Source organism: Vombatus ursinus, unplaced genomic scaffold, assembly GCF_900497805.2.
Source record: "Vombatus ursinus unplaced genomic scaffold, bare-nosed wombat genome assembly UNPS02014789.1, whole genome shotgun sequence".
In the NCBI taxonomy this organism is placed as follows: domain Eukaryota; kingdom Metazoa; phylum Chordata; class Mammalia; order Diprotodontia; family Vombatidae; genus Vombatus; species Vombatus ursinus.
Window position 1 is genome coordinate 22,777,181 of NW_020954567.1, and position 143,088 is coordinate 22,920,268.

The 143,088-nt window shown below is 37.6% G+C and overlaps 1 protein-coding gene and 1 pseudogene across 1 annotated transcript; both read right to left on the minus strand.

Annotated features, from left to right (window-relative positions):
• Positions 1 to 13,941: 13,941 nt before the first annotated feature.
• Positions 13,942 to 63,840, minus strand: SHCBP1L (SHC binding and spindle associated 1 like). Its single transcript, XM_027868656.1, has 10 exons — positions 63,397 to 63,840; positions 59,868 to 60,017; positions 46,518 to 46,732; positions 45,158 to 45,244; positions 44,520 to 44,738; positions 29,712 to 29,817; positions 22,778 to 22,931; positions 17,495 to 17,745; positions 15,906 to 16,028; positions 13,942 to 14,193 (listed from the first exon to the last, which is right to left on the minus strand). Exons 1-10 carry the CDS (start codon positions 63,838 to 63,840, stop codon positions 13,942 to 13,944), a joined length of 2,001 nt encoding a protein of 666 aa, XP_027724457.1.
• A 5,660-nt stretch (positions 63,841 to 69,500) lies between these two features.
• LOC114047583 lies at positions 69,501 to 101,501 on the minus strand (annotated as a pseudogene).
• Between the last annotated feature and the right edge of the window lie 41,587 nt (positions 101,502 to 143,088).

A 143,088-nucleotide genomic window follows, 5' to 3' on the forward strand; every position in this document is an offset into this window, starting at 1 on the left:
TAATCCTAGGTGTATCATTTACCTGTTATGCCAGTACAAGAAATGCTAATGGACAAATTTAATAGGTGACCTCTCAAACAGTGCATTCAAAATCTGGGCTACGCACATTTTTCATCTATTTTTGTTTGAATGGTTGAGCCAGTCTTAACGGATTTCAGTAAAACTTTATATTGTTCTGGGTCTTGATAAAGGTAGTTAGTACTCATGATTTACAAATAGCACACGGAGAACCTTACCATTAATAGCAAATCCTTTTGGTCCTTGTACAATTCTGAATTTAAGGCCCTGTGAGAATTTGATCCTGAGGCCAAACTCCTATTGATAATGAAGAACTATCTAAAGTTCCTCAGTGATTAAAAAACTCCCCTCTGGTCATACTATCCCCATCCCAGTGATTTTGAACTTCTGGCTGCTAACTTGAACCTAGTCTATCTATTGTACGAAGTAACTTCCATCAGCAGCTGTTACCTTTTGATTCCTAGGAACATCATAGTCTTGTGTGGGGTTCATCCTGGTAGTCCCCACACATGCACTTTTTAGCTCCTTGAGGACAGGGACATTTTCTTATTTGTATCATAGGCACATAATAGATGTTTGTTGGGTTGTCCCCTACTGCCCCATCCTTTATTTCTAATCCCATCAATCCAACTTTCCTAAAACCTGTCTCTAAAAGCCACCCACTGTGTTCTTTGGAATACTTACTCCAGTGGCCACAAAATTGGTTTCACATTAAATCTTTTCCTTTACCACTCCTTTCTTCTGGCTCTCTCTGAGACTTGGCCTCCCTCCTGATGACACAACTTCCCCGATCTGCCTTTGCAGCACTGTCTGCATATCCCCCAACTCACTGGTCAAGGTAGAAGAACTATAGACAACTCCTCACTCCCCACTGCCACTTTCAGGTTCTTTCTCCCTCCCTTCCACCATCACTCAGTAATCAAAATTCTGTTAGCTGTTAACTCCTACCATATTGCCCTTCAGTGTTCACGTGTTCAGTGCCTGGCTCAGTCTTCCAACTTCGGCCCTCATACTAGGGGACTACAATATATTGATACTCCTTCTGTTTATACCCTAAACTCAGAGTTCTTCAACTTAACTCGCTTCATATAACCTACTCCACCCCACCTCAACCGCACACAAAGATGATCAAAGCCTTGATCTCCCCATCACCCACAACTACACCACTTCCACGTTCATGAACTCTGAAAGTCCCTTATCTGATCCCAATCTTCCTTTGCCTTGCCACCCCAAATCCTATTCATTATCCTCACTGTGACCTCCAGTCCCTCCATCACTTAGTTCTTCTCAATCAGTAAGCATTAAGTGCCTACTATGTGTCAGGCACTGTGCATACAAAGAGGCAAAAGAAAGTCCCTGAAATTTACAATCAAATGGAGGGGACAACATGCAAATATATACAAAGCAAGCTATATACAGGATAAATAGGAAATGAAAAGGAAGGCAGAATTGAGAGAAGTTGGGAGAGGCCTCCAGTAAAACATAGGATTTTAGTTGGGACTTAAAGGAAGTCAGTAAGATTGGTAGAGTGGAGGAAGGAGAGCATTCCAGGCCAGGGGGACAATCAGGAAAAATGCCTGGAGCCAAGAAATGGAGTATCTTGTTCATGGCAAAGCCAGGAAGCCATTGTTACTGAATTGGAGAGTATGTGTTAAGGAAGAGTCAGAAGCCTGGAAAGGCAGGAGGGACCAAGGTTATGAAGAGTTCCAATAGACAGTTTCTGTTTTATCCTCAGTGCTTAGCATAGTGCTGACACACAGCAGATGCCCAATAAATATTTACCAATTGACTGACATTCCACGATGACAAACATCTTTAGGAAATACACAGCTTTAAGGGTTTGATATCAGTACTTCAGCTGAATATTTCTCCCTCATAGACTCTAGAAGGATTTTGTCTGAATTTAACATTCAAGAGGCACTTTGAAGTTTACTTTGCCAAGTGCAGTACTGACTTAAATCAACATTTTATATTGATTACTTTTATCGTATGACCCATACTTGTCTGGTGTAACCCTAGAAATATTCATTCCAGAAAAAGAATACTACATTCCCTTTTAAGTTTTTGCCCAAAATGGCCTTCATATATGCATATCATTTTACAGGAATCAAAAAAGTGGCATGTTAGATTAGTAGATAAGAATTAGAACATTCTGAAAATGACATTTGTGTTACCTTGAAAAAAACATCTATTAATTAAGGGACATTAATTTTTAAACTTGTAGGAAGTTGAAAAGCAACCATTTTAAGCACTTTGTTATCTAATCAGAAGTTACTAGTACATTAGTACCTCTGGTTAAAAAACATTTGGCCATTGGCTTCATTAATAATGCCAAGGATACTGCCTAGGAAATAATCACAGCAAGTGCACCAGCCAACAAACAAATATGCAGCTGAGGGCCTAGGGGTCATGAGAATTTGTATTGTAGAAAGAAAACAGGAAAGAATGGGGCCTGTTCCTGGCAGAGCTGACGGTTAGGATGGAGCTACTGAGAACATGACACAAAGTGCTTTTGTGCTAGTATCATGGCAAGTACCCACACTGTCCTGAGTGCCACTTTCAAGGGAGCCAAGATAATTTCACAGCACAGAACAGTGAAAAAGACATAGATTTCAAATTAGAGGAACATGGGTTTGAAGAATGGTTCTGCTATCTTAGGATTGTGTCACCATGGGCCTCAGTTTTCAAACCTAAAAAGACAATGCTTAAAACTCTAGTCTCCTCCCATTCTAAATCTATTCATCTGACTCCTACCCCATTCACTCCAAAAGTACTAAACAAACTTACCTTGAGGTAACAGTTTCTGTATTTTCTGTAAGGCATAGTAAAGCACCCTGCAGATGGGCTTCGGTAATGTTTTTCAGGCAGTATACTTCTGGGGGTAAAGATTTTTCATTTTCTGTTCTAACTGGCTTCCTTTTAGACATCTTTTAATTTATATTGTTATAATGTATGTAATGGGGGATTTTTGTACTACTTCATTCTGGATCAGCTCATACAAATATATTTCTCTGAATTCTCAAATTCATTTTTCAGTGCATGGTAAGATTCCATTATATTCATATATCACGGTTTAAGTGGCTATTTCCCAATTGATGAACATCTTTGTTTCCAGTTTTCTGATATCATAAAAAGTGATATGAATGAATCTATTGGACTTTTTGCTTCCTTATTTGACTTTCGTGTATATGCCCTTTACTTACATTCTTTGCTTGCTGGACACTTCTGGTTCTCAAACCTCCTAGAACCTCACACTTTCCTCCATCCTTTATTGTTTCTGCAACAGGTGGAACCAACTGGTAAATCCTACCTCCAGTGGCCCTCTGCTTGTACTGGTAACCTACATACTGCTGGTAAATCAAGACTCTGTCTTCCTTTGTTAACCCTCAGATTATATTAATTCACACAGCTCATGAGGTAAGGTTTTTAAGTTATTTCTCTAAGTTAAAAAATAAACTTGCTTATTTTGTAATATTATTTTAACAATAGGTATGGTATAAAGCAAACAACATTTAAATACTGTTTATTACTCCCAATCAAAAACTATACTTTTCAAAACGATTTGTGCTTTATCACATCTCCTGTATCATTTTTGTTGTTATTCCCTGGTCTTTTCTACTTTCTACTTCAATGCTGCCACAACTAAAACTGGTTTCCAGATCCTGAATGTTCCTTATAAAAATCCTATGAAAATTCTTAAGTTAAAACTCTTTTCAAAGCATTCCAAAGATTAACATACTTTATAAAGTTTGAGGGATAAATTATTTGTTATTTGCAAATTATTAAGCATTTAGGTAAGTTAGAAATAGTGAGAATGTTACTAGTTGCAGTTTTAAAATACATGGTTATCTGCCACTGAATAAATTTAAAGTATTTTAAAAAACATCACACCACCTTTTTATATTATCATTAATATTCTTCTACTCAGAACAATCATTTTGATTACCACTTTTTAAGTCTCATGTAGATCATGGTTTCAAAGTAAAAGTATTTGAAAATTTTTCTTAACTGAGTGTTACAGTATATCTCTTTTGTCATTTATCCTCATTTATCCTCATTTATGAGAGATGGAAGTTGTGTTGGTATATCTTTACTCAAATTTTATTCTAAGAGTTCTTGGAGGAAAATGGCAGAATAAGGCAGGAAATTACCTGCCTCTCCAAAATTCTCCCACAAACAAGATAAAATATCACGTTAAAGTGAACTTTGAGTGGCAGAAATAATTAAAAGTCAGGATAAAGCAGTTGTCTAAGACAACTTGGGGAGGACCTTAGGAAAGACCCAACTTCAGGGGCAGAGATTTGGCCTCGTTGAAGCGCTAACACCTCAAGCAAACACAACTGAATTAACAAACAACAAGCCTGGGGGCAACTAGGGCAGCTGCCTTAGCTTCAGGAACTTTCACCTCTGACACTATAGGGCAGGCCTGCGGGCTGTACAGCGTGCCCACAAAAAATGTGGAGGATGTAAAATAGGCCTGCACAACTTACTGAGCTGAACTGCCTTGACCCGCTGCAGGCCGTTTTTTGTGCAGGCCTGGTATAAGGATCGAAGAAATGAGTAGGGGAAGACTGAAGGACTCTCCATTATCACAGTAAGCCAGGCCAGTTCTGCTGGTCAGGTCCAGTTACGCTGACCAGATACAATCCTGGGCAGCAGCTGTGAGGAGGGATGAACAAGCACACACCTTGTGAGTGTGGCAGCAGAGGGGTGGGGACCCTGCTTGCTGTGGACACTTGCAGGAGAGTTAGAAACCCTGGTTTGCAGCCCAGCAAGGGGCAGACAGCAGGAAGCGAGAGCAATTGCTGTGACAGTCACGGCTCAGGGGCAGAGAGAAGACAGAGCTCAGAAAACAGCAGCAGGAAAAACCCGAAGCCTGAAGCAATATCCCCCACACCTCAGGACCAGAATCTGACTATAATCATAAGCCACTAAAAATAATGATGAGTGAGCAAAGGAGAAAGAACCCCATCATCAATAGTTACTGTGGGGACAAATACGATATCTGGATTCACACTCAAAATATAGTGAAGTTAAAAAAGCCACTTCTACTTCAAAGAAAAATGTCAAATGGTCACAAGCCCAGAAAGAGTTCTTAGAAGAGTTTAGAAAGGACTTTAAAAATCAAATAAGAGAGGTTGAGGAAAAATTAGGAAAAAAATAAGAGTAATTCAAGAAAATTATGAAAAGAAAGTCAACCACTTGGAAAAAGAGATCCAAAAATGTAAGGAAGAAAGTAACTCCTTAAAAACTAGAATCGGGAAGGGAAAGCTAATGATATTATAAGACCAAGAAATAAAACAAAATCAAAAAGATGAAAAATTAGAAGAGAATGTGAAATATTTCATTAGATACAATATTACAAGAAATTATTATGGAAAATTGCCCTAAAGTTCTAAAATGAGAAGGTAAAATAGAAATAGAAAAAAATCCATCAAAGAGACGAAAGAGATCCCAAGATGAAAACTCATAGGAACATCGTAACCAAGTTTCAAAGCTCCCAGGTTAAGGAAAAAATACAAGCAACAAGAAATATTAAATACTGGGGAGCTACAGTCAGGATAACACAAGATCTAGCAGCTTCTACATTAGAAAACTAAGGGGCTTGGAACATTACATTTTGAAGAGCAAAGGAACTAGATTTATAACCAAGAATGGCTTGGCCAGCAAAGCTGAGTATAATCCTGAATGAAAAAAGATGGACATTTAATGAACTGAAAGATTTTCAGGTATTTTTGACAAAAAGACCAGAACTCAATGGAAAATATGACATATAAGATTCAGAAGAAACAAAAGGTAAACATTAAAGACCAATTATAAGGGACTCAATGAGGTCAAAGTGGATTTACTTCTTATATGGGAAAATGTTACCTGTATTCATCATTACTCGGGTAGTTTAAAAGAGCATACATAGAAGGTTTGGGGGTTGAGTGTGATAGGATGATTCTAAAAATTAAAATTGGGTACAGAAAGGTAAAATGGAACAGTTACTACATACAAATAAGGTGTGAAAGGAATAACTTACAGTGAAGCAGGTGGGGGTAGAAGGCTGGTAATGCTAGACCCCTTTTGCCATCAGAACTGGGTTAAAGAGGGATTAACATATACATCCAGAAGGGCATAAAAGTCTTCTAAATTTATAAAGAAATAGAAGGGCCAGGGAACAGGATAAGGAAGGGACTTTCGAAGGACGTGTAGATCAAGAAGTAGGAGGTAAGGGGAGAGGATAAGTGAGGGATTCTTCAAAAGGGTATGGATGAAGGAGGTAGTGGTTAGAAATACATAAGACTTGTGAGGAGGGAAAGAGTAAAAAGAGAGGGTAAGAAAGATAAGTGAGGAAAAATAGGATGGAGGAAAATACACAACTTGTAATTATGACCTCGAATGTGAATGGGATGAACTCACTGATAAAATGGAAATGGATGGCAGAATGGATTAAAAATCAGAATCCAACAATATATTGTTTTAAAAAAACATTTACAAATGAGAGATACATGGGGCAGCTAGGTGGCGCAGTGGATAGAGCATCGGCCCTGAAGTCAGGAGGAGCCGAGTTCAAATCTAACCTCAGATCAAACAAACACATGACACTTACTAGCTGTGTCACCCTGAGCAAGTCACTTAACTCCAACTGCCTAAAAAAAAAAAAATGAGAGATACACACAGTAGAATTTATTATGCTTCAGGCTGAGGTTAAAAAAAAAAAAGGAGGGGTAACAATCATGATCTCAGATAAAGTTAAAGCTAAAATGGATTTAATTAAAAAAGAGATAAGGACACTACATTATGATAAAAAGAACCATAGAAAGTTAAGTCATATCAATACTAAACCTGTATGTATAAAATGTTATAGCATCTAGTTTTTTAAAGGAAAAGTTAAATGAATTGCAGGTGGAAATAGATAGTAATACTATTATTACATATAATGCATATATTACATATAATAATTATGTTATTGCAATGTTCCCCTCTCAAAATTAGATAAATCTAACAAAAAAAAAAGTTAAGGAGGTGAGTAGAATCTTAAGATAAGTTAGATATAATAGCTATCTGGAGAGAACTGAATGGGAATGAAAAGGAATACATCCTTTTCTCAGTGGTACATGGTACCTTTACAAAAACTGACTATATATTAGGGCATAGAAACTTTACAGTTAAATGCAGAAAAACAAATATTAAATGCATGCTTTTCAGATCAAAATGCAATAAAAATTATATTTAATAAGGGACCATGGAGACAGATTAAAAACTAATTGGAGACTAAACCTAATCTTAAAGAATAAGTGGGTTACAAATGATAAATGATCAAATGATATGATCAGTTTTCAGATGAAGTAATCAAAACTTATCTATAGCCTTGTGAAAAAATATTCTAACTCATTATTGATTGGAGAAATGCAAATTAAAACAATTCTGAGGTACTACCCCATACCTATTAGATTTACTAATAGGACAGAAAAGGTAAATGACAAATGTTGGAGGGGATTAGGGAAAAATGAGATTTAGTGCATTGTTGGTGAAGTGGTGAACTGATTCAGCATTCTGTAGAGCAACTGGGAACTATGCCCAGAGGGCTGGCTATAAGACTATGCATACCCTTTGACCTAGCAATACCACTACTAGGTCTGTATCCCAAAAGAGATAAAAAGCTAAAAGGAAAAGGACCTATATTTACAAAAATATTTATAGCAGCTTTTTTCTAGGGGTAAAGAATTAGAAGTTGAAGTGAAGCCCATCAATTGGGGCTGAACAAGTTGTGGTATGTGATTATGATGGAATACTATTGTACTATATGAAATTATAAGCAGGATGCTCTTAGAGAAACCTGGAAAGACTTGCCTGGGCTGATGCAAAGTGAAATGTACTGCATACACAGTAGCAGCAATATTGTCAGATGATCAACTGTGAATGACTTAGCTATTCTCAGAAATACAGTGACCCAAAACAGCTCTGAAGGACTTATGATGAAAAAAGCTATCCATCCCCAAAGAAAGAACTGATGGTAACTGAATACACATTGAAGCATACTTTTTTTTTTAACTTTCAAAAAAATAAAAAAGAATGAGTGGGTTAAAGAACAAATCAAACAATCAATTTCCTTAAGATGAACAATAATGAAACTACATATTAAAACCTATGGGATGCAGCAAAGGCAGTAATCAGAGGAGAATTTTATCTCTAAATGTTTATATTAACAAAATAGAGAAAGAGCAGACCAATGAATTGGGTATGCAATTTAAAAAAACTAGAAAAAGGACAAATTAAAAATCCTTAATTAAATACCAAATTAGAAATCTTAAAAATTAAAGGTGACATTAATAAAATTGAGTATAAGAAAACCACTGAATTAATAAATAAAACTAGGAGTTAGTTTTATGGAAAAAAAAACCAATAGACAAACCATTGGTTAACATTTTTAAAAAGAGAATAAAACCAAATCACTGTTATTAAAACTGAAAAGATGAATATATCACTAATGAAGATTAAATCAAAGCAATTCTAAGGAGTTATTATGCCAGTAAATCTAATGACTTAAGTGAAATGAAAGAATATTTACAAAAAAATATAAAACTTCCTAGATTAACAGAAGAAGAAAAAGAGTATTTAAATAAACCTATTTTAGAAAAAGGAATTAAGCAGTCCATAAATAAACATCCTAAGAAAAAAGTATCAGGACCAGATGGATTTACAAGTCAATTCTACCAAACATTTAAAGATCAACTAATTCCAATATTAACTAAGTTATTTAACTCCTATTATGAAACAAATATCGTACTGATACCTAACCTAGGAAAAGCCAAAATGGAGAAAGAAAATTATAGACCAATATCATTAATAAATGTGGATGCAAAAATCCTAAATAAAATACTTGCCAGGAGACTACAACAATATATTACGAAGATTATATATTGTGACCAAGTGGCATTTGTATCAGGAATGCAGGGATGGTTTAACGTAAGGAAAACTAATAACATAAATGGTTATATTAAAAACAAAAGTAACAAAATTCATATGATTATATCGATACAGAAAAAAGCTTCAGATAAAATACAATACTCATTCCTCTTAAAAACACTTGAAAGCACAGGTATAAAGGGATTTTTCCTTAAAATGATAATCACTTACCTAAAACCATTAAGCAAGCACTATTTGTAATGGTGATAAGCTAGAAGTGTTCCCAATAAGATCAGGAGTGAAACAAGGAAGCCTATTGTCACCAATATTATCCTATGTTGTTACGAAATGCTAGCAATAGCAATAAGAAAAGAAAAAGAAATTGAAGGAATCAGAATAAGCAAGGAGGTAATAGAACTATCTCTTTTTGCAGACAGTATGATGATTAGCAAAATAGTAGGATAGAAAATAAACCCACATCAATCATCAGGATTTCTATCACCAATAAAGCCCTGAGAGAAGAGATATTAAGAGATACCCCATTTAAAATAATTATAGACAGTATAAAATACCTGGGAATATACCTACCAAAACAAACTCAGGAGCTGCATGAACATATTATAAAACACTTTTGATGCAGATAAAGTCAGATCCAAAACACTGTTCCTGGATTGGCAGAGCCAATATAATAAAAATAACAATTTTACCCTAAATTAATCTATTTATTCAATGCCATCCCAATTAAATGACAAAAAAATTATTTTACTGAGCTAGAAAAAGTAACAATTCATTTGAAAGAACAAAAGGTCAATAATATCAAAGGAATTAATGGAAAAAAAAATGTAAAGGAAAGAGGTTTTAGCAGTACCAGATCTTAAACTATACTGTAAGGCAGTAATTATCAAAACTATCTGGCACTGGCTAAGAAACTGAAAGGTGGATCAGTGAAACAGAGTAGACATACAATAACTAACAGGAAATGATTATAGTAACCTTGTGCTTGACAAATGCAAAGATTTAAGTTTTTGGAATAAGAACTCATTGATTGGTAAAAATTGTTGGGAAAGCTGGAAAGCAGTCTGGCAGAAATTGGGCATAGACCAGTATCTTCTCATTTATCAAGATGAGGTCAAAATGGATACATGACCTAGATATAAAAGGAGGTATCATAAGAAAATCAGAAGAACAAGGAACTACCTATCATACTTATGGATAGAAGAACAATTTATGAATAAACAAGAGATAGCATTGTAAGATGCAAAATGGATAATTTTATGTTAAATGTAAGCGTTTTTGCACAAATAAAACCAATGTAGCCAAGATTAGAAGGAAAGCAGAAAATTGGGAGGAAAATTTTATAGTTTCTTAAATGTTTCACGTCACAAGCATATAAAGAACATTGTCAAATTTATAAAAATGAGTCATTCCCCAATTGATAAATGGTCAAAGGATATGAACAGGCAGTTTTTCAATGAAATCAAAACTATATATGATCATGTGAAAAATGATCTAAATCACTATTGATAAGAGAAATGCAAATTAAGGTATGCAAGAAATTAAGAAATGCAAATTAAGATATCTCACACCTATCAGATTGGCGGAAATGATAGGGGAAAGTGACAGATATTGGAGGGGATGTGGGAAAATTGGGACACTAATTCACAGTTGATGGAATTGTGAACTGATCCAATCACTTTGGAGAGCAATCTGGAATTATGCTCAAAGAATTATAAAACGGTATAAACTTTGAACAAGTAATACTACTATTAGGTTTGTTTCCCAAGGTGATCACAGAAAAAGGAAAAGAACTGATATGTTATATTTGTAGCAGTTCTCTTTCTGATAGCAAAGAACTGGAAATTGAGGGGATGCTCATTAATTGGGGAATGGCTGAACAAGTTGTGGTATATGATTGTGATGGGATACGACTGTGCTGAAAGAAATGATGAGCTGGTTGATTTTAGAAAAATATAGAAAGACTTGCAGGAAATAATGAAAAGTGAAATGAGCAGAGCCATGAGAACTCTACAGTAACAGCAATATTGTTCTAAGTCACAACTTTGAACAACTAAGTCATTTTGAGTATTATACTCAAATCAGCCACAAAGGATCTGTGAAAGAAGATGCTATCTACATCCAGCGAAAGGACTAGTAAATAAATTTTATGGTTTCATACACACACACCCACACACATACATTTGTGTCTAATGGTGGCCTTCTCTAGGGGCAAGGAGAAAAAAGTTTAAAAGTGCACAGCAGATAACAAAAGAAAACTTAGAAGTAAGCACAGAAAAGAAGGGCAGTCTTAAAAACAATGTGTAGTATTTATTACATAGTTGGGGTTTTTTTTTAAGTAAACATGTGAAATGGAAATTCATGGTTTTATGTTGAATCCTCTACATTGTGTTGTGTACATGGAAATTCTTTTTTTGTCTTTTTGTATTTAAATTCAAAATAAATAAAAAATTTTAAAGAGAACCAAAAAAGAGTCCGTGGATGAAGTTATTTTTCAAGAAATAATCAGGTGTTTTTTTTTTAAGGTTTTACAAATATGGATAAGCCCAATCCAGTCAATTAAATTCAGACATCTTTACAATCCATCCTGACAAGTTACTCATACAGACCCTTATTCAGACTTGTGAAAGTACAGGACTTTTGCAGTCTTAAATCATAGTATGGCAGATGGTTGTGAAGTCAAACACAGAGGAGCATACTAGCTTTGAGCAGATGTTTCATGCTCCTGGATCATGCAACATGGTATAGTAGAAGGAGTACTGGATTTGAAAGGAAACCTAGGTTTGAATCTGGCTTTGCTACTCAAAACCTGTATGACTTGGGTCAAGTTCTACAATTTCTGGGCCTTGGTTTCCTTATCTAAAATGAGGAGGCTGGAAAAGATAATGTGTAAGGGACCTTCCTATATTTAATATGATTCATTATTCATGAGTGATTTCCATTTATGTCTTTCCTAAGACATCCTGGGTTTCAATTTGACTACAGACCCTTGCATAAACAAATCATAGATAATTTTTTTTTGTTTCCTTTTTCCATGTGAATTTAGTGAGACTTGCTTTGTGCTTTCAAACATTTAAATATGTGAGTTAAGAACATGTTGGAAATTTCTATACAAAATCCTCCTAATGTCAAAATGAGCACTTTTTTCCTACTGGGTAAAATTACCACCTCTGGCTAGATTTGAATTGGAAATTTTCACATACTGTACAAAGGGGCTAAAAACAAGAATAAAAAAGCGAGAGGGTAGGATTTAATTGTTCCTCCTAGTAAGTATTAAAATAGCATATTTACCCTCTTTTGCTTACCAAACTAAGCATGTTAGGTGAAATAAACATAGGAGACTCTGACTGGTTTTTTTCATACTATCTATCATCTATAATGAATTTTCAGTGATAACCTAGAACTTCCTTCAGCTATGATCCAGAATGGAGGAAGCTGGAAGAAAATATATAGAAAGGGGTGAATGAATTCTAAACACACACCTCTGTTTTTCACAGCTTTACTTACCACTCGCTTCTCAATCTATTGTAATCTGTCTTCTGATTCCACAACTCAGTTGAAACTTCTCTGTCCAAGGTTACTGACAACCTCTTAACTGCCTTCCTCAGCCCTCATTCTACTTGACTTCCTGGTTCTTCTAACAATGTCTACCCCACTCCTCCTGTATACCTACCTTGCTTCTGTGACATTGCCTTCTTGATTCTCCCTCCTAACTCTTTAACTTTTCGGTTTTTTTCATTGGATCTTCGTCCTTCTCTGATCCACTAAAATCATGCAGAAGATTCAGATACAGCCCCTTACTCTTTGTTCTCATTTAGTAATCTCATCAGCTCCTTTCAGTTCACCTATCATCTATGTACAGATAAATCTCAAATCTATTTACAATCCCTAATCTCTCTACTGAACTCCAATTCCATGTCACCAGCCACATTGGTAAACATCCCCTCAGCATCTCAAACTCAACATATCCAAGATGAACCTCATATTTATTCCCCAAATCCATCCCTTTCCATTCCAAGCTTCTGTTGAGTGAGTCTGAGATACAATCTCAAGATCATCCTTAAGACTTTTCCCTCTCCCTTACTTCCTTGAGTCAAACAGTTGTCAAATCTTACTTTACCTTATTGATGCTAACCTCTCCTGTGTGGCTACTTCTCTCCACTCTACCCATGACCTCTACCCTAGTTCAGGCCTTCATTATCTCTTCTTGCCCAGACTACAACAGCCTCTTATCTGGTCTCCCTGAATCTAGTCTCTCCCTTCTCCAATCCATCTTCCACACAGTTGCCAAATTGATATTTCTAAAGCAAAGCACAGATGTGACCATGCTACTCCTGTTCAAGATGCTTAGTGGCCCTCTTTTGCTTCTAGGGTAAAATAAAAACTTCTGATTGGCTTTTAAAGCCCTTCACAGTCTGCCTTGCAGATTAATTTTAAACTGCTCTCCTTCATATACTCTATGGTCCAGCCAAACTTGCCTACTTGCTGTCCTCCCCCCTCCCCCACAACATTCTATCTTCCATCTATCTTTGTACAGGTGATTTTCCCACTTTCTTCAATCTGCCTCTTAGAATCCTTAATTTCCTTCCAAAGAAAGCTGAGGTTTAATCTAAAAGAGGCTTTTTCTGATGCTGTTAGTGGTTAGTGCTCTTCCCCTTTGCAAAGAACCTGGTATATACCATGTTTACTATCTGCATAATTACTACATTCCCCCAGTAGAATGTAAGCTCCTTATTACTAAGCAGATTTTGTTTCAAAGGTTTCTTGAATTGAACAGAATATTCAATTTTATCTATAATTAAAATATTTTTAAAGTAGAAACTAATCCAAAGCAAAAGCATAAACCTTTTTTTAAAAAATGAATCATTCCCTCCAAGACCATTAATAAAAAGATCTTCATAGTTTAATTAAACAAACTCAAAACTTAATTACAACTACCATTTCCTTGGGAATCAGCAACTATTTATTAAACAAATATCTCAAATATGCATCTTCAACATGAATCCTGATGCTTTAACATGTGACTATTCTGATATCCCCCTTTAAGTTTGCTTCTATCTTATTATTACTCATTTCCAGATTCAGATTTTGCATTACTTTGGAAAGCATATCATCATCTTTTTTATCTCCTGAAGCAGCTCCTTTGTTAAGATTTCCTTCTGCTATAATAAAAAACTGTTCTGTTGGCTGCAGAATGCTTAGTCCATATCCATTGTTGCTATAAATATGATTATTATTCATCTTCAATTTAGGGGCAGGAAGAACCTGTTGGGGTATTAAAATTGGTTAGTTTTTTAAAGGATAATTTCATGTTTTTCCTTACAGAGTATAAAGATGAAATAACTAGCATGATATTAACACCTAACTTCTTAAATCAACTATCTTTAAAAACTGGAAACAGTGCTACTTGCTTCAGTTTTTAACAAGTGCTGCTTTTTCATACTTCAAAATGGCCAATTCATCGATTTAACATATCTAGATTCACATTCTTACCAAGTTTAATTGTGCTCATAAATAATACTTTTTAAATGCTAGTAACTATTCTACTCAGATTTACTCGATAGATCTTCTATGTAACAAAATCCTTCAGATAAGTCCTACTCTGATGTGACCTTAGATTCTCAAAAGCGGTCCTAGCAGACAGGAAGCTCTAGAAGTTTCTAAAAGCTAGAAAATCTTCAAGCATGGGCCCTTTGACAGACTGAGTCTGCTGTGTAAGGACAAGCCTAGCTGGATTATTACCAGAATTCTGACCACCTGGTGACAGTTCAGAGTAGTCACACTATCCATTCTACAATGACAGTAGCAATAGGGGGAAAGGGAAAGGATATTAAGAATAATACAGTCTAAAAGCATTAATTTAACTGCTGATACTCAGTCTTTGTTCAATGAGCAAAAAGCTGATATACTACTGGACAGCACATCAGGAATACCTTGTTAAGTTCTAGGAACTACATTTTAGGAAAGAAAGACAAGATGATTTCTGTCCAAAAGACTCATCTTTCACCAGGACAGTGAAAAGATCAGAGAGGATACCAAATGAGAATGAACATCCCATCTAGCAGTCCACCTGGCCTATCTTCACCTGGCCTGCCACTGCCCCCATTTAACCTATCTGGAAATGTACCCAACCAACTAAACCTCCAGAAATTACATTTTTAGACCTTCAGGATAAACTGTCTTGACTGATGAGTACAAACTCGCCTAGCCCACTAACATGTTTCCAACAAGCCATCCACTCTAACCATTCTCTTATCTGCCTTGTCCTGTAGTATCCTTCCCACTCCTGCTTTTTGCCCCTTGCTATGGACACAATAATCAAATCAATACTGCTATTGCTTCTAGAAAGGGCATATCATTTGAATAGGAATATGGATCAACTTGCCATCCCTATGATACCCCAGACCAAAATTCACTTTATCAATGCCCTTATCTATGTGTTGTTTCCATTAGAACGTAAGCTCCTTGAAGGCAGGTTGTCTCACTTTTTCATTTCTGTTTCCAGAATCTAGTATAGTACATAGCATAAACACTTAATAAATGGTTTTTCATTTATTTCTTCATCAACATGAGGAACTGAAGATGCTTAGCTTGGACATTTAAAGGGGACACAATAACTATCTCTAAATATTTCAAGGATTGTTAATGCAGAAGAGGGATTAGATTTGTGCTACTTGGCTCCAGGCAGCAAAACTAGAAATAACAGGTGGCAGTTTCAAAGAGAGAAAGATTAGGTTTACATGAAATACAGACTGGACAACCACTTGTCTGGGAAGCTTTAGAAGACAGTCTTCGTTGTTGGATACGGGTTGGACTAAATGGCCCCTGGGATCCTTTCCAGCTCTTATATTCTGATACTGTGTAGAATAAATCTGATGTTCTACTATCCTTTACTTCAACCATCTGAATTCCTACAATGAATATTGTAAAATTCTTCCTAGTAAAAACTTTAAAATAACTATAAAAAATGAGATTACCTTCATATTCACCCCACCTAAGGTGCTTTTTGAATTATCACTAGTTCTAAGATTATTGCAGTGATGAATTTCATTTCTTTCCAAAATGGCTATGCTGCCAGGATACAGTTCGACACCAGAACCCTGCAAATTAAAAACAGGCAAAAAGCCAATAAAAATTACAAGAAAAAAATCATAAGCTTTATTTAAATATGAAACTGCAGTTCATTTTTTAAAAAATGAGACTCCTCTTTTACTTATGGAAATTCACAGGATGGAATAAATTCTGAAACACCATGAAAGAACATATAAGTGTAGCAAACGTGCAGAAATCTCCTTTGGAAAATAGGACTAGAATATGGCTAATACAGAAACATGTTTTCCATGACTGCAACATGTGTAGTTTTTATCAAATTGCTTGCCTTCTCAGGGAGAGAGGGAAAGAATTTGGAACTCAAATTTTTTAAAAACAAATGTTAAAAATTGTTTTTACATGTAATTAGAAAAAATAAAGTATTTAAAAATTGAAAGAAAAAAAAAGAAGGCCAGAAGGGATAGTAAGATCATGTAGTCCAATTCCCTGCCATCCTAGACAAGTATAAAGATATTATAAAATCTCTCCTTCAATGTTAATTTCTATCAAGAAATTATAGTTATCCCTTCCACATCTCGATTTTCCCTATCGAATGGTTTTGATATATTACAAGTTGGCATAAGAAATTAAATGGGAGTTTTTTGGGAGTTTTGTGGAAGTTGCAGACAACATGCAAAGACCAGCAGATGATACAGAGCCTATGACCAAATACTTAACCCAAAGTTTACAATAAGATACCGTAAACATCCCCCCAAAAAAGAAAAAATTTAGACTTCTCTGGTATGAAGGGAAAACCAAAACATTTTACACAGATTTTCCAGATAGCAGGGGTGCCATGCCCCTAATCCCCACAATGTGGAAAGGATAACTATACTCCTTATGCATCAGTTTAAGTATACTTTTCTTAGACCTAGGCTAAAATAAAAAATGGGTCAACTTTCTAATAGTTAATAAACATTTCACTCCTAATTTTTTTCTCTTTCCAAATTCTTTATTAGTTTCTTATTAGATTTCTCCCTCTTGATCAGTTATATTTTTGGCTATCAATTTAACTGTCTCTGAACTTTTAGGTCCTGTTTAACCCATTACTCTGTAGTGATGTTTGATACTTTATAAACATTTTTTAAAATTATATATACACACATACATACATCTGTATGTGTATATATATATGTATTAAATGTAAAGTTTTATTTAAAAGGTAAGAACTTTACATTAGCCAATTCACATTTGGCTTTTTACTCAGTAAGAACCTTTTCAGTCATACTTAGCTCCATAAACTAGTCATTCTCATCTTGAATCAATATGATCTGGTTTTTCTCTCCCAAATAAACTCTCTTGAACCTGTTTCTGATTAGCTTGTTTTAGTTTCTGACCACTTTCTTTACAGATTTGAACTCTGAATCTTCTCTAAATAGCTGCCAGTTATTTGCACATCAAAACCACTTAACTTTGTTCTAAGTATGCTCTAAGTAAGTATATGTTTCCAAGTAGTGACGTGATCAAAATTAAATACCTGAGCTCCAGTGATTTCACTGTCAGTGAGAGTCAAAGCTGCTCCTGTAAGAACACATACTCCTGTTCCTTCACACTTCAATACACAGTCCTCTAGGGTCATGTGACCAGATTCCACGACCACAATACCATCAACAGTCCCTTGTTGTACCAAAGTAAGACGCATCAGCTTCACATTTTCAGCTTTAGATACTACAAAACTGTCACAAGAAGGTTCTGAGGTAATCACAATCTCCTCTCTCTTTCCAACTCCTGATTTCACAGAATAAAATATATAATTACTTAATACTAGTAGAATAGATTTAAAGGCTTTGAGTTATTTAGTAATAAAAATTTTCCTTTTCATATTTACAATAAAATGTCTAGTAAACAGCTAAAGAAGATACTTATCTACAAGGGCTTGATTTTTCCAAATTCATTTTCTCAATTATAGGGTAGCACTATAGAAACAACCTCTAAACTTATCAATTTTTCTGTTCAAAATCCTTCATTTAAGGCCTACTTTATTTTATTTTATTTTTTTAGGCAATTGGGGTTAAGTGACTTGCCCAGGGTCACACAGCTACTAAGTGTCAAGGGTTCAGTCTGAGGCCGGATTTCAGGGCCAGTGCTCTATCCACTGCGCCATCTAGCTGCCCCATTAAGGCCTACTTTAATGTCCCACTGAAGTCCTACTCTGTTGTGGCAGGGAGATGACTGATTTCTTGAAAATTAATGCTAGCATGGTACAATCTCTGGTAATTCCTATGAAGCTGGAAAGGCATGACACATGAACCAAGTGAAAGACTTGTCATATGAAGAGCAAACTAGCCCAATTCATAGAATCTCATCACCAAAAGGTTAGCTACAAGGTAATGATATTTTTGGCCACAGCTACTTATCTATCAAGGGATGGAAGGTTTGTAAGCAAGCGACCACAATGATGAAAATAGATTAATCAGACAACAAGCGTTTATTAAATGCCTACTATGTGTCAGACATTGTGGTAGGCCCTGGAGATACAATTACAAAGAAGGAAACAAACCCTATTTATAAACAACTTACATTATAAATGGGGGAAACAAGTACATATATAAATATGTACAGTATAAATATAAAGGGAATGAATATTAATGCTTACAAAGTAATTAAATACAAGGTAGCTGGGGAGGGAGGGCACTAAGCAGTTGAGGGAAGGAATCGGGGAAGTTTTCATGCAGAAGATGTTGCTTGAGCTGCATATTAAAGACAAAAGGGACTTCATGAGGTGCAGGTAAGGAGGGAATGCACTACAGGCACGTGGGATAGTCACTTCAAAGGCATGAAAACAGGAGATGGAGTGTCAATAGTGTGGGAAGGGAAGTAGAGGCCAAAAATATGGATTGAGGCTAGATTTTAAAGGACTTTATGAGCTAACCAGTGTTCCTATTTTATCCAAGAGGTAATGGGAAGCCACTGCATTTGACTGATTCCTCTGACCCACATGGTCAGATCTTTGCTTAAGGCAAATTACTTTGGTATCAGTGTGTATGAATGGGGAAAGACAAGGCAGTAAGATGGAAGAGAGGTCAGACAGCTAGGAAGAGAACCACAAGAAAGTAGTGTCATGAAAACCCAGAGAGGAAACAGTATCCAGAAGGAAGAATATGGTCAATACTGTCAAATGCAACGATAAGTTGAGATGGATGAGGACTGAGAAAAGCCCATAAGATTTAGCAATCAAGAAGTCATGGCTTTGGTAAGCAGGACCGCCTCTTTGTTAGAGAATGGGAAAAAAAGAAGATAGAAGATAATGTCAAGAGGTTCTGAGTTGAAGAGAATAGGAAAACAGGAATGCCAAAAGGCCTCAATTATTTCAGTAAAGTTAGGAGGTTAGGTCCTCAGTTGAGAGAGAAAAGAAGATGAGGGAGGAGAGGTATAGGATGTTTACAGAGCAAAGAGGTTTGAAATAATTTTATAGAAAGTGAGATAAGCAATCATTTAGGGAGGAATAAAAGCACTGCCTTACTGCAGTGAGGGTCCAGTTGAGTTGTATAACATCATTTTTTAAATATAATTTTATCATATATCTTTAATTAACAAACATTTATTTTCTTTTTCTCCCCTCTCCTTGTCAGCCCTCTACTAAACAACAAAAAAACAAAAACCACTGTAATAAATATGCATAGTTAAGCAAAGCAAATTCCTGTATGGGGCATGTCCAAAAATATATGTCTCATTCCTCTCATTTAGGAGGTAGATAGCAATTTTCATGTTCATTCCTTCGGAAACATGACTTTTTTTTTTTAGCAAAGCAATCAGGGTTAAATGACTTGCCCAAGGTCAGACAGATAGTACGTGTCAGGTGTTCGGTCCAAGGCCGGATTTGAACTCAGGTCCTCCTGACTTCAGGGCCGGTGCTCTATCCACTGCGCCACCTAGCTGCCCCAGAAACATGATTTTTCATTGCAATGATTAGAGTTCTCAAGTCTTCCAAAGCTGAATAACATGGATCTGTACTGGTCAGCATGGGTGTGAGACCTCATCTAGCAGTAAAGAGTAGGGAAGGTGAATGGTGGGAGTATTCCAGAGGTGAGGTTTGGAAAAAGATGAGCAAGAGGACAAGGGATTCAAGAGCATAGGACAATGTAAAGGTGAAATGGATTGAGATTGGAAAAGGAAGACAGTAAAAAGCAGGAGTAATAGCCTGAGAAAGTACTGAATGGTACAGGAGGGTGAGAGGCACAGTGAGAGGTGAATGAGAGGTCAGATGTCAAAGTTTCTAATTAAGGAAGTGGAAGACTTGTGGGTAATTGATGAGCTCTAGTGTGTGACCATTCCTATACATGGAGTGAAGGAAAAGGACATGGGATTTAAGGAAGCTACAGAATTGGGAGGTCAGAGAATTTGAGGGGGCATATATGTGAATATTAAAGTCCTCTAATAGAAGGGCAGGAGTTAAGGAGGGAAAGATGTGAGTTTGGTTTCAAAATCCTTGAAAAAGAAGGAAGAATTACCTAAGGGGCTGATACACTACAGCTACTATAATTTGGATTGGGGGGTTGGGGGTGGGTTTATAGAGTAGACTTCAGGGGCAGCTAGGTGATGCAGTGGATAGAGCACCAGCCTGAAGTTAGGAGGACCTGAGTTCAAATCCAGTCTCAGACCAGACATTTGACACTTACTAGCTGTGTGACCCTGGATAAGTCACTTAACCCCAATTGCCTAAAAAAACATAAAAAATAAAATAAAAAAATAGAGTGGACTTCAAAGGAAGAAAGATTGCTGAGTGATGAGGCAAATCTGGAAGTGACAGCAGAGGAGCAAGGCGTATTCTGATTAGGATCAGATCTAGGATCAAGGTGTACAGGGGTCTGGGTTGGAGGGGTATATGAGAGAAGGTAAAGCTAGCACAAAAGGATAACATAGTGTCCTCAGGGAGGAGCCAAATCTCTGTGAAACATAATAGATGAAAGGCATGCGAGGCAAAGAGGTCCAGGATGAAGGGAATTTTTTTTCACTATGGAATAAGAATTTCAGAGAGCAGAGAGGAAATGGTGGGCAGGGTTAAAATGGGATAGGAGTGGGTAGGGTGGGAAGGCTGGGATAAGAGAATGCAAGGAGTAGTTAAGGGAAATGTCTATTAATATACTTCTTATATGAGCATTCCTAAAGTCCATTATTTACAGTCAGAACATAAAATATTCTAAGGCATAAAAATTAAAAATATTTTCAGAACAACAAATGAGCCCAAATAAAGATTGTAGGTGATTTTTGAAGCTAATGTAGCCATGCCTATATAAAGATATATTCCCCCAATGGAATGTAAGCTATTTGAGGGCTTTTTGTTTGTTTTGTCTTTGTATCCCCAAGGACTAGCACACTGTCTTGCACATAGTAGATGCTTAATATTTACTGATTTGAATGTTTACAATCAAGTATACAACTGGTTCTGGAGAAAAAGATAAACAGCCATGAAAAATTAACATCTACTAAAAAAGAGGACCTGAGAGAAAGCTATACATCTTGAAAGAAGTTGCAAATGCAACCCACACTAATAATATGTGGCAACAGACTACATCAAAAAAATCTCTGAACTTTTTTGAGTAAGCAAACATGAATTTATATCCCAAATTTGGTACTTACTATGTGAATGATCACAGACAAGCCCCCCTCCAACTTTAAGTTTTCCTTATCTGTAAAATGGGGCTATAAATATGCACATTCTCTCACAGGACTGCTATGAGGAAAGTGATTCATAAATCTTATCTCAATAAGAGCTATTATTACACTCATTTTCAGATTGTCACTATCATCAGATGTAATACCACTATTTAAATGTACGAAAATCTAGTGACATCTATACTAGATAAAAAACATATATATATTTTTTTAATATACAGGAAATACTGAAGGTCCATCTGTATCCAAGAGAAGAGTAGGACAAATGAGTAGGTAAGCTAGTAGCTGTTCTAGACCTAAATAAAATTAAAAGAAACAATAAATTTGGTCTTTCCTTTCAATTAAAAAATGTTTTTGTTTACATATGAATTTATGTTATTGGGGTTTTTTTCCCAATCAAGTGAGATTAACAATAGGAGAGGATTTGAGTTCAAACCCTGACTCTGATAGTGATCACCTTTGTGATTATGAACTAGTAATGCTATAGACTACAGATGTGAAGGGCTGTAAATCACATCAACTAACATTCTCACTTTAGAGGTCTGGAAACTGAAGCTCACTGAGGTGAAGGAACCTGTCCAGTGTCATGAAGGCAGTAGAGAAAAGAGCTGGAATTAGGACCCAAGTCCTCTGACTCCCAATCCAGCCCTTTTTCCAGTGCAACATACTTGCTGAACTTTGGCAAACTCTTTAAGACATAATGCCTAAGTTTATAGATGGGCTGCAGTCTCAATGGAGGGAATTCTCACACTAATAAAATCACAGATCCTTAATGTGATAGTAAAAGATGCAAACATTGAAAAAGTTAAACTCTTAAAACTAATTTTTTGGGGAAAAACTACATGAAGGCTGACACAAAAATATGTTCCTAGAACTTAAACATTTTCCGCATTTCTAACTATGGAATTAAGCATAAGTTTTATAATATATAATTATTCTGATGCCAAGAACTAGAAAAAGAGGTAGGCTAAGTAAGGGGCAGCTCGGTGGCACAGTGGATAGAGCACCGGCCCTGGAGTCAGGAGGATCTGAGATCAAATGTGTCCTCAGACACCTAACACTCACTAGCTGTGTGACTCTGGGCAAGTCACTTAATCCCAATTGCCTCACATTAAATTAAAAAAAAAAAAAGAGGTAGGCTAACCTTTAATAATGATGTCATCAGTCAACAAGGCAAGGTTTGTAGCTTGATATTCTCCTGGAAAAAGGACCACTGTGTCACCACTGTAACAGCTATCCAAAGCCAGATCTAAATCATCATGTTGTTGGAGAAGTGTGTCTGAGGATAAGTCTTTAACCTGAAAAAAGAAAAAAGAAACAAGAAACACTGTACTTCTAATAGTAGATTTACTTAATATAAGTTCATATATAGGATTATAGGATTTAGAACAAGAAGGTAACTTAATAGATGATGTAGCCTAATCCTTCTACTTTCTGATGAAAAAATAGAACAGAAGTAATTGGCCCAAAGTCAGTAGGCAGTAAGGCAGAGCTCAGTTTCATACTCAAGGTCTTTGACTTCAAATTATTCTTTACCTAAATTATACCACAGCCACACTCCTACTTTTCTGAAGTAGGAACCTAGGTGCCATCAACAACTTGATGATTCTTTCCATTCTCAGTGCCACCACCCTGGTAAAGGCCCTCATCAGTTCATGCCTAAACTATTTGCCTTCTTGTTGGTCTCCCTCTCTCAAGTATCTCCCCACTCCAGTCCATCCTCCACTCAGTCATCAAAGTGATCTTTCTAAAGTGCAGATCTGACCATGTTACTCTATTATTCAATAAATTCCAGTGGTTTTCAAATATAAAAACCTCTGTTTGGTTTTTAAAGTTCTTCATATAATATCATCCCTACCTACTTTTCTAGTCTTCTTCACACTTCATTCCCCTCCTCCATGCACTCTGTGATCCAGTAATTCAGGCTTCCTTATTGCTCCTCAAACACAGACAGTCCATCTCCCAAACTCCCTGCATTTTCCCTGGCTGTCCCCCAGACCTTGAATTTTCTCCCTTCTCATTCTCTGTCTCCTTGCTTTCTTGGCTTTAAAGTCTCAACTAAAATCCTTAAAAGGGCCTCTGCTGGAAGCCTTTCCTGGTCCTTAATGTTAGCTGCCTTTCCTCTGTGGATTGTCTCCACTTATTTGTTTGTTTTCATGTCATCTCCCCCATTAAATAGTGAATATCTTGAGGGCAGGGACAGTTTTTGCCTTTCTTTGTATCCCCAGGGATTACTGACGTGTCTGAAATATGGCATGTGTTTAATAAATGCTTGTTAACTTAATGACTTGATTATTTGAAATGGTCTTTTATTTTAGGAAACACATCTGCTGTAACTACTTTAGCAACTACTATATCATTCTAGATTACAGAAGGTTTTTGGAAGTCAAAGTCCCAAATACTAGAACATGGATTCTTTTTTTAAAAAAATTATCATATGCAAATTAAAACAATTCTGAGGTACCACCTCACACTTATCAGATTGGCTAATACAGCAAAAAAAGGAAAATAAGTTTAAATGTTGGAGGGGATGTGGGCAAATGTAGACACTAGTGCACTATTGGTGGAGTTGTGAACTGATCCCCCAAAGGATACCCTCTGACCTGGCAATACCACAACTAGACTTGTATCCCAAAGAGATTAAAAAAAAAAAGGAAGCAGACCTTTATGTACAAAAATATTTATAGCAGTTCTTTTTGTGATAGCAAACTGGAAACTGAAGAGATGCCTATCAGTTAGGGAATGGCTGAACAAGTTGTGCTATATGATTGGAATGGAATACTCTTGTGGTATAAGGAATGATGAGCAAGCAGATTTCAGAAAACCTGGACTTCCACGAACTGATACAAAGTGAAATGAGCAGAACCAGAAGTCCACTGAACAAAGTAACCCCAATACTATGTGATGATCAACTATGAATGACTTAGCTAATAACTCTGAAGGACTTATGATGAAAAATGCTATCCATCGCCACAGAAAGAACTAATGGAGTTAGTTCTCCATTGAACTAACAATGTTCATTGTTAGTATAAATACTATATATATATAAATAATATTTTTTTTCTTGGTCTGTGTTTTCTTTCACAACATAACTGATGTGGAAAATATGTTTTGCATGACTGCACATGTATTACCTATACCAAACTGCTTGCCATCTTAGGGAAAGAAGAGGGAAGGGAAGAAAGAATGGAATTTGTAACTAAAAATTTTAAAAATGAAAGTTAAAAATCGCTGGAAAAATATTTTTAAAAATGAAAAATTATATTTTATTTTAACATTCATTTTTTAACTTTTTTCGAGTTCCCAATTCTCTCCCTCCTTCCAAACCCTCTCTCACCCACTGATTATTGAGAAGGCAAGCAGTATGTTATCAATTATACATGTGAAGTCATGCAAAACATATTTCCATATTAGCCATGTTGCCAAAAAAAAGGCAAGAAAAATAAAGTTTAAGAAGTATGCTTCAATCTGCACTCAGAGTTCATCAGTACTCCCACTGGATATAGATAGCATTTTTCTTCATGAGTCCTCTGGAACTGTCTTTGATCAATGTATTGATTACAGTAGCTAAGTCTTTTACAGCTGATCACTGTTAGAAATTTAGAGCACAGATTCTTAATCATTTTTGTGTCATGGATTCTCCTGGCAGTCTGGTGAAACTACTAGACACTTTTCCAAGAACGATATTTTTAAATGCATAAAAACAAAATATTCAGCATTACAAAGGAAAGCTATTATATCAAAATAAAGAAGTAATTTTTTTCCCCAGCCAAGTTCATGAATCCTCTGAAATCCATGTTCATGGCCTCTAGGTTAAAAAAACCATGTGCTACATACAGCATTTTATCTTTGCTATTGTCCCAGTTTATTTCCAAGCTAATCATAACTTTAAAATCACTTTGAATGAGCATTTCTTCACTTCACTTACTCATTTGACAATCCATATCTGTTTATACAAAACAATGAGTATAAAAACAGTGAGAAAAACAGAGGTTTTACTTTGGTAATTTATTACACTTAAGAGTCACACATTGTCAGGCTAAGAAGGAACTTCAGAGGCCTCTCGTTTGGTGAATGAGTTAATCAATTTATCATAATGGATGAAAGGGAAGAACTGCTGAAATCATTGCTTACCACATCACACCATGATCTACTTGCTCCTCTTTCCAAACAATAAAAAAACTTCCTAACTATAATATTTTCCAAACTCTTTAATCTCCTTAAAACACAACAGCCTATGAAATTAGCTCCTGGATAATTTTGTGTTTTATTTATATGGTTTGGGAATTTAAATGAATTACCTACAAAGGATGACTAGGATTTTCTGAGGCAAGGAAGAAACTTTTACTTAATGAATAAGAAATGAATAGCTTAGCCATTTTTCTTTCTTCTCCAACTATAAAGCAAACAGCCTACAATATGCTATCTTCCTTGTGAGGAATAACTTACATGAACAGAAATCAGAGAATATATTTGTTGTACTAGAAAATCTAAAAATAATTTAATGTAACTTGATAAACAAAGATAGACTTTTTGCTGAAATATAACATTATCTTTGAGTTTTTTAGGGCTTATATGGCATAATCTTACCTATAGATATTTTAAAAAGGTTTGCCAAACAAACTGCTTTCACAGATATGAAGAATGTTAACCTATTTAAGAGTGAAGTTTTTAGCAAGGTCTTTCTATTCAAATTACTATTTCTATTCAAATAGTCATTTGTTATTTTTTCCTAATTGTTAAAGTACATTCATAACATCTAATTTACCAAGACAGTCCCTTTTCCCTTAGGAGTAGTGATACTTTTTTCAAATTGATCTATTTCATTAATTGAGTCATTTCTTCTAACAATGCAGAGTGCAACCCATCCCCATCGTGTGGATTCTTGTTCATGTCCTTTTTGTAAATTCATCCCAAGTGTGTACCATACATGCTGGAGGCTTTTCTCACATTATCCTCACATCATGAAGGTACCTTGGCTATCCAGTTCTTATCCCTCATTCTTGCATGTGAGCAGCCCATCTTCTCTTCCTTCTCTGACATTAAAGATATTTTTAACTCCTATTCTTCAGAGTTCCTCATTGATTATATGTTACAGGCTCTTCCCAATCACAATGAACCTCTCCACTGCCTTCTGTGTGATAGTTACTTTTAATTCATTGAAAATAATGGTATCCCACGTCTTGCTGCCATATTATAACACCAAGAGAAATGACACAAAGATGAGCCTTTAGTTTTATATAAAATCAAAACTATCTGGTACTGGTTAAGAAATAGAAAGGTAGATCTATAGAACAAGGTAGACATTTAATACACAGCAGTAAGTGATTTTAGTAACACTGTATTTGACAAATGTAAAGATTTAAGCTTGTGGGACAAGAATTCACTATTTGGTAAAAATTTTTGAGAAAACTGAAAAGCATTCTGGCAGAAATTGGGCATAGTCCAATATTTTACACCATTTACCAAGATAAGGTCAAAATGGATATGTGACCTAGATATAAAGGAAAATGTCATAAATAATTTAGAGGCTCACTGTTTTGGTTTTGATGGCTCAGAGTAAGTGTAAATAGCAACTGTTTCTGTTCTGGCCAGAAAACTCCAAGGATCTTCCCCACCCTGAATGATTCTTTTGTGAAGGCAAAGTAGGCCATCTTTTACCTCAATTCTTACCTAGCCTTTAACTACTGAATGGGTTTGCCTCAGATAAACTAAGACCTGGTAAAGACCTTAGTTTAAAAAGGCCAAGGTCTCCCACTGAATCTGGGGCCATCACCAGTCTTCTTGACCTCTGTCTCACCACTGCACTCTGATGACTCTGGAGGACAGAGTGAAGCTAATGACTTTGCACACTTCTGCCTCACTTAAATCCTATTCACTTGCATGCCAAGATCTATCACCCTTCTGATGTCTTTCATCTTCTTTGAGAACAAAGGACAAAAAACAAGTTAAAAGAACATTAACCATCTTATCTATCAGGCTTGTGTATAGGAGAAGAATATATGAATAATACAAGAGATAGACAGCATTGTGAGGTGTAAAATGGATAACTTTGATTACATTAAATTAAAATTTTTTTGTATAAATAAAACCAATGTAGCCAAGAACAGAAGGAAAGCAGAAAATTGGAGAAAATGTTTACGGACAGTTTCTTGGATAAAGGACCCTCATCTCAAATATACAGAGAAATCAGTCAAGTTTGTAAGAATATGAGTCATTCCCAATTGATAAATGGTCAAAGGCTATGAAGAGGCAATTTTTCAATGAAGTAATCAAAGCTATATATAGTCATATGAAAAAACTGCTCTAAATCACTACTGATTAGAGAAATGCAAATTAAAACAACTTTGAGATATTATCTCATGCCTATCAGATTAGCTAGAGTGAAATGTTGAAGGGAATATGGAAAAACTGGGACACTAATTCTTTGTTGGTGGAACTGTGAACTGATCTCCATTTTGGAGAATAATCTGGAATTATGCCCAAAGAGTTATAAAACTGTGTATATCCTTTGTACCAGCAATACCACTACTAGATCTGTTTCCCAAGGTGATCTGGAAAAAAGAAAAATAACCAATATGTTCTAAAATATTTATAGCAGCTCTCTTTGTGGTGGCAAAGAACTAGAAACTGAGAGGATGCCCATCAACTGAGGAATGGCTAGTTGTGGTATATGATTGTGATAGTATACTACTGTGCTATAAGAAATGATGAGCTGGTTGATTTTAGAAAAACATGGAAAGACTTGCATGAAATAATGAAGAGTGAAATGAGCAGAGTCAAGAGAACACTGTACACAGTAACAGCAATATTGTTCAAAGAATATCTGTGAATGACTAAGTTACCCTGAGTATTATAAATACTCATATCAACTACAGTGGACCTATGCAGGAAGATGCTATCCACCTCCAGAGAAAGAACTGATAACTAGAAATATAAAAGTATGGTTTTATGTGTGTGTGTGTGTGTGTGTCTGTGTTTGTGAAATGGTGGCCTTCTCTAGTGTGGGGCATGGAGGAAGACAGTTCAAAACTTAAAATGTAACAAAAAGTAAATTTAATTTAAATTTTAAAAATAAATTTTTAAAAAAGATCTAATAATTTTTTCTCCATTAGTTTATAAGGACCTTCCTGCTCTTTTTACTTCTCTCCAATTAAGGTCAATTGTCAAAGTTTTATGTATAATGAGGAATTGTAGAGAGCCTCCCAAAAGCCTAATGACTTCGGCATCATAAAAATTCAATATGTGGTCTTCTGAAAGATGATGATTTATTTTGAGAGGGGGAAAAAGGGAAAGGAAGGAAAAGGGAATAAGCATTTATGTAGTGCCTGCTATGTGCCAAGCACTGTGTTAAGCACTTTACAAATATTATTTCATTTGATCCTCACCTGGTAGGTAGATGCTAATAGAATTCCTAACTAATTTATATATGAAAGAAACTGAGGCAAACAGGTGAAGTGACGTCCCCAGGATCACACAGCCAGTAAGTATCTGAGACAGCATTTGAACTATTTATTGCACTACATTTATCCTTAACTTTCACTGAGCCACCACACATGACTTCATTTCCTTTGTTTCCCTCTACTCCATTTATGAAGGTCCTCCACTTTTCCTAGGCCAAATTTAGTAAATAATCCCCCTTCTCTTTATCATACAACTTCTGAGTATTCTTTCAAACAGTATTGACTAAAATGCCTTCTTCATCCCAGGCAAGGGGTCAGACCTTCCCATCATTCAAAAAATGCCCAATATCCAAACTCTTTCAGGAAATTTTCCCCAATCAATTAGAGGAAAAGTAGTGATTTCAACACCAACATGATTAAATTCCCAGAATTTCTTCTTACCCCTCCACCTGCACTAAATACTTCTGATTGAACATACTAAGAAATACTTCATCTGTCTGGATCTTGTCAAGCTTCCATTTTAAACTTCCCAAAGGCAACAATAATCTCAAATTTCCTTTTAACAGTATCTAGCATAGTGTACTACATGCAAAGAAACATTTAATAATTCTATTCAGTAATGATGAGGTAGATAGCTAAATTTGAATTAATAGACGCCTAAAGTATATTTCTTACCATTTCAGTAGTCATCACTTTGGCTACAATATGAGTTATAGTTTTTCCCAATTCTCTTGTTCCTTTCCTACGCCTCAAAATTCTTGGGAAGAAAGGTCCATGAACTCTGTAATTTAAAAATTCAGATATTTATTTAAATCAAATGTTTCAAATGAACATGAAACAGGCTAACCTAGTTTTATTTATTATGTTAGAACCTTAGTTATCCAGCATCACAGGAGAATGAGACATTCTAGATGCTTTTGTAGATAAAAAGGGTTTTAGTCTTTTCATCTCTCTCACACACACAGTCCTACAACTGTCTATTCAAGGGTTTGCTAAGGTAAAGCTATCTGTCACAAAGAGGACAAAGTAAATAAATGATTATCATTATTATTTGCTAAAATGTTCTTTATAAAAAACAACATAAATAATAGTTTTATTCTTTATGTGTACATTTGAGACTATTAAGCTCACAATAAAGTTTTTTTTACAAAAGTAAGTATTCTCCATTGTTGAATTTCCAGAAACAAAACAGTCATCTCAAGTTTGAAAATCAAAGGTATTAAATAAGTATTTTTTAAACTGTATTTGACAAACAGCTAATCACACCACAAAAAACTGAACTGATTTTATCTTAAACAGATAAGAAATGACTAGTTACTGATGTGGAATTTATTTCAGAATCATATATCTGAGTGAAGTCAGATCTTAAACTAGAGCAAGTATCACAACCAACATCAAATTAGAAGAATAAGAAAGATGCTGAGTATTAATGTAACAGTTTCAATCTCACCTCTTCAAACAGGCTACAGTAATGCTAACAAATGGGAATTAGAAAAAAACAAAGATACCGAATGACCTTGATTAACCATTTTCTCCAAGAGTGATATAAAATAATCACAATAAGTTGGCCAAACAGCCCAGAAACTGCCTTAGCCACCCAACATTCACTGCCTTGCCATGTAGAGAAATAGCAGTCAAGAGTAACACTAGTTTAAAATACAAATTCATTTATAAAACACTAGGAAAAAAATTAAAGAATAACAAAAAACCAGAAACAGTATTGCATTTAGTTTCATTGATAGCAAAAAGCAAATGGGAAAGCAAGTCTATAGAAAGCTTGGTATGAGAGTCACAGGGGTATGAGCGATGATTGTTACATTTTCAGTGTGAGCATTTACACCTCTGAAATAAGTCAACAATTCAAATTAGGGCTTTAATGATTGTCTAGATTTCAGAAAATATCACAGAAAATGTTGATAATGCAAGTTTAATTTAAAAGTATGTCATGTGCACATCTTTTTTGGAAACAGTTGTAAAAAATTATCCAGAACACTCCTGCCAGGGACCAATCTAAGCAGCCATATCACCACAAAAGTAGTTATAGATGAAATTGTCAAGAATCACACAATCTCAAAGTTGGAAGGAACTTCACAGGACCTTCAAAAGCCGGTCTAAATCTAAATAACAATCTCCTCTACAACAAAGAGGGATAAAAAAGGACAAGTAGAAAGTGGAACAACAGATTTGTCAGCTTTGCTTTTCTTTTTTTTTTAACAGTATTTTTTCCAATTACATGTAAAGACAATTTCTTACATTTTTTTGTTATTTTAAGTTTCAAATTTTCTCTCTCCTACTCCCTCCTCCTTCCCTAAAAAGGCAAGAATTTTAAATAGGTCATACACGTGCAATCATGTAGAACATATTTTCATATTAGTTATGTGAAAGAAGAAACAGACCAAAAGGGAAAAGAAAAAACACAAAAAAGACAAAGATAGTGAAAACAGTATGCTTCAATCTGCATTCAGACTACATCAATTCTTCTTCTGGATGTGAACAGAATTTTCCATCATGAGTCCTTTGGAATTGTCTTAGATCTTTCTATTGCTGAGAAGAGCCAAGTTATTCATGGTTAAGCAACAATTTAAGTACAAGAAATGGCATAAGAAATATCAGCCAACTTAATCTTTAACCTGGTAAATGGAGAAGAGTGATTTCCTACATGGTATGAGCTAGGGAAGGGAAAGTTCAGCTTCCTTTACTCATGTTAATGGCAACATGGCAAGGGGGCAAAAACATAGGTGTAAATTCATCCTCCTTTTCTATGAGATGGGAGCAGACCAATTTTCAGAAGGATCTGGGTCTGCAAGGTGGTTAATGGCACAGGATTGAGCACTGGGGAATGTAATTCATAAAATGAGCTATGGAGAGAGGAAATCACTTGGAAATTACTCTAGTATATTAGTAATGCTTAACATTTTTATTTTAATAAATACTTGGGAAAAAAAGAAATATCAGCCAAGAAATATGTGATGAAATACGTGAATAAATCACGTTGTAAAAATAAGAGATAATAGATGGCTAGCTCAAGAAGCTGCACTGGTACCCACAAAATGTAAAAAGAACAAGAGGGCTCTATAACACACGAGGTAAATCCTATGAATAGGATCTTTGGAGAATATAAATGATAATCATACTTGGTGGTTGCCTTCTGCCCACATAAGAGAGAATCCATGTTACTGGATCAATTGAAATACTAAAGTATTAGGATAAATGATAAGTTCCTTGAGGGCATGGATCGTTTCATTTTTGTCTTTACATCTCTAGCACCTAGAATAGTGCTTCAATCAATCAATAAACACTTATTAAGCACCTACTATGTGCCATGCACCATGCTAGGATCTGGGGATACAAAAAGAAACAAGACAATTCTTGCTCTCAAGAAGCTCACAATCTAATAGGGGAGACAACAAGCAAACAAATCTATACAAAAAAAGCTATACATAGGATAAATAGGAAATAATTAACAGAGAGAAGGCATTAGAATTAAAAGGAGTTGGGAAAGGCTTCCTATAGAAGATTAGATTTTAAACTATACTTAAAGAAAAAGCCAGGTCTTTTGTGGATGCAAAGAATTGGAAATTGAGGGAATGCTTATCAATTGGGAATGGCTGAACAAGTTTTAACACACGATTGTGATGTAGTACTGTTGTGCTATCAGAAATGCCTGGGGGGGGTGGTTTCAGAAAAACATGGCAAGAATTATATGAACTGATGGAAAATAAAGTGAGAAGAGCCAGATCACTGTTCACAGTAATAGAAATGTTGTAACGATGATCAACTGTGAAAGATTTGACTACTCTGAGCAATACAATGACCCAAAACAAGAGAGAGAACTGATGAATGCTTAGTGCAAATTGAAGTATAATTTTCTCACTTTATTTTTCTTGCTTCTTTTTGAAACACAGCTAAAATGGAAATATGCTTTGCATGATTTCACATGTATAATTGATATACTGCTTGCCTTCTCAGTGGGTGGGGGAAGAAGGGAGAGAATTTAGAACTCAAAGTTTAAAAAGAAAAGAACATTAAAAAATAAACAAATTGAAATGTTAAATAAAAAAAAGCTAAGATCAGTAGTCATAGTGGAGGAGGGAGGGGCATTTCATGGGGGACAGCCAGAGAAAATGCCCAAAGCCAAGAGACGGAGTATCTTATTTGTGGAACAGCCAAGAGGCCAGTATCACTGGATCAAAGCATATGTGTTGCTGAACAAGGTGTAAGAAGACAGGAAAGCTAAGATGGGGCTAGATTATGAAGGGCTTTGAATGCCCAAACAGAGGATTCTGTATTTCATCCTGGAGGAGATAGGGAACCACTGGAGTTTATTGAGTAGAAGGGGTGGTATAGTCAGACCTGCACTGTAGGAAAATCACTTTGGTGGCTGAATGGAGGATACATTGGAGTCTGGAGTAGAGTGGTTTGGAGGGGAGAGGATACCTGAGGCTGGCAAACCCACCATCAGGCTAGTTCAATAGTCCAATAAGTGAGGTGATGAGGGCCTGAACTAGAATAGTGGCAGTGTCAGAGGAGAGAAGGTAGCGTATTTGAGAGAGAGGGTGCAAAGGTATTGAAATCAGCAGGCTTTGGCAACAGATTGGATATGAGAGTGAGAAATAGTAAGGAGTTGAGGATGAATCCCAGGCTATGAGCCTGAGGGACCTAGAGAATGGTGCTGCCCTCTGCAGGAATAGGGAAGACAGGAAAAGGGGCAGGTTTAGGGGGAAAGAATTTAAGTTCTGTTTTGGACATGTTTAGTTTAAAGTATCTACTGGACATCGAGTTTTGAGATGTCTGAAAAGCAGTTGGAGATATAAGATTGGAGGTCAGCAGAGAGATTGTGCTTAGTCAACAGTAGGCTTGATCTCTGAATACAGGACTGTGGAATCATTCTGTTCAATACCTTATGCTGCAGAACCCTAAATCCTAACTGAAATAAGATACTAATTTTGAAAACTACTCATATTTACACTATATTTTATAGTTTACAAAATGTCTTTTTCTAAATTGTCGCATCAGGGGGCAGCTAGGTGGCACAGTGGATAGAGTACCAGCCCAGGAGTCAGGAGGACCTGAGTTCAAATCTGGCGTCAGATACATAACACTTACAAGCTGTGTGACTTGAGGCAAGTCACTTAACCCCAATTGCTCACAAAAAAAAAAACAATTAAATTTTCTCATCAGGAAATGTTAAGTAGAATGATACAGGCTTAGAGAGTTCAGTATTCTGCTCAAGGTAAAACACTGGTTATCATAGTACTATGAACTCATATTTATGCAGTGCTTTATGGTTTTCAAAGCACTTTACATACACTATTTCATCTGATCTCAAATTAAGATAGATAAGGAAACTGAGGCTTAGGAAATTTAAATGATGGGCTCATGATCACACACATAAGAAGAGGTAAAGAGCCAAGATCTGAACTCAGGGTTTCTGTCCAATACTCTATGACACCACATTGCCTTAGTTATTTGACCAATGCCTGGGGAGACTGGAATCATACTTTCAAAGTCACCGAGTCCATACATAACATCTAAAAAAGAAATCCTTTTTAAATAACATCTCCAAATTAGTAAACTAATTTCTACCAATGATGGGGAACTCACTAATTCCTAAAGGAGCCCACGACACTTTTGGATAGCTCCAGCTATTAACAGGAAAGTTTCTACTTATATCAAGGCAAAATTCTACTTTTTGGTACCTTTTACCCACTGACCCTCATTCTGTCCTCTGCAGCCTTATCAGTCGAAACATTAATTTACCACCCATCTCATATCTTTTGGTCTTCTCTTCTACAAGCTATACATCCCCAGTTCCTTCAACTAATCCTTCTACAGTATGTTCTCTAGTGTTTTCACTATCTTAGTTCCTCCTCCTTTAGTTTACACTCCAGTTTGAAAATGTAATTCCTAAAATGTAATCCACACTGAATATAATATTCTAAATATATTCTGACCACAGCAAAATGCAACAGTACTCTCATTCCATCTTTCTGAGTACTATGCTTCTATAATCAATGTTGCCTAAGAAATCATTAATTTGGGGTTGGGTTTCTTGGTCATATCATTCTGATTTATACTATCTTTACTGTTGTTGTTTAGTCATTTTTCAGTCATGTCCCAACTCTTCACGACCCCATTTTGTGTTTTCTTGGCAAAGATACTGGAGTGGTTTGCCATTTCCTTCTCCAAGTCATTTTACAGATGAGAAAACTGAGGCAAATAGGGTTAAGTGACTTGCCCAAGGTCACACTGCTAGTAACTGAGGCCTGATGTGAACTCAGAAAGATGAGTCTTCCTGGCTCTAAGACTGACACTCTATCTACTGCGCTACCTAGCTGCCCACATATTCAAGCTACTTAACACTCATAGATGGTATAAAAACTGTTAATTCTTGGCACCTCTTATCCCTTAATTCTATTGCTCTACCATCTACAGAGGTGGAAGAGCACTTCATGCGAGTCAAAACCACTCTGTATTTTTCTATGCTTCACAGATTGCCATAGCCAAAGAATTCTACATCAAGGAGCCAGTCTACTGGCAACAACCTTCTCTATACTTAATGAAGCTAGTTCTTGGAAAGAAAACACAGTTCATTGCTTGAATTATGCTTGAAATCTTACCAGAATGGTATTGCCAGAGCTTGTACTTTATTGGCATAGCCTTCAAGAACCCCACGAACACCTTCAGACCACAAGGTATTTGAGATAAAAAATCTCAGAAGCCCAAAGTACCAAAGTCTAGCATTAGAATGCAATATTTATTGATAAGAAATAAGTAGGGAACTAGAAGTGAATATTAATAGAAGACCTAGGCTAGCTATTACTTGCTGGAAATATTTTTAAAACAAAACACAGACCTAGGAATCATACAAGGGTAAAGAAACAATGGTTGTAGGTCACGAAAGTGATAAACAAAATTGAGATATTAGATAATCCTGAGGAAACCTCGATCCTAATTAATTAGCAAGTAATTAGGCCTGTTTCTCCATTTTGAAAATGTAGACAGTAGTAGCTATCTTAATGGACAATGTCCAGTAAGAATGTTAAGAATATAGGAATGTAGTAAGTGGTTCTGTATAATGGTGCTGAGTAAATTAATTTTATTTTTCAATCAACAATAAACAAAGATTTCTATTAGGAAAAAAATGAAAATTAATGTGGGGGCTAAAAACGCTCACTTACTTGCCCTGCTGAGTTTTTTTGTGGAAACCCAAGACTTTTTCCTCCCTCAACAATAAGATCAATCTGAATAGGAAAGTTGGATCCATGAAATTTAATTCAGAACAAATTATTGCCAAGTACTAATTAATGTCCAATGAAGATTTCATTTCCATGAATCTTTTTCTTTCAATTCAATTCAACAAATATTTATTAAGTTACTAACATGCAGAATGCTAGGCACTAGGAATATAAAGATAGATGACCCTGGAATCTGTGATGACCACCCTGTTCCTCATACCAAACATTTAATCAATTGCCAAATCCTATCACTTCTCTCTCTAGGAGCTTAACAGATGAGGTCCTTCTCTTCCACTTACAACCAGGAGTGGGCTGGTAAATGTTCAAGAACTAACTCTCCAGAAAAAAAAAAATATGTATACAACACACTTTTAAATTTAATCTGCATTATTAATATTTTATCTATTACATTAACTCTTTTTTTCTTTCTTTTTTTTTTTAGTTAGGCAATCAGGGTTAAGTGACTTGCCCAAGGTCACACAGCTAGTACATGTCAAGTCACATTAACTCTTAACAGTCAATAAAACAATAAATTGAGACCTGATCTGTAGCATTTGCCATTTTCCAAGGTGTAAATGCTCACACTGAAAATTTAACAATTGGTTCTCTAGAGCCAGTACGAGCTCCAGACACACTGGCTCCAGTACACTCCTGCACAATTTTCCACCCCTGCCCCAGTTCAAACTTTTATTCTTGTCTAGAGTACTATAGTAACCTAACTAGTATTCACACTTCTGGTCTACTCCCTTCTAATATATCTACCACACTGCTGTCCAAGTTATTTTCCTACTACACTTCAATGATCAATTTCACTGCTTTACTTAAAAACCTTCCATGACTCCCTCACTGCACAGCAAATAATATTTAAATGCCAAACCCTGGCATTCAAATCCTTCCACAATCTTGTTCTAACCTACTGCCCAGTCTTATCTCTTCTTTACATATTCAAAGTTCCAGGCAAATTAGACTACTATTCTCTACCCTATCTGTTCTTATCTTGCCCTCTCCTATGTCTGTGACACTATTAAAATAGCCCCCACGTTTAGAAGATGCCCTGCACATACCCTGCACCTGTCTCTCTCTTCTTAAAGGTAGAAATGGGGGGGGCTTGCTTCAAGGCTCTACTCAGCCACTATCTCCTCCATGAAATATTCTCTCTGATAGCCCCAAAGGAAAATAACCTCCATTGCCCCCAATTTCTTACAACACTTTACCTTTTTCTTCTTTTCCTCATTATATTCTACCTTGTATTATGTTTGTGTATAGATTGTAACCATTTTCCCACCCCAAAATTAGAACTGAGAGGGCACAATGTATTTTTAATTTTTCTTTCCCAATGCCTTGACAGAGCCTTAAGAGCTTAATATATGGGTTTTTTTTTAACTTAAATTAAGACTAATAAAGCTCTCAAGGAGCTTACAATTAAAATCTAATCAGGGTAAAGACAGGTACTTAAATAACTATGATAAAAAAGGAAGGGTGAGGTAAGTGCAAAGTGCAAAGGAGAGGTACAAGAAAAGCATTCTGAAAGACTGGAGAAAGGAAAAAATTATTTTTACCCTAAGGAGGTCAGGCAACACTTTATGAAGAAGGCAGCACTTAAGTCTTGAAAGAAGGGACTTTAAGAGATAGAGATAAGAGATGGAAGAAATACATTCTAGACTTGAGAAAAAACCTTTTGCTCATTAAAAAAGCTAAGTGGATTAAAAAAAAGCAGAATAAGAATAAAAGAGTCCAGTTTGTCTGGAACAAAAAATACGCGAAATGGAACAGGATGAACAAGAACTGCAGACAGAGTTGGGAGTCAGATTATGAAACACCTTGAATACCTTAGATGTTATACTAGAAATTTATACTTTATTCAGTAGGCAATGGGGAACCACTATAGACTTTTTGGTAAGGAAGAAACAATAAAAGAGTTGGATAAACCAGAATACTTGGGCAGTGGTGTGAAGGAAGGATTGCAGGGGGAAAACAATGAAGGCAGAAACAATAATTAGGAGACTTTTATATCAGTCCACATAAGAATAGATGAGACCTTGACTACAGTTTTTGCAATCAAGGGTAGAGAGGAAAGAAAAGAAAGGAGAGACATTATGGTGATAAAATTGATAGGACCTGGCACCTGACTGAAGCATGTTAGACTTGAACTTTATGACCTCTCTCAATGAAGGTGCTATATATAATTTTAAACTCTATTAACATATTTATTTAAGGTTTAAAGAATAACTACATAGATTCAAGTGATGTCTGAGATGATGGTAGAATAAACAAAAGTCAGAAATACTAGTTTCACTGATCTTGCTCCAAAACTCCAAACAAATGAAAAGTCAATAAAAGTAAAAAATAAAAAAAACTTCCTAAAAACAAAAGATCCTGTATGAACAGACAGTTCTCAGATGAAGAAATTAAAGCCATCCACAGTCATATGAAAAAATGCTCTAAATCACTATTGATTAGAGAAATGCAAATCAAAACAACTCTGAGGTATCACATCACACCTATCAGATTGACCAACATGACAAAACAGGAAAATGATAAATGTTGGAGAAGAAGTAGGAAAATTGGAACACTAATGCATTGTTGGTAGAGTTGTGAAATGATCCAACCATTTTGAAGCACAATTTGGAACTATGCCCAAAGTGCTATAAAATGTGCATACCCTTTGACCCAGTAATAGCACTTCTAGGGCTATATCCCAGCGAGATCATACAAATGGGAAAAGGACCCACATGTACAAAAATATTCACAGCAGCTCTTTTTGTGGTGTCAAAGAATTGAGGATGCCCATCAACTGGGGAATGGCTGAGCAGGTTGTGGTATATGAATGTGATGGAATACTATTGTGCTATAAGAAATGATGAACAGGCTGACTTCAGAAAAACCTGGAAAGACTTATATGGTCTGATGCTGAGTGAAGTGAGCAGAACCAAGAGAATGTTGTACACAATAACAGCCATGTTGTGTGATGATTAATACTGATAAACTTAACCCTTCCTGGCAATACAGGATCTAAGACATCTCCAGAGGCCTTGTGATGGAAAATGCTATCCACATCCAAAGAAAGAACTATGGAAGTTGAATTGGTAATTTTTTCTCTTCTGCTGAGTTTTGTTTCCTCTTTCTGATGGTTCCTCCTATTGGTCTTAATGTTTACTTACAACATCACTAATGTGAAAATATGTTTAATATGAATGTAAATGCATAGCCTATATCAGATTGTGCACCCTCTTGGGGAGGGTGGTGGGGAAGAAGGGGGAGAAAAATTTTAAACTCAAAAGCATATGGAAGCGATTATGGATAAATCAAAATAAATTAATCAAAAAAAAGATCCTGAAGCCACCACCATTGCTTGCTCCTCTGGGGGTAGAGCAGAAAGGGAAAGACTGGAACCATTGTCACTATAATGTGCATCTTTACCATGAGGTGCAAAGGCAAATTATGCACTAGGCACTAGGAAAATTATGGATCACTGGTCTTACCCAATCTCTCATTCTTCACGAGTTAGACAAAGATGAAGAAGAAAGAAAACCATGACTGGCAAAGGTAGATCAAGTAAGAAGGGAATAGAGAAAGTATGAAAGGAGTCTACAAAAGTGGTTAAAAGAAATAGCAGACAAAAGGGCACAAACTAGGTATAGACCAACATCTCACACCATATACCAAGACATGGTAAAAATGGATACATGATTTAGACATAAAAGGTGACACCATAAGCAAATTAGAAGAGCAACGAATAGTCTACCTATCAGATCTATAGAAAAGGGAAAAATTCATGACCAAACAAGAGATAGAGAGCATTATGAAATGTAAAATAGATAATTTTGATTATATTAAAAAAGCTTTTGCACAAACAAAACCAATGCAACCAAGATTAGAAGGAAAGCAGAAAGCTGGGAAATAATCTTTACAGCAAGTGTCTCTGATAAAGGCTCCATTTCTCAAATATATAGAGAACTGAGTCAAATTTATAAGAATACAAGTCATTCTCCAATTGATAAATGGTCAAAGGATATGAGAAGGCAACTTTCAGATGAAGAAATCAAAGCTAATTATAGTCATATGAAGAAGTGTTCTAAATCACTTTTGATTAGAGAAATACAAGTTAAAACAACCCTGAGTACCACTTCACACCTATCAGATTGGTTAATATTACAAAAAAGGAAAATGATAAATGTGGGAGAGAATGTGAGAAAACTGGGACACTAATGCATTGTTGATAGAGTTGTGAACTGATCCAACTATTCTGGAGAGCAATTTGTAACTATGTCCAAAGGGTAACCAAAGTGTGCATACCCTTTGATCCAGTAATACCACTAGTAGGCCTTTAACCCAATGAGATCATAAAAAGGGAAAAGGACCTACATGTGCAAATATATTTATAGCAGCCCTTTTCATGGTGGCAAAATAATGGAAATTGAGGGGATGACCATCAATTGAGGAATGGCTGAACAAGCTGTGGTATGCGGATGTAATGGAATACCACTGTGTAATAAGAAATGACGAACAGGCAGATTTCAGAAAAACATGGAAAGACTTGTACAAACTGAGGCAAAGTGAAATAAGCAGAACCAAGAAAACACTGTACACAGTATCAGCAACATCGTGTGATGATCAACCATGAATGACTTAGCTCTTCTCAGCAACACGATAATCTAAGACAAATACAAAGGACTCATGATGGAAAATGCCATCCACATCCAGATAAAGAATTGATGTAGTCTGAATGCAGATCGAAGCATACTTTTTTAACTTACTTTATTTTTTTCATCTTTTTTTTCTTTTGATCTGTTTCTTCTTTCACAACTGTGACTAATATGGCAATACGTTTTACATAATTGCACATATATAACCTATATCAAATTGCCTATTCTTTTAGGAAGAGGGGAGGGTAGGGAGAAAGGAAAAAAAAATTTGGAACTCAAAATCTTGTAAAAATGAATACTAAAAATTGTCTTGACATATAATTGGGAAAAAATAAAATACTATTAAAAAAGCAAATAATAAATAATGAAATAGCAGCATGTGGGCCAAAATGTTCTCTTTGGACTATTTTACCTAGTAGAACAGAAGTGGGAGCCATCTTGACATTCAGGATACTAATCCCCTCTCTCCAAATCCATATAAACAAATGAGGGAAGTAGCAGAAGGGACTTTTTCTGGAGGTAATGGATAAGTTAAAAAAAATACTCCTACAACATGTTATGGAAATTCTGCAATATCAGAGAATGAGGGACAAAACTTCTACAGAAATGCAAGTTGAATCAATACCAGTAGTGTCATAAAAATGCCAAGCAAGAGACAAAATGAATTGCATAATAAAGAACAAATAAAGATTTTAATTCAAGAGGAAGAAATAAAGGGATTTTTTAAAAAAAAATCTTACACAAAAGAACATAAAGCAAAATTAGAATAAATGTAATTAAGCAAAAATCAATGGATTGTGACACCATGAAGCCCAGTATATCATGGAACTCAAAAATTAAATTAATAACAAGGCAGAATAAACTAAAAGACTCAGAAGAGAGATCAAGATCAAATCTTAGATTAAACGGGAACCCAGTAGGGATTATAAAGGGGAGGAGAAGAGAATACCATACTTTTAAATATACAGACAATTTCTCAATGTGGTCAAGAACAGGCAATATGCCAAAAGTAAAAGTTCACAGGATGTTAGCATGGTAAAATCCAAAATCCAAAATCCAAATCTCCATGACATATAATTATCAAGCCTCAAGTTACAAAGACAAGAAATTATTCAAGCATCAAGAAAAAATTATTTAACAAAACATATGAATTTGGAATCTCAGATATCTCAGCAACAACAGAAGGAAGATAGTAAAGTTGGTCAAAAAGATCTTTACAAGACTTCTGATTCAAAAAATCATGTATCCCACAGACATAAATAAAATTCTGATTAAAGACAGAAAAATGCCATTCAAAAATCAACAATATCTGAAAGAACATATCAAAAAAAAGTCCACAACTGGAACAATTACCCTGGGAAACTAAGGTCTTTGAGCATAATCAAGTGACAAGTACTCAATAAAATTACCTATAATCAAAGAGTACAAAGTAACGTACATAAGCTTTAAAAAACAAATTTGACTTGGCATAAAAGAATATTTTATATAGTTTAATTCTTCATTGTTTTTTCATTAATCGTAGTACACATACGATTAATGAAAAAACAATGAAGAATTAAACTATATAAAATATAAAATGCAATTTTTTTAAAAGAGAAAAAATGTTTTAAAAAATTAACAAGGAGAAAAAAGCAAGATCTAGCTATCCCAAAAAAACAAGAGTCAAGCCTCAGGGAACCATAAAGATAGCTAAGTGGTATAACAGATGGAATCAGAGTTAGGAAAAATCAAATTCAAATACTGCCTCAGACACTTACTAGCTGTGTGATCCTGGGCAAGTCATTTTAAGTTCTCAGAGCTTGTTTCCTCAATATGAGAAGGTTAGAGCTGATGCCTTCTAAGGTCCCTTCCAGCTTATAATCCAATGAATCAACAGTGTAAAAGACAGAAATTTAAACTGTTTCATCAATCAGTTTTGGCACAGCAAAACGACCGACATCTCGTCTTTCACCTGGCTGCATTAATCTGGGATTTCTCTGACTGAACTGTCCACCAGGCTCCACTTCTCAGCTTCCTTTGTGTATTGCCTTCCCTCATTAGATTGTAAGCTCTTTGAGGGGTAAGGATTGTCTTTCTTTTTCTATATTTGTATCCCCAGCACTTAGCATAGTGCCTGGCACAGAGTAGGCACTTAATAAATGTTTACTGATTGATTACAGGAAAATAAAATAGCAATCATTTTCTCCAGCCAATATTAAAATAGGAAAAATGACAAAAGGCAAATCAATTTTGACATTAATTAAATGTGAGAGGTATAAATTCCCTTATTAAAAGTAAAAGTTCAGGAATATATTAAAATTTTCATTTACATGCTGATTAAAGGTTCTTTTTTTTTTTTTTTTTTTTTTGCTTTTTTGGTGAGGCAATCAGGGACTGGCTGCCCAGGGTTGCACAGCTGGTAAGTGTCAAGTTAAAGCATCATTTTTTCAAAGCTATATATCTGTTCAAAGGTTAGAACAGAGACTAGACCTGTGAAATCACTGATACAGGGAACTACCAGAAAAGGAAACTCCTTCCAAAGCAGGTTGGTATTTTCTCTGAAACTTACAGTCTTAAGAGAATTGCATAGAGCATGAAGAGGTTGAGGGACTCACCCAGGTTCTAACATCCAATATGTGTCAAGGGAGGAATTGAACCAAGGTCTTCTGGCTACAAAGTCAGCCCTCTAGCTGTATATAGATTACATATCTAGAATATGTAATTGTAAAAAACCAAAAACAATTTAAAACATCTGTCACTGCTGCCTTTGTGTACGCTGTCTCCCATGCCCAGAATTCTCCTCCTTCTCAATCCTGCCTCTTGGAAGCCATAGCCCCTTCAAAACTCAGTTCAACTATGACATCAAGAGACCTGTCCTGATTTCCCGAGTTGTTAGTGCTTCATTCCCCTATTAAAATTACTTTAATATGTTACTTTATATTTACTTATCTATGTACAGGTTGTTTCCCTCAAAAGATTATAATTTCCTGTTCCCATCGCCTAAAGCACAATAAACAATAAATGCTTGTTGACTTGAGAATGGCTGAAAAAACTGGTAGCATATCAATGTAATTTGAGATTACCTGTCATTCTTAATTGCATTAAATGTGGAATACAAAGAAATGTGGAAAGACATAAAATAATGTGAACCAGAAAATCAGTAGACATATTGATTGCAACTACATAAAAGGAAAATATGTGGACAAATAAGAAGTAAATGAATGGGCAAAAATAGAGATGGGGACATAGAGGAAATAACTGATAAGTTATGAGTATGTTGAAGGTAATTTTAAAAAAGTTAAGTAGTTGTAAATATAACAAGTCTACTTGATTTTAGCATTAAGGTTCATAATAAATAACTTATTTTTAAAAAAGAATCACTCAGGGGGCAGCTAGGTGGCATAGCAGATAGAGCACTGGCCCTGGATTCAGGAGGACCTGAGTTCAAATCCAGCCTCAGACACATAACACTAGTCGTGTGACCCTGGGCAAGTCACTTAACCCCCATTGCTCAACCCAAAACAAAACAAAAAAAATTAAATAAAAATTAAATAAATATTTAAAAATATAAAAGAATCACTCCATATTTTATTGTTGTTTGAGATGAAGTAGACAGTTACCTGAGGCGCAAATCTTCCCACATCTTCAACAACCCACATAGCATTACAATCTCATAGTATTTTTTCCAACACTCAACAGCTTCTGCTGCAGATGGATCTTCTTTAATATTGCTTTGGTATTCAATTAGTTCCACACGCTTGTTTTTGTACTTCTCCAAAGTTTTTTTAAAACGCTGTGCAATAGGACCAGGAATTGTACCATCCTGTATATCACACCACCTAAGATATATAAATATAATAGAACTTTTATCCTCTGAAATATAATTTGGATCAAAACATTTAGAGCTACAAGGGAGTTAATGCTAATAATCTAGTCCAATCTTCATTTTACAGATGATGAATTGAGGCCCAGACTGGTAAAAGTGACTTGTTTATGAAGTCACAAAGTAGGGATTCAAATCCAGGTCTTTTGACTAAAAATTCAATACTCTTTTCATTAGATCAGAGGTGTCAAACTCACAAAATTCCCAAATATAGGGCTACACCAGATTAAAATGTAATTGGGAAATGTTTAACAAAATTTTAAAAAAAACATAAATAATGCTAATTTGTGATTTTCTACCTTAATGTGCTGCCCATAGGGATCCATTTATGAGTTTGACACTATTGCACTAGATCACTTGTCAAAATATACTTACAGATTAATTCTTTCTTCAATTAGGGCTGTATAGTTCTCACAACTTTCTTCATCATCCCAGTCTCTCCAAAGGAAATCAAAGAAAAACCTAAGATAAACCCAAATTTTCTTCAAGATAGTAAAGAAATTTGTCCAAAAATATGGGGAACGATCAAATAAATTGTGATACATTAACTTAGTGAGATATTATAATGCAATTAAGATAGACAGATATGAGGTATATATAGAAATCTGGAAAGATTTATTTTAAATAATACAAAGTGAAAAAAGTAGAACTAGAAGAATGAGGGACATACTAATTAGATCAAAGAGGAAAAGTGAAGGAAAATAAACAGACAAAGTATTCCTGAGGAGGACTAAGAAAGATTAAACTAAAAAATTATGATAATTTTCACACTAAAATTAAACTAAATAAATTTAGTTGGTTGTATTGAGGTTTTGTATTCATCTTTTGTTATTTTTTTTAATATCCATAACCTTAAGAATAATCAACAAGTTGTAAAATTCAAAACTTTAGAAGTTTTTCTCAAGAATTAAAGTTCTGAAATATTTCTCAAAGGGACTAATAGAGACAGAGACTTAAAAGTGGGAAATCTGGTGTTTTACCTTAGACTATCATGACATCAAGATTCCTATAGGAAAAATAACAGTAGTGCTATTGAAAGAAAGCTTCAAAATTGACAAAATGTTTTAGTTTTGTTTCCAGAAGAAAAGATTAAGAAATGGGAAAAACAATTAAAGAAATTTAATCCATATACCCTACTGGTAACTCTGACAGACCTCAGATGACTTGGTCATGTAATGATACAGGTAATAGAATAGTGAGGTGGTTGAAATAAACATGTTAACCGTGCTGAAGCCTATTAGTTTGATAACATATAAGCAAGGTCTTGGGAAAAGTAGTACAGGTGTCTCATGAAGCAAGGAGCTCCACCAAGAGGAAATGAGGCTGGAGAAACAGGAAAGAGATGACTAGCAACAGGAACAATCGATGCTAATCACATATTGCTATCTTTTTAATGTGTTTAAATGTAGACAGGATTTCTGTTTCTTATTTCCTAGACTTTCAAAAATCAAATTCTTAGTAAAAATCAAGTTCTAATCACAGCAGAGTCTCTTATCCCAATATATATATACCTGCAAGAAAGAACAATAATAAGAGGGTAATTTCAAATATAGCAGAGGTTAGGATAGGCACTGGGTGAACTGAACTTCATACTAAACAGTGAAAACAAAATAAAACTAAACCAAAAAATATTTATTGAGAGCCTTTCATGTGCAAAGGCTACAAAAGGCTACAAATCAAGTAAAACCAGCATAACAAACATGACTAACTTAAAACCAATGAAAAATACTAATACCTTACAACTTCCAAGGCCAGGGCAATATCATGTATATCATCATCTTGCCCTTCAACTGGATAAACTTCCAAAAGAGGTACACTGTGTTCTAGTTCTTCTAATGTTTCATCAATCAAATCCCTTGGAATATTTGCAATATTAGATGAAAAGGGCTCAGCAACAGATACAGTAACTTTGAAACAAGATGATGAGCTTTGGCGTGGTTTACAAGTTACCTAAAATAAATGTTAGAAAATATATAATTAAATATTTGTTTACTTTTCTAATGTATTTCTTTTTTTATTTGGCCCAATTTTGTAGCTTTTAAAATTAAAGTTTCCTGACTTAACAAATTCATGTAATAGTTATTTAATTCTGATCCTATCTAAATTGCTTCATTTAAAAAAAACAAAAACCTTTTGCTCACAGCTTGTACTTTAGAACTTACATTAGCATAAAGGTACATGACAGCATAGTTTGCATATTGTCAATACTATTTCAAATATGTTCTTATTTAATAAAAGTTCACTCCACTGAAATTTTGTGGAAGTATGAACTAGTCATTTACCAAATATTTTAAATGTAAACACATGCAACTATACGGCACTATTAAGGTACTACATATATCTAAACAAACTAGAGAACTCTAACTTCAGATACAGCAAAACTACTTCAGTGAGCAGGAAATATCCGTGTACAGCCATTCTGTACTCAAGATTATAAGTTCTTAGATCTAATCTAAAAAGGCCCATAGAAATCATCTAAGGAGCAGGAGGCTACATGACTTGCCACATCATACATGTATCCGATGGTTGGGAGCAAGATTTAAACTTACGATCTCTGCCTCCACAGTTAATGTTTATTCCACAGTACCACACTGCCTTTTTCCTGTCAAAGTTGTTCACAAATAACTGTTAACACATCATTAACAATCCCCTTTCCAATAAAATTCACAAAACTCAAGTATAATATCTTTTGACCAACTTCCCAGTTTTAACACTTTATAGAATTAACTGATTCCTGTAATGGATCCCTAATATCTTTTGACAAAAACAAAGGCACTAGATGGAGGACCTAAGCAGCTAGCGGGTACAGTTGATAAAGAGCTGGGTCTGCAGTCTGGAGGCCCTGAGCTTAAATTAAGTCTAACCGCAAACACTTATTAGTTGTGTCACTTAACCTGTCTGCCTCAGTTTTCCCATCTGTAAAATGGGAATAATAATAGCATCTACCTCACAAGACTATTGTAAGGATCAAATGAGTTAATAATTGTAAAGAGCTTAGCACAGAGTGTCTGGCATATAGTAATTGCTACATAAACGTTAGCTATTATAATTACAGATTATATCTCTATTTTCTGGATTTAGACTTCTAAAAATTTACTTCATAATACGAATCCATGGGAAAAGCCAATTCATTAAATAGGAAAAAAATTCCTTGTCTGGAATGAAGATTTATTTAACAGGTAAAAAAATTAAACTACCGGGAAAAAATTCACACATCATGGTGTGTAATACACTTACCAACTCTGGGGCTCAGTTGGCTGGTCTACAAAATGTGGAAGTTGGACCCAATGATCTCTAAAGTGCTAACCAAACCCCAAATAATAGGACCCAATAATTACTGTTTATATTCAAAAAACAAATGTTTCCCCAAAATTGGCCGTGACAAAAAATTTTGTATATAGAACCTTCTTTTCCTATTGAATTTAAAGCTATAAGTACATGCTTTAAAATAAAAATTTCTTGTCATAAGTTATAACAAAAATCACACTTTATATAACTACCATTTTAAAAGGGTGAACTTAAAAGTAAATTGTTCATTTTAAGATAAACAAAAATGCTCAATAAACTCCAATCATACTCAAGCTGAGTTTGCCATTGTTCATTATTCCCCATCTTACCGTGCTACTTTTCTGCCTCTGCTATTCTAAAGTTCTAAAGGACACTAACATTTCTTGGGCAGCTATGTGGCAAAGCGGATAGAGCACCCGCCCTGAAGTCAGGAGGACCTGAGTTCAAATGTGACCTCAGACCAAATACTTTACACTTACTAGCTATGTGACCCTGGGCAAGTCACTTAGCCCCAACTGCCTAAAAATTTAAAAAAAAAATTTTTTTTTAATTTAAAGGACACTAAACAGACTTGGGTTTCATATATTGCTACATTATCTTTCCTTTTAAAATTGGTCAGCTAAATTGTAGCCATCTAATTCACAACCCTTAATTGTACAGTTGAGGCACCTCAGGCTCAAAAAAGTTAAATGACCTGTTTAAGATTCTTTTTATTTACTCATTTATTCAACATACATTTACTACACATTTATGGGATACAGATTCTGAGTGAGAAATAAAAATTAAATGAAACATAATCCCTGCTGTCACAGAGATCATGGAGTAAGACAAGGATAAATATAATATGTAATATCAGATGATTACATTAGAAAGCTGAAAAACATGGAAAAGTCATTATTAGTAAGAGATCACAGAAAATTGCTTACATGAACTGAAGCAAAGTGAAATGAGCAGAACCAGGAAAACAGTTGTACACAGTAATAACAATACTGTATAATGATCAACTGTGAATGACTTAGCTATTCTCAACAATACAATGATCCAACATGTTTCCAAAGGACTCATGATGAAAAATGCTATCTACCTCCAGAGAAAGAACTGATGGTGTCTGAATGCAGATCAAAGCATGCTTTTATTCACTTTTTTTTTGGTCTGTGTTTTCTTTCACAATACAACTAAGATGGAAATATGTTTTGCATGATTACACATGTATAACATATCAAATTGCTTGCTGTCTCAGGAAGGGGGAAGGGAGGGAAAAAAATAATTTTGAACTCAAAATTTTTAAAAATGAATGTCAAAAATTGTTTCTAACGTGAAACTGGGAAAAGGTATCCCCTCAATTTCCAATTCTTTGTTGCCACAAAAAGAGCTGTTTGAGTCTTTTTGTACATTCCAGTCCTTTTCCTTTTTCTTTGATGTCTTTGGGTTACAGATCTAGTAGTGGTATGCATATTATATGCATACCAGGCAGTTTTATAGCCCTTTGGGCATAGTTTCAAATTGCTCCCCAGAGTGGCTGAATCAATTCACATCTCCACCAACAGTACATTAGTGTTCTATTTTCCCACAACCCCTCCAACTTTGTCATTTTCCTTTTCTGTCATACCGGTCAATCTGACAGGTGTGAGGTGGCACCTCAGACTTTCTTTAATTTGCATTTCTCTAATCAATAGTGATTTAGAGCATTTTTTCATATTACTGTAGACAGCTATAGTTTCTTATTCTGAAATCTTTCTGTTCATATCCTTTGACTATTTCTCAATTGGCGAATGACTCACATTCTTATAAATTTGACTCACTTCTCTATGTTTGTGAATTAAGGCCTTTATCAGAAAAACTTGCTGTAAAAATTTTTTTTCCCAGTTTGGGGCTTTCCTTCTTAAAAGGAAATCTTTTTTTTTTCATTTTTTAATAATTTACTTATTTTTAGTTTTCAACATTCACTTTCATAAGACTTTGAGTTTTAAATTTTGTCCCTCTCTCTTCCCTCCCCCTTCTTTAAGACAGTGTGTAATCTGATATAGGCTCTACTTATACATTCATATTAAGAATATTTTCACATTAGTCATGATGTATAGAAGAATTAGAACTAATGGGAGGAATCACAAGAAAGAAGAAACGAAACAAAATAACAACAACAACAACATAAGAGAGAAAGAGAGAGTAAATAGTATGTTTCCATCTGCATTCAGACTCCATGGTTCTTTTTCTGGATGTGGATAGCATTTTCCATCATAAGTCTTTTGGAGATGTCTTAGATCCTTGCATTGCTGAGAAGAGCTAAGTCTATCAAAGTCAGTCATCACACAATGTGGCTGTTACTGTATACAACGTTCTCCTGGTTCTGCTCATTTCATTCTGTATCAGTTCATATAAGTCTTTCCAAGGTTTTCTTAAGTCCTCCAGCTCATCATTTCTTTTTTTTTTAATTTTTAATTAATTTATTTTGAATTATCAGCAATCACTTCCATAAGCTTTTAAGTTTTAAATTTTTCTCCCCCTCCCTCCCCAATATACTCCTATTAAACATATTTTCACATCAGTGATGTTATAGTAAGAATTAGAACCAATAGGAGGAACCACCAGAAAGAGGAAACAAAACACAACAGAAGGAAAAAAAAAAAGCAAATAGTATGCTTCAATCTGCATTCAAACTCCACAGTTTTTTCTTTGGATGTGGATGACATTTTCCATCACAAGGCCTCTGGAGATGTCTTAGATCCTTATATTGCTGAGAAGGGTTAAGTCTATCAATATTTGTCATCGCACAACGTGGCGGTTACTGTGTACAACGTTCTCTTGGTTCTGCTCACTTCACTCATCATCAGACCATACAAGTCCTTCCAGGTTTTTCTGAAGTCAGCCTGTTCATCATTTCTTATAGCACAATAGTATTCCATCACATTCATATACCACAACTTGTTCAGCCATTCCCCAATTGATGGGCGTCCTCTCAATTTCCAATTCTTTGCCACCACAAAAAGAGCTGCTATAAATATTTTTGTACATGTAGGTCCTTTTCCCATCTGTATGATGTCTCTGGGATATAGCCCTAGAAGTGCTATTACTGGGTCAAAGGGTATGCACATTTTTATAGCCCTTTGGGCATAGTTCCAAATTGCTCTCCAAAATGGTTGGATCATTTCACAACTCCACCAACAATGTATTAGTGTTCCAATTTTCCCACATCTTCTCCAACATTTATCATTTTCCTGTTTTGTCATGTTGGTCAATGTGATAGGTATGATGTGGTACCTCAGAGTTGTTTTGCTTTTCTCTAATCAATAGTGATTCAAAGCATTTTTTCATATTACTGTAGATAGCTTTAATTTCTTCATCTGAGAACTACCTGTTCATATCCTTTGGCCATTTATCAATTGGGGAATGACTTGTATTCTTATAAATTTGACTTAATTCTCTATATATTCTAGAAATGAAGCCCTTATCAGAGAGACTGGTTGTAAAAATTCTTTCCATATTTTCTACCTTCCTTCTAATTTTGGTTGCATTGGCTTTGTTTGTGCAAAAACTTTTCAATTTAATGTAGTCAAAGTTATCCATTTGGCTTTTCATAATGTCCTCTATCTCCTGTTTGGTCATGAATTCTTCCGTTCTCCATAAATCTGACAGATAAACTGTTCCTTGCTCTCCCAGTCTGCTTACAGTATCAGCCTTTATATCTAAATCATGAACCCATTTTGACTTTATTTTGGTATATGGTGTGAGATTTTGATCTATGCCTAGTTTCTGCCATATTCTTTTACTTATCATTTCTTATAACACAAAAGTATTCCATTACATTCATATACCACAACCTGTTCAGCCATTCCCCAATTGATGGGCATACCCTCAATTTCCAATTCTTTGCCACCACACAAAGAGCCACTATAAATATTTTTGTACATGTGGATCCTTTTCCCGTTTTAGTGATCTATTTGGGATACAGGTCTATAAGTGGTATTACTGGATCAAAGGGTATACACAATGTTATAACCCTTTGGGCATAGTTCCAAATTGCTCTCTAGAATCAGTTCACAACTCCACCAACAACGCATTAGTGTTCCAATTTTCCCACATCCTCTTCAACATTTATTATTTTCCTGTTTTGTCATGTTACTCAATCTAATAGGTATGATGAGTCATTTTGATTTGCAATTCTCTAATCAATAGTGATTTAGAACATTTTTCATTTGAAAGGAAATCTTAACTGCATTGGTTTTGTTTGTGCAAAACCTTTTTAATTTAATGTAACTAAAACTATTCATTTTACATCCCATAACGCTCATTTGGTCTCATTTGGTCATAAATTCTTTCCTTATCCATAAATCTGACAGGTAAACTATTCCATACTCCCCTAATTTGCTTCTGGCATCACCCTTTATGTCTAAATCATGTATCCATTCTGACCTTATCTTGGTAAAAAGTATAAGATGTTAGTTTATACCCAGTTTTTGCCAAACTGCTTTTCAATTTTCCCAGCAATTTTTTTTGGGGGGGAGGTTAGGCAATGGGGTTAAGTGACTTGCCCAGGGTCACACATTTAGTAAGTGTTGTGAGGCCGGATTTGAACTCAGGTCCCCCTGACTCCAAAGCTGGAGTTCTATCCACTGCACCACTTAGCTGTCCCTTTTCCCAGCAATTTTTATCAAATAGTGAGTTCTTGTCCCAAAAACCTGGATTTTTGGGTTTATCAAACACAAGATTACTATAGCCATTTACTACTATGTATTGTGTACCTAATCTATCCCACTGATCCACCACTCTATTTCTTAGCCAGTACCACATTGTTTTGATAATGTATTTGAAATACATTTTAAGATCTGGTACTGCTAGGCTACCTTCCTTCACATTTTTTCACTGATTTCCTTGATATTCTTGAACTTTTGTCCTTCCAGATGAATTTTATAAATCTTTTTTAGCTCTATAATGTTTTGGTAGTTTAACTGGTATGGCCCCGAACAAGTAAATTTAGGTAGAACTGTAATTTTTATTATATTGGCTCAGCCTAACCATGAGCAATTAACACTTCTTTAATTGTTTAGATCTGACTTGGTGTGACAACTGTTTTGTAATTATGTTCATATAGTTCCTAGGTTTGCCTTGGTAGGTAGACTCCCAAGTATTTTATGTAGTCTACAGTAATTTTAAATGGAATTTCTCTTTTTATCTCTTCCTGTTGAGTTTTATTGGTAGTATACAAAAATGCTGATGATTTATGTGGGTTTATTTTATATCCTGCAACTTTGCTGAAATTGTTTCAACTGGTTTTTTAGTTGATTCTCTAGGGTGCTCTAAGTATACTATCATGTCATCTGCAAAGAGTGATAGTTTTGTTTCCTCACTGCCTATTTTTATTACTTCAATTTTTTTTTCTTGTCTTATTGCTATAGCTAGCATTTCTAGTACAATTTTTGAATAATAGTGGTGATAATGAACATTCCTGCTTCACTCCCAATCTTACTGGGAAGGCTTCTAGCTTATCCCCAATACAGCTTATGCCTGCTGACGGTTTTAAACAGATGCTACTTACCATTTTAACAAAAGCTCCATTTATTCCTATGCTTAGAGTGCTGGATTTTGTCAGAAGTTTTTCTGCATCCATTAACATAATCATATGGTGTTGGTTGTTTCTGTCATTAATATGGTCAATTATGCTAATAGTTTTCCTAACATTGAGCCAGCCCTGTACTCCTGATATAAATCCTACCTGATCATAGTGTATGATCTTTGTAACATATTGCTATAATCTCCTTGCTAGTTTATTTAAAATTTTTGCATCAATTGGGAAATTGGTCTCTAGTTTTCTTTTCTCTGCTTTTGCTATTCTTGATTTAGGTATCGGCACTATATTTGTGTCATGAAAGGAATTTGGTATGACTCCTTCTTTGCCTATTTTGATAAATAGTTTATATAATATTGGAATTAATTGTTTTTTAAATGTTTGGTAGGATTGACTTGTAAATCCATCTGGTCCTGGGGATTTTTTTCTTGGGGAGCTCATTAATGGTTTGCTGAATTTCTTTCTCTAAGACAGGGTTAAGTATTCTAATTTCCTCTTCCGTTAATCTAAACAATTTATATTTTTGTAAATATTCATCCATTTCTCTTTTATTATCAGGTATACTTATATGTAACTGGACAAAATAGCTCCTAATAATTGTTTTAATTTCATCTTCATTGGTGGTGTATTCACTATTCATTTTTGATACTGGTTACTTGGTTTTCTTTCCTTTTTCAAAATCAAATTAACCAACGGTTTATCATTTACTGTTTTTTTCCATAAAATCAGCTCCTAATTTTATTAATTCAATGATTTTCTTACTTTCAATTTTATTATCTCCTCTTTGATTTTCAGGATTTTCAATTTGGTATTTAATTGGGGGTTTTTTAATTTATTCTTTTTCTAGTTTTTTTTTAAATTGAATGGCCAATTCATTGATCTATTCTTTATTTTATTGATGTAAGCATTTATAGAGATATAAATTTTCCTGTAAGTACTGCTTTGGCCACACCCCATAAATTTTGGTACGTTGCCTCGTCATTCTCTTTAACAAAATTATTGATTGTTTCTATGATTTGTTCCTTGATCCACTCATTCTTTAGGATTAGATTAGTTTCCAATTAATTTTTAATCTATGTTTCCATGGACTTTTATTGAATATAATTTTTACTGCATTATGGTCAGGAAAGGATGAATTTAACATTTCTGCTTTTATGCATTTGGTTGTGAGGTTTATATTCCCTCTTACACTATCAATTTTTGTGAAGGTGCCACTCACCGGTGAGAAAAAAGTATACTCTATTGCCATTCAATTTTCTCCAGAAATCTATCATATCTAACTTTTCTAAAATTCTATTCATCTCCTTAACTTGTTTCTTGTTTATTTTATGGTTAGATTTAGTTTTGAGAAGGGGAAGTTGAGACTCCCCACTAGGTATAGTTTTACTGTCTATTTCCTCCTGTAATTCATTTAACTTTTCCTCTAAGAATTTGAATGCTATGTGCCATAGCTATATGCTATTTGGTGCATACATGTTTAGTATTGATATTACTTCATTGTCTATGACACCTTTTAGCAAAATGTTGTTTGCCTGATTTTCTCTTTTAATTAGGTCTATTTTTGCTTTCACTTTGTCTGAGATCATGATTGCTACCCCTGGTTGGTTGGTTTGTTTGTTTGTTTTTACCTCAGCTGAAGCATAATAGATTTTGCTACAGTCCCTTATTTTTACTCTATGTGTATCTCTCTGTTTCAAGTGTATTTCTTGTAAACAACGTATTGTTGAATTGTTTTTTAATCCCTTCTGCTGCTCCTGTTTTATGGGTGAGTTCATCAAATCCACATTCACAATTATGATTACTGTGTATTTTCCTCCATCCTGTTTTTCCCCTTTCATCTTTCTCTCTTTTTACCTTGTCCTTCCCCTCCTCAAAAGTCTGTTTTGCTTCTCACCACTATTTCCCTTCATCTATTCTCCCTTCTTTTAATGCCCTGCCCCCATCCCCTTCCCCTCCTACTTCCCTATGGGGTAAGACAGATTTCTATATCCAAATGAGTATATATTTTATTCCCTCTTTAAACCAATTCCAATGTAAGGTTCAAGCACTGCCCACCACACCTCCCCCATTTTCCCTCCCACTGTAAAAGCTCTTCTTTTTGTGCCTCTTTCATGTAAGATAGCTCTCGCTATTCTTCCTCCTTCTCCCAATATATCCCTCTTCTTACCCCTTAATTTCATTTTGTCCCATCATAGTCAACCCACATTTGTGCCCTCTATGTATACTCCTTCTAACTGCCCTAATAATGATAAAGTTGTTAGGAGTTGTTAGAAGTATCTTCCCATGTAGGAATATAAATAGTTTAAATTTATTGAATCCCTTATTATTTCTCTTCCATGTTTACCTTTTTTATCCTCCCCTTGAGTCTTTTCTTTGAAAGCCAAATTTTCTATTCAGCTCTGGTCTTTTCATCAGAAATGCTTAAAAAGTCCTATATTTCATTAAATATTCATTTTTTTCCCTTGAAGGATTATACTCAGTTTTGCTAGGTCCTACCTTCTTTATCTTTTGGAATATCTAATATTCTAAATCCTCCAATCCTTTAATGTGGAAGCTGATAAATCTTGTGTGATCCTGACTGTAGCTCCCCAGCATCTGAATTGTTTCTTTCTGGTTGGTTGCAATATTTTCTTTTTCTTTTTTTTTGGTTGCAATATTTTTCTCCTTGACCTGGGAGCCTGGGAATTTTGCTATAATATTCCTAGTATTTTTCATTTTGGTATCTCTTTCAAGAGGTGATCAGTGGTGGATTCTTTCCATTCCTATTTTACCCACTGGATCTAAGATATCAGGGTAGTTTTCCTTGATAATTTCTTGAAATATCATGGCTAGGCTTTTGTTTTCTCATGGCTTTCAGGTAGTCTAATAATTCTTAAACTGCCTTGCTTCAATCTATTTTCCAGGTCAGTTACTTTTCTAATGAGATATTTCACATTTTCTTCTATTTTTTTTCATTCTTTCTACTTTTTATAAAAAATAGTTTCTTGATTTCTCATAGAGTCTTTAGCTTCCACTTGCCCAATTCTAATTTTGAAAGAATTATTTTCTTCAATGAGCTTTTATACCTCTTTTTCCATGTGGCCAATTCTGCTTTTAAAGAAGTTCTTTTGTTCAGTATTTTTGTGCCTTTTTTATCAAGCTGTTGACTCTCTTTTTATAATTTTTTTACATTACTCTCATTTCTTTTACCAATCTTTCCTCTACCTCTCTTATTTGATTTTGAAAATCCTTTTTGAGCTCTTCTAGGAATTCTTGTTGGGCTTGTGTCCAATTCACATTTTTTTTCTTTGAGTTTTACTTATAGGTAGGTGTTTTGACATCACTATCTTCTGAGTTTGTGTCTTGATATTCCCTGTCATCATATTTTTTTATAGTCAGGTACTTTTTTTATTGTTTGCCACTAACGTGCTCCTCTTGGCCCTGGAACTGTGACCAGGTCCCCTGCTCTCCTGAATCTGCAAGTGGTAGTGCTCCTTTCTGCCTTAGAACTGGCAAGTGATCAGGGCCCCTACTCCCTTGTAAGTGACCACAAGCACTCTTCTCTGCCCTCAAATTTTGACCAGTGCCTGCTCCCCAGTGCTCTCCTCCTCTCTGCCCTTGAACATCACCCCAGAACTGTGTCTAGGCAATGCAACAGGATTCTGAACTTTGCTGGTAGTGCCAGTAAAGGGTTCCCAGTATTTTCTTTCTGTTCAGTTGTCCTCCCTTCCCCTTACTATCTGTGGCCTAAGAGGTCCCAAAGCTGCTGCTGCCACCACTGTACAGCCCCCTCCAAGGCCTGCTGCTGGCATTACAGTAGCCCAACTACCACTCTGATGAGACAGACCTTTCCTGCCAATCTCCTAAGTTGTCTCAGGCTGGAAAAGTGTTTCACCTTGTTGGCTCCACCACTCCAGAATTCAATTTGAAGCATTATTTTAAAGTTGACTGTAGGGGAATGTGAGAGAGTTCAGGTGAATTCCTGCCTCTGCTCCACCATCTTGGCTTCACCTCTCATTGGAAGTTTTTAAGCAAAGGCTAGATGTCCACTGAATTCTCCACCAATTCTGATATAGCTGAGGAAGACAGTGCAACAGGACAAAGTCAGACCCTTGAGGATCACCACATTAAAAGGAGAAGGAAAGGTTACCTTTCCATTATGCCTCACTGTATGGCTGTTTGAAATCTAAGAATCAGTAGAGTAGCTTTGGGAAACCTAAATTGCAAGAAGTTGAGATGAGAGTAGTAAAGAAACTGAAGAATTGAGTGTAGAAAACTTTAGCAATATGTTTAGTAAGGAATGGAAGGATATAGATTAGAGTATCCATATATAATATAGGAGTCAACAGAACTGAGAAGACCTGACCATATTTACAGACAGATAGCAAGCAGTAAGTGGGGAAAGAGAAGCTGAAAATGCTTCTGGGGAAAGAGATAGAAAGCTACTAAAGGAGGGTTCTTTAGGAGGTAAGAAGTATTGGGGTAAAGGACACAGAGGGTAGTTAGCCTTACTGAGTGAGAAGTCTTCTGTGACCAGAGGGAAGAGAGAGTGGGTGAGAGCAAAGACAAGTTCTAAGGAGTAGCATTTACCTTAAGTAAATGCTACTTATTGTTTTAAGACTGACAAACTTCCAGAAAATACTCAAAAGGAATCAGGAAGACATGGATTCAAGTCCTCCCTCTGACAGGGCAGCTAGGTGGTACAGTGGACAGAGCACTGGGCTTAGAATCAGGAAAACTTATCTTTGTGAATTCAAATCTGGCCTCAGATACTTACTAGATGTGTGATCCTAGGTAAAGTGACTCAACCCTGTTTGCCTCAGTTCTTCATCTATAAAATGAGCTGGAAAAGGAAATGGCAAACCATTCCAGTATCTTTGCCAAGAAAACCCCAAATCAGGTCATGAGATTTGGTCACAACTGAAAAGACTCAACAACAACAAAAATGGCCTCTGTTACATTGTCTGTGTGACCCAAAGCAAGTCATTTAAAGTCTGAGTGCTCCAAGCAACTAAGACTAGAATTAGCAAAGAAGCTATGGACCCGCACTGGTAGAGGGCATTTCCTCTCCTTGGACTTCCCTATACTAGTGAAATGGCTGGTCCAGGAGAAAGGAAAAAGAAAAAAAAAGGAAAATTATAAGCAAGTTAACCAAAATCATAAACCTTTCATTCTCTCTTAATAATCTGTAGGTTCAGAGATCCTGTATGATTAAAAATCTTTTATATGAAGATGATGCTACTGACCCACTTTTTGGTAAGTTTTGAGTTTTGTAGTAATAATATTGAATTACAATGAATTGTCCATATTCTTCAAACCTGTGTGCCTTTAAAAGTATAGATTTTCAGGATGAATAGATACATGGCTGGGAGTGCCTTTGGGGGTGGGGAGAAAGAAGTGGTTTGTGGAACAGAGATTCTTTCCATACAAAGCTAACTGACCCTTAGGGGAATCAAACCCATAACCTTGGCCTTTGAAGTAGCTTATTCTAACCAACTGCTCTAACAGGCCCAAATCATATCTGATGAAGATAAGCACTCCGAAGTAGAAGCCTGCCCCCATAAAAATGCTAGAAGATAAGAATTTTACTAAGAGTGCTTTGGTCCCTTGCTTTCTATTCCAACCTAAATCTAACTACATACAGTAATTCAAACTACAAAAACAGAAGTTTAGTCTGATAGACCTTCCCTACATTATATGTTTCAACCAACAGAAGTTTTTAAATTGCAATTTTATTTGGATGTGGAATAATGCTTTAGAGACACACTAAAAATCTATTTTCCAAAGTAAGTATTCACAGGGCAACTAGTACAGTGCATAGAGCACCAGTCCTGGAATCAGGAGGACCTGAGTTCAAATCCAATCTCAGATACTTGACACTTACTAGTTGTGTGACCCTGGGTTTGTTACTTAACCCTGCCTGCCTCTACCAAAAAACAAAAAAAACAAAAAGAAAACACCACTCACAAAGTAAGTATTCATTAACATTAGTTTAGGGCTTAGAGCTTACGTTAAGACATCATCCATGCCCTATCTAAATCTGGCCTGCACAACATATGGCCCACTTGTGGCCCACCAGCCCACCAACACAGCCCGTGGGCACTACGTTGTACAAACCTGTTTTAGGTTCTCTACATTTTTCATGGGCTACCAGAAACCCCAAAATGGTAATTCCAAATCAGTTGGGTTTTATTTAAGAGTATTAAAAGGGCCTAATATATTTACTCAAAAAAGAATAAATTAAGAATAATTTACCTCAACAAGGACTCCAACAAAAGGTATGGAGGCTTCTTCATATTTGATGAAGAACAACTCTGGATTTGTCTTCCAGATACCAAGCCATTTGTCTTTCATCTTTAATTTTTCTGATAGGTATTTGCTCATTGCTTCAACAGCATCTTCTGCCTAGCACAAGCATAATGGAAGATATTAGTAACATTGTATTTATGACTAAATTTTATTGCTGATTTCCATTTAAATATAAATTAATGAAGGTGGAAAGGAACATTCTTTTTAAAGAAAAAGGAAATTTGTAGAAACAGAAATTTTCTTTAGAATTAAAACAAACTGGAAAGAGATCTATAAGCATACTACAGTACTTTGTAGATGTGCCTTTCACTAAAAACTGGAATATAGTACATTTATCCAGAAGCAAAATAATGTAATTCTAACTCTCTAAGTAGAATGACCATATAAAAACAAAACAAACAATCCTTTGCCTCAAACTAACTTTTGCAAAGGGCTATTTAATATTGAGAGAACTTTCCAAAAACTTTTTAGTATATGAAAATCTAAAGCGTCCTTTCATTTTATAAACACAAACATCAGCAACAGCCAAATTGTCTTGCTTTGATGGGAGCACCACAGGTTTAAATTTCAATTCAAGGATGACAAATGACTTAAGTTAAATAATTTTTTTTAACTTGAAAACATGTTGCTTTACAAATGACACAATAACTTACATACTGATATTTTATCAATTACTTTAAATATTGTTTTAGTATTCTTTTTTAGATTTACCTCAGTATCAAATGCATGTGGTTCATTAAAAAAGAGTATCTTAACTTCAAAGTTTTTATTGAAATGTTGTCCAGTATTCACTCCCACCCAGGATCACCATATAACATCTATGAGAACAGGAAAAAATCTAATTTTTTAGAAATATACACTACAAATATTTACCATCTAAAAACTAACTATTCCTAAAACAAGAATTTTGGCCCTGTTGCACACAAATCAAAACTGAACTTATGTCAATAAAGGTCCAACCAGGGCAGCTAAGTGGCACAGTGGATAGAGCATCTGCCCTAGAGACAGGAGAATCTGAGTTCAAATCCAGGCTCTGACACTTAACACTTAGTAGCTGTGTGACCCTAGACAAGTCACTTAACCCCAATTCCCTCACTCAAATAAACAAAGGCCCAACCTCTAAATATTCCGATCTAAAAAGAAGAAATAAAAATTCTAACAGTAACCCTAGATGCAGCAAATCAACAATGGCAGGAACACATGCCTTCAACTTTTCAGGACCACCAATTAGGAAAACTCTTAGCTAGGCAGCTCTTTACTTGTCCAAGTAAATTTCCACGCCTGTGGAAAAATAATGTAACAGACATTTTTTTATACTGCAATAATAATAGCAAAATTCATCATTTCCTACAGCACAATAACACTCAAAAGAGCAGAACCAAGATAATTATACAGTAACTGTAATATTATTTGATGAACCACTAAGTTATTCTAAGTATTATAAATACTCAAATTAACTACAAAGAACCTATGAAGGAAGATGCTATCTACCTCCAGAGAAAGAATTGATAAACTGAAGTAAAATATATGGGTATATGTGTTTATTGTGAGAAATGGTGGCCTTCTTTAGATCCGGGGTGGGAGAGTTGGGGGGGGGGACACACATAACAATTCTGAATTTAGAATGTAACCAAAAAAATTTTTATTTTATTATTATTTTTTGGTGAGGCAATTGGGGTTAAGTGACTTGCCCAGAGTCACACAGCTAGTAAGTGTTATGTGTCTGAAGCCACATTTGAACTCATGTCCTCCTGACTCCAGGGTTGGTGCTCTATCCACTGCGCCACCTAGCTACCCCTTTAATTTTTAAAAACAAAAAACAATAATAAATGCTAGTCCTTAAGGGCTTTACATATATCTTGTTTTATCCTTATAGAAATCCTGGGATTGAGGTACTATTATTACCCTCATTTTACTAATGAGGAAACTAAGGCAGACCAAGGTTAAGTGACTTGCCCAGGCTTACAAAACTTATAACTGGCCAGGGGCACTGTGCTAAACTCTGGGGATACAAAAAGAGGCAAAAGCCAGTCCTTGCCCTCAATCTAATGAGGGAGACAAGCAAACAATTACATACAAACAAGCTATATAAAGGAAAAATAGGAAATAATTGAGAGACAAGGCATTAGAATTAAGAGGGGTTGGGGAAATGCTTTTTGTGGAAGATGGGTTTTCAGCTGGACTTGAAGGAAGCTAGGAGGGAGAGATGAGGAGAGATATCATTCCAGGCATGGGGAACAGCCACAGAAAATGCTCAGAACCAAGAGATGGAGTGTCTAATACAAGATAGCCAGGAGGCCAGTGTCACTGGATCAAAAAGCACATGGTGAAGAGTAAGGTATAAGAAGACTGGAAAGGTGGGGGAGGGGACCATATTATGAAGGACTTTGAAAGCCAAACAGAACATTTTGTTTTTGATCCTGGAGGTGATTGAGAGCCACCAGAGTATACTGAGTAGGGGTTGGGGTGAGATGATATGGTAGGACTTGTGCTTTAGGCAAATCACCTTCAAGTCTCAGTTAAAGTCCCACATTGTATAGGAAGTCTTTCCCAATGCCCCTTAATTCTAGACCGTCCTTCTTGATGATCTCCAGTTTATCCTACCTATACCTTGTTTGTATATAGTTGTTTGCATGATGCCTTCTTCACTAAACTGTGAGTTCCTTGAGAACAGGGGCTGCTTTGTGCCTTCCTTTATATCCCCAAGGCTTAACACAGTGAGCTCCTGGGCAGAGAGTAAAGACTTAATAAAATCCTAGTTGACTGACTCCAGATCCAGTTTTTTATCCACTGTGGAGGGAGAATCAGCCTTGAAGTTTAAATCCAGCCCAAGGCACACACTTGAGCAAGTCACTTAACCTGTCTGCCTCATCTTCCTCATCAGTAAAATGAAGATAATAGCAGTAACTTGTTGGATCAAATGAGATATTTGTAAAGCCGTTTGTAAATTTTGATGTAGTCTATAAATATTAGGTATTACATATGATTGTTTCCATCCACCCACTGGGTCACAAAATCTCTGTGCCTTAGTATAACACCATGGGCCCCTCAGAATTCAGTTGGGTGACCTTGGGTGGGGGAGGGGGTGGTCCTGGGCTGGTCCATTTGAATTCAGCTTGGGTGGGTCCTGCCAGAGGCTGTATCATTCCCCTGGCACACTTGGCCATCTCCAGCAAGAAAAGGCATGAAGAGAAGGCAGCTGGTGACGCCTGGGAGTCAGGGAGACCAGGGTTCAAATGCTGCCTCCAACACTTACTATCAGGGCGACCCTAGGCAGGTGTCACTTAAACCTGTTTGCCTCAGTTTCCCTCAAATGTAAAATGGGGGGCCCCTCCAGGAGGGCTGTAGAGAGGCTCAGATAAGGTAATCCCGGTAAGCACTTAGCCGGATGCGGGCCACGCACCGTTGCCCGAGCCACGCCAGCCACGCCCGCCTCTCCCCCCAGGCCACGGCTGGGCCCAGGCCCCGGCCTCACCTTGCAGCCCTGCAACACCTGGTCGCAATAGAGCGCCACCTTCTCGTCGCGCCACATGGCCCTCATGGGGGACGCGCAGACGGGCGGCAGCGGCTGCGCCTCCTCCTCGTCTTCCTCGTGCACCGACAACAGGCCCTCCTCCTCCTCCTCCTCCTCCTCTTCCTCCTCCTCCTCCTCCTCCTCCTCCTCCTCCTCTTCCTCGCCCTCTCCGCCGGGGCCCTCGGCCTGGGGAATGGGCAGGAGCTGCTGCCGCCGCCTGGCCGCCTCCCGACCCGCTTTGCCCTTCGCGGGCCTCGTTGAGGCCACTGCCGACCGCACCGGGGACGCACTGCTTTTGGCGGCCACTTCTTCGAGGCCCGAGAAAGCGGCCTTCTCCCCGCGCCTCCCGGGGCTGATCACCACAGCGCAGTCCCCCGTATCGGTATTGTCGGGTCCCGACGCCATCTCGTCCCCAGCCTGGCCTCGAGGGAGAGCCGTTAGCCACTTTTCCCGCCCAGAGGAGAGCTGGCCAATGGGCACGCTCCCGGGCGCCGCAACGAGCGGCAGCGGCGGCGCGCGGCAGGATGGGGAGGGTCCGGCGGGGGGGGGGGGCAGCCACGTGGACTCGAGGTTCCCTCCCTTCCCCCCCTTCCCGACACCCGGTGCGCATGCACAATCCGCGCTCCTCCGCCAAGTCTCCGGAGCGGCCCCTGAAAGTGGTGACGTCATCTTGGAGGAGGCCTCAGCGACGCTGTTTCCTTTTTTTGACTGAGTGGGAGGTGTCGCATTGAATAAATGAAAATTTATATACACCCGCCAGGACCTGATGCCGCCATAGGCACACCCAAGCAGTACAACACAAACGCACACGGGGCAAGTCCTAAGAGTGTGGCCTCCATCCATTTCATCTCATTTTGGGCACATTTAAGCAGAACACTCATTTTCTACAGATACTTACAAATGACAAGAAGGAAAGGATAGAAAATTGTACTAAATCAAGCATTTGTGAAGTGTCTGGTAGGCCTGGGGACAAGGACAAAAATAAAACAAACAGCTGTCGTCCTCAAAGAGCTTAAATTGTAGGGAGGGGAGAGACAACAGGGATCCATAATCTATTCATCAAACTGAGGCCAGACCCTTAATGAATGACCCAAAAAGGGGTCACAGAAGAGCGACCGAACAAGAACAATATAGACGTGTATATGCACGTCAACGTGGATATCTGTACATATGTTGTTACGTGTGTTGTATGAATGCATTATGAGCTTGGGTATATACATATACACATATGGGGGTATATGTGTATATGTACATAGATATATGATGATATAGACATACACACATAGTATGAGTGGGTATATATATACATGTATACAAGCATATGTGTATATACACACAGGTATGTGTAAATACATAGTCAATGTATATAAAAGTATATAAAGGCATGTATGTATATGCATGTGTATATGCACATGTATATAAAGGTGTGTGTGTGTATATATACATACCTGTGTATATATGTATATGCATACGGTAGAGTATATGTATATACATTGTATATATTTGTATATACATATACATATTATGAGTATTTATGTATATACATCTGTATATATGTGTTTGTGTGTGTGTATACACCCATAAATATATGCAAACTGTATATCCTGCTGTGTATGTGACCTTGTGGATTTGGTTTGGGGTTCAGAAATATCAAGGTCATCTGTATTGGTAGACTCCATCTGGATAACAGCAGGCAGCTATTTCTGTCATGAGGATAAAACAGAGCAAAGAGAGGTTTTACAAGATTACCAAACATTAGTACAAACATTTGGCTTTTTCCCCCTTTCCCCTCTCAGAAGCTGAGGGCAGTGGAGAGGTAACAACCTATTACAAAAGATTAAGGCAGATGATGTGGTGGAAAGGATGTTTTTAGAAAAATCCCTAACTGGAAAAGAATGTGGCCCAGTGTTGTAGTGAGATCAAGGGATGACCAGTGGACAGCCCTTGCATCCCCTAAATATATCCAAAATATCAAAAGGACAGGGGAAGGCCCTAGCACGTTTGATGGACTCCTTGTGCAGTCCAAACAAAAGAGGAAATGAATGAAAGTGAGTTACATGGTCACATCAATGAGATCACAGATTCCCAATGGAGTATTGATATATAAGGGCAGTGAGTCTCAGAGAGGTTAAGTAATGATAAAATGATTTAGAGCAGGAAGGGATCTCAGAGGTTTTTAGCACATCCCACTAATTTTACTGAAGAGGAAACTGAGTCCCACAGGTATGAAGGGACTTTCCTGAGGTCATATAGGGAAGCAAATGCCAGAACTGGGATTCAAACCCAAGTCTTCTGAGACCAAATCCTATGTTCTTTCCACTATACCCTGGCCTCTTTCCCCGCCTCTATTGGGATGTACTTTACAGACGACTTAGAATTCTCACACTAAAGAATGACTGAGATTCCATACTAGGTCAGGAATTTTCAGCTGAGAACAGCCAGAGGAATGGTCTGGGACCACATTTGGAATTGAAAAATTTGTTCAAAGTAATACACCATGGAAAAGACACTGCAAAAATAAGTTCTGGTATTGTTTTCCTACTGAATGAGCGCTGTATTGGTTGCCACAATTTCTATTTACAATTTAGCAATGAAAACACTGGAAGTATTGACGTCACCGTAGCATATTGGGAAAACACCTGCCTTTCTTCATACTCATCTGGAAGAACATTTTGTTAGGATTTGGGTCCAACATGAGGAAAACATTAGCTATCGTGTTAACACAGTTTAGAGAACAGTTACAATACTCATCATGTTCTGGGGTAGTCTTACTTAGTCTGGCCCTTTTGTTGGGAAATCCAGATGTTACTAACTCAAGATGCAATCACACAGATTCCACTCTCTGAGGACAAAAACTGTTTTGATGTGTTCTGTTCCCAAATAAGTTTGTTTCTCATAAATCCTAGTTTCCTTGCTTTTAGTCTTAATAAATAATAAAGTAATAAAGAACATCTGTCCTGGAAGGCTGTACCTGTGTAGGCAGAACAGGAAACTACCTCTGTCATGTGGGTAAAATAATAATAGACTTTTAGAGCTTAGGGAGGCCTTACAAAATATTAGAGATTATCTAGAATATGCCATTTCCCTCACTATTTAATTTTAATTGTTTACAGTTAAATTAAGAACAAAAAAAGGATAATTTTTTTAAAATTTATATATTTATATAAATTTACATTTAATATATTATATAAATATTATGTATAATAAACAATATAACTATTTGTATATTATAATTTATATATTTTATATATAAATAATTGTATAAAAATACTTATATTATAATTTATATATTTTTCAATGAACAAAAATCTATTTTCTAATCTTCCCTCATTCCCTCTTTCTTTGGAAAAGAAAAAGAAAAGCCTTGTAACAAATATGCAAGTTCAAGCAAAACAAATTTTCAAAACAATTTTTTTTTTAAAATGTCTCATTCTACACCCTAAGTCTATCACCTCGCTGTCAGGAGGCAGATAAACATGCTTTATCTTTGGTCCTCTGGACTCGAGGTTGGTCATTGAGTTGATCAGAGTTCTTAAATCTTTCAGAGTGGTTCATTTAGTGCCCAAATTGTTCTGGTTCTGCTCCTTTTGCTCTACATCAGTTCATCTAAATCTTCCCAGCTTTCTCTGAAACTTTCTTCATTTTTTTGTTTCTTAGCACAGTGCCTGCTACATAGTAGGTGCTTCATAAATGTTCATTGACTGACTCATGGCATAATAGTATTCCATTATGTTCAAATACCACAATTTGTCCAATTATTTCCTAATTGATGAGCATTTCCTTTAGTTTCCAGTTCTTTACTAATATAAAAAGAACTAGTATGAGTGGCTTTATACGTTTGGATCCTTTTCTTTCTTTGATCTGTAGTCCTAACAGCGGTATTGCTGGGTCAAAAGATGTACACAGTTTAATAACTTTTTGGTTACAGTAACAAATTGCTTTCCTAAATGTCTGGACCAATTCACAGCTCCACTAATGACACATTAATGTTAATTAGGCTATGGGCAATTATTAAGGTAGTTGCTGCTACAAAACTTCAGGCAGATTGTATGAGAGTAGCATAATTACTAACCCTATGTGGCTAACTGATGAATAGGCAAAATTAGAGATTTTTAGATCTGTTTTGAGTAAGCAGATAGAACTTATTATAATTATGCTCCACATAGGTAAAATAATAAATGGGTATGAAAGGTACGTGGTAATTAGATCAACAAAGATTGCTATTTATATAACACTGTAGCCTCCAAGTTTCAATGGAGTAGCAGCAGCATCATTTTTCCACAGCCCATCCAACATTTGACATTTTCCATTTTTGTCAACTTTGCCAATTTGATGAGTGTGAGAGGAAACCTCAGAGTTCATTTAATTTGTATTTCTCTAGTAATTGATGATTTGGAACATGTTTTCATATGGCTATTATAGCTTAGTTTCTTCTGTTGAAAACTGACTATTCGTTTCCTTTGATCATTTATCAATTGGAAAAAGGCTATTATTACAAATTATAAAATACAAATTGTTAATTTGAATCAGTTTTTAAATATCTTGAAAATAAGACCTTTATCAGAGACATTTACTTTCAAAAATTTTTTCCCTGTTTACTTCCTTCCCTTCTAATTTTAGCTTCATTGGTTTTGTTTGTGCAAAACTTTTACGTAATGCATGTTGTCTATTTTATCTTTTGTGGTCCTCTCTACCCCTTATTTGATTATGAATGCTACCCCTACCATAGATCAGAAAGGTAATGGCTTCTTTGTTCCTTTAATCTATTTATGATTTCATTCTTTATATCTAAGTGCTGTTATTCATTAGAAGCTTATTTTGATATATAGTGGAAGATGTTGGTTTATAATTAGTTGCTAACAGACTGCTTTCCAGTTTTCCCAGTAGTTTTTTTTGTCAAATAGAGTTCTTTTCCAAGAGTAGAAGAGGAATTTGAGTTTATCAAATATTAGACTACTATGTTCTTTTGCTTCTGTACTTCGTGTACCTAATCTGTTCCACTGGTCACCCTCTCTATAGAAAGGCTAATTGGATTACTTGGCCAAGATCTCAAAGGCTAGTTAGTGACAGAGCCAAGATTAGAACCTTTGTGAACCAACTCCCAATTGAGTGCTCCTTCTGTTATGCTATGATGTGATTTGAAGGGTAAACACCCAACACCCCCAAATATCTCCCCTGCTCTTCCTGATTGTACTGCAGTGTTTGCCAACATTTTAAATTGCTTTTGGGGGGTGAGGTAATATATATTCAGGAAATCTTAGTGAAACTTGAATGTTATTTCCCTAGTCATTAGTACTAAGATCACATTAGCTCTACCTTTCATCTCCTAAGACAGCAATCTAGAGAAAATGAGAAAGAAGCATTTAATAAGTACCTACTATGTGCAAGGCACTTCGATAAGTACTTTACAAAGATTATGTCATTTGATCCTCAGCAACAACCTTGGGAAGTAGATGTTATTATTATCCCCATTTTATAGTTGAGGAAACTGAGGCAGACGGTGGTTAAGTGACCTACCCAGGGTCACACAACTAGTAAGTGTCTAAGGCCAGATTTGAACACAGGTCTTCCTGACTCCATCACTCTGTCCTAGCTGGTCCAGGGCAGATACATTTTCATGGGGGAAGGGGTAGAGTGAATTGAGGAAGAGCATAGGGCAATGATCAGGGAGGTCAGGTTTAGGTAGAGGTCACTCAGGCAACCACAAGTAGCTTGAGTGTCTTGTGGATAAAAGGGAAAATATGTACCAACTTTGCCCATTTAATTTTGCCTAGGATGTTTGACCCATTTTTGCCTGAGGCATTGGGAATAAGTAACTGAACCAGAGCAGGACTTACAGGAAAAAAAGGAAAAAGGCAATACTTGCATCCTTTTCTCATACACCAACAACGTTACTATCACATGCTTTCTAAACAGCTCCATATTTTCCACCATATTAGTATGATATAGTAGAAAGAATACTGGACTTGAAGTTAGCAGAGACTAGGTTTGAATCCAGATACTAGCTGTGTGACCATAACCTCTAGTTTCCTCTATAGGACTTGCCTTACAAGCATAGACCTGCATTACCAAATGGGCTGAGTGTGCCAGGGAATGCCGCCCATCCTGGGGTGATCATGGTAATCATTGACGTGGGTGCTGCTGCGGACCTTGTGGCTTCCAGATTCAGCCTGCAGGGGCCACAGGAGAAGGCCAACACACCAGTGTCAGAAGGCCATGCTCTAAGCTGAGGAGAGGGCCCTTGGCCCAGGAGGCACTAAAGAAGGCCAGAGAAAATCAAGGAGAACAGATAATAGAATGTTTGGAGGTGGTCTCAGTACTGTCCCCTTTACAAAAGGCTGCTAGTGAAGGTTTAAGCTGTTCAGGTTGTTTGGCCCTAGCCTTCAGCCCATGAATGGCCAGTTGTGTGATTCAGGGAGCTGATTACCTCCTATTTATGCTGTATAGATCGTGTGTGTATACAGTTGTTTGCATGTTGTCTCTTCCATTGGAAGGTGAGCTCCTAGAGAGCAGGGACTGTGGTTTTTGTTGTTACTGTTGTTGTTGTTGTTGTTGTTGTTGTTGTTTTGGATAGGCAATGGGGTTAAGTGACTTGCCCAGGGTCACAGAGCTAATAAGTGTCATGTGTCTGAGACAAGATTTGTACTCAGGTCCTTCTGACTGCAAGACCAGAGCTCTATCTGCTGTGCCACCTAGCTACCCCTAGGCACTGCGTTTTTGCCGTTCTATCCTCAGCACTTAGCTCAGTGTCAGGGCCATAGTAAGTTCTTAATAAATGTTAATTGACTTAACTTGATCCTTGGGTCTTCTTGTTCATACACCCAACCCATGCTCTATGCATGTATTTGCAAATAGGGTAGTAAAGTTAAAACACTCTTTCTCTCCGTGTGTGTATAGATGTGTATCTACATATATATATATCTACATACATATATACACATACACATATATATACATCGATATACACATACATATCTATACACACATATACATATATGTGTGTAAAATATACGTAAAATATTGCATATTATATAGGTGTACATGTACACTATATGTGTGTGTATATATATATATTTTTATCCTAAGGGCAAAGGGGAGCCGCTGCAGTTTATTGAGTAGGGGAGTGACATGGTCAGATGTGTGTTTAAGGAAAATTACTTTATCTGCAGTAATGGCAAGAGAAAGGACTACAATTAACAGAAGAAAACATAATCAAGAACCACTTGTTTAGCTTTGAATGTAGTCACACACACCTACAATATACTAGCCACTCTACATATTTACCGTTCTCAGTGCTCTGCCAAGTACCTGCTAGATGCCTAGCCTTTTGCCAATAGAAAACAAAACAGATAATTCACACGGTAACAACTGAAAATGATAACAAATTGAAAATAACATTGATCGAGAGTGGTTGGTTATTTTCATGCCTTCAAGTTGATTTTTGGTGGGCCTGAATTTTGGGATACTACATTCATTGGCACAGCCCATCAGTTTCCAGTAAAGAGTAATGAGGACAACCACAGCTAGCATTTTTAAAATGCCTATTATGGGCCAATCATTGTGCTAAGTGCTTTACAAATATTGTCTTTTCTAATCTTTTCAACAACCTTGGGAGGTGGGTTCTATTACTATTGTCCCTATTTTCCTGATGAGGAAACTGAGGCAAACATTTTTCTAAACAATTCATCACCCTATATCTCAGAGGGAAGTAAGGTGTAAAGAGATTGGAAAGGTAGGAGGGGGACAGGTTATGGAAGGATTTTCAAACCAAACAGGATTTTATATTTGATCCTAGAGTCAATAGGGAGATACTGGAGTTGATTTAGAGGGCTGGGGAATGACATGGTCAGACTTTAGGAAGAGTATTTTGATGAGTGAGTGGAAGATGGACCAGAGTAGGGAGATATTTGTGACAGAGACACCAACCAGCAGATCGTTGCAATAGTCCAGGTGTGAGGTGATGAGGGCTGTACCAAGCTGGTGACTTTAGATGCTAGGTGGGAAAAATCCAGAGACTCTCACTATAAAAATGTCACCAAAAAAAAAAAAACACAACTTCTGTCATTAGGAATCATTGTAATATTGGAGTTGTGTCACCCTTTCTTCTTTAATTTTTCATTAACAACAAAAAAAATCTTCCTTTGAAACATAAGCCAAGTCATAGGTTTTACAACATGATGGAAAATACTATCCACATCCAGAGAAAGAACTTTGGAGTCTGAATGCAGATGGAAGCAGACTATTTGCTCTCTCTCTCTCTCTCTCTCTTTTGTTGTTTTGTTTTGTTTTGTTTCTTCTTTCTCGTGGTTCTTCCCATTGGTTCTAATTCTTCTTTGCAACATGATTAATGTGAAAATATGTTTAATGGGAATGTATATGTAGAGCCTAGGTCAGATTGCATACCATCTTGGGAAGGGGGGAGGAGAGGGAGGGGGAGAAAATTTAAAACTCAAAATCTTACAGAAGTGAATGTTGAAAACTAGAAATAAATAAATTTTTAGAAAAAAAGGGGGAAAAAAGCTGTTTCTAGTCCCCATCTTGCTTTAAAGTTTGGTTTTCAGACCATTTATCTGCTGTGTCAGTATATTTGAATTTGGTTTTGGTCATACCTGTCAACAACATATGAATGTGCTACTCTGAGCCAGTAGAGTCAAGGGGAGCTGTGTTTTTAGTATATTGTTGGACAAATATTTGCTGAATGAATGAGTATATTATTGAATTATTTGAAATACCGCTGCCATAGCCCTGGGGTATTTGCAGGAATTTCATACTAATGGGGCCCCAGAAATAGTTATGTGGCACATAAAAATGTAATTCATTAGGGGGCAGGGAGAGGGAGGAGCATGAAAAGGGAGTGGGAGAGAAGCCACGTTCCCAATTGCTCTAGTGTGGTTATGAGAAAGCCACCATCATTCTATAAATGATTTAGAGGAAAAATAAGGCTTGGACTGTGCAGGAGCTCCAGTCCGTCGCCTTTTGGTTTTTGTTTTTTTTAGAATGGTTGTTCCTTTTTTTTTTTAGAAATTTCCCATCTTGTAAATATCCAAGTTAGAAATTGTTGGTAAATACTATGAAACTGTACTGGGCCTAAAGTTAGGAAGATGTGAGTTCAAATATGACCTCAAACACTTAATAGCTATGTAATCCTGAGCAAATCACTTAACCTCTGTTTGCCTCGGTTTCTTTATCTGTAAAATATGGATAATAATAGCACCTACCTCCCAGGGTTGTTGTGAGGATCAAATGAGATAATAATGTAAAATGCTTAATGTGGTGCCTGACACATAGTAAGTGACATAAATGTTAGTTATTTTTATATTATGATAGTCTAATATTAACCTTAGTTGTTATAATATTTTGATATAACATTACTATGATAAAATTAGTGCATTATTAATATTATTTAAAAGTTCTAGGCTACAAAATTTATTTCCATTATTTTTAATTTTGGTCCATCAGCATACTTACTCTTCCCTCCTCTATCATCCCTCCCAAAGATCTATGTATGTTCCAACTATCTCTCTAGAGAGAGGAGAGGAGGAATTGCTTTTTTTTGGAAGAACTTTTCTCCCTTGTGTTGGCCAGAGGAGGTCACTAGAGAACTTCAGGGTTGATTAAATGCCACATTCCCAAAGGGTTGGGCGGTGCCCAAAGCATTCCTCTTGTCCACGCTCTGAATTAGCACAGAGTTGTACACTGCTTTGCTGCAGGACAAGCCTAGACATATTTCTTTAATGTTTCAAGCTTCTTTGCCCTCCAAGTGATGTTCTAGCATTTGGCAGTTTGTTTTCCTTCAGCATTTTCATTTTGTATGAATTTCTTTTTTTTTTTTTAAGGAACAATCCAACTTTTAATTTCATTTTAGATAAAATTATGCAAGAGGAACAATTACAACTACTTGTTCTGTCCAGAGGCTAAATAGACTCTCTTAAAGAAAGGAAGTGGAGGTTATGGGCCACGCGTGACCTAAAACCGCACAATGTGTGACTGTCCTTCAAAGAATGGTAGAAACAGAAACTATTGTTTCCTGGCTCTGTACTTGTCTGGACAGGGGCCTGAAGAACTGATAAAATGTCTTGGATATGTTGGCTAACAGTCTTGATGCCTTCATGGAGGGATAGAAATTCAGCTTACGTTTGCAAAAGACAAAAATAATCTGGAATAGGATGATATAGGTAAAAAGACATTAGGGATCATCTAATACTATCCTCTTAACAGGTAAAGAAACTGAGATGCAGAGGGATTGAAGGTTGTGCCCAAGGTCAACCATCCTTTACAGACCAGGACTAGAACTCATGTTTCATGGTCCACTGCCTCTTACTTGGGTAAAATATTGTTCTGTCATCCTATTATTTGATATCATGGCATACTGATACAACAGATTCATAATTACATGCTTGAAAGCTTTACCACATTCGTACATGGCCCAAACATCCATGATATTAATGTAATTAACACATGATAGAGGGAACAGTTCATAAATTATTGCTTTAGGGCCCAGAATTTAATCTTATGGTACTAATTTCTTTCTGTAGATAAATAATTATGACCAAGAGGCAAGGTTCTACTGAATATAAATGTAAAGATTCTAACTAATGCAGGATACCATTCTCATATTTCTCATAGCACTCTGTCTAGATTCCTTATCACATCCTACCTTATCTCATACTTAAGGATTTAGGTGTGTTTTTTTTTAATCTTCATGTCCCCTGTACCTAGCATAGTACCTTCTCAATTGGGCCATACATGTGATTTCGTTGGAATGGGGAACTCCCTCTACCAACACAGTAACTGTTTTAGAAATTATAAACTCAAATGGCCAGTATGTGTCAGAGGCAGGATTTGAACTCAAGTCTAGATTCTAAGTAGGAGACACTTCTCTATCCATTTCACCTTATATACAACGGTATTTCAGGAATGGTTGCTGAATTGATTTGAATTGGTAAGGCAAAGCTCTCTGTCACTGGTATGAATGTAATTATTTCTTGTTTCCATTTCTCAAATTTTTAGATCATAAAGATAACCCTTCTCAATTGGACTTGTGGTCTTCTTCTGCCTTGCTTACAACCACATAGTGTAAAAATGATAGTTAACACTATCTGCCAGCAACTAGGTGTCTATACAAGACAAGGAGCCCTCATTCTCTATTGCCCAATTAATTAATCAGAAGATTTTTGAAACCTGTAAAGAGGTATCCCTATGTCATCCTGATTCAACCTGGGATAAATAGTGTTGGATTGGTTCTTCTATCTATGATGCTGAGTGTTAGAGGGTGCTGGGACTTTCAGGAATGGGACTTTTAGGATGAAAGCTTCTAGGCATTTGTGACATCCTTTGTGATGGGCAGGGTAAGGGTAAAAAGAATATGAAGTACAGTAGCAGGAATTCCTCCTTCTTCCTTTCCTGTACCTCACCCTTCCGGAAAAAATATAGACAGTAGTACAGAAAAAAATGTCTAAATGCTAGCTGCAGTAGTCATATCCTGCTGGAAAAAATTAGCTCATATACCAGTTGGGGGTAGAAATGAAAGAATGAGACATGGTTATAGAATAATTTTTATTATTATTACGAATAATAGTAGTAGTAGCAAATTCACGTTTATGTGCTCCTTATAGTTTATGAAGAACTCTCCTTACAATAGCCCTATGAGGTGGAAAGTAAGTTAGGAAAGAAAATTCAATTCAATTCAACAAACATGTTCTATCTACTATGTGCAAGGCAGTATGCTAGACACAGAGATGTAAAGGTTAAAAAAAAAATAGCCCCTGTCCTCAGGGAATTCATGTTCTACTGAAAATAAACATAGTACTAAGGCCACCCGAATGATGACTCTCTATATTCTTAGATTCATAGAATCATGGGATTGTAAAGGACATTAGAGGTCAGTTTGTCCAACCTTTAATTTCATGTAGAAATCATTTTTACAATATGGCTGACAAGTAGTTACTAATATCTATCAAGGCATCCCATTCCAACTTTGGACGGCTCTCTGCTCTTTCAGGTCCAAAAGAACAAACCTAATTCTGCTTCTATATGACAAGCTTTTAAATATCTGAAAAAAATTATCATGTCCTGACCTAAGGAAAATCAAAGTAGGGGTATGAACTTTGGTTGGAGTGGATGAGGCAATGATAATTGACAACTCAGAGGAGGCAGAGCCTATTCAGTTATTTTTTTTTTGTTTTCTCTGCCAAAGAGAGGCTTTACATTATAGTGGATAGAGAACTTGCTTTAATGCCAGAATGATCTGAGTTTAAACCCTGCTTTGAACATATATGGTCAAACCTCTCAGTGCTATAGGCAATGTTTTAATACCTAATGTTGTAGAGAAGGTGCTAACCTGCATTGGTAGATGGTATTACTTCAACAAGAGTTTCTTATACCAATACAGATTAAACCCCAATCCCTCATTCGTGTGCCTATTAAATATCTGCTATAGAGAGTCATCTATGAAAGTCTTCCTGTTCTGTATCCAAATTATTAATATAAAGGATACGGAGAAGTTTGTTTGCTGAGGTGGTTACAGGGATCTTTTGGCCTCTTTGTTGTGGCGATTGTTTTACATCATTTAAACCTCTCAAAGGAATGGTGGTAATCAGTGTAAACATCTTTACTTCTACAACTTTCCCATTTTTTCAGAATCAATAGTTCACTTCAATAACTTGGGTTTAACTGTTATAATTACATTTCGGGCCTTTAATCTATTATCATTTTAATTTCAAATTAATTTTTACCTTAACTCTTAACACTTTGGCTTCCACAATGACATAGTGGAATGGCAGGAAAAGAGGCAAAGGGTGCTAAGAAACACAAATTTTTCATCTAGAAACATTCATTTAACTGTAGATACTCTAAATGTGAGATTTTTGTCTAATGACTAATGAATTGCCATACTATTGAAAGAAAGGGATGCTATTAATGTTGATATTATTATGATAAAACCAGAAAGCAAAAGAAGTTAAAGTAAATAGAATGATGGTTTATAAGTTCTCCTTGGAGAGGCAAATGCATCCAAAGGTGATTAAAAACATGATTTCACTGGACACTTAGTCATTTTGCTTTGTAGTACTCATGATGAACATAAGCAAAAGACCATCATGAAGATAATTCATTATTATGTATGAACCAGCATCTGCAACAGTCAAGGATTTTTTAAGTGTTTACTATAAGCTAGGCACTTTGCTAAGCACTGATGATACAAACAAAGCTAAAAAACAATTCCTGATCTCAAGGATCTTACAAACTAATTTGGAGTAAAGAGGAAAAATTCTATGAAGAACTTGACAAGATTCTCCAAACCAAGCCAATTTATACTTTGATATTCCATGCTCTAAGCCAAGGTGGACACTGAGGAGGATAGAGAAAAACATATTGGAAAATGTGTTTCAGATTTGAAAGAAGAAAGAGGCCAAAGAGTTGTACAATTGTATAATACTATTCAGAAATTCCATGCCTATATAGCCTGAATACCTTCTTCCAGAAAAGAGTCAGAAGGTATTGGATGTGATGAGCATGGAAAAAAATGAAATTGACTGATCTCAACAGATGATAGACAACTGGTTATTGATATGAACTCTGTAGTCTGACCGTAAATTAGATAAGGCAAAGGTCAAAATTAACATTAAATTGGGGGTCAGAACCAAGATGGCGGAGAAAAGATAGGGACTCACCTGAGCTCTCCCAAATTCCTCCCCAAACATCTGTAATAATGCCTCAAAACAAATTCTGGAGTGGCAGAACCCACAAAAGGATGTGGTGAAACAATTTTCCAACCCAAGACAACTTAGAAGGTTGGCAGGAAAGGTCTGTCACACTAGCGTGAGAGTGGAGCCAGTCCAATGCAAACTGTACCTTAGCAAACCAGCAGCAGACCTTGGGGGTGACAGAATTAGCAGCAGCAGAGGATGGTTTCTAGAGCTCTCCGCCCACAGTAGGGCAGTAATGGGGTCAGACAACCGGTCAGAAGAAGTTTACAGGGGCTTCTTTGCTGGCACTGGGGCAGGACTCTGCTTCATTGCCCATATACGGATCCAGGTTGCAGTCCTAGTTCGCAGTCCCAGGGTGAGGGGGAGAAATATCACACCAGAGTTTGTGGCTTCAGGAGAGCAGGGACCTTGGTTAAGGTTCCAGGGTAGAAAAGAGTGATTGTGGTCACTCACAGACCAGAGCACAGGCCAGGAAAGTAACAAACACACCTTTCCTTAGATCATACCACCTTGGAAGAACTAAAAACTTACAGACCCCCAGAACTAGTTCAGCTGCACAAAAATCTTGAAGCTTGGGACTGTGCCCCCTCCACCCCAGGAGCAGAATCTAACTTTAACATGAAGTTAGAAGTCAAGAAATACACTGGGGAAAAAATGAGCAACCAACAAAATTAACATTAAATTAGAAGAAAGCAAAATATGAGCAGGCACTGAACAATTACAACAACTTTAACCTACCCTTTTCAAATGAGCAGTTGATATTGAAAAGTAGGAAATGGAAAAATTGGCTTTGTTATCACAAAAATTTAAATGATATAAAGCAGTCATCACAATGAGGAGGCCAAAAGAGGACAGAAACTGTTTCAACCAGCAAATATTTCATTTCCTTCCATGAGGGCAGATGTGGCAGCCAAATACAAGATCTGTTTGGAATATAAATTCATTAGTAAAACACTGTAGAGTAGGATGTTTGAAGATTATAAGTAGTATAATCTTATAAAATAGAAAAAAGAAATAAGAGTGAAAATTATTTCTATAACGGGTTTGGCATGGAACTCTAGTGAGGGCATACATAGGTAAATCTATCAGGAGGACAAGACAGGGAACACCTACTGGTCAGGAAGAATTTGTCACAAATTTGTTAATATTTCTGTATAAATGTAGTGGTAAGGCTGCTATGCTGAGCTGAGGGGAGAGAAGTTGATACTCTTCCTCACTGGCACCTTTCATGATGCTCATCTTAGCTTTTTCTTCCACTAAAGACAGATAAAGTCATTGCACAAGATAATCCAAATACATGTTTTTTCCTTACTCTGGGAAAATTTAAAAACAAAAATCAATATATCTCTTTTGTTCAACTCAAGTCCTGAGTGAAGATTTTCCCTGTGGTGAATTTTTGCCAGTTTATAAAAATCTACCCTTCTCACTTTTCTTATTACCTTTCCTCTAATGCATTTGAGTAATGAAACACATAGGTCATCAGTGCAATGGTTAATCAACTTTAACTTAGAGAAACTGGCTTTAAAACAAAAGCAAAACAGAACACAAACAAATTCTTAAGAAACAGAGATTGGGGGAAAAGGACAACTCTCCTGAGAAGGAAGCTGTGAGATAAGATGGAGAAACTACCAGCCTTGGGTCTGTAGCTGTCTCTGCTTGCCAGCTTGTCTTGCCTTCTACTGCTAGTCTCTGGCTAGCCTTGTGGTCCCTGTGCACATGCTTCTGGGCTGCTTCTCTGGAGTATCCCCTTGCTCCATGACTTTTCTTGGCCACCTTGGAATAGCAACTAGTGGTGGTAGTAACTCTACTTGTCTCCTTGGGGTGCCAGTGGGAGTCACCACACTGCCTGCTTTCTTGGAGCCCACATCAGCTTATCTTGTCTGACATGCTCATATCCTGGTCTACAATTGGTGTGCCTGATTGAGTGGGGAAGTGAGACTATAGCTTTTACTCTTTCTTTCCTTCAGGATAAAAAGACTCACTTGTCAATAAATGTCCGTTAAGTTCAGAATAAAAATAAATGTATATTTTTAAAAGCTCATCTTGTAGCACAAAAAAAAAGAAGAAAACTATCAATAGAAATAGTGTAACACAATAAAAATAATAACTGGCATACCTATAGCACATTAAAGTTTGCTGAGCACTTTACAAATGTTATTTCATTTTATTCTCACAATGACCCTGAAATGTAGGTGTTACTATTATTCTCATTTTATAGATGAGAAAGCTGAGATGGACAGAGGTTAAGTGACTTGCTTAGGATCACACAACTACTAAGTATCTGAGGCCAGATTTAAACTGCTAAGTTTAGTGGCTGCCTGGAATTTTGCTGAAGCAATAATTATGCTGTATAAAGAAAAATGGAACTTTATGTGGTGAACTAAAGGGAAGGATACACACAAACACACACACATTTGGGACATGAACTAAAGGTGGACAATTTTATTGGCCCAGATTTATATAGAAAGAAGAGAACAGAGTGGATTTCATTTGGGAAATTGAAGTGTTTCTAATGGTCCCAAGCTACTTTCTGGTTTAAAGATACATCTTTTCAATTAATTTATTTACATGATATTCAATGGCTATGAAGCTTATTCCAATCACAATCTCTATAGAATTGAAGGTTATCTAAAGGGAGAGTTGTGTGTGGGTACAAAAAAGGTACAACATGTTTCCAATGATGACCTGTGCTCCACAAATGGCATAAGGATTTCAATGAAGAAATATCATCTGTAATGACACCATATTTACTTACAATTTGCTCCAGCAATTGAGGGGTGAGCTGTGGAAAGGAGCAGACCCTGGGAACCCAGCAAGCCACTCACCCAGCAGAGATGTTGAACCCAAGGGGAGCTGTATAAAGACTCTACTAGGAAAGGAAAGGCTCAAAGCCCTGAAGTACCAGGGGTTGTGAGTTGCCTTTGTCATTTTACCTTACTTATAATTGCAAGTCCCTTTTGTTTATTATTATACACTATACATTGATATAAAATGTTTCTGCTCACCAGTCTTCTCTGTGTATAGTGAGGCTTATGAGAACAGGAGTTGAGCTATGAGAACAGAACGCAGGAGCCCTAATAAGGCTCAAACAAGGGCATCAGTTTCTCTCACACTCCAAGGCTTCTTCCTCTAAGGAGAACCTAGGTCTCTCTGGATCGGTTTTTGTAAACCAGTCTTCATAACACAAGCTGATTGTATGTTGAAAGGATGGAAATAAAAAGACCTAGATGAAGCAGCCTGAGGGGTCTTTTACCTGAATTTGGGTTTCCTCTTTGTTTATGTTTACATTCTCTATGATAGTCACTGGGAAAACTCTTATGTATTGGGCTCCCTGTGGCCTCCAGGACCAAATGTAAAACTCTCTGTTTGGTATTCAAAGCCCTTCATAATCTAGTTTCCCCCGCCCCAGCCCTCACATTTTCCAGTCTTATCTTTCCCCAACATATACTCTTTGATCCAGTGACACTGGCCTCCTGGCTTTTCCACAAACAAATCACTCCATCTCTCAACACAGGGCATTTTTTCTGGCTGTCCTCCATGCCTGGAATATTCTCTCTCCTCATCTCTACTTACTGCCATCCCTGGCTTCCTTTAAGTCCCAAATAAAATTCCATCTTCTACAAGAAGCCTTTTCTAACCCCTCTTAATTTTAATATCCTTCCTCTGTTAATTTTTTTCCCTATTTATTCTGAATATATCTTGTTTGTACATACGTGTCTGCATGTCGTTTCCCCTATTAGACTGTGAGCTCCTTAAGGGCAGAGACTATCTGTTGCCTCTTTTTGTATCCCCATTGCTTAACACAGTGCCTGGCCCTTAGTAGGTGCTTAATAAATACCTATAGACCATTGACTATTATTGTCTTTTACAAGACAACTCTTAAAATTCTTGAAGACCATTATTCTTTCCCCACTAATTTTTTTCTTCAGGTTAAACATTCTTAGGGCCTTCTACTGATCCTCGCATGGCATGAACTAGAGGCCCTTTGCCATCATTTTCACCATCCTCTTGGCACTTTCCAGCTTATCAGTCTTTCCTAAAATGTGATGCCCAGAGCAGAATTACAATCTGAAGTACAGTATTCAGTTCAGCACACCATATTTTAGACACACAGCACATCAAAAGGCTAGCAGTTAGTAACTGTGTTGCAAGTTCACCTGATACTGGCAATACTTTGTGAGCCTTAGCACTCTAATATAAGGGAAGGGCAATGTGATTCCCTTATCCCAACTCAGTTGAGTGTTTTGTTGAGGGAGGTTTTAATGTAGTAACAAGGCATGTAACTAACTGTAAAATTGTGACCCTGCCTTTATGAGGTACAGACAAAACTCTGGAACGAACTGGTAGGGCACAACATGATTTGCTGAGGAAATAAATTAGTCACATCCCTAGAGATTTTCAGTGGCCAAGTCCTGGAAAGTATAGACTTGGAAGTACTTTGTGGAGAAGACTCCTATAGGAAGATGGGGAGAGGAGGAAACTTCTCTCTCCTCCTTCCCATGGATTATGGTGTTTAGCAGCAGCTTCTCCAGAACAAGGCAGCTCATCTAGCTGAGTTCCTCAGTTGTTTTAGTGTTTTATGCACAATTGAAAGAATGGTAGACAGACACCCTGGATAAACGTGAATACAAAACAGCAGTCACTTGAAAGAGGAAGTAGCTGCAAGGGATGGGATCCCTTGTGGTAGAGAAGAGGGCTGACTGGGCTAGCTCCAGGTGAGCTGTGGAAAGGAGCAGACCCCGGGAACCCAGCAAGCAACTCACCCAGCACAGATGGTGACCCCCAAAGGAGCTGTAGGAAGACTCTACAAAGAAAGGAAAGGCCTCAAGGCCCTGAAGTACCAGGAATTGTGAGTTGCCTTTGTCACAAACGTATATCCTACATGTGTGCCTCATCACCATTGAACTCTAAGTCTGAGTTTACTCTTTTCATAGATGCTGTGTGTGTCTTGGTGACTGAGGATGCATTTTGTCACTACTATTTTTACTATGCCATATTAGCAAATGCCTAAGAACTAATTCTACCTGCTGGCTGATTACTAATGGAAAATACATTGATGGGGGCTTGTGAGCTATAGAGTTAGAAGTACAAACTCACAAGGTTGTCCCTGGAGCCCAAGGTAGCATGGGCCTTCTGGGGAACAAATCTTAGATATCTGATCTATATTCTATTCTGGCCTATGTTCTATGTACCACCTGTTGCTTCCAAGTTTCTTCCTAGCCAATTTCTCCAATGAACTAGATGCCTCTTCCAGACTTAATGAATTAAGTAATACATGTTTCCCTCCACAGCATCCAGTTTTCTGTTTTATCTAGTCATTTCTAGTGAAAACATATTTTTCCAACCTTTTGGTAATGTTCTATGTCCCTCACCAGGGGACTATTGTTCCAGCACTGTATGTCATGTTTTTAATATAATCCATGTAGGGAATCGTTCATTTCCCCACTTTCTCCTTTCTCATCCAAAGTCATGACCGTCCACTGAAAGCAGAGGTGATAGAAATGGCACTTGTACTTCTAAATTTCTTTAGTTCCTAACCAATAGGTCAAAATTATTGGAGAATTATACCATTTTTTCCCTGATATTTGTTCCCACAAGGATAAGTGATTAGTGCATTTCACAAGTCTTGGCAGGGTCTAAGTCAGAGCTCAGAAAGAACACTACGTCAAAGCTAAGCAAGGCTAATTCTAGGCAGGTGAGGTGCCTCTGTATCTCCAGATGAGTACAGAGGAACTCTCCACTACCAGATCTCTTCCTCCTGGTATTTGTAACAGTTTTCTTCATACCTCCTAGCACTTGTGAGTCCTCCTTATTATCTCCTAATTTCTTTTCGGACTCCCTGTGTGTCAATATACATTTTTCTCTTTTACTTTAACAATTGTTTCATGTTTCTAAGTCTCTTGAAAAGCAGTCAGTAATGGTTATTGTTACATATCCCAATGAAACAAGGAGAGAATTTTGAGAGCCAGCTTATTCTTATCCATTTGGGGGTTTTGGAAAGCTGATTGAGTTACTGATTCATAAAATTTAGAGAGCTCATACCTTTGTACAGTTAAATCAAAGTTTTATCAAAAGTGTGTTTGTTCCTTGACACCAGGAACTCAAGACCCTATTTCCTTAAAAATTTATCTTCAAGTAAAGATTTATTTCAGATGTTTTAAAATCTAAGCCATAAGCATTACTTCAAAAGTCAACTCATTGGTTGCAGACTTTAAAGTTTCACTAAGTTAAGCAATTACTGTTGGCTGAGAGATCCAGAAGTACTCTACTGACGATTCTGGGCCTCCTGCCAACTAAGGGTTAGCCAAAGGTACTCAGGCCCTGGGGGACCTGAGGTGAACAGGCACCTGTTCAAGGCAACCACTCACCCATCTCTCTTCTGTGGATATATTGCTGGGGGGTAACATACCTAAGACTGAGAAAAGGGAAAATGGGCTAAAATTTAGATAAGGAATAGTTTGACTTAAACATTGCTTCCCTATGTGTATCTCTTTGATCTTGGAGTGTGCAATTAAAAGGAAACTTGTACTTGTAGACAGAGTAGGGGGGTGGAGGGAAAATTAGGAGAAGTAGGAGAACATGGGAATTATGGAGGAGGAAGAGAGCCTTGTCTTTGGCTCAAAAAGTCTGAAAAATAGCATCATAGTATTACAGATTGTTTTTTTAAAAAGCTAGTTAGAGGACATCTAGTTCAATGGCTGTATTATCTAGATTATGAAACTGAACTCCAGAGAAGTTAAGTGATTTGCCCTGAGGTCACACAGGAAGCAAGTGACAGAGCTGAGACTCAAACCAAGTTGACTGCAAATCCAAAGCTCTGCAACTCATTCTAGCTATTACTTCCCCATTTATTGAGGTCCCTGAAATACCATCTAACTTTTTTTCAATTTTACCACACTCTCTAGAAAAGGGAGTGCTTCCTGAAACAACCCAACTTAATTCTGAAGAGTGACCAATGGACTAAGTCAGTAATGCTCATTGTGAGGGGATTCTAGAGTCATGATTGCAATCACCATTAACCAAAGAACTACATGATTATTGTGTGCTTGGCTGAGTCTTGTCTATTGATATTAATTAATATCCATATTGTCATATTGTATTATATAACATATAATATAGTATAGTCATATAATATCCTAATGTAGAAATTATAGTCTTCAAAGAAGTCATACTTTGCAGTAGAAGAATCTGACTGAGTGACTGTAGACAGTTGAAGATGGAAAATTATCTATAAATATAAAATAGTATGGTATCTTCTTTGGCAATGTTCTAGAACAGGGTCCAGCAAACTATGGCCTAAGGGCCAGTCTAGACCTCCTTTGTTTTTGTAGGCCTACCAGCTAAGAATGGTTTTTGCATTTTAAAATCAAGTTGTATTTAAAAATGTAAAAAACATTCTTACATTGCCGGTCATACAACAACTGGCAATGACCTGAATTTGGGTGTAGGGCCATAGTTTGCTGACCCATGTTGTAGAATTACAGGCTCCTTGCAAGTAGAATGTAAGGCTCTTGACATCAGAGGTTGTTCTTCAGTTTGTCCTTGTATCCCTGGCTCCTAGCACAATGCATGACACATAGTAGGTGCTTAACAAATGCTTTTTTTATAGTGGTGATTGAGAAGGTGCTAATCATTTTTTTTATAGTAGTGATTGTTGTTGAGAAGGTGTTAATCATTTCCCCAAACCCCATTTTCATGACTCCTTTGTCACACTTCATTATATCCATTTTTTTCTTATTAAATAAAAATAATTCAATAACTTAAGGTAATTTAAACAATGTCTCAGTTCAGTGTTTGCCAACATATTTGATTGGAGTTCATCTAAGACGTTAGAAAAAAAAAAGTTTCCTGGTACATTTCCTTCCCAGCTGTGAACCCTTTAAATGGAATTTGAATGGAAATAGCTTCTTGTCTTACTTCACTTTTTACAGATGTTGTTCCATATCTCCCCAACTAGATTGTAAAAGTTTCAAAGGCAGTGATTTGTTTATCTTGTGGCTTATTCATGTTTATATTCCTGGCGTTTGGTTAGATTACTGGACCTAGAGTCAGGAAGACCTGCATGCAGATCTTACTTCTGACACACTAGCTGTGGGAAAATGGACAAGTCACAAAAGCTCTCTGAACCTCAGTTTCTTCAAATGTAAAATGAGAGACATCATACCCGTAACACCTATCTCACAGGGTTATTGTGAGGTTCACATGAGATAAAGTATGTAAAGCATTTTGCAAACTTTAAAGCCATGTACAAATGTCTTTTATTATTACATCCCTGAACTTAGAGTTCAGTAAATATTTGTTGAATGCTGAATGAGACCAGAACCATTAGGTACATTCCTAAGGCAATACTGCTGACCCATTGGTCTGGATTTTAGTAAGGTTTTATCTGTATCTATTGTTTATGACTGATCACATGTTTAAAAAGATTTGGGTATCAAAAACCTGCCAAATTAAATGCGATTAGAACGAGGAGATTGTGAAATCTCTTGCATAATGAAGTCCTAACAAAGATAAATCCTCTCAATATACCAGATTGAAATGGCTTATTCTTTAGAATGTCTGACCAAACTCAAAATTCCATTTAGATTTTGCCCTTTGAACTTGGTTTGTCTTAATGATAATACCATTAAAGAACTGCTCTCTTGATCTGGTTCCTACCCACAAGGAGCAACTGGTTACTGAATAAGAAAATTATGGGAACCTTGGGGGCAAATGGCTCCTCAACCTTAGAATCCATGATAAGGACAAAGAGAAATGTTCAGGGGTCATTTGACATTCACCCTAGATTTTATGACAGCGCATTTTAAAAGGCTCAGGCAAAGGAAAGATTGGATCCCATGACCATGCTAGGGAAATCAGCCCAGGAGGGATAGAGATCTCTCCATAGAAAGGAAAAATTGCAATGAAGAGGAAAAGTGAAAATTCTATGAAGAGGATCAATAGGGAGTCACAGGGAACCCATCAACCATCTTAGATGTGAAAAAATAGATGTAAGAGATAGAAGCAAGGGAAAGGAAGATGCGTGCAAAAACACATTGTGGACCTCTAAGAGAATCAGTCATGCTGAAGCTCAGAGTGAGGCTGGCAAGGTCCACTAAGGACAACAAAAAGGTCTTTTTGAAAGCTATATTGGGGAAAAAAGGAAAATCCAAAAGAGGGATAGAACAGCTATTTGGGACATGTGGGGACAATGATAACTGACTGAGAGCAGACAGAAGTTAGAGTTGCCCAAATCTTGTTTTGCTGATGTTTTTCTCTTGCTTGGAGAATGATCCCTGACCTAGGAAGGACAGACAAAAATAGCAAAGAGCTGAAACCCAAAATAAACAGAGGGTGAGAGAGTACCTAGATGCCCTCCATGAGTTCAAGTCAGTAGGCCCAGCATTAGAAAGATGGTGACTGTTCAAAAGTCTTTGAAAGGTCATGGAGGATAAGAAAGGAGGGCAAATGCCCCAGATTTCAAGAGAGGAAAGAGAGGGTAGTTTGCAAATAAAGGGGAAAAATTATGCTTCAGTCTGCTCTCGGAGCCTATCAGTTCTCTATCTGGAGGGAGATAGCATTTTTCATTGTGAGTCTTTTGTGGCCCTTTGTATTGATCAGCATTACTAAATCTTTCACAGTTGATTGTTTTTACACTATTGCTGTGACTGTGTAAATTATTTTCCGAATTCTGCTCACTTCACTTTGCATCCATTCATTGTGTAGATTTTAGGAAAGCATTTGACAAAGTGTCTCATGCTATATTCTTGTGGATAAGATGGAGAGAAAGGGCTATACAACAATACAATTAGCTAATTTAGTACTGGCAGAATGATCAGACTCAAGAAGAAGGAATTCCATGTCAGCTTGGCTAGTGGGCTACAGTGTGGCACCTCACAGGGATTTCTGCTTAGTCTTGGGCCATTTAACATTTTCAGTGATATAGAGGAAGGCATAGATGGAATGCTTATAAAATTTGAATATGACACAAAGCTGGAAGGGTTAGTTAGTGACAGAGTCACAATCCCAAAAAGGGATGGCTAGGTGGCTAAGAATGGTACAGTGGACTTAGGCTAGGACCTGGAATCAGGAAGACCTGAGTTTGACTCCTACCTCAGGGACTAACTTAGCTGTGTGACCCTAGACACATTGCTTGAAGTCTCTGAGCTCTGTTTTTTTTTTTTTACTTATAAAATGTGGATAATAATAATAGCACCTACCTCACAGGACTGTTGTGAGGATCAAATGAGTTAACACATGTAAAGGGCTTTGCAAATCTTAAAACTAGCTATCATTATTATTATTATTATTGTCTTAATGGTCTGGAATACATCTAAGATAAAATTGAGTAGGGTTAAAGTGTAGTCTTACACTTTGATTCAAAACATCAACCTCACAAATACAAGATGAGGGAAGTATTCTTTTCTCTGGAAAAGACCTGGGGGCTTCAATTGATTGTAAGTTCAATACCAGTCAATAGGATGCCATTCTTACCCCAATCCAGTCAAAGCTAATGTGATCTCTGGCTGTATTATGAGATATATGTGTATATATGTATAATGTCCAGGACTCTGAGGCCCATTTTACTTGACTCTGTTCAGAACACATCTAGAATATTGGATTATAGAATCAGAGATTTAGAGGTGAAAAGGGACCTTAGAGGCCATTGAATCCAACCCTTTAATTTTCCAGATGAGGTAACTGAGGCCCTGAAAAGTTAAGTGACTTGCCTAAGGTCACACAGGTTATTAGTGGAAAAGCTAGGGTTTTAATCCTAACTCTTCCACTTCTGGACTCAGCATTTTTTCCCACTGTTCAATTCTGGACAAGACATTTTAGGAAGGGCAATGATGAGCTGGAGAACGTCCAGAGGAGAGTGACCACAAAAGTGAAGGGCCTAGAAGAGGTTATACCATTGAGGATTAATTGAAGGAAGTTTAGCCTGGAGAAGAGAATACAAGAGTCTCCCCTTAACAGAGGTCTTCATATGAAGGCTAGATTATCACTTGTTTGGATATTGTAGAGGGTATCTTTATTCACATGTGGCATGGACTAATTGTCTTCTGGGATTCCAACTCTGAGGTTCTATGAGTTACTGTGGCTGAAAAAAAATTCCTTGCCTGGTGGCTAACCTGATAGTGATAAGCCTTTTCAAACCTAGCTAGGTTGATCCTCAGATGACAGTCATACAACAGTCCCCTTGGAGCGGGTGCTCAGAGGTTTTCCAGCTTTGGAACTGTCAGAGCTCTTGCTTTGCTGGTATAACCTTTGGGAATCCAGGGTCCCCTTCAGGCCAAGATGAGGCATCAGAGTAGGATGTGATTGTTTTTCCACTGTACCACTCTCTAAATGGAAAAATACATAACTTATCTGTTCATTTTCAAGAAGCTGATGAGAGAACACTTATATTTATGAAATGACACAGGCCTTTTCAAAAGGGCATCTACAGTAGAATGACTGACTGTACCTAGCTTATCTCAACCACGTTTTAGTGTGACCTGCTGTAGCATAGTATCTTGGCAGAGCAGGTTGTGTGGAAATGCTATTACATAAAAGGGAATTAATTTCTTGACAATATACACCATGATTCTAGTTATAAATGTGACATGGCATGATGATATTGCATAATTCATGATGAGATAATTAGGAAGTTCATTTAAATCAGCCTTGTAGGCTAAGACAACCTGATAATCAGATAGAAGCCTGGTTATCATCATCAAAGAGGCTTGACATCTCAGGAGCCTGAGGTATTTTGCTCATATGTAAACTCTTGCCTTTACTTGAAAGCTGATAGATACTGTTGAGGGAATAGTCCCTCCCCATATGAGATGCCTGGCATACAAGTGGTAGTAAGACTACATAAAAAATAACAATATGCTTTTAAAGATGTCTGAGGCTTTAAGAGAACAGTATATTAGTTGAGAGAGGAGACACATAAAAATTGTTGGAATGGAATCCATGCAGAGCAAGGCACAAACATGGTTCCAAACCACATTTTTTTAATTGTATCCAATCATGCATACTTAAAAACACTGCAGCTCTAACAACCTCAACAGGAATTCTGTATATACAGAGTACAACTCTGGTCAAACAGTCAGGAGAGATGGATAGGAAAATATAGATACCATTCAGAAGCCCCCTATAACCAGAGCCCAGCAACACCAAATGAGTAACCTGGATTTTAAGCACTGGATACATTTTCCCTATCGAATTCAGTATGTTTTTTCTACTTAACTATTTGGTGCAATATATAATGCCCTCTTCTCCCATTAACACAAATCAAGGGAAGGATTTTGCAGGTATACAATAAGACTTAAGTTTGAAAAATAAAGCTATAGAGCCACTTTTCCACTTCTCAAGTTTCTCCTTTAATTTTTTAAGTATTCCATGCATCTTTCTTCTTTGACTGCACAAAACTTGGAGACCAGGGATCAGCCTTGTCTTCCCTGTGAAGATGGAGTTGCTTTGGTAGCTAAAAAATAAAGGGGCTTGGGGGTGGGGAGGAGTGGAATTGCAACCAGGAACAGATTGTTAAAAACTCCACCTTCTAAGGTATGATGTTTAACTTCTTGACAGCAAACATTTGCAGGTCACTGGAGTCACACATCAGGAGTTTAAAACACAGCTTCAGAGGGTAAGCTAAAGGTGAACTTTAATAGTAAACTACCTCTTTAGTAAATGTTGCTGTCAAATCTTTTTAAATTAAAAGATGTAATAGGAATTAAACTCTTTAATGGAATAAATCATCCAGTTTCTAAACTCCAGATTAATAGTGAACAGCTGAGAATTCTTTTTCTGCTTTGTCTTTCAGTAGAATATAGTGATTTTGAAGTTAACAGACACAGGTAACACACACAACAAGAACAACAACACAACCGGGCAGGAGAAATTTGCCCAATTAAAGGGAAGTTTAATGTTACACCTTTTGTTGCCTCTAAATTTTCCAGAACACAGTAGAAATTCAGACAAGTCCAGTTCAATGGGGACTCTCTGGAAATAATTACCTGAATGGAGATTAACACCTCTCCACTGGGTTTAGCCCTACCCTATTGTTTGTTGTTAAAGGGGCTATTCATTCATAAAGCTGAACCCACCCAACCAAACAAAGGGTCCTTGGTGCATGCTCAGGTGAACTCTGAGCCAAAAGAAAAAGATTGACTCATTTCCTCATGGCTGAACATTGCTGTGTAGTCAAGCTAAAAAGTTAGGGTGGAATTTTAAACAAGGTTAATAATGGGAGGGTTTCAGAATTAGGCACCAGAGCCACCTCCATGTTCTATCTGCATCAAAGCAAAGAGGGCAGGCGCCCTTGGGCTGGGTCTTTAATAATAAGGGCTGACATTTATATGGCACTTAAAGGTTTACAAACCATTTTAAATACATAATCTCATTTGATTCATGCAACAAACCTGTGAGGTAGGTGCTATTATAAAACCCATTTTACAGAAGAAGAAGCAGAATTCAGAGAACTTTAGGAACTTACCCATGTTCACACAAATAGTAAGCATAAAAGATGGGATTAAACCTGAGGGTCTCTCTGACGCCAGAGACCACATTCTTCAGGTAGTGAGCTGTTTCTCTAACTTGGTAAAGATCACATTTTAAGTGGATTCCAGAAATTACAGACTGATGAGTTTAACATCAATCCTTAATAAAATTATAGAATTAATTATAAAACAGGTATTTGAGCCTGATTGAGTCAGAAAAAGCAGAAACTCATTTCAACAAGCATTCATTAAGTGCCTACTTTTTTTTTTTTTTGGCAAGGGGTAGCTAGGTGGCACGGTCGAAAGAGTCAGGAAGGACCTAAGTCAGGAAGACTCATCATCATTAGTTCAAATCTAGTCTCAGACACTTACTTAGCTGTGTGACCCTGGGCAAGTCACTTAACCCTCTTTGCCTCAGTTTCATTACTTGTAAAATGAACTAGAGAAGGAAATGGCAAACCACTTCAGAATCTCTGCCATGAACATCCCAAATGGGGTCACAAAGAGTCAGATATAACTTGAACAACAAAACTTTTTTGCAAGACACCATTCTAGGAGCTGGGTATACAAAGATAAAAAAAACAGACCTACCTTCAAGGAGCTTACATTTCTGTTGGTGGGATCACCAACTACTTTACACACATAAAGTAGTACATGATTATTTGAGAAAGGAGAGAGCACTGACAATTAAAGGGATTAGGAAAGGCTTCCCAAAGAGAGAGTGTCTGAGTTGAACCTAGAATGAAGCTGAGGATGCTCAAAGGTGGAGATAACAAGTGTGTAGCGAGCAGGCATGGCCTATGCAAAAGCAAGGAGGTGGGAAATACAAAGTTATGGAACAGCAAGTAGGAAAGTTTGGTTGAAACAGATAGTGCGGGAAGGCATGGGATTTGAAATGTCTGTTAAGGCAGACTGGAGCCAGAAAATGAAGGGTTTAAAATATCAAAGAGAGAGTTTGCTTTTTCTCTTAGAAGAAATAGAGAGTCACTTAAGATTTCTGATGGGGGTCAGACTTGCGCTTTAGAAAGGCTATTTTGGCAGTTGAGTAGAGGATGAGTTGGGAAAAGAAGGCACTGACTAGAAATAAGAGAACCAATTAGGAGGCTATTATAATTTAATAGTCCAAGTGAGAGATGAGGATTTAAACAAGGATGGTAGCCATGTGAAATCAGAGAATATGAGATATGTTGTAGAGGTACACAACAAATCTGATCATATGGCTGTAGGTGGGAGTGAAGGAGGAAAGAAGAGAAAAGTGCCTAGGACAGAGATTTGTGGGATATACAAGATTACACATGGGACATGGATATGATCCAGCAAAGGAAACTGAGGAGGAACAGTTAGATAGGTAAGAGAAACAGGATAAAGCAGTGTTACAAAAACCCTGGAAAGAGAGAGTATCCCTGCAGAAGGGTAGTCAACAGTGTCCAAAGTCACATTTTATCTCCCCCATTAGACTGTGAGCTCCTTGAGAGTTGGGACTGCTTTTTGCCTTTCTTTCTATCCCAGTGCCTGGTAGGTGTCTCTTGACTTGACTTGACTTAATTAAGAGATCGTTGGTAATGTTGGAGAGCACATTTTCAAGTCTGAGGTAAAATAAATACAAGGGACTAAGTAGTGACTGGGAGGTAAGGATGTAGAGAAAAACTGTAAGTTATTGTTTTTTCCTAGCATGTTTGGAAAATGGACAAGACATGTAGGAGGGTTAAGAGGAGACAGAGTCATTCCCCATCTTAATGATGGGGAATAGCTGGGCATGTTTGCAGGCAGCAGGAAAGGAGAGATTCAAGAAAGAGAGGAGGTCTGGCAGAAATTAGGTTTAGACCAATATCTCATACCATATACTACAATAAGCTCCAAGAGGATATATGATTGAAATATAATAGGTCACATCATAAACAAATGAGAGGAGCAAGCAAGAAATTATGGAAAGGATAAAAGTTCATGACTAAACAAGTGATAGAGAGATTCACACAAGATAAAATGGACAATTTGGATTAGATAAAATTAAAAAGGTTGTACATGAACAAATCTAATGGAGTTAAAATTAGAAGGGAAACATAACTGGGGAAAATCTTTGTAGCAAGTTTATCTGATAAAGATCTTGTATGTAAGATATATAAGGAAGATTCAAATATATAAAACTAAGAGCCATTCCCCAATAGATGAATGGTCAAGGAATATGAACAGGCAGTTTTCAAAAGAAGAAATTCAAATCATTAATAATTAAAGAAATGTAAATTAAAGGAACTCCAGAGTTCTACCTCATACCCACTAGACTGGCAAAGATAACAAAAGAGGAAAAGGACAAATATTAGAGGGGCTATGGGAAAACATGCACATCAGTACACTATTGGTGGAGTTGTCAATTTGTCTAGACATTTTGGAAAGCGATTTGTAACTATAATCCAAAAGTTACAAAACTGCACGCACACTTTGACCCAGCTATACCACTACTAGAGCTATACTCCAAAGAAATCAAAAAAAGAGGAAAAAGATCTACATGTACAAAAATATTTATAGCAGCTTTTTTTGTGCTGGCCAAAAACTGGAAAATCTGGGGAATGACTAAACAAAATATAGGATGTGAATGTAATGGAATAATTATTGTGTCAATAAGGAATGACAAAATGGGCAGTTTCATAAGCAACTGGGAAGACTTTTATGAACTGAAGTAGAGTGAAGTGAGTAGAACTAGAACATTCTATACAAGGATAACAACATTATGTAGGAGAACAACTTTGAAAGACTAGATATGTGATCAGTGAAGTGATTATGAAGGGAAATAAATGAAATCCAAGTGCAATGAAGTCCAAATAATGCAGTCCAAATGAAATGAAGTCCAAAAGAATGAAGGTGAAATATGACACTTACCTCTTGCCAGAGAGGTTTTGTTGTTGTTCACTCATTTCAGTTGTGTCTGACTCTTCATGACCCCATTTGGGATTTTCTTGGCAAAGATACTGAAGTGGTTTGCCATTTCCTTCTCCATAGAGGTGATGAATTTAAAATTCAGAGACATGTATTTTCAGACATGACCAATGTGAGAATTTGTTTTGCCAAACTATTCCTGGGCTTTATTTATTTTATTTTTAAAAAATCAGTGGAGTAGGAGTTAGGGGGAAGAATAGATGAATAAAAGGAAAAACAAAAAATAAATAGACCTTTTCTTTTCCACTCATGACTTCAAAGTGTAAAGATGTCCTACAGAAACTCTGCTAAGGAGTGAGGCTTCAAGTCCAAGCCCAAGCAAGTATTCATCAGTTTCTCATGGAAATAGTTCATCATCTGTGGGATGTGAGGAGGGGATGAAGCAATACAAAGGAATGTGGGCATTAAAACTGTCCAACCTACAATAAAAGAGAGTGAGGCAGAGCTCTGAGCCAATTATTAAAGAGTCCATGGTCCCCTCTGATGAAGTGGACCTCAGTTCTTCCTTATGATCTGAGATGCCCTCTTTTTCCAGGACTTCTTTTTATAGGATTTGATACCCAAATATGCAAAAGCGGCATAGTAAAACACAGAATTTCATTGGTTGATAGACCTTGCTCTTGAGGGCCAAAAATGACATATTAGTGGAGGGGTCACAGGTTAGGCGAAGCATGGGGCATCTTCACTGACTAAGTGGTCATAAGATTATCACTTGCTCTTGGGCAAGAGAGAGAGGTCTGAAGTTACAAAAATAAATTGGAGGACCTTCCATGGAATTGAGTCACTTCTACCACACTGGGCTTGATCACCATGACAAAGAAAAACAAGGATGGAGGGCCTCTACTTAAATCCCTATAATTAAGCAAGTGATTTTACAATCTGCAGCTCCCAGTTCTAATATACAGAAGGTCTAATATACAGAGGTCTAATATACAGAATTTATAATCACTACCACTATGGAATCATATCAAATTGATTGATATTGATTGGAATAGAGAAGGAGTCCAAATGAATTATTTCTCACAGGAACTCTAACCCATGGGGAAAGGTGGGGGCAATTGATAGTTTCGATGTAAATATCATGCTTGCTCATTAGTTCAGCACAGATCTCTACATTTTTAGCTGCATGTACAGCTCAAAATGGAATGATGTGACTGGGACAGTGAACCACAGGGAAGCCTGTATCTGTTAGCATCTGTCTCATGAGTTTGACGTTATGCTGTCATGGATGGTGAAGGGCTTGTCCTTCTGCACTCGGATTGAAAAGCTCCAGCCAACCCAGAAGCATGGATGGGAAAGAAATTGTAAAAATAAAGCCAGCAACATAGGCTCATAGTGTCATTCAGTTGTTTCAGATGTGTCTAACTCTTCATGACCCCATTTGAGGTTTTCTTGGCAAAGATACTGCAGGGGTTTGCCATTTCCTTCTCCAGCTCATTTTACAGATGAGGAATTGAGGCAAACTGGATTAAGTGACTTGCTCAGGGTCACACACATAGATAAGTCTTCCAGATTCCAAGCCAGGTGCTCTATCCACTGCCACCTAGCCCATAGTGTTTATTAATATAGTGTTTATTAAAGGTCTCATGCTGACAATATAGCCACCAATGCAACCAAAGACTTTGCCAAGTGTTCTAGTAATGATGTCCAGTTTCTGTATGACTCTATCCTGATCACTTTTCCTGCCATCTTGAGTTCTATATAGAGTTCTGCACCATGGACTTCATCTATGAAGATAATTGCCCAATATTCATAGGTCAAATCACACAATTCTTCCACACAAGTGGATCTATTGCTCCATCCATGGAGTGAACAGTTTCAAATGCAATGACCTTTAGGGACTGATGGGTCTGATTTCCTTAGCAGCTCTTCGAGATAGCTTACATATTATGATGAAATATTTATCTTGGCACTGCTGCTACAAATTCCTTGGATCATGAAGGCATGGTTCCCAGAATTAGAATAAATGTCACAGACTGGCATCATCGTAGACTAAGTAAAATAAGTGGAATCATCAGCAACAAAGCAAGATGAAAACAATAATGCTGCATCTTTCCTGTGTGGGTTGGCCAATTCATTATCCAGATCTACATGAAACTTGCTAATTCCAGAAATATTTCTAGTACTACCAGCACCAACACCATGTTGTTTTAATGTATCTGTGACTACCCCCTCCCCCACTAAAGGATGATGAGGCATCCGTAGGTATTAGTTGCTACAATGAACTAAAAAGTTATCTGATTTTTTAGTAACAAGAGAATCCATGAAGCCATCTGACACTGGGAAGATGTGTGCCCTCGAATTCACTGCTTTATACATTCAATACATTTGATCTTTTTTTTTTTTCATCAATTTTTTTTCTCAAAGGAACAATCATTGTATTAGAAAATAGAAACAGATTTTTGGCAAGTTGTCCTAAAGGATGTGGGACACCCTTTCTTGTCTCTGATTTGGCAAGAAATCCTGAGAAATCTTTAGCAAACCATTCTAGTTTCTTCCACTCCTGAGATTAATCACCTTGAGAATAACTGGAACTTGATCAACTTCTTTCCTCACAAGGAGGTGTTTCCTGCTTAAAGTTCTAAACTGACCTTATAGAAAACTGCTATTCCTTGGTCCTTCTAAGCTAGTAAGAAGGATATCCATAAGGAAGTTTTATCATTCTTATTGACTGAAGGTACTCATTTTCCTTGTTAGTAGTGAGCTGCTGAAGTGGACCAAAGCTTAAGAAGCAATTTTCATCATTTGGGCCAATTCTATTTATAGAAGAGTAGTGATTTGCCAGCCTTTTGGAGTATTCTTGATAGGAATGGGTATCATCAAACACTAGTCTCAGTTAGTCAACAAGCACTTATTGAATTTAAAAATTTATTTAAATTAAGTTTAAAAATAAAACAAGCAAATTTCTCGTAACAAATATATGCCTTAGTCATGCAAAATGAATTCCCCCAATGGCTGTATATACACACATGCACACACATACACACACACAAAATGTAAATATACATGTTTTATTCTGTACCCTAAATCCATCACCTCCTTATAATGGGTATCACGTTTCATCCTGGAATCATGAATAGTCATTACATTGACTAGAGTACTTACAGTGTTCAAAGTTGTTTATTTTTACAGTGTTGTCATTGTATAATTTCATTCTCTATCAGTTTATAAAAACCCTTAAAAGTGTTCATTTTTATGATATTGATGTTATAGGATATATTCTTCTGGTTCTGCTCACTTCACTCTGCAATAGTTCATATGAGTCTTTCCATGTCTTTTTTGGAATCATCCATTTCCTTATATCATGTAGCGTAGTAGAATTCCAACTTATTCATATCCCACAACTTATTCAGCTGTCGCTCAATTATCTTAGCTTCCAGGTTTTGGGGGTTGGTGTGTGTGTGTGTGTGTGTGTGTGTGTGTGTGTTTTCTTTTTGCCTCCCCAAAAAGACGAGCTGCTATAAATGTTTGTACATAAAACCCCTTTTCCTCTATATTTGATCTCTTTTAAGTACTAGCCTAGTGGTGGCCACAATCTTCAGAGCTGCCTCCACTGACTGTCTCTTTCACTCCCTGCTAGATGTGATTTTTTTTCCTGCTGAGCTAATAACACTGCTTTAAGATACCATTGCAATGATTAAAACAACTCTGGGGTACCACCGGACACCTATAAGATCGGCTAATATGACAAAAAAGGAAGATGTTGAATATTGGAAGGGAGTTACTTACCCAGAAAAAGACAACTACATCCAATAGGAAAGAGTATGAGAGTTAATCTGTTTGATGCATGACATAGACTGTAGGGAGCAGAGATGCACATTATGGAGACACAGACACAGAGAGGAGCAGCATTCCTGGCTAGAAGTAACTTCAAGGAGTGAGACTCCTAGTATCAGAGAAAAGTGCTGACTATAGATTCAAGAGAACTAACTTTGGTGTGTGGAGTCAAGAGGAGCAGATCCAAAACACACAGCTTGTTTAGTGGAAATGCTACAACCAAGGCAGTTTAGCCATATAAGACCACTGAGACAAGAGAAAGGACATGGGGGCCTTTCAGCATTGGAAGCATGAATTGCCTTGGCCTCCCTCCAAATGTTACTGTACCTCACTAACATTGTACTCTTAAGTTTGTTCCCATTTTCCCCATAGGCACTATGTACAATTGTGGGAGGACATGGCCCAGGTTTTGGAGATGGAGGAATTTTGTAGTTATTGTTCATAGTATGTCATTTTAGTAAATGCCTTTGCTTTGAGTTAATTGTGTCTACTGGCTGACTATTAAATGTAAACTCTTTGATGCAGAATTGTAAGCTATATTTTAGGAGTATAGAAACTTTGGACCCTAGAACCTTCAAGAGAAGCCATCCACTGGCTAATCCAGCCCTTAACTTGGAGTGCAAGTTTGGTAGCGCAGGGAAGGTACTAAAATAATAAATCATTTAAAACAAAGAGAAATTAAATAGTATGTCATAGCATTGGATGCAAAGGCTTTAGTAAAATAATTTATTCATGTTAAATATAAAAATATGAGAATGGTAGAACCTGTCTTTAATATGACAAAATATATTTAATATAAGACAATATAATATTCAATAGAGAAACATTAAAAGAATTCCTAAATTTAAAAGTTATAAACAATACTGCCTGTTCTAATCACATTCATATTTGTCATCCTCTTAGAATGCCATGAAAAAAAGAAATAAAAGGAATAAACATTCCTTTAATTTAAGGAATAAAAATGAAGAAATAAAACTATGTTTATAAATAACATAATTATAAATCTAGACAATACAATACACTCAAACAACAGAAACTGAAGTGATATATGATTTTAGCAAAGTAGATAAAGGTGAGATAAACAAAAATCTTCTGAGTTGTTATAACTACCACAAAAATCAAGATACTGATAGAGAAATATCATTTACAATGGATAAAAAAAATTAATTATTTTTGCATTAATTTACCACCACATATAATCAATCAACAATCACTTATTAAGCACTTTCTTTGTGCCAGTTATGCTAAGTGTTAGGTATACAAAGAAAAAAGCAAAAATAGCTCCTACCCTCCAGGAACTTACATTCTAATAGGAGAGACAACAAGTAAATAACTTTATACATAGAAAATACATACAAAGGAACTGTCTCACTGTGCTTAGCACAGTGCCTGGCTTAGTGTAATGGTTTTATAAATGTTTGTTCAGTTGTGTCTGATTCTTTCTGACCCCATTTGGGGTTTTCTTGGAAAAGATACTGGAGTGGTTTGCCATTTCCTTCTCCAAATCATTTTACAGATGAGGAATTGAGGCAAACTGGGTTAAGTGACATGATCGGGGTCACACAGCTAGTAAATATCTGAAGCCAGATTTGAACTCAAGAAGATGAGTCTTCCTGACTCCAGGACTGGCATTCTATTCACTGTGCCACCTAGCTGCCCAATTTTTATAAATGAGGACTGAGAAATAGCCATTTACATACAACCAGGGCCACCACTTCCTCTCCTCTCACTTTCTTCTAAATCCTCTCCAGTCTAGCTTCCATCCTAATCATTCAACTGAAATTACTTTCTGCAGAGCGATGGACCATTTTTAAATTGTCATATCTAATGTCCTGTTCTCAACCCCGATCCTCCCTGATCTCTCTGTCTCATTTAACACTTGTCAAATCACCTTCTCCTCTTGTATACTCTTTCCTACCTTGGACAAGTAATTTATCCCCCCTTTTGCCTCAGTTTCCTCTCATGAGTTGGTTGTGAGGATTAAATGAGATAATGTTTGTAAAAGTACCTAGCACATAGTAAGTGCTATATAAATGCTTATTCCTTTAACCCCTTACCCTCCCTCACTATGAGTTTAATTATAGTCTTTACCACATGATTCTCAAATATATATCCAACTTTACTTAATCTTTCTCCTAAACTGATGTCCTATATCACCAACTGCCTTTTGGACATCTTGAAATTGAAGTCTTGTAGTCAATTCAAACTCAAAATGTCCAAAAAAGAACTAATTATCTTCCCCCCTTTACCTCCATGATTTGAGCAATATCTTAACCCTTCGTAACCCTAAGCAATTTAGGCTAGTTTTAATTCGAAATCACTGATCTGAAGTCATCCTTAAGATTAGTTTGTCTCCAAAAGAGACAGGATATGATCACACAAAGGGAAGACATTATTGGACCCAAAATTAATGGATTTGAACATACAAATGTAAAAAGATTTGGACTGACAGAAAGCAATATCTCTAAAACAAATAAAAGATGCAAATTGGGGAAAATATTTGCAATAAACATATCAGACAAAAGTCTGCTATCTAGAATCAGTTTTTCAAAAACTTGTTCCCTCCCATAATATAGATTCCCAAAGATGATCAGATACTCTTCTAATCAGAGACATGTGAAAAAAAAAAGACAACTTTAAGAAACCACTTTTTTCCCATTAAATTGGATAGATAAATAGATAGATATAAGAAAATGATCAAAGTGACTGTCAATGGGGCTGAGGCAAAAGAGTTGACATCATTTATATTGTTGGTGTCATAAAACTGATTATACCTTTTGGCTCAGCTATCCTTTTGCTAGAACTTTACCCTAATGATATAAATATGTCAGAATATGGAAAAAAAGAATTATTAAAAAGGAAAAGATAGTATAATTATAAAAATATTCAGGAGTTGCTTCATTCGTAATAGAAAAAATTCTTGAAACAACTTTTATAGCAGTGGATTTGAAGAACAGATGAATAAGTTAAATTGTAGTCAATTAACATAATGGAATATTACGGTGCCATAAAAACGTTAAGCATGAAGAATTCAAGGAGCTATGGAAAGACACAGATGAACTGATGGAAAGCAAAATCAGAAGATTAAGGGACATATTGTCAACTCTATTTTTAAAAAAAGTGACATCAAAGACATTCAGACAGGAACATAGATGGAACACAGAGGAAACATATTTTGTTTGTTATTCAACTGTCTGATCACCTTTAACTATCTACAGTACATTATTTCCCCCCTTCCATTTCTAATTATGGTAGAAATGATTCAGATTTGGGGATTAGAGATGTACCTTACATTTGGTTTAGTTGTTTGATTAATTAGCACTTGCTATAAATATTGAAATTAATAATAACACTTAATTAAATAAAAAATAGCTGACATGTACATAGTGCCCTGCTGTTTGCAAAGTACTTTTGTCATTCTCTCAATCCGGAAGCCCACCAATAAATATTTGTAGAATAGTAACAGATAAAATTGGTATTACAGGAAGGAAATGATATTTTAAATGTTTTTTGGCTACATAGTGTTCACAATAGTTTTAAACCTTAATAGTATGTAAAAATAAACCTGTTTCCTTTTAAATATGGCAAATCTATCATATTTCCTTTTTTGAAAAGCTAGTAGATTTTGAAAGCTAGAAAATATTTATAGTACCTGGGGAAACTCTTCCTCCCTCCCCAGGACATACATGGTCCCCAGAATAGCTACCTCAGGTTCAGGTCCTTTGGGGGTCCACATCCTCCCTATACCTTTGCTCATAACACCCCAATGAGGTATTTCTGATGGGTTTACTTTTCCTGTAGGCAGCCAGAGGCTGTGGTTTTTTCAAAGCCAAGTCATTTAATGAAATAGTAGGAGAAATTGTAATGGAACATACCCAACCCCACCAGCCCCCGAGCCAAGGCCACACCCTCCAATAAATACACACACACAATTGTCATTAGAGAGAGTGGACACACATATAGATAATGCCTGAGCAATACATATGAAGGAAACACATGTTGCCAGGGCACAGGTGTAGAGGGCCTTACTTCTGGGTCTGGCATTGCAAGACCACTGATGTTTCCTGGTGATGTCATCACACTCTTCTCACTAGGCCTGTTCCCTGCTAAGGTAGGATCCTCACTGGTGCAGCTGCTTCCCTGGTGCCTGCTGGTGATTGCTAGGGTTGTAGTGTCTACTGAGCATTGCTCCTTGATATTAGTCAATTCTGGACGAAGATCCAGGCCTGTTTCAGACAACTATCTTACTTGAGGTTAGAAGTTCCCATGATCCTCTTTGGATCAGCATGAAATTGAATTTGAGACAGAACAAAAGGTAAGCCAAAGAGTCAAGATAATTCTTCTTTACCTATACAACTCTTATTCCTGCCTTTATTATACATATCTGTTAACAGCAATATCCGGGGCAGCTAGGTGGCTCGGTGAATATAGCACTGGGCCTGGAGTCAAGAAGACTTGGGTTCACATGTGACCTCAGACACTTACTAGCTACATGACCTTGGGCAAGTCATTTAACTTGTGTGCCTCAGTTTCCTGGGAATGGGAAATGGGACTAATAATAGCTCCCACCTCCCAGCATTGTCCAGAGATTAAATAAGATGATAATTATAAAGCACAGTGTCTGGCACAGAGTAAGTATAACGTAAAAGTTAGTTATTATTATTATTATTATTATTATTACCCTTTCCTGGAAATTACTTTACATTTCCATTGTACATATTTTATATTTACTAACTTGTGTATGTATGCTTCGCCACAGTAGAATTTAAGTTCTTGGGATTAAGGACTTTTGGTTTCTGCCTTTTTATCTTCAAAGCCTAGCATAGTGCCTTGCTTAATAAATGTTGGTTGAGTTAAATTGAATTTTTTTTAAGGGAATGTTTTGGGTGGATAAGTGGACTGAATTATTATAACAATGTAAACTCCAAGTGGGGCGGGGCCCTTGAGAAACAGGGGCCGTGTGTGTGTGTGTGTGTGTGTGTGTGTGTGTGTGTGTGTGTGTGAATATTTGAGTGCGTGCATGCTCTCAAGCAGCAGGACTCCACCACCAGCCAAAGCCTGGAAGCAGCAGCAGCAGCAGTCACTTCAGCAACTTCACGGTGCCCTTTGGCAAAAGCTGCCCCAACCCCCACACTGCACTCACTTTTTAGCTCATTTCTGTATCAGTCTCTCTCTTTCTCTCCTTCTTTTTCTGGATTCAAAAAGAAAAAGTCAGAGATAAGATCTGAAAATAGATATATGCACTATGGAAAATTATTATTAATAACGAACATTCTCTCTCACATTGGCTCTATCCTCCACCCAGCCTGTGCTGGTTAAAAAAAAAAAAAGTCCCTTCTCCCCATTGGGTTTTGCTTTTTCTCTCTTTCTATCCTATTTCAAGTAGTCACAGTAGGACAAACTCATGGTAGATGGCTACCTAGGTCCAGTTGGCTTTGTCCTTTCTTCAGACTGGGAGTGACATGCAAAGACACGATAAGTCTTTACCTGAAGGGTTGTGAATAGTGTAGCCCAAAAGGGTGAGCTACATAGGAGTCTCCAAACAGAGATGATATGACAGGGGCAGCCATAGAACTGGAAACCATCTTTCCTTCAGGGTAAATAGTCACCTTGGCTAAGGTTGGATACCCAGCTCAAGGAAGGAAGGAAGCAATTTTGGAGACAAGGCATCTGGCACCATCAAGCTGGCATCATTCTCCAGCAACGGTAGCAGGTTTACAAGGAAATCTAATGTTACTGCTTCTCAGGGGCAGAAGAAGTTGTCAGGGGTTGTAGTAAACTTGTTGGGTGCCCTACTGGGTCCTTAGCCCACACATGTGCTTTGCATGACTTTGTACGCATGTTACTATACTATATATTATTATATACTACTGTATAATATATATACTATACTGTACACTGTTATAATACTATATATTATAGCCATAATCACCAAAAGTCATGTGTGACTGAAAAATCTTAAAACAGGCTCATTACTGGTCTTTTATAGCTCTGATCCCTTCTCATTAGACTTCACACAAAGAGACATGTAGATATGAGTATAAGAAATATAAGAATCCATAGATGACTAACTCTAGCTCCCAAATGGATATCATGCCTACTTAAGTGGTAGGTGGGTGGTGCAGTGGATACCACACTGGGTCTGGAGTCAGGAAGACCTGAATTCAAATCTAGCCTTAGATAACTAGTAAAATTGTGTGACTATGGATGAGTTACTTCACCTCTGTCTGCCTCTATTTCCTCAACTGTAAAATGGGGGTAATAATAGTACCTATCTCTCAAAGTTGTTGTAAGAATTAAATGAGATAATATTTGTAAAGCATTTAGCACAGTGACTGGCACATAGTAGGTGTTTAATAGATGCATATTTTCTTCCTTCTTAAAGGGAAGAAAGATATACATAGTACTGGAAGAATAATTCTAGTAGTTCTGGTTAAGGTTGAGTAGTATTGGGTCTGTCTATAGAGGTGATTGATTCATTGGGAGTCCAAATTCAATTTTTTACAACAGTACATCTACCTGCCTTTTGGATCCATGAGGATACTGAACTTGAGAAATAACATCCTGTGTTAAAACCTACCAGGTAGTTGAAAATGTTCTTGGTTCTTAGATGCTTGGTGAGAACAATGATCAAGTAGACCTCTGAGAAGGTTGCTCTACTGCTCCACAAACACAATATTCCCCTCCAAAATGGTTTTCCCATAAAAGTAGTTTGAGCCGCTAGTAGATCCTTTTGCTACTTTATATAACTCTCTGTATCTGCCCACTTAGGGGAAAAGTATGCAGGCCTAGGGCATGGAGAAGGATGGGGTAACCTGTGAGAGGGTGACCTTCCTGGGAGAACTGGATGCTTTGTTCTCCATGATGGGGAGTGGACAATGAGAGATGACAATGAGGTGAAAACTTTCTTTAGCTGGTTACCAGAGGAATGTGGATGGATCCCTACAGGAATGGAGATCTTCTACCTTCAGGGAAGGTTGGAAGCAACTCCTCTGTAATCAACTACCTCTCTACCTTGAGGAAGACCTCCACCTGAAGTATCCCTTCCCACTGAATGTCAGAGGAGAGAGACACAACCCTAGGAGTGGTTTAGTTTTGTGGAGTAAGGCAGGGTGGCCTGTGATGGGATGGTTTCTTAATTCATACTAAGTTCTTATGAGCTGAGCTGCTTAGTAGATTGATCACAATTCACAACAATACTGTGAAAACTGGATATGGTTGATGGTTGCTAAAGATGTACTTAGTAATAGTATCCCTCAAGCTGTATCCACCCACACTTCTCTCACTCCTCAGTTCTCTAGAGTGCAGGAGCTGTCATGTGATTAGTCAAATAATGAATTGGCTACGGGGATATAGTATATTGTTTGGCAATCTGATTACCCGAATAGCTTACTTGCTAGACATCTGTGCTTTCTCCTAAGCCCACGTGTGACTGAGCTGACTCCCGGAGTCAAGAGAGACTTACAGTTGTGATTTGGAATATGCCTAGAAATTACTCAAAATAGGAAACACTGCTTCTCTTTACTCTTTGAGTTCCCATGCTGTGCTTAGATTCTTCCTCCTCCTCTTTCATGATGTCTAATTTATAGGATTTGATAATTCACTCTTAATGGTCATGGGATTTATTGAAACAATTAGGTAGCATGTAAACTCCAAACAAAGTATAAAAAGATTTTCAAATGACAAGTAACAGGATCTGTTTTAGCTCAGATCTACTTTCTTGCCCCCTGTCCCTACCCCTCTTTCTAACTGGTAGAAATGGAGGATAAAACAAACCACTGGGTAAATTTTCTTAATGAGTGCCTTGAGAGGATTAGGGGAGAGGAAAGTTCTGGAATTGGGCTCCACTTGAGATGACCACAAAGGCTATGTTGTCATGCCCAGTCAATCTCAAATCCCAGTTCCACATTGGCTTCTCCCTGTCTGCCCCATCAGATTTACAAGTAGGGCCCCGGAGCACTCCCAGAATGATTCTGCATTCTTATCTCACTCCTTTCTCTGCTGTACCAGTTGTGTTGGGGTATAGAGCATCTCCTGGGTTCAGAACTTGGAAGGAAATTTTAGAATGGAGTTTAGACCGGGGTCTCTCTTTTCTTCCCAAAACTCATTATCAGAACTCTAAGGAAACCAGAAACTGAGGACTTGGGAAATGTATATCCCCACAAATTTCCTAGTTTACTCAAAGCCTTTCTAAGCTTTTACCTTAATCACTTCCAGGATATCTTGTAAAACAGAGTTAAACTTTCATACTCAATGGACTTATGAGCTCATCAAAGTAGATACTCCCTCCTCTGGAGTAGTTATCCAAGCCTTCCAATCTTACAAGAGTATTACTCATATCCTTCTATAAATCATCCATAGAAGATTCATCATATTGACACCTTCCCCTAGATCTTTTCATATTGTAGATATACTTGTGCAACATTAAGCTTAACCATATGTGACTCCTTGTTCTCAGTCTGTAAGTATTATTATCCCCATTTTACAGATGAGGAAACTGAGACCCAGACAGGTTAAATGACTGGGTCATAGTCACAGAAGTAGTAAATAGTAGAGGTGGGATTTGAACCCAGGTCTTCCAACTTTGATTCCAGTGTTCTTTCTATTATACCAGTAATTCTCAAACCTTTTGGTCTCAGGACCCTTTTACACTCTGAAAAATGATTAAAGACTCCATCCCCCTCATATTGTTTGAGAATTAGTATGTTATGCCATGCTGCATCTTTCTAGAAGGCTCATAGCTATATAAATCAGGGCAGAGTGTGGCAAAGTGATTGCAGACATGAGTCTGTGATATCAGAATGTTCCTTGTATTGATAGCTCATACACAGCCTGGTACAAAAAGAGGCATGAAAAGAATGTGTTTGTAGAAGGGGTTGTGCCAGTGCACCCCACTTGAAAGATTAAACTTTCATACATCACTATGACATGAAAATCCCCGTGAGCAGAAACACCACAGTTTTAACCATTACTTCAAGCAGAAAGGGTTAGTACAGAGATCAGAAGATAAACCAAGAAATGGTCTACATTAGGAAGCTCAGAGATGACATTCTAGACAGTTAAACTTATAAAATGGGTTTATCAAAACCCCTTTGTTTCACCTGATATTGCCAATTGATATCATCAATAGGAATAGAAGTGGAAACAGCTCTAGGAATCTAGTCTTAATGACTATTAAAGAAATGTTTTTATTAATACTTTAAAGATTTCTAATTTTATTAGTGGGGAAATAATAATAAAAATAGTATAAGGGTAGAGTTCCACTCCCCCCAATTAATGTAATTATAACATATTAAGCCTAAGGATGGCCAAATATGATGAAGTTTTAAATATGTAAAAAAAAAGGTTTTTACTCTATGATCTCTTCACAAAGTGTAAACTCTTCCTTAATTGGGTCAAGAGGAGAACAATGTGATTGGTTAGTCAAATAAGTTAACCCTGCCCCTGGGGGCTTTAAATAGTGGAGGAATTTCAGCAGTCCAGCTTGAAGTAGAAAAGTGGTGGAGGACTCTAGACCATGGAGGGCCTTGAGGAGATAGAACCTTACACCTGGGGTGGGAATGGGGAAGGGGAGGAGGAGGAATGAGCCCAGTGGGATTGTGACACTCTTCTGCCTGGTCACCAGAGAGAACTGACCAGTGGCAGACAATGTATTCAGGAAACCCTGAGGACAAACACAGATAAACACAGATATAGCTGGATACAGAAAGATAGTCACAGACAGAAGGAAGCAACTTCAAAGGGTGTGACTGCTTATACCAGAGAGAATGCTGGCTATGGACTCCAAAAAGGACTTCTAGTAACAAGGAGTTGAGAGTCACCTGTATACCTTATGTGCTCCCTACATGTGTATCTCATTACCAGTGTACTCAAAAGTTTGAGTCTCCTGTCTTCAGGGACCTTGGGTATGCAAGTAGACAGTACACTCAGGTTTGGGGAGAGTGTTTTATACCAACTCTTCTTACTATACAGCCCTAGTAAACACTCTTCTCTAAAAGCTAATTGAAGTTTGACTGTCCCTGGGAAGCATACTGGTGTGGGTTTACAACCAATAGGAATAGAAATCCAGTGATTCCCAGGACTATGATGAAAGAGGGTAGCAACCATTACTCTGTTGACCCCAACTGAGGAATGCAAGCTCCAACTTGAGAGAGTGACCTCAGAGAAGGTGCTACAATAGCAATAATAAGTATTATAATTATAACAAAATTGATATTTTATAATGTTTTAAGGTTTGTGAAACACCATACACTTATTATCTCAATTCCCTTTACCAATACCAATTGTTTTTTTTTAGTTGCATGTCCAGTTAGTTGATCTATTCTTTCTCTTTTGTTGATGGAAGTATTTGAGGACATACATTTCTCTCAAGGATTACTTTGGCTTCATCCCACAAATTCTGGTATGTTGTCTCATTGTTAACATTTTCTTTGATGAAATGATTTATTGTTTCTACTATTTGTTTTTTGACTGACTAATTCCTTAGGATTCTTATTTAGTTTCCAATTAATTTTAATTGTTTCTTCAGTGACCCTTTATTGAATATAATTTTTATTATATTGTGGTCATATTCCTGCTTTTCTGCATTTCTTTGTGAGGTTTTAATGCATTAATAGATAATCATGTACAGATGAGCTATGTATTCCCCTTTGTATTTCCATTCAATACTCACCAGAGATCTTCACATTTACATTTTCTAATATTCTATTTATATTCTTTACTTCTTTCTCCTTTTTTTGGTTAAATTTTGTCTAGGTCTGTAGAGGGTACATTGAGTCATCCTACTATTATAATTTTATTATCAGTTTCTCCCTGTAATTCAATTAGTTTTTCCTTTAATTATTGGATGCTCTGCCTTTCAGAGCATATATGTTAGGGGCATATTATTAGATTCTGCTCTGTAATCAATTTTGCTATCATCCTCCATTTTATAGATGAGTTCCTCCATCCTATTCTTTCATGCTTTTTCCTCTCTTTGTCTTCTCCTTCCCTCCATATGCACTTTACATCACTTACAAATATGTTTTGATTGACTATTTCCTGTCCACTTAGTGAGTGGTGATGAAAAGCTTGTTAATTGTCTACTGAGCCTTAACTTAGTGTGCTACCTTCTCAGTAAATATTACTTTGTAGAAGTTAATTGATATTAATTGGTTAATTGATATTAGTAAGATACTAATTGGTTTACTAATATTAGGAAATACACCAGTGAAGACTCATTCAAGGATCCAATATACCCATATGAAGGGGGAGAGTCAATCAGAGCCTGTACCACATAAGAATTATCCTTATTTTCACATATACAATACAACATTTCATTTTCTTTTTATTTAAAAATTATTTATTCTATATTGAGATCATTAAACCACTTGGAATTTATCATAGAATATGAGATATACATAGTATGAAATATGGCTCTAACACCTTTTATATTCTTCTTACCCATTATCCACTTACAATCTTATTTTATGACTCTACTAAAGTCAAATATTAAATCAATGCACTTCAATAGTGCAGCAAATCTCTAGAGATGGCAAAACTTGTCCCCTTGTCCCTGACACCATCAATTATCCCATCTCTCTCTTGCATCTTCTCTTTGTCTCTCTCCCTCTGTCTCTCTGTTTCTCTGTCTCTCTCTTTCTTTCTCTCTCTCTCTCTCTCTCCCCTCTGTCTAAAATCATGGTTTGATCTTTTATATTAAAAAAAATTTTTTTGAAAATATCCTGCCTCCATCCTTTCTCCTTTTCACCTTCAATCTTCTTGACAAAACAGTATAAATTGGCTACCTCTATTTAATCTCCTCCTACTCACTCTCCAAACTATTTGCAATCTGCTTTCCTTTCCGTCCACATTACTGAAATTACTATGTTTAAGGTATGATAATGTGCATAATTGCTATAAAAAATAAATAAAGTTTTATCACCATTGTTTTCAAAAGCCTGAGATTCAGATCATAGTAATAATTTAAAGCTAGAAGAAGCCTTAAGGGATCACCTAGTCAAGCCCCTTCATTTTCAGACAAAGAAACTCAATCCTATAAACATGAAATGACATAACTAAGGTCACAAGAGTGAGTAAATGACAAAGCTGGTGTTTGAACCTAGGCTTTCTGATTCCAAAGCCTTCATTCTTCTCACTACAAATCTATCTTTATTTTCCCAAAGAGTGGGATTGGTAGATAATAACCCTCTTGATAATAGAAATGTGTAATAATTGCCAGGAACTCGCCTTGACTTGGCTAGAATTAGGGGGACAGGGAGAAGCTAGAGTTGAGTAATCAAAAAACAGCCAAAAGAGAGTGTCCACATATTTTCACATGTTATTATATCAACAGAAACTAAGTACTGCTGCTGTCAAAAGCCACAATTGCACAACCAGGGAAAAAATTAGGTGGCACAGTAGATAGGGAACTGAGCCTGAAGTCAGGAAGACCTGAGCTCAAATCCAGCCTCAGATATTGACTATCTGGGTGACCCTGAGCAAGGTGCTTACCCTCTGTTTGCCTCAGTTTTCTCATCTATAAAATGGGGGTAACAATAGCATCTTCCTCCCAGATTTGTTATGAGGATAAAGTGAGATAATATTTGTAATATATTTGGCACATTATTGGTGCTATGTAAATGTCAGCTATTATGATTAGTGGCTTTCAGGGTCCATGCTTTTGAACTAACATCAGCACATCAATTCCAGTGTCTCCTATCAGTGCCATTCTCCATACCTCCCCTTTTAGAGTGGCAAAGTATCAGGTGACTATGTAGTAAAGTGGAAAGAATGCTGAAGTAAGAGTTAAGGTGCCTGGGTTCAAATCCTAGTTTTGCTACTTACCAAACAACAAGAATGTATTAAGTACCTACTATGTGTTCAGGCATTGTACTAGGAGCTGGGGATACAAATAGGAAGCAAGAAGTAACCTCTATTCTTGAGGAGCTCATAGTTGTGAGGGTAGAGAAGGCATCATGCAAATATACTTAAATATTTAAGTGGGTCTGATATCTCATCACTTTAGGAATTCTCTCCAATGATTCAAATCACAGCCTGTCTTCTGGGACTCTTGTCCATGTTCTCCCAAAAGTTCAATACAGGGGGTCCCACCCAATCCGCCAGAGGCCTTCCTCAATTTCATGAGGACATTTTCAATGGTGCTATCTGGTGGTCCTCATGCCATTCCTTACTCTTGCCAAGCGAACAGCCCACCTTTTCTTCCTGTTATGCAATTTCTTGACAACATTTTTTACTCTTGTTCTTTAGCACTGTATCCTGCGACTTTCCATTATGCCCTCAGAATCCATTGACAACCATTTATAAGCACCTACTATGGGTTGGGCACTGTCCTAAGTGTTAGGAATACAAAGAAAGGCAAAAAATAGTTTCTGCTCTCAAGAAACTCCCAGTCTAATGGGGGAGAGAAACTTGTAAATAACGATTTATAGGCAAGATGTATATATGTGTGTGTATATATATATATTTATGTATATATATATATAAATTAGGATAACATATAAATTGGATATTATACGTATATGTGTTTATACACACACATACACATATCTATATCTATCTATATACATATCTATATACATATACATACATATATATGCACATATACCTACACACATATATATACATATATAGGCTATATCTCAGAAGGAAGGCATTACCATTCATGGGAATTGGGAAATGTTTTTTGTAGAAGGTGAGATTTTACCTAGGACTCAGAGGAAGTCAGGGAAGCCAGAAGAAAGATAAAGGAGATAAAAGATTAAAGGAACGGGGAATAGCCAATGAGAATGCCTGGGGTCAGGAGAGTACCTCTTGGAAGAAATAGCAAGACGGCCAGTGTCACTGGACTTGAGCATATGGGGAGCAGGGAAGGAGAGTGCAAGAAGACTGGAAAGGTAGGCAGGGGCCAGATTATAAAAGGCTTTGAACACCACACAGGATTTTATATTTCATCCTAGAGGTTCTAGGGAGTTTATTTTATATAGGAAAGTGGCAAAGTAAGACTCAGGCTTTAGTTTTAGGGAGATCAATTTGACATCTGAGTGGAGGTTGGACTAGGGAAGGGAGAGTCTCAGATGAAAGAGACCAACCAGTAGGACACTCGTCTTTAGCTCTTTGGAGATAGTGGTACCAAATCTGTATCTTGCTACCATATAGCAGCACTGTTAAATGTCAAGTATTGAAAAGATGAGTCCTTGCTTTCGTGCAAAGCTTGGTGCCATTCAAAGAGCTCTGCAATTTCCTGAAAGCAATCCAGCCTGTCTTTTTTCCTCCTCTACAACTCTAGTCCCAGTTCATTGTTTATCTGTACTACCTAGCCCAAATATACATATTATGGGGCAAACTCTAGAGTGTTCATCCAAATTCTTTTTGAAATCTGGGCAATAAACATTCTTTATCTGCTTGGTCTTTCCTGTGTGGATAGGCAGAGCAATCTCCTTTGATGATTACATATCTCTTGCAGGCATCTCTACAGTGTTTGGGGGCTTAATGCAATCAAAACAATACCATCTGCCAACAGGAGCAGGAGGTGGACCTCAGTTGGGAATTAACATAGTCCCTGCACGAGATGGCCTCCATCATAACAGCAAGCATATATCTCCCTGTTTTATACACCCCACTTGAGGTTTATTATCAGGGGATGTTTGAGCAGGGTTGCATCTTCCAAAAAATCCTGATGATCTTAATGCATGAATGTGAGATAGGGTGTTATAAAAGAGCCTGTAAGGGGACATTTTGTTTTACCTAATCAAATGCTTTTTCATAATCAACAGATAATAAACATGGGGAAATCTTATATTCCCTATACATTTCAGTTAATTGTGAGAGGGTAAAAGTGTGGTCCTTCATCAAACAGTGGTTATAGAACCCTGCTTGTTCCCTTCTAGTATTCTTATTGAAGATGCCCTTCACGTATATATGCATAACCCTCACAAACATTTTACATAGATAGGGGAACAAAGGCAATATTGGTGGTTACTGATGCTCTTTTCAGTCATCTTTTACAAGTTTTAATGAGGTCCAAAATTTTAATTTGTTATATACCCTCATGAAGCTCTACACCGATGTCTCATCATATCACTCAGGAAACATTGGGTCTTCAAAGGCATCACCAGCAGATGCAAGACTAGGCTGGAAAGGCTTGAAATATGGGCCCAGTAATACACCAAGTCTGTTTTCTAAGGAAAAACTTGGCTAATGCCCTTCACCACTAAGTTGACCACAAAGAAAAATGAAAACTGTCCCTCAGACCTGTGTGGTCCCCTTGGGGGAAAGAAATAAGCATTCAAATAGTGCCTACTATGTGCTAGGTACTACACTAAGTGCTTTATAAATATTATCTCATTTGATCCTCACAACAACCCTATGAGGTGGGTGCTTTTATTATCCTCATCTTACAGGAGAGGAAACTGAGGCAAACAGAGGTTAAGTGACTTGCCCAGAGTCATGCAGCTAAGTAAGTGGCTGAGGTTGGATCTGAACTCAGGTCCTCCTGACTCCAAGCCCTAGGCTCTATCCACTGTGCCACCTAAACTGTATTTATGCAGAAACAAAAGCAGAATGATGGGGAAAGGGGCAGAGAGTATTAAGAATCATACAGTTTTTAGACTATCAACAAATGAAATTTGACTATTGGTACTTTAAATGCGAGAACTCTGGTGACCTACGAATGGGCACATTGGTAGTGGAGCTGAATTATATCCACCTGAACATTGATCCTCTTCTTGGAAGGAGTCGGTTGGGAAGAGTAATTATTCTTAGCTGGGAGAAAGGAACTAAAGGATCATGGGAAGGGGAAGTCTAGGAGCTCATCGGCGAGGACTGTGCCAGTGGCCAAGTGATTGCAAGAGAAGGGGCTTGCTACTCTGAACTGAATATAGTTACACACAGCTGGAGCCTTGTCTGGCTCACTGACCTGCTGGAGCAAATTAGAGAAAATTTGCCTCCACACTGGGTCCAGGTGAATTTATCTCCTCTCTACTTCTTTACCACTGCGGCACACTGGCATTGCTTAGCTTTAGCTCTTATTTGTTTGCTTGTTTTGGCTCCGTGTAAAGATAAGCTGATTTTTATTGCCTTCTGAGTCAGTATTTGCTATAAGGAGTGGGCAATCCGATGGAGAAAAACAAAAGGGAGCGTCCGGACCGGCAGCCTATGTTGAAGCTTCCTCCTCTTCCTTCTATCGCTCCTTCCTCCTCCCCCCAGATACAGGCAGGTTTCAGTACTGTAAATGAAACCAAAAGGAAGGATATATGGGGTGAGGGAGAATAAGCCTTGGCAAAGAGTAGCACTATCTTATCTAAGACTTGAAGGAAAGTTGAGAGAATGAGGGATAAAGTCAGGGAGTTTTGAGATGAAAAGGCAGTGGTAGAGGGAGTCTGTAGCTAAAGTTTTAGGTAAGCCACCTAACATTTCTGAGCCTCAGTTTCCTCATCTGTAAAAGGAGAGCATTAGATTAGATGACCGCCCTTCCAGCTCTAAATCTACGTTGCTTTCTGTGAAAAGGAAGGACATTGTGCATGTATGATTAATATGTACATCCATAAAAGTGGATAGGAAGACTTATCTTTCTGAGTTCAAATCTGGCCTCAGACCCTTACTAGCTATGTGATCCTGGGCAAGTCACTTAACCCTATTTGCCTCAGTTCGTCTTCTGTAAAAAGAGCTGGAGAAGAAAATGACAAACCACTCCCATATCTTTGCCAAGAAAACCCCAAATGGGGTCACAGAGAGTTGGACACAGCTGAAATCACTGAATAACAACAACAAAAAAGGAAGAAAAATCACAACTAAAGGACCAAAGGAGCAAAAGGAGTAGCAAAAATTACAATGTGTTCTAGACTACAAATGAAAAACACCCTTGAGTATATCCACAACTATGAAGCAAGATCTCAAATGAAGGAAAACCTAGAGAAAAGCAGAATTCATCCTAATTGACACAGATAGTTTCAGGTGAAAGGATTAGAAAGAACCATTGGAAATCTATATATACATATAATTTTTTCCCCTCTAACTACCCTAATACTGACAAAGGTCTCGTGAGTTACAAATACGAACTTTCCATGTAGGAATGTAAACAGTTCAACTTTAATAAGTCCCTTATGATTTTTCTTTCCTGTTTACCTTTTCATGTTTCTCTTGAGTCTTGTATTTGAAAGTCAAATTTTCTATTCAGCTCTGGTCTTTTCATTAAGAATGCTTGAAAGTCTTCTATTTCACTTAATATCCACTTTTTCCCCTGAAGGATTATACTCAGTTTTGCTGGGTAGGTGATTCTTAGTTGTAATCCTATCTCCTTTGACTTCCAGAATATCATATTCCAAGCCCTCCAGTCTCTTAATGTAGAAACTGCTAAATCTTGTGTTAGCCTGATTGTGTTTCCACAATACTTGAATTGTTTCTTTCTGGCTGCTTGCAATATTTTCTCCTTGACCTGGGAACTTGGCTATAGTATTCCTAGGAGTTTTCCTTTGGGGATCTCTTTTAGGAGGTAATTAGTGGATTCTTTCAATTTCTATTTAACCCTCTGGTTCTAGAATATCAGGGCAGTTTTCCTTGATAATTTCTTTCTTTCTTTTTTTTTTTTAGGTAAGGCAGTTGGGGTTAAGTGACTTGCCCAAGGTCACACAGCTAGTACGTGTCAAGTGTTTGGTCTGAGGGCAGATTTGAACTCAGGTCCTTCTGACTTCAGGGCCGGTGCTCTATTCACTGTGCCACCTAGGTGCCCCGATAATTTCTTGAAAGATGATGTCTAGGCTCTTTTTTTGATCATGGCTTTCAGATAGTCCAATAATTTTTAAATTATCTCTCCTGGATCTATTTTCCAGGTCAGTTGTTTTTCCAATGAGATATTTCACATTGTCTTCTATTTTTTCATTCTTTTGGTTTTGTTTTGTAATTTCTTAATTTCTCATAAAGTCATTACGGTCCATTTGCTCCATTCTAATTTTTAAGGAAGTATTTTCTTCAGTGAGCTTTTGGACTTCCTTTTCCATTTGGCCAATTCTGCTTTTGAAGGCATTCTTCTCCTCATTGACTTCTTGGACCTCTTTTGCCATTTGAGTTAGGCTATTTTTTAAGGTGCTATTTTCTTCGATATTTTTTGGGTCTCCTTTAGCAAGCTGTTGACTTGTTTTTCATGATTTTCTTGCATCACTCTCATTTCTCTTCCCAGTTTTTCCTCTACTTCTTTTACTTGCTTCTCAAAATCCTTTTTGAGCTCTTCCATGGCCTGGGACTGATTCATATTTTTCTTGGAGATTTTGGATGTAGGAGCTTTGATTTTGTTATCTTCTTCTGGTTGTATGTTTTGATCTTTTTGTCACCAAAGTAAGATTCTATGGTCTGACTGTTTTGTGCGCAGTTTGCTCATGTTCCTAGCCAATTACTTGAGTTTTAAACTCTTTGTTAAGGTAGGGGTCTGCTTCCAGTGTGGAGGATGTACTATCCCAAGCTTTGGGGGTTTTGTGCAGCTATTTTCAGAGATACTTGTAGCGACCTGTAAGTTTTTAGTTCTTCCAAGGTGGTGTGATCAAGGGCAACGTGTTTACTTTTTTCCTGGCCTGGGCTCTGGTCTATGAGTGACCACAAGTACTCTTTTCTGCCACGGAACTGTGAGGAGGATTCCCTCTCCACCACCACCACAAGCTCCACCACATCAGCGCTCCTCCTCGCCCTAGGACCACCACCTAGAACTGCGACCTAGATCCAAGCACAAGCAAAGTAAGAGAATCCTGCCTCAGCACCAGCAAAGAGATCCCTGCAATCTCAATCTGATCAGTCACTGGATTTCCCCTCAGTCTATGGGCTGAGAGCTCCAGAAGAAGCCACCACCCCAGGGCTGTGCTAGGACTGGGTCTGGGTCTGAGATTCTCTCTCACCATGGTCCCAGACCTTTCCTACTGACCTTCTAAGTTGTCTTTGGTGTTTGTGGGTTAAGAAGTCTGGAAACCACCATAGCTCCCCTTGATTCAGTCCCCTGAGGCCTGCTCCAGGTTTGCTGAGGCCCTGTCTGTGCCTGCAAGCCCACGCTGAACTGTATTCCTCTCCCAGCCCGGCATAACAGACCTTTCCAATCAACCATCCAGGTTGTCTTGGGCTGGAAATTTATTTCACTCTATCTTTTTGTGGATTCTGCTGCTCTAGAATTTGTTTAGAGCCATTTTTTTTACAAATATTTGGAGGGATTTGGGGGAGAGCTCAAGCAAGTCACTGCTTTTGCTCCATCTTGGCTCTGCCCCTCAGCTCATCCATTGGAAATCAAATAAGTGCATAATACCATTTCTGGAGGACATCAATCAACAAATATTTATTAAGCATCTACTGTGTGCTAGGCATTGGAGATAGAAAGACTTTTCAACAGACATTCAACCTTTCTAGAAAGTATTCAGCAAAATCTCCAGCCAAAGCTGACTTGTTTAAGTATGATGGGAAGTCTTTAGCTAAGGATAACAATAACTTTTGAAAAAAGATTTGTAAATCACAAGTGAAAATAACAATTGCTGTTACCAGTTTTTCTTTGATATATTCCTTACTGTACATGAATGGGCCTATATTTTCAAATCCAGCAAACATTTTTAAAATACCTTCTAGGTTCAAGGTACTGTACTAGTCACTGGGCATACAGAGATTAAAAAAAGGTCCCTGCCCTCAAGCAGAGTACCTTGGGACGGAGAGAAATGTAACATACCTGACCTTCAGGCAGTGGGAGCCAGGGTAGTCACTGTTCCAATATATAAATAAATAGGTATAATGTAAGATACATAAGGGCAAGATAAAAATCCAGACACAATACTATTAGAAAACATGATGATGGAGGGAGAATTTTCAGTTGGGGAAATGAGAGAAGTCTTCATGAAGGAGATGGCACTAGAGCTGGGCCTCAAAATAAGAGAATTTCAACTGATAGAGATGTGGAGTGAGTCTGTTTGAAGGAGAAGATGAGGAGAGTGGTCAATCTGCAAATGTTCAGGGCAGCAGAAGAGAAGGGATCTGGGGGCAGCTAGGTGGCGCAGTGGAGAGAGCTCTGGCCTTGGACTCAAGAGGACCTGAGTTCAAATCTGGCCTCAGACACTTGACTCCTACTAGCTGTGTGACCCTGGGCATGTCACTTAACCCCAATTGCATCACCAAAAAGCAAAGAAAAAAAAAGAGAGGAGGGATCTTTCTGGCTACAATTACAGCTTATCATAAAAGGTGCAGCGGAGATTAAGGTCACATGAAGCTAGGAAGGTAAGTTGGAACCATATTTCAGAGGGCCTAACATGTCAGTCACTCAATAGGCATTTATTAAGCTCCTATAATATGCCAGTCCCAGACTAAGGAATAATAATTTGTTCAGTCATTTCAGTTGTGTTTGACTCTTTTTGACCCCATTTGGGGTTTTCTTGGCAAAGATACTGGAGTGGTTTGCCATTTCCTTCTCCAACTCATTTGACAGATTAGGAAACTGAAGCAAACAGGATTAAGTGACTTGCCCAGGGTCCCATAGCTAGTAATGGTCTGAGGCCGGATTTGAACTCAGAATGATGAGACTTTCTGACTTCTGGCTCAGCACTCTGTGCAGTATGGCGCCATCTAGCTGCCCTAAAGGAATAATAATACAAATGTATTTTATCCCATAGGCAATAAGGAATCAAAGGAGGTTGGACATTCAGCAGGCAGAGAATGATTTGTGTTTATGTAAATTAATTGGCAGCTTGGATTGGACAGATTGGAGAGGAAAGAGAATGAAAGCAGAAGATTAATTAAGAGGTGATTACAGCATCATGAGTGAAATGAAGAGGACATGAGAGAGAACCCATAAGATGAGTGGGTACTAGAGATGTAATTGTACTATTTAGCAGAGATGGCTGTATAAGGCAAAGGAGAAAGACAACCTTTCTGCTGTCTTTAGCAGGCCTTTGCTCCTGGAATGTCAGTAGGCTGGACTTTCCAAGCCACTCCCTTTCCTTCGACCACTGGGCTGGAACTACACCCTAGTCACTGGCCCAGCCCATCCCACTGCTAAGGAGTGTCAAAGAAAATTCTGGGGCAGCAAGGTGGTGCAGTGGGTAGAGCTCCAGCCCTGGAATCAGTTCAAATGTGACCTCAGACACTTGACATTTACCAGCTGTGTGACCCTGGGCAAGTCACTTAACCCTGATTGCCTCACCAAAAAGAAAATAGAAAAGAAAATTCTGCTCTCTGAATTTGGAGCACAAGCTTGCCAGAGATTTAATTAATTTAATTATTCCAACTCTAGGTTTCTGCTTGAAAAAAGAAGAAGTCCAAAGGGACAGAAATCCAATCTGCTTTTGAAAATCTTTTTTTGACAAGCTGTTTTCAAGTTACAATTTATAGTATTCTCAAACAGACAAAATTCCGCAATAAGATAAAACACAATAACAAAGTTCAGGTAACTGTTGGATTCATCAGACAGAACAATAGTCACTTAAAAAGTCAACTCACTTTGGAGAATCATTTTCCTGAGCTATTCTATATAGTCAAAGGAGGAGATTAGCAATGAAGAGTACCTTAACTAGATTAAGGTATTCCTGTTCTGTCAGGTTATCTCCACTCCCTTTAGTTCATTTTCTAGGAATTTTGAGCTCCCTTTTGAACCTTTACCCAGTTTCCTAACTGCAAGTGGTCAGGCCTTTGAAAATGGAGGAAAAGATTTAATATCTGGCATTGTTTTCTAGAGAAAGTCCATAAATTCTGATAAGACTTTCTTTATCCAGGTAATTCTGGAAAGGACTCCAGACTAGAGAAAAATTTATTTCTTAAATTTTCTAAAAGAAAGAGTGGAGGTAGGGGACGGGAAACAAGGAAGAAGTTGCTCTCTTAGAGATAATCCTCTGAGACATCTAGTTGAGAACTCAATGGGGAAGACGGTGTGATTCAATCATGCCCATCCCCCTCACCAGACTGCAATTGCCAGTGACTTGCTTTAACTTGAGGACAAAGGACCCCCCCCCCCCAATTCCCCATCTAGCTTTGCTTTGGGACATTTTTTTTAAAAAGAATATATCAAAAGCTCCTTGAAATTCTTTCTCCTTTTGTTGGAGCCCCCAGTTAGGATTTTTATTTTAGCCACTGTCTTCCTCTTACTACCTACCTTGTTCACAGATAATGATATATACACCATTACCAAGAGGTTATGATCAAACAAGATTTTATATCTAGAGTGAGTCAGCCCTAAATGTAGGAATTGAATCAAGAATTATGAATAGAATGAAAAGAACAGAGAAACTTTGCAGGAAATCAATACTGTTTAGGGCTAAGGCTCATTGGGAAGGGTGGGAAAGCACATTTCAGTCTTACTCAAATTTCTCAGAGATAAACAGTTCAGTCTGAGAAACAGCTCTCTGCCTCACATCAGGATACCCCAGAGGCAGGCAGAGGCCAAGAAAGCCAAATTGCCTCAATATCCACTCGGTACTAAGCCTCCTTCTCTACCTTGCTACCCACCCATGAACTATTAGTTCAGACTGTTTTGAGTCTCTCTGGCTCCTTTTGAAATGGCCGGGATACAAGCAACTTCACCTCTCATTCAAACCTCATGCTCAGTGTGTTTCTCCCCACCTTTCCATCCCCCAACCAAAAGTTGCCTTGTCAAGAATCATCACTATACTACATTGCCCAGAAGTTCATTCTGCCTGCAGAAGTCCTTAAAAGCTGCCTACACTGTTACTATTCAGATAGAACCCTAGAGTCTCAGATTAATTGTCTTTATAGGATACAGCCTGGGCTGTATCAGAATGTTCCGGCTAGCATCAAGCACCGCCACAATTGACAAGACTTTTGTAAGAGAGAAAAAGAGACACTGGTGCCCTTCTCAGCTATATAGCACATTGGTAGAGCTCACTGAAATGCCCCATTAGGCAAGACTGCCCAGGAAGTCCATTCAGGGCAACAGTCCCCATTCCTGTGTGAGAGAGCTTGCTTGGGTCAATCATGATCTCTTTCCACCGGGAAGCCAGTTGTGCCTAAAGGCAACAGGTTTGCAGATAATGTTAATTCCACTAGCAGCCATAGTCATTTCTCCTTAAATAATTCCTAGCTAAATACTTCCTATGAATGCCAGAAAGGCAGTTTAATTACTCACCGGACAGTTCACCTGTGACTGCTAGGTCTACTTACAATAGAGTAGTGGAAGCCTATTCGTTCCTCATCCTCTTTTTCCTAGAAAGCGGGGTATGATCTAGTCTCACTATGTGTACTGTAGAGGAAAATCAGTTCACATTTGCAGAAGCACAGCTTCCCTCTTTCTACTGGCATGCAGTGTAGTTTCCAACATACATTTATCTGGGATGGTGGCATCTGAAGAGTGTCTCTAACACAACTCATTCTCCCAGAGCCTGGCAGGTCGTATCGCCTCTTCAGGGTTCTAGGGTATTCTAAGGGGTTTGGAGGTGACTTTTCTCTCTCACCATCAACTAGAGCTCCCACTGACTGTGTTCCTCCACTGTTAGGGACCAATGACTACTACCTCAGTTCTATTTAACCACTTAATTAGCTTTTACCAAGATATATTTACTTTGAAGTGATAGCAATAGCCAAGGACAAACATTTCTCCCCAACACCTTGGAAACATACTTTCCTCTCCACTTTCTCAGTCTCTGGGGAGAATAGGCTCACTCTTAGTACAATTCCTACAGAACATGGGTCCAACTAAGTTCACATACAGATATAGCATGACTGCAGGATAAGACCTTGTCACAGCTATCCTGGGCTGGTTTCAGAAGGTCATTCCCGAAAATCACTCTCTGTTCCTAGGGGTATTGATGCTGGGCTGGTTGCAAAACTCTGCCTGGACTTGACTTGCCAGATTTCTGTGGCTCCCTCTCCTGACCTCCAGATTAATCTTCCTGACTTAAAATGAAGAAGAACAGATGCAGAGTCCAAAGACCAAGGCCTATTTTTCAGGGCCACATGACCTCAATGGTGAGATGGCCCTAAGGTCTGAGCCCTTACAGCATTGTCTCTTACTGGATACTGTGAATGAAGGAGTCCAGCTGTGAACAGAGCAGCTGAAAAAGAGCATGCTAATACAGAGAAGCCTGTTTATTTAAATATTTAGTTAGTTTTCTGATAAGCCTTTTTTTTAATGCCTTGAGCTAACCAAAGTAATCTGGTTAGTTAATTGGAATCAGCTAAAGAATGTCTATATATGTTCCACAGTCTCTCCAAATCACTTTCACTCTACATCATCATCCCTTTCTCAGAAGTAGGCATCTCATCATGAAGGGAAGCCACAAGAGGAACCCTGAATGTGTGTCTGTCCCTGTTACATACACAATTGTCTACCAATGGTTGGTCATCTCTCATGTTTGGAAGGGATTGTAGAGGTGTTAGGGTCATAGATTTAGAAATGGAGAGGCCTTCAGAGGCCATCTCATCCAACTCCATCATTTTATAGGTGAGGAAATTAAGGTTCAGGAAGATGAAGTTATTTGTCCAGAGGTATTGAGTGGGAGAACTAACATTTGAACCCATGCTCCCTGAATGCCAGTCCAGGGTGCTTTCCATGGTACCATATTGCCTGTTCATATACTTCAAGATACCTATGTCTATCATTCTATCTTGTCTTCTCCCAAAGGGCTAATTTGCCAAGTCAAGTCAATAAGCATTTATTAGTACCCTACTATGTGCCACACACATACACAGATACAAGAAGCAAAAGATAGTCCCTGCCTTCAAGGAACTTACAATCTAATGGGAGGGACAACAAGCAAACAAATACATATAAAACTATATAAGGATAAATAGGAAATAATTAACAGAGGGAGGGCATTAGATTTTAGAGGAGTTGGGAAAGGCTCCTATTAAAATGGGATTTTTTTCCCCTTCTAATTTTTTTTATTTTGTCACCAATTATATGTAAAAACAATTTTAACATTCTTTTTTCAAATTTTGTGTTCCAAATTCTTCCTTCCTTCCCTCCCCTCCCCACTTCATTGAGAAGGCATAGGTTATACATATGTAATCATGCGAAACACATTTCCATGTAAGTCATGCTGTGAAAGAAAACAGACCAAAAAAACCTCAAGAAAAATATAAAGACAGGAATGAAAAAGTATGCTTCAATCTGTATTAATACTCCATCAGTTCTTTCTTTGCAGATGGACAGCATCTTTCATCATAAATTCTTCAGAATTGTCTTAGATCATTGTATTGCTGAGAATAGCTAAGTTATTCCCAACTGATCTTCATACAATATTGCAGTTATTGTATATTACAATATTACAATATTATGTTACAATAATTGCATACATTGTTCTCCTGGTCCTGCTCATTTCATTTTGCATCAGTTCATATAAGTCTTTCCCAGCTTTTCTGAGAACATCCTGCTTGTCATTTCTTATAGCACAATAGTATTCCTACATAATCATATACAACAGCTTGTTCAGCCATTCCCAATTGATGGACATCCCCTCAGTTTTCAGTTCTTTGCACCACTAAAAGAGTTGCCATAAATATTTTTGTATTTATAGGTCATTTTCCTTTTTTTTTTTATCTTTTTGGGATATAGACCTAAGGGTGGTATTGCTTGGTCAAAGAGTATGCATGGTTTTATAGACCTTTGGGCATAGTTCCAAATTGCTCTCTAAAATGGTTGAATCAATTTGCAATTCCACCAACAGTGCACTAGTGTCTTAATTTTTCCATATCCCCTCAAATATTTGTGATTTTCCTTTTCTGTCATGTTAGCCAATCTGATAGGTGTGGGGTGGTACCTCAGAGTTGTTTTAATTTGCATTTCTCTAGTCAATAGTGATTTAGAGCAGGGCTTCTTAAACTTTTTCACTTGTGATCCCTTTTTGGTTTTGGCACTGTTCATTGGGGTTGCATGGCCTGCCAGCATGCGCAGTGCAAAGTATGCATGCTTTGTGTTTAGAACCAAGGTTGCAGTGAAGTTGCCTAATACACCATAGGCAACTGCTACCAGAAACACCTTGGATTTGTTATGCATTTGATTTTGAATTAATTTTTGGTCGTTTTGGTCCATATGGGATCGAGGCCCACAGTTTAAGAAGCACTGATTTAGAACATTTTTTCACATGACTATAGATAGCTTTGATTACTTTGTCTGAAAACTGCCTGTTCATATCCTTTGACCAAAAAAATGGTATTTTACTTGAAGCTTAGAAAGGCAGGGAAGCTAATAGGCAGAGATGAGTAGGGAGAGCATTTCAGGCATGGGGGACAGACAGAAAATGTAGGGAGCTGAGAGATAAGAGTGTCCTGTACAAGTGGTAACAAGGAGGCCAGTATCAAAAATCAAAGAGTACATGGAGGGCAGGAAAGTGTAAGAAGCCTGAAAAAAGTAGGAAGGATTCAGGTTGGGAAGTACTTTAAAGAGCAAATAGAAGATATTATATTTGATTCTGGGGGGTAAGAGGGAATAATTAGAGTTTATTGAGTAATGAGGCAACATGATCAGACCCAAACTTTAGGACAATCGCTTTGGCAGCTCAGTGGAGGATGGACTGGAGTGGGGAGATAATACCAGCTGTGTGACCCTGAGCAAGTCACTTAAATCCTGTTTGCCTCAGTTTTCTCTTCTGTAAAATGAGCTGGAGAAGGAAATGTCAAATCACTCCAGTATCTTTGCCAAGAAAACCTCAAATGGGCTCATGAAGAGTCGGACATAACTGAAAACAACAGAACAACAACAACAAAAAAAGGTGTGATATGATGAGGACGTTGGTGGCCATGATTCCTCTCACTTTCTCCCTGAGTTTTAATCAAGAGGATACTGCCTTAATAAAAGCTTTGGGTTCACCTGACTATAGATGTTGAAGACAGGATTGCAGAGAGTGGAGGAATATGGATAGTGTTGTTTTTTTGGGTAACTGTTTCAACTCAAGACATTAATGGCTAGCAGCGGAGGAAGCTGTCCAGGAGACATAGATTTAGAGCCAGAATAGACTTTAGAGGCAATTGAGTCAACCCTCTCCCCTCATTTTATAGGTGAGGAAATTGAGGTGTGGAGACATTTAAGTTACTTGCCCAGGGTCACACAGCTAATAAGTGTCTGGGGTATTTGAACCCAGATTTTCCTGACTCTATGTCTGATGCACTATGTACTGTGCCTGGCTTCCTCTCGTACTACTCATTACTGAGCAGTGAACAGCCATTTGGAAAGTCTCCATACTGTACTTTATTGTCTTTTATGTCTTGTAACAAATGTACCCAGACTATAATGTGAACATGTTTTTCTTTTTAAGTCGTGAGAAGCCAGAAAAGTAATGAGACTTAAGGGGGATTGAGACACAGGCTAGCCTAGTTAAGCTGTTTTTGGAGATGTTCCCAGAGTTTTAACTTTGGGTGGGGATGAGAAACTAAATGAAATTGTAATCAATATATGCATTTTTCCATGTGAATTGTAATGGGTGTTAAGTGCAGGTGCAGAAAGACTCAAATAGCATCTCCAGATGGAGGATGTTTGGGAGCTGCTAAGAGACTCATGATGATATTGTGTAAGAAAAGTGCCTTGGGGAGACGGGATCATTTATGGTCATTCTCCAACTGGTTCTAATGTGAATGAAAATGGTGCCCTAAGGGTTAAAAAGAATATTAAAGGTTGCTTTTCCAGTACTTTGGAGATTACTGGAAAAGCAACCCTTAATACTCTTTTTAACCCTTAGGGCACCGTTTGTATCCACATCGGTTTCAATTGGCTACTCATGTGGTTGGGAGGACCCCTTTTCTATTGGTTGCATAGTCAGAACTGTTGGCATTTTGAAAAAAGCCTGATTTGGTTATCTCTTTGCCTCTTTATATTGAGCTATACTCTAATTAGTATGATGGTGTCCTTTGACAGGAAGCAAAAGGAAGGGCAAAGCATTTATAGAGCTTCTACTATATGACAGGCACTATGCCAAACACTTTAAAAAAATATTACTTCATTTAATGAAACTATGTTGTGAAGAGAAGAACTGAGAAATCGTCTTCTCCCCTGAAGCCATGTGGCTCCAAGAAACAGGGCCTCCTTGGCCTTTGTTGTTGTTGTTGTGAAGGGAATGGAGTCTCTGACCTTTGCTGAGGGTGAGAGACACAGGAATCCAGGAGTCAAAATCCAGGCCAGATTTGGAAGCTGAGTTACTACTCAGTGCCCCAAGGAACCAGGAGCATTCTTTGGTCTTCCAGAATGACCTTCCGAACACCAGCCCAGGGAAAGGATTCATTTGCCAGTAAGTGCCACATCTGGACATAGACTTGATGGGCCAATAACACTATCATATAGTAACTGAGCTAAATTTAGACCTACTCCCCCAGAGACCAAGGTAGGGTAGGGGAAAGTATTTCCTGGAGTTATTGGGAGGAATGTTTGTAGGCTCATTCTTGCTGTATCTGTGAAATCAATACCCCTTTGTAAAAATCACCCCCTGTTAAAAGTGATTAAATGGAACTGGGGTGCTAGATTCTGGTCTCTTAAAAATGATGGGGCTTGAGCCGATAACAAAGAAAACCCTGAAGGCACCTGAAAGTTCAGAGTGGGGAGATGAAGCAAGTCTGGTCATAAGAAAATGGGGCCAGAGTGGAAACACTGCAGAATGATTCTTTTACATTTTTTTAAATCTTAGACTGAGCCTAGAGGAGCTTGGGCCAAGGTGGAGAGAGGGAACATTCAGTTATTTGCTGCAGAGTAAGGATAATTCCTAAGTACTTCCTTTTGTTGTTGTTCAGTTGTTTTCAGTTGTGTCAGACTCTTCATGACTTCCATTTTGTGGTTTTCTTGGCAAAGATACTGGAGATTCGCCATTTCCTTCTCCAACTCATTTAACAGATGAAGAAACTGAGACAGAGTGAAGTGACTTGCCCAGGGTCACACAGTCAGTAAGTGTCTGAGGTTAGATTTGAATTCAGGAAGATGAGTCTTCCTCACTTCAGGCCCAGCACTCTATCCAATGCACCACCTAGCTGCCCGAATCTGTTTCCTTTACTTAGCATTATAGTTGGGTTCAAAATCTTCCTTTCCTCAAGGACCCTCCATCTTCATCAATTTATATGGGGTTTCCTTCATTTTTGCATAAGTAAATACAAAATATACAGGCATCCCCAAAGTTTTAGTGTCTACTAAAATCTAAATTAAATAACTAAAACTGCACCAGGATTTTGGGGGTACCCTGTACATAAATCACCTGTACTGCCAGGTCAGTTGAATTGGGCCCCATTAGTTAGCTTTTCTTTGCCTAGTCTCAGGCAAAGCCGTTGCTTTCCCCAGGGCTTCTTTGGAAAGTTCTCCACCCCAGGCCCACGAGTTTGAGTTAGATAATTAGAAAGGACACATCATAAACCTGGACTATGGCAGCCCCGGCACTGCACCCCTCCAGGCATTGTAATCTCTGGCTGACACCCAGCTGGGTGGGCTCCAGCTCTTTTGTCACCCCGGAGGGTTTTGGCTTTTTTATTGTCTTCCTGATTCCAAGCCCACTCCTTCCTGTTCTCTCTGACTTCTATCCTTCAGGCAGTGACTGGATAAAACCAGGCTGCCAAGTCTCCAGGTTTGTCATGTACTAGAAGAGCTTCTAAGTTTTTGTGTAAGCAAGCCCTTCTGAAAAATGCTTATAGGTGCTGTTTCCTCGTTGCCCAAGAAGGCTCTCGGTTAGCAAGGGCCCAGCATGGCTGTTACCTTGTATTACCTCGGTAACACCTCTCCTATATGCCGCCTTCTCACCTTTAATACAGCCACCACCCTGATGCAGGTCCTCAACACTTCATACCTGGATTATTGCCAGGGCCTGCTGTTTGGTCACCCTGCCTCAAGTCTCACTACTCCAGCCCATCCTCCACTCAAATGGATCTTCCTAAAGTGCAGACAAGTCTGACCAGGTCACCCCTCTCCTCCCCCATTCAGTAAACTCCAGCCTCAAACCTAACTGTTTTTAGTTCTTACTCCCAATCGCATGTACTCTGTGATTCAGTTATGCCGGCCCCTCTGCTGTCTCTCACCCAAGACACTGCATCTCCGGATTCCCTGCATTTTTACTGACTCTCCTGCATGCCTGGGTTGTTCTCGATCCTCATCTCTGGCTTCCCTGGCTTTCTTCAAGTCCCAGCTGAAACCCTACCTTCTACAAGGAGCCTTTCCTCAACCTCCTTAATACTAGTGCCTTCCCTTTATTGATTATACCCAATTGATCCAATATATATCTTGTCTGTATGTAGTTGCTTGCATGTTATCTCACCCATTAGAATGACCAGAGCCTGGTTTTTTGCCCTTCTTTATATTCCCACTGCTTAACACAGTGCCCAGTATGCAGTAGATAGTTTAAAAATACTAGTCAACTAACTGACATCCCACCTAGAAGAGACATACAAAAAGGTCTTAAATTGTCAACAGCTCCCCAGCCTGGACTCTCTTCCTCGGTCAAAGGGATTGTCTGCTTCAGGGTGGCCTATCCTAATTTTTCCATCACAAAAGGCATCTACAATAGAGCAGCAGTAAAGCCCAAGGGTGAGCCTTACTGGCTAGTTCCCACTAACCAAGCATGGCCCTTTCACCATGTGAGGCAATACCAGAGCAGGCCAAGGCAGAGGAGGGTCTGCCCCAGCTTGTGAAGCCCCAGGGCAGTCCCTGTAATATGAGCAGCCCTGCTTGCTGTGACACTCCCCTGCCGGTCGTACCCTGTGAGTCTTGCAGTCTGTTCCTGTGCCCTCAAACAACTTGCATCAATAGCTCCAGGGGGAGTCTTTCCCAAAGTGTGTGTGGGGGGGGGAACACCTGGGGCCTTTGAGGCACATTTCTAGAGGGAGGGGGCAATCAGATCAATTGTCTTCACCAAATGCTTCAGCGGTGTACACAAAGGTTTAGTGACATAAATCTAGAGCCCAAAGAGAGCGGCCATCCAATCCAACCCCCACATTTAACCCAGGAAGAAACTGAAGCTCAGGGAGGTTAAGCAGCTTGCTGAAAGTCAGGAGGTGGAATTGGACCTAGGTTCTTTGACTTTGAAGCTAGTGTTCCTTCCATGAGACCATGCTGTATCAAGCACAGCCATAGTGGGCTATAATATATGTGTGTGTGTGTGTGTGTGTGAGTGTGTGTGTGTGTGTATACACTACAAACTGATATAAGGAGAAAGAAACAGGCTTCCCTCTCCACCCCAATCTGTTCTCCCGACCCTGCCCTCTTCCTTATGTGATCAGCAAGTCAGTACACTGAAATGTCTATGTTCAATTCTATTCAATTCAATAAGCATTTATTAAGCACCTACTCTATACTATACTTTGACTCCAACATAGTGATGTCATTTTGGTCCTCTTTGAGAACAAACAACAACAAACAAGCTTCCAACCAACACTTTACAAGGTGCAGATGACACAAAGATTAAAGCCCCTGAGTTTATATCTTATTGAGGTTAGGGAATACATCATGGACACAGAAAAGCAATAACAAAGGAAAGTCCCCCAGGACTCCTACCAAGTTCAGCCGTGCACATCATCACGCCCCAGAGATTTTCTTGGATCAGTTTTTTTCTCTCCGAAAAAAAATTTTCTCCAAATAGTTTTGACTAATATTGCATTCTCTGGCAATAATCATTGCCTTCCCTTTTCCTTAAATATCCAAGTTAAATGCTGCTGTCACTAGCTGAAAAAGGTACTGCTACTTATCACACAATTTGCTTGCTCCCTGTGACTCCATTGGGTGCTCTTAATATTACAGCAATGTGTCCGAAGTGGATAGAGCACTTGGCTGGGAATCAGGAAGATGAGTCTTTCGGAGGTCAAATCTGGCCTCAGACACTTACTAGATGTGTGACCCTGAGCAAGTCACTTAACCCTGTGTCTCAGTAAATGTGTCAAATGAGCTGAAGACAGAAATGGCAAACCACTCCAATATCTTTGCCAAGAAAACCTTAAATGGGGTCATGAAGAATCAGACATGACTGAAAAATGACTCAACAATAACAACAATTACAGTGATATCTGAATAAAAATGAAAATATAGCTAGGAGAGACATTGTAGGTGCAAAATCATAAAAGGTGGCAAATAATTGGTGATAGGGTAAAAGGAAAGGAGGAATCAAAGATAACTAAGATTTTTACTCTGGATGACTAGGAGGATGGTTGTTCCATCAACAGAATAGGGAAGCTGGGAGAAAGGTCTGATGATTGGTAGTTTGGAATATATTGAAATTGAGTTTCATTGGGACACACAGGTGTCCAATAAGCAGTTGAATACATGGGCCTAGAGTTCAGGGGCCTCAAGATGGCAAAGTGAGAGTTTGATAGCAGCCAAGATTCCTGAAATCCTGTTTGGAAAACAATAATATACAGACCAAAGAAAAGGAAAACCACTAAAAACAAGGAAAAGGAAGGCCACCCACCCACACATACACACACAATCAAATAAATGAACAGAAAAGAAAAGTGCTGACATGAAGAAAAACTACTGAGGAACTGAAGAGGCAGTGGATTGGCTATCTGGTGATGACATTTTTTTTTTCTTATTTTTGCCTGTGGCAACCCAAGAATCAAAGAAAATTGAAAAATGCCCTTAGTCCCATATGGCTCTCTTCTTCTGCCGTGGTGGTGGCAGAGTGGTGATAAAGGGGTGGATGGTACTAAAAAGTTCACATTTTGAAGAATGTCAACAGACTCAATTTGACTATTGGTACTCTACAAGTTAAGATCCATGTCCAATGACCAACAAGTGGACATATCACTAGAGGAGCTGAATAATATCAATCTTGGCATTCTTCTGAAACCAGGAGAAGAATGGTATCCAGGTATATATAAGACTAATGCATAAGATGTGTATTAAAATATGCTAAAATGTTAATCAATATAACTTCAAGATACTGTCTTACAAAGGCTAGAGTGGCAAAAAAAAATTTGTATGATAAAATTCAATATTGGTGGGGCTGTGGAGAAACAGTCACTGAGCTACATCATTGGTGGGTTATAGATTATATTTTGGAGAGCAATCTGTCAATACACAATGATTCAAAAAACTGAGCCTATCTTTTGACTTTAAGATTGGATTGCTAGGAATTTATACTAAAATATCACAAAAAAGGGAAAAGTAAGATGTGTTACAAAATTTTTGTAACTGCTTTATTTGCATTGCAAAAAAAGAGAAAAAAACTCTGTAAGTCCTACAATTGGAGGACTGAATAAGTTATGGTGTAGTAATGCAATAGAATATTATAGTACTATAAAATTATATTAAGAATACTGGGAAATGTGGAAAGTCAGAGTGATGCAAAGCAAGATCATCAGAGACATAAAGGTATATACATTTGCTACATTGGCAGGCTGCTACCCCAAGATGCAACAAAAAAGCTCTTTCTGCATCTCAGAGAACTAGAAAGTTGGTGTGACTCAGGCTTCAAAGAGTCCATCTCTCAACTGTTCATGCCACTGGTTTGATTTCATCAGGGAACGGTGGGAAGTTCTGGCAGTCAGTAGAAGGAGAATGTTGTTGGGCTTTCCAACTGTCCTATTTCAGTTCATGCTTGCAAAGACTCTTCATCCCCAAAGGTAGTTCTGAAATAATACCTACTGTTTTGTATTTGAGGTCAGCATTTAGATTGCCTGGCATCTCATCTTTTACCAGCAACATAGGCTTTTCAATTTACATCATTAAAATTTCCTCATTGGCAGCTCTCCACACCAATGAAATCACAGGTTCAGATAAAAGAAAATCATTAAAAGTATTAATTGAGCAGCTGTGGATAATACTAAGCTCTTATGCTATAAAAAGTAAGTTAATTGGATAAAGTCCCTGCTATCTAAGGTTTATCAGACCAACTAATGACATGCATATTGATATTCCAGACATCTATTAAGCAAATATTTAAATTAAATCAGCTAACTATTTCTGTTACTTAGAAGCAGAAGGGTAAGGCCACACACAGAGGAACACACACAGATAAAAGGCCCAGAAAAAAAAAAGAGACTGAAAAATAGGGGAACGTTTTTCTCTGCTGCGTGATTATAAACACTAATCCCAATCATCAACATAGATAGCATTTTTACAGCATTTTAAGATTAGCAAAGCACTTTATAAATATTATCTCATTTTATATTAAATATAATATTATTTCACTTTATAATGAATATCATCTCAACAACTTTGGGAAGTAAGTGTTATTATGCCCATTTATTTTATAGTTGAGGAAACTGGGGCAGGCAGAGGTTAAGTGACTTGCCCAGGGTCACACAGTTAGTAAGTGTCTGAGGGTAGATTTAAACTCAGGTTTTCCTAATTCCAGGTCCAATGTTCTATTCCCTGAGCCACGTAACTCCCTCACAGAATTCAGTTTTGGTCAGTGGTTACAATTTAGTTATGTAATATAACAAGGAACATATGATAGAAAGAGTGCTGGAGTTGGAGTCACAATGGTATCCGGGTCTGAATTCTACCTCTGGTTACCCATGTGCCCATGGGCAAGTAACTTAATCTGTCACTTAATCTCTCTGGGCCTCAGTTTTCTCATCTATAAAATAAGGATAATGAATACTTGATAAGGTTGTTGTGAGGGTCAAATGAAGTAACTTATATAAAATACTTTGTTAACCTTAAAGCACTTTTTTAATTTTAAAAAGATTTTTTTTCAATAAACAAAACCTATTTTATTTCTTATCCACTACCTCCTTTAAAAAATATTTGTAACAAATATGTATAGTCAAGTAAAACAAATTCCTACATTGGTCATGTCCAAAAAATGCATTTTTAATGCTGTATCCTTCATTCAACACCTCTCTCTCAGGAGTGGGCAGCATGCTTCACTATCAGTGCTCTGCTTAAAGCGTTTGTATAAATGCCATTTATCATTAAGACCAACCCCATCCCTAAATCACTGTATGACCTAGGACAATCACTTTAGCTTTCTGTTTCAGATTCCTCACCTGTGACAGGAAGGGGCTGGTTCAAATGCTCTTTAAGGTGCCTTTTAGCTCTGAGGTTCAATGGTTTGGACATTGCTGTGATTCTGATCTTGCTCGACTGGTAGCTTTACTTTGGTTTGGAACTTCTTACCCCCAGTTTGAAATCATGGGGTCAAGTGCAGGTTTTTGAAATGATTAATTCTCTGCTTTTCCACTGGAACTATCATTTACTGATTAGAAGCATGGCCAGGGAGTTGTTGTGGATAGAATCAGCAAAGTAAAGGTAGTTTTAGTAAGAAATACCTCCTGGTTCTACTGAGAGTAGTGATTTTATTTATAATATCAATTCACTGGATGGTGGGTGGTGAGAATTTCCATTTGCTCCTTTTATGGATGACATTGTACTGATTGTGTCAAGCCCCAGGATACTTCATCCACAGTCTTTTGAAGATATCTGTAATCACTCAAAGGAGTTTGTCCTGTCCATTCACACAGGAAAGACCAAGTGGATGAAGAACATTTATTACCCAGATTTCAGGGTACATTTCAGGAAATTGAAAAGTTCTTTTTACTGACCCCAAGTTTCCCAGGAAAGCTATAGCTTGTCTTTCCAACACCAACATTTCCTTGATGTTGCAATATGGAAATGAAGCACAGAAAGCCACCAGTTCTGAAGAACTAAAGATGAGAATCACACAGAAGCCAATGGAGAGGTTCATGTTGGGTACAAGCAGATTGCAACATATAACCAATGAGCAATTCAAAAGATCAGGAATAAAGAGTATCATTAAAGAATAAAATTACTGGAAAAGAGTGTCTTTTGTTCACATGGCAAGAGACAAATATGAAAGGTGGACAACCAGAGTGCTCTCCTAGCACTCTCTAGATGTTGGGAGAAAGTGTTGTTGGGTGGATCATCTATGGTGAACTTTCAGACAAACATGAACAAGAGACCCTTAGGATGGGCACACATAGGTGGGAAGCAAACTACAGTTTTGGAAGGAACTCTTAAATAAATGAATTCATGAACCCATTTGAGTATTTGAGTATCAATGAAGTTGATTATTTCATCATGATAAAGAGCAATATTAACTAGTTTACTTTAGTATGCCATTCTATATCTGGATAAGCATTCCAAGAAATTTAAAAGGCTAATCAATAGTAATGTAACAGGGATATCCCATTGGAGGATGTGCTTTGGCACTCTGAAAAATGAGACAGGAGTTCTGGCTATTGCTAAAGGACATAAGTGACCAGAGGCCTCTGGTTGGTCCAGACAGGTGCTTCCCTCCTCCAACCTCACACCCAGAAGCAGAGGTTGTCTCAAAGAAGAATGGCCACCAAACCAGGAAGAATGTTCCACGTGGTAGACTTTAAAAGGGGCTCTGCTAAACCATTTTGGGAAAGCCCTTGACATAAACTAAACCTAAAGTATGCTTAAGAGATTGTCTCCAGAGGTCTACCCTGGGGTGGGAACATAATGAGCCAGAGAAAATGAGGAAAAACTTGACCTCCCTCTTTAGAGGTCAGGCTTCATCGGGACTGAACCTGGTCTATGTGATCCCAGAGCTAGAGCTCCTTAGTGGGAGAAGACGCTGAACTCCCATGTTAATAGACCCTGTCACAATAGATTTTTTAATATTATGCCCAATTAGATCTGGATACAGTGAAAAGGCTTTGTAGTCAGACGACCTGGGACTAAATCATCATAGTTCTGCTACTCTCTATCCATGTGACTTTGGAAAAATCACTTCACTATTTTGGACCTCAATTTCTTCACCTCCAAAACAAAAAGATTAAACTAAATGACTTCTAAGTCCCTTAAAACTCTAAACCTCAGGGCAGCTAGGTGGTGCAGTGGATAGAGCCCTGGATTCAGGAGGACCTGAGTTCAAATACCGCCTCAGACACATAACACTTACCAGCTGTGTGACCCTGGGCAAGTCATTTAACCCCATTGCCTAGCCAAAAAAAAAAAACCAAACTCTAAACCTCATTCAAGACATCACTCTTTTTGGGATGTCATTGGTCCTCTTCGAGAACAAAGGATAAACAACAACAAACCTGTGATTCCATCATCATAAGCTTTTGGAGGGCAAGAGCCATTTAAAAAAATAATTCAACAATTCAACAAATAATTATTAAGTATTTATTATTTATAAACTACCAGGAATATAAAACTAAAACAATCTTGTCCTCAAGGAGCTTACATTCTCCATACATACACCAGACAGATACTTCTCTATCTTTCAAAGCAAACCTTTTCCAACTCATTATTAAATTTCTTTGAACTGATGGATTGACTAACATGATTCTCAAGTCACAGACTGGAAACATTCTTTCAGAAGATCTAAGTTTCCTATGGAAAACTTGAGTAAGGGGTCCCACCAAATAGATTTCTACCTACTAGAGTCCAAAAGACTACTTGTCAGAACACATTTTTAAAATCAAACTTAAAGATGGAGAAATGTCGAAGAGGCATATCTTATGAGTTTTATTTGATTCATTTTGAGAGCCTGAACAATTTGGCCCACTATTTGGAGACAGCTCCCATTTTTTTTGAATAAAGCATTTTGAATGGATGCCCAGAAGGTTGACCCTTTGGGGCTAACTGCTCTTTCAGGATGAGAGATTATGTTGTTACCTGTCCAATAATAACAGAAGTTTAATTGTATCCCCAAATTCAGTTAAGTATATGCTAAAGAACTTATCTGATGTGAAAGAAGAGAAGAGCATTTGTGTTTGACAGAATCATAATGCATGTAGAACAGAGCCATTGAGGGAATACTATGGATCATGATGGAATACTATGGAATACTAATGTCTATCTTTGTGCCATTAAGGACATATGATGTAGCATATTTTGTAGATGGTAAGATTGTAAATTTTTAAATGGTTTTCACAGTACCTCTTCCAAGGAAATAGTAAATAGGTAGAAATTTCGCAACATAATTGGGTAGATTAGTATTTATTAATAGTACTAATGACACTATTAAAACAAGTACTAGCCATAATATTTATGGAGAATAAATGAGCACATTTAATTAAATTCAAAAAGCATTTATTAAGTTTTTTTTTATGTGCAATACACTGCTAGGCTTTGGAGGTAATGAAAAACAGTGCTTACCCTCAAGAAACTTACATTTTATGGGAAGGATGTATGATATTTAATCAAGAATAAATATTTTGAACAGGGAAAGAACACAAATGAGGGACCATGGAAGTTTTGTTATGGGAAGTAGCACTTGTGTTGAGCCTTGAAGAAAGCTGGAGGCCCAGTGGTGAGGAGAGAGTGCCTTTCTAGGAACATGGGCAACTTGAGCAAAGCAAAGGTATAGAGAATGCTATGCTGAGTTCAGGGAATTGCAAGTACATCAGTTTGGCTGGAATATCAAATTCATGAAAGGGAATAATAAGAAGTAAGTCCAGAAAGGTGGTCTGGATTCGTATTCTGGACCATGCAACATGGTGCAATGGGTAAGGTGCTGAACTTGGAGTCAGAGGACCTGAGCTTTGACACTTGCTACCTGGGTGACCTTTGACAAGTCACTTAGAATCTCATGTTTCTGGGCAGCTGGGTGGCGCAGTAGATAGAGCTCCGACCTGGGAGTCAGGAGGACCTGAGTTCAAATCGGGTCTTAGACATTTGAAACTTGCTAGCTGTGTGACCCTGGCTGGGCAAGTCACTTAACCCCGATTGCTTCACAAAAAAAAAAAAAAAAAAAAGGAATCTCATGTTTCATATTCTATAAAATGAAGTGATGGACCAATGACCAACAAGGATCTTTCCAGTTTTGCATCTATGCTCTTAAGACCCAGATTTAAATCTTCACAAAGAGACAAAAGCTTTCTTTAAGGAAAATAAGTACAATAGGGTATCCCAAAAGCCTTAAGCTATTAAGGTTTAAAACTGCATTTTAGAATACTCTGTATATGTATTAGGAGGATTATTGGTACAGAATTCCTTAGAGTTTTGTATTGTATGAGTTCCCATAGTTGCTGCTACAATGATTTCCATAGTGGTTCTTTAATTATAACGTGCTTATGTTAAAAGGCCTTCTGGTCTGTTACCTGTTGCTAAGATCTTTGAATGGTTTAGCCTGCATTCAGCTCTCTGGTTAGAAGAAATAAAAACTCTACGTATCACATCTCAACAACTCATATAAAAAAAAAAAGAACAACCTCACCTTGAATATAGATAATTTAATACTGTTATTATCATTAGCAAATTAACAAAGTTAAAGTCAGTGATAGTTATCACTTCAAGTGTGTTGCTTTTTTCCCCTGGGGGAAGGTTTTACAAGGAAGCTGAGAGTATAAACTGGTTGGTTTCCATTGCTACTTTTATCGATGGTTGGTTATTCATGTTTATAAGTAAAAACTAATGCAGGCATTCATTACTGCCTTCTTGATAATGTAACAATTTGCTAAGTGTTGGGGAGGGGTGGAGGAGGAATATGAAAGAAACTTAAGTTGTGGTCCTTGGCCCTTCAGGAATTTCCCCTATGGTAGCAGAGACAAAAGAGACTCACATGAAATTGTTAAGAAATGATGTAAGGCAGTGTATGATTAAGTGCCAAAATTAATGACTTGGACATCAAGCGCTGTGAGAGCTCATTGAAAAGAAAGAACAGGGGCAGCTAGAGCTATAAGTCAAGGGCTCTTGGAGGAGGCAGCGTTTGACCCGAATCCTGAGAGATGGCCAAAGGAATAATGGTGGGCTAGGACTAGGAAAGGCATTCCAGAGGCTGGAAATAAATAGTGTTTGCAAATGTGTAGAGGTTGGAATAAACATGGCATGGTTGAAGACCGAGAACAAATTAACTTGACTACAATAGACAATTTTGGGCATGGTGGGGAAATAAGGTTAGAAAAGCAGTGTGGAGCCAGATTCTATAAGTCATAAATTTCAGGCTAACTAATAATAACTAGCTATGAGCTAGTTATTAATGCTATTATAATATTATTATAGTATATTAATATAATAGCACTTTAAAATTTGCAAAGCACCTTACAAATATTTTCTCATTAGATCCTCACAATAATCCTGGAAAGTAGGTGCTGCTATTGTCCCCATTTTACAGACAAGGAAACTGAAGGAAGAAGAGGTTAAGTGACTTGCCCAGGTTCATATAGCTGGGGTCCGAGGTTCGATCTGAACTCAGGTCTTCCTGGTTCCAGGTCCAGCATTCTACCCACTGTGTCAACCTATCTGCTTGTAAAACTAATGACTATTAACTTTCATTTATGTAGCACTTTAAGATTTACAGAGAACTTTTTCTCACAATAACTCTAGAGGAGTTAATATGAATGTTATCACCTCCATTTCATGGATGAGGACACCAAGGATCAGTGACTTGCCTGTTCTTCTTATAGTTAGTAGGTGTCAGAGCTTGAGTGAGTAGACTGGATCTTACTATGTATCTATTATGTATGTGGGTGACTGTTGTAGTTTTTTCGAGACATAGTAAAAGCGTTGTTTTTAGGGAAACTAAATTGGTAATCTACTTTATTTCCTCATCATGGAAGGGAGGTGACCCTGGATTCTTGAAGCCTATGTCACTAGAATCCAAATGCTGGCAAATAATTTGAAAAGACTTTAATTACAGACCCAATGCCAGTATGTTCATTGTCTGAGGTCTAGTCTAGTTGTGTTCTGAGACTCCTTTTACCAGCCCCTGAATTTTTGTGGGTATGCAAAAGCTACAAAAAGCCATCTTTTAAGGTGTGAAGGGATATGGATCTAGATTAGCTGAGTCAATCACAGATTGACTGTGCTCAAGAACTCTAGCTCACAACCTGGAAGGGCTTGATTCTGAGGTCTGCCTCATCCCAAGCAAGAAAGAGGACGACAGGGTCATCCTGGCAAGCTAATTATTTTAGGTTTAGCCTTTCTTTTTGACAACTTTTCCTGGTATAAGGAAGTGAGAGAGCTAATCCTAATTTATGATCCTACCTTGTAGGGTTATTGTGAAGCACAAATGAGATATATTATCAAATTATTGATATTACAAATGTTTTGTAAAGTGCTTAGCACAGTACCTGGCACTGAGTAGGTGCTATGTAAAGGCTTATTCCCTATTGCTGGCACTACGGTTCCATATGCAAATCAAATGCTAGTCAAAGCCTTATATCCTTTATTAGGTACAAATGGGCCCATCCAAAGTTTCACATCTGTTAGGTACAAAATAATTAATTTTAATCTGATGGGTTGTAAATGTTCAAATGTGGCCACAGCCAAGCCTGAATGTTGGACACTTTCATTTCTCAATATCTCCTTAGTTTCCACTTACATCCTGCAAATTTGCCTTAATCTCATGGGGAAGAGACATCCAACAGCAATCAGGAAAGACCTCAGGTGGCATGTGAGCTGAGCCTTTAAGGGCGTTTAGAGTTCCAAGAAATGGAAGGAAGGAGACAAAACAGTCTAGGCATTGGGGACAGTCTGTGCAAAAGCTGGAAATGTGTGCAGGAATGGCAAACAGGTCAGTCTGGTGTGAAGGGAATCAATATAATAATCAGTCTGGAAAGGTAGACTGAAGCCATATGTTAAAAGACTAGTTTTTATTTGAAAGAAATTATCATTTGTCTCTTATATTAATAACCAGATATTAATTGAGATTAAAGTTTTCCCTTTCTATTTCCTCATTCAGAAACTAGCCCCTGTAGATTATTCAGACAATCTCTGAAGGACGTTGCTGATAGATGAGACGGCCCAAATCCTCGGGGTACATGCTTTTTGATCTTGAGTGGGACTCCACCCAACTCAGAAACCTTACAAACAGAATCCAGTCTAAGCTAGATCTTGCTCTTAGGAAATAAGCCTGTCCTTAGAACCTTCCATTAGAATTTAGGGTGACCCAGCTTATGAAGGGGAAAGTCAACCAGAGAGGTCTGGGTAAAGATAGATTCTTCTGCCTAGATTGCTGAAGGTGGCTGAGTCTTGTGATCAGGTCACATTCTCAGCAGGAGGAACTGAAGACTTTTTGCCCACCTCCTCATTAATATGTCCACCCTCTCATTGCTTGTTAACCAATCAGAGTTGATTTCTATCCTCAAGGATGCGCCTTTTTAAGCATTCAATATTCTTTGAAGGGTCTTTGTTTTTTGAGAGAAAACCAAATGACCATCTTTTTATTTATTATCCTCTAGCTATAATTAATGAAATGATTGCTAATTACCCAGAAATTATATCTCTTGGACTTTTCATACATTACATATTTCATTCTAGAGGCAAAAGAGAGATACTGACTCTTCTAAGGCAGGAGAGTAACAGAGTCAGACTTACTTATATATTAGGAACATCAATTTGGCAACTGTGTGGAGGGTGGATTATAGAGAAAAGGGGCTGGAAATAAAGAGACTCATTAGTATGCTATTGAATAGCCCTGTCTAGAACTGATGACTGCCTGAATTAGGGTGGTGGTTTTGTGAATGGAGAGAGTGGGATAGATGTGATTACTTGGACCTAGCATCTGTAAGATTTACTAACTGATTGGGTATGGGGAGAATGAAGAATGGAGGATGATGCCTATGCTACAAATCTGACCGGCTGGCAGAAGAGTGGTGCCCTCAACAGAAATAAGGAACTTTAGGGGGCAAAATATGAGTTTGGTCTTGGATATGTGGCATTTGAGATGTCTATGGGACATACAAATGGAGATTCCAATAGTCAATTGGAGATGGGGTCCAGAGCTCTGGAGAGAGGTAGGGTTAGATATATAGATTTTTAGAAGTCAGTTGCATAAACCAGAGTAAAGATAGAAAAGATGAAGTTGGTGGTGGGGAGCTAGGAGGTGGAGTTGGTGTGTGCAATCATCAAGTGTGATCTCTTTGAGTAAGTTGAGAGATAATACCACTGACCTAAAACACACACACACACACACACACACACACACACACACACACACACACACACACACAAAACCACTTTGATGATCAACCCATTCTGACTGAAATTTCATTTCTGCAAAGGCCCTGTAGAAACTAATGACAAGTGTGGTTATTTCAAGAAAAAGGAGTTTGCTGTGATTTAAAAAAATGGAGGTCTTTTAGTGGGCATGAACATAGAGTTAATTTCCTAGGATTTTATTTCCCATAATGCTTCAGGCTGAAAAAGCGTGACTCATTGTTTGGATTACATAACTTAGAAGGTCAAATTTCTCTACTTCTCCATCGGCAAGGAGAGTGAGGGCTTCCATTGGCAAGGAATGTTCTTAATGGTACCAAAATTTTTTAAGTAGAGTCAGAGTCCAGTCCCAAGATGAGCCAAGATAGGGAGGTCATATAGGGGGAGGTACAGTCATTAATTATATCCTTGAACCCAGGAGTCCTGGCAAGGTGCTTCTATTCTTAGAGTTGAAATGAGAGTCGATGCAGAGCTCCAGTTTGCCTTGAGGGACTCCTACAAATCTCCATGAGCTAGATGGCAATGAACTCTAAGCTTTTATCATAAATTCTGAAGTGACTGGGTCCCTTTTCTACTCTGACAGAGGAATTAGTGAGGATTAGGTTAGAATTCTCCTGGAGCCTGTAAGAGATTGGATCCATTTGTGTATAGGGGCAGAGAATGACTATATTCCCTAATACCTTTCTCTGTTATTGACATTGCTTTTACATCAGTTAAATGTGTTTGCTAGTGGATAGGTATCTCTTACACAATCTGGAAATTGGGTTGTATTGGGAGAGGGGGGCTGAATTTGAGTAACCTATTGCTTATAACAGCCAGACGGATCCTGGAAAAAGTAGCAAAGGGTTCAGAGTTAGTGTTCTCAGAGATTTCAGGGGCCCTATATTACATATAAATGCCAGACATTTAGGTTTCTTCATCGGGTCTGGGTGACTGCAGCTGCAAAATCACATGGGCCAATAATTCAGGCAAAGGAGTTGTTCCTTTATACCTTCAGGGCTGAGATTAAAACTCAGAAAACAGTGTAAAACAAAAGGGAAGGGGAAGATGATATAGTATTTTTCATCCTGAATTTGGGCTTAGGATTTATTATACATAGAAGTTATAGAAATTTTTCATCAGGTGTGGGTTGGACTGGATGGTTTCTGTGGTTAATTCCTGCTCTGAAATTCTGTGATTTTCTGATCCCTAGCAGCTGAAATTGCCCTGTTCTCTGGCAAGGGCCTATTATGACTCAGATGTTCTAGGAGTCAGCTTCCCCAACTGAGAGGTGCGTCTGCTCTTGGGTGGGGCTAGGCACTGGGTGGGTATTAGTTCATTAGAGTATAGCTTGGCTTAAGATGGGGCAGTCCCTTCCTCTCTGCAATAGTTTTCATTTCTCATTGAGGGGCAAAAAATTAGATAATGCAATCTATGATTTAGGATCTAGGCTACCAGCCTAGGGAAGAAGTAGAATTATGGCCACCTGTTCCTTCTGACTGGCTATCTCCTCCTAAAATAGTCCAAGAGAAGGGAAGGCCAATGGCATGATTTAATGGACACCAATCAGTTCCCTTTTTTAATCAATCAATCCACAAACATTTATTAAGCTAGGAAGAGTTTTCTCTGTGTCTAGCCCTGTTTTAAGCTCTGGAGATGCAAAGAAGACTAAAAACAATCTCTATATTCAAGGAACATTCTGCCAGGGGAGACACAGTAACATTTATCTCCCTCATATTACCATCTGAAATTCTACCGATTAAGAGTCCACTGAGAGAACTAAGGAAAGTGTTAGTAACACTGTAGTTGATTCAATTTATAGAGGCGGTAGAGTGGCACTTGAGTTCAAATTTGACTTCAGACACTAGTTGTGTGACCCTCCCTGGACAAGTTGCTTAACTTCTGTCTGCCTCAGTTTCTTCATCTGTAAAATGGGGCTAATAATAGCACTTACCTCCCAGAGCTGTGGTACTGATCAAATGACATAATAATTATAAAGTCCTTAGCCAGTGCCTGACACATAGTAAGCACTACATAAACGTTAGATATTTTACTATTATCATCCTAATACCCAGGCCGAGAGAGATGGTGTGGTATAGTGGATAGAAAGCTAGTCTCACAGTCTGAAAGACCTGAGTTCAAATTTAGCTTCTGACAAATCCTGGCTTCTTGTAAGTCACTTAACCCTTTAGTGCCTATAGATGACTCTCTCAGAATGGAAATTGCAGAGAAGGTACCCCTCTGCCTTGGTAAAGAGGGTCAGTCCCCTCACTAAGGGTTGTCTATGCTAATGAAATCATAAGTCTGACCTAAAAACAACAAACAAATAGACAGAGCAATCTAGGTGAAAATCAGTTGCATTGAGAAAATGAGCATTTTGATGGGAGAATTGCAGGTAGGGAGAGAGACCTAATTTTGGATCATAGGACTCTAGGAGTACAGGGCAGGGCAGGGCAGGGTGGGGAGTGAGGCTGGGCAGGCAGAACCTTATCTTGTGTTTTTCATGGCGCTGCCTTGTGTAGCTTTCAGGCTGTTATGCTCACAATGGAAGGGGAATCCCAGAGGACATATCAGAAGGTGAGAACAGAAGGACAGGGCATGGTGAGGCAACAGCTGCATAAGCATGAGACTGAGCGGGAAGGAGGGAGAGATGTGCTTTGTGAGCAGAGTGAAAAGAATCAGAATGAGGAAGAAGCAGTGGTTTGGAAGGAGAGGTGCCAGGAGAAGCAGAGATACATGAGAGGGACTTAAGGACAGCAGAGTCCAGAACCAAGTGTTCCTATGTTATCACCAAAAATGTTAGCTCCCAGTTCTGCTGTTGGCAAGGGTTTCAGTAGATGGCTCCAAGAATGTTCAGAAGTTTCCTGGCAAGAAACCAGAGACCGTTGGATGGGTTTGGGAGCTTGTGTGAGAAGATAAAAGTGTGGCGTAGTAAAAAGAGCAAGGGGTTTGCAATCACAGGTCCAGGATTTACAATCAGAAATCCAGAATTTGCAATCATAAGTCCTGGGTTTGCAATCACAAGTCCAGGGTTTGCAATCAGAAATCCAGAATTTGC

Bases quoted from the DNA above. Each gene is read 5' to 3' on its own strand.
- SHCBP1L (XM_027868656.1), bottom strand. From the start codon at position 63,840: ATGGCGTCGGGACCCGACAATACCGATACGGGGGACTGCGCTGTGGTG. The intron at 16,029-17,494 runs GTATTTAATTTT...TTTAATTTGCAG, and splicing joins GTGAAATCACTGGAGCTCAG to GGTTCTGGTGTCGAACTGTA. The intron at 14,194-15,905 runs GTAATCTCATTT...ATACCCCAACAG, and splicing joins TAGGTGGGGTGAATATGAAG to GTTCTTCCTGCCCCTAAATT.